Here is a 144,179-nt window from a genome sequence, read left to right as displayed (position 1 = left end):
TGGCTGCCTCCTGCACACCCCCTACTTGGGATCAAGCCTGCAACCTGGGTATGTGCCCTTGACCGGATTTAAAACATGCGACCCTCAGTCCGCTGGGTGATGCTCTATCCACTGAGCCAAACCAACTAGGGCTAGGGTTCACTCTTGGTGTACACTGTTTAGTTTTGACACATGTATAATGGCTTGTGTCCATAATTGTAATATCATACTGAATAGTATCACTGCCAAAAAAAATCCTTCATGCTCTGCCTATTCATTTTTCCCTCTCCCCTAACTCCTGGAAACCACTAATATTTTTACTATCTCCATAGTTTTTCCTTTTTCAGAATATCATAACTTGTAATCATATAATATGCAGCCTTTTCAGATAGGCTTCTTTCAGTTAGTAATTTGCATTTGTTTCCTATGTGTCTTTTCATACTTTTCTAGCTCATTTCTTTTTATTGTTGACTAGTATTCAATTGTCTGGATAGACCACAGTTTATTTATCCACTTGGTTGCTTTTAAGTCTTGGCAATTATGAATCTAGCTGCTGTAAGCATCTGTGTGCAGATATGTGTGTGGATGTAAATTTCAACTCCTTTGGGTAAATACCCAAAAGCGTGATTGCTGGATCAAATGGTAAGAGCATATGAATGTTGTCTGCCAAAGTGGCTGCTCCATTTTGCATTCCCACCAGCAGCAAATGAGAGTTCCTGTTGCTCCATATTCTCACCAGCCTTGACGATGTCCGAGTTCCAGAATTTGGCCATTCTAATAGCTGTGCAGTAGTATCTCATTGTTGTTTAACATGCAGTTCCCTAATGACATATGATATTGCATATTATTCCATATGATTGCTTGTCATCTGTATCTCTTCTGTCCAGGTATTTTGCCCAAATTTAATCAGACTGTTCATTTTCTTATTGCTAAGTTTTAAGAGTTCTTTGTATATTTTGAATAATAGGCCTTTATCAGACGTATCTTTTGTAACTATTTTCTCCCAATCTGTGGCTTATCTTCTCATTCTCTTGACATTTGTGTACAGAAGTTTTTAATTTTCATGAAGTCCACCTTTTCAATTCTTTCTTTCACAGATTGTACCTTGGGTGCTGTATCTAAGAAGTTATTGCCATTCCCAAGGTCATTTGGGTTTTTTTTCCTTTGTCGCCTTCTCAGAGTTGTATAGTTTTACATTTCGACCTATAATCCATCTTATGTTTATTTTTGTGAAAGGTGTAAGGTCTGTATCTAGTTTCTTTTCTTTACTTTTTTTTTTTTTTTGCATGTTCATGTCCAGTTGTTTCAGCACCAGCTGTTGAAAAGACTATCTGTGCTCCATTGTATTGACTTTTTGTCAAAGATCATTTGATTGTATTTTTATCTACCTATTTATGGTCTCTCTATTCTGCCCCATTGATGTGTTTGTCTATTTTTTCACCAATACTACGCTGTCTTGATTGCTGTAGCTTTGTAGTAAGTCTTAAAATCAGAATACTGTTAGTTCAATTTTGTTCTTATCTTTCAATGTTAAGTTGGCTATTCTGGGGCTTTTCCTTCTCTCTATAAAATTTAGAATCGATTTGTTAACATCCACAAAATGACTGGTTAGGATTTTGATATTATAGATTAAGTTGGGAAGAACTGACTTCTTGACAACATTGAATCTTCCTATCCATGTACATGAAATATCTCTCCATTTATTTAGTTCTTTTTTGATATCTTTCATTAGAGTGTTGTAGTTTTCCTCATATAGGTCTTGTACAAATTTTTGTTGTAAGTAAGGATATAATTTTTTCAGTGCTAATGTAAATGATAATGTGTTTTTAATTTCAAATTTCATTCGTTTATTGCCAGCATATAGGAAAGGGATTGACTTTTGTGTATTAATCTTATATTCTGCAATCTTGCTATAATCGTTTATTAGTTCCAGGAGGATTTTTGTCAGTTCTTTTGGCTTTCCTACATAAACAATCATGTTGTCTGTGGGCAAAGACAGTTTTATTTAGTCCTTACCACTCTGTATACCTTTTATTTCCTTTTCTTGTCTCATTATATTAGCTGGAATGTCCAGTGTGATGTTGGAAAGCAGTGGTGAGAGGAAATATCCTTGCTTTTCTGATCTTAGCAGGAAAGCTTACCACAAAGTACGATGTTAATTATGGGTTTTTATGAATTTTTTTTAATCAAAGAAGTTCCCTTTTATTCCTATTCTGCTGAGGGTGTTTTATTTTCTAATAATGAGTGGGTGTTGGATTTTTTTTAAAAATGCTTTGTCTACATCTATTGATATGATTATTCTTTTTAGCCTATTGATGTGATGGATTGCATTAATTGATTTCCAGATGTTGAACCAGCCTTGCATACCTGGGATAAATCCCAATTGATCATAGTGTATAATTTTTTTATACATTGTTGAATTTGATTTGCTAATATTTTATTGAAGATTTTTAAATCTATGTTTGTGAGACGTATTGGTCTGTAGCTTTCTCACAATGATTTTGTCTGGTTTTGGCATTGGGATCATGCTATCCTTATACAATGAGTGAGAACGTAGTCCCCCTTAATTTCTGGAAGAAATTGCAATGAATTTTTCTATCTTCTGTAAATGTTCAGTAGATTTCACCAGTGTACCCATCTGGGCCTAGAGCTTTCAGTTTTGGAAGGTTATTAATTATTGAAGCAATTTCTTTACTAAATATACGCCTATTCAGGTTGTGTATTTCATCTTGTGTGAATTTTGGCTGATGTGTCTTTCAATAAATTGGTCCATTTTTCTTCTGCTGGCTAGAAGCATGAGGGTATTTTCTCTGATATTCACTGTGAAAACATGGTATAGCTGTGGGAGGTAAAACTCACCAAAGTGTTAAAGCCTCCCTATATTGTATCCCCCCTGTGTTTGAACTCAGAGTCGATCACCCTGAGCCTCCAGCAATTACAGCTCAGGCTCTTCTGCCCTGGCACTGGTTTGCAAGAAGGTTTCTTTTCTGGTAAGTTGTGATTCTCTGTACCCTGTCTATCTCTCCAGTTTTGAGGGACATCAGTTTGTCCTATGACCTTTCTTTTCTGAGAGATCTAAGAAGAGTTATTGGTTTTTCAGTTTGTTCAGTTTTCTACTTGTTATTAGGATGGACTGGTGACATTCAACCTCCTTATGTTCTGGACTGGAAACCAGAAGGAAACTGGGACTTCTGACCTACGTTGGCACTCTTTCCTCTGCACTGCACCTGTCTCATATGGGGTGAATTTTGTAGAGAATAACACTGACAGCCACATTTTAGATTATCATTCACCTTCTGTGGGCTTACTTCATACTTTAGAATTGCTACTCAACCTTGTCATCAGTCCTCTCATTTTTTTTTCCGCCTAATTTAAGTAGAACTTGGAGCTATGCTGATTTTATTCAACTTATAATTGATGATATGGATGCAGTTTTAAGCAAAGAGTTTTAGTTTTAAGCAAGAAATGTATATATAGTGTACTTAGATGGCAAAGGGACTGTGTCTTATTTTTTCGCCATACCTCACATCTTGGTATAACACAAGATTAGTATAGTTTTTAAGAGGATTATGATTCTCTTGGTCCTAAAAGTACACTTCAATTTTCTCAACAGATTTTTTAATGAAATGCTGTGAACACGCTATTATTTTACAAATATATGTGTCAGAATCATATCTCCTTTAGGGAAGCCCAGGGAGAATAATAATTAAAAAGCCAGTGTGGAAAATATGGGAGTTTTTGTTTGGATGGAGGTTCCAATTGGACAAGTAAATGCTGAGATCTCCAAAGGGAAGAAAGCAGGATAATGTGAAGAATAGGTGTTTTTTTTTCACTATTGATGAAAAAGTTCATGATGGTCAACCAAACAGTGCTTATTTGTGATCAACCAACCAAATGAAATGGCCCAGGATAATGCAAAATAATTGAGTATAAAATAAAGACTCTCAGAGGCCCAAGAGACGTAATTCTGTAGGTCCACTCCCAAATCTGTTCTCAGTAATTTAAGAAGGAAACAATAATGCAGGCCATTCTTCTCAGATATTTCCTGAGTGCACGTTGGGTGTGTGATATCATGATGAGTCCCTGGGGAGTCCTGCCTGAGGCTTAACCAAGGAGACAAACTCTCCGCCTCCTCAGAATGTCATCTGAAAGGACCCATTTAAGCAGGTATGCCTGGCAGTAGGGATTAAGAATGGATTCAGCCAAGACCCAGATTGAAAATGTATGCCTTGTGTTGTTTCTTTGTCCTAAGTCATTTTGACCTGGTATAAAAGCAGAGGGAAGATGCCTCCCAGAAGACCAGGAAAAGAAGGGACTTCGAGCTGGGTTTAAAGATTTCTCCTTGGATTCAGTCCACCCACAAAACGATAATGTATGCCGCGGCCCCCCCCCCCCCCCCCCCCCCGACACATGGGCTTTGTCAGCATGTAATTCTCAGCACAGGCACCATCCTCAGCCTTCCTCCAACTCCCTGTTTACTTTAAGATCAAGCTTATTTATTTTCCCCGTTGAGCTTTCAGGCCTTTTAGGGCAGGTAGAGTCCCTTAAACCTGCTCAACTACACTCCCCCTTTTCCAAGTACACTTAGGAACATGCTCCAACTCACATAGTTTAGTAGGCTATTTTCTTTAGGAATAAATTTTTTTTGTTGTTTAAGCATTTCAAGTTGTGGCCTGTGGCATTTATCTGCAAGACGATGTTTAATACCATGAACAGTTTTAAAACTACCATTTAAAAATGTTTCATTTCAAGCTCTCCCCTTCTTCCCTCCCCCCATTTTTTTTTTAAAGCTTAAGAGCATTTCTGAAGAAATATTAACTTTACAACATCTGGCTAATTCAATATTCTTGATTTGCCTTTTAAATTGTAATTTAGATGCACATGAAAAAAATGTTTTCCAGCCATGCCTTCCAGTCCTGGCTGCACTATATGTTGTCGCAGGCTGTGTGCACATAAAGTAACGAGAGGGTGAGGTGCAGAGCATATCATTCTATACATAAATTGCCCCACACCAAAAACCCAAACTTGCATCCCAGAATGCACTGGGATACACAGAAGCTTCAAAGGGAAATCTTTCCCTGGAGGGAATTGGTAAATTGGAGTTGGGTGAACCTCAAAGGAGTCTCGATTCGCAAACATTGCTTATGTTTGGATTTGGAATTGAATTTGGCTCCAGTGGCTGGCATCTCTACACTGTGCTATGAACTACCCCAGCCACAGAGAAGGGGGAGGAAGAGGAAGAGAGGACGACTGAATTGCAGAGTAGAATTTCTAAAAACATACAATAGTGCAATGTTGATGCAATTAAGAAAATTGGAAAATGGAGTTTAAATTGGAAAAGTCCGTCTTTATCTTTTGCTCCCTTTTGTGATATGCTTTCAGCCCCATATCCTCTGTCTTCTTTGATCTCATTTGCTTTCCACTTTTCCTTCCCTTTCTTTTTCTTCTAAGATTGCTATTCAAGCCCTTCCTCCCTTTCTTCCAGAGTTTGCCTCAAGGGCTCAAGTTATGAATTTCAGGGCTTAGAAAAGGCCTGGCAGGTTACAAAGCAGTATGTTCAGTATGAGCTAAATTTTGAAAAGGAAAACTATGCATTTATTTATATACAAGGATGCGTGTGCATAGACGGGAGATTACAAGAGACTTGGAGCGCTTCAGCTGTGTGTTGTTTTTTTTATGGACTATGTGTGGTTTTCACTGCCACTACCTTCCTCCCCCCCTCCCCTCCTCCTCCTCTTCTTCCTCCTCCTCCTCCTCCTCCTGCTCCTGCTCCTCCTTCTCCTTCTCTTCATCCTCCTCCTCCTCCTCCTCCTCCTGCTCCTCCTCCTCCTTCTCCTTTTCTTCCTCCTCCTCCTCCTCCTCCTCCTCCTCCTCCTCCTCCTCCTCATCCTTATCCTTCTCTTCTCCCCTCTTCTTATTTTCATATTCATTGTAAGGTAATGTATATTCTCACTTCTCTGCAAAGAACACTCACACTGTAATGAATGCGACATATAAGAGAACTGGTAATTTGACATGGTCTTATTACTGATTTTTAGGAATCTTATCTTTTTTCCTATGTCCTTTTAAAAATGTTTTATTATTGAGTGTTAATATAATTCTTATCATTTGCCTATTGCATTTTAGTTATAAAAGGATGATTCTCTTCATTTAAAAATATTTAACTTTTATTGTTTGAATATATGTGTGATTAAATAGACATAACTAGACAATAAACAGGTTTCTAATAGGCTGTATGTAAATAAAGTTTTAACAAATAAATCCTATTTAGAAGGCTTTAGAGAACTATGCTCTTTTTGTAAAACCATTAAAAACAATTCCTCCGGGAAGGAAATAATGTCACAAAATATTCCTTCTTAAAATTTCCCAGATCACTTTTTTATTATAAAATTAGAGGCCCCGTGCACAAAAATTTGTGCACTCGGGGGGAAGGGGGGTCCCTCAGCGCAGCCTGTGCCCTCTCGCAGTCTGGGACCCCTCGGGAGATAACGACCTGCTGGCTTAGGCCTGTTCCCGGGTGGCAGAGGGCAGGCCCAATCCCTAGGTGCAGCCCCTGGTCGGGCTCAGAGCAGGGCCAATTTGGGAGTTGGGGTGCCGCCCCCTGTCATGCACAGAGCAGGGCAGATTGGGAGGTTGCGATGCCAACCTCAGTCACGCTCAGGGTAGGGCCGATTGGGGGGTTGGGGCACTGCCCACTGTCACATTCAAGGCAGGGTTGATGGGGAGATTGCGGCGCCACCCCCTGTCACGCACAGAGCAGTGCCAATCAGGGGGTTGGGGCGCTGCCCCTGTCACTCACAGAGCAGGGCCCAGCAGGGGGGTTGGGGCTCCTTACCCTGTCATGCACAGAGCAGGCTCGATCAGGGGGTTGAGGGGCTCCCCCCTGTCACTCACAGAGTAGGGCCGATAGGGGAGTTGGGGCACCGCCCCCTGTCACACACAGAGCAGGGTGGATCAGGGGGTTGGGGCACCGCCACTGTCACACTCAGGGCAGGGCCGATGGGGAGGTTATGGCTCTACCCCGTCACACACAGAGCAGGGCTCATGGGGGGCGGGGGGGGGCGTTGAGGCGCCGCACCCTGTCACACACAGAGCTGCAGGGCGATCAGGGGGTTGGGGTGCCGCACCCTATCACACACAGAGCTGCGGGGCTATCAGGGGGTTCGGGAGCTCCCCCCTGTCACGCACAGAGCAGGGCTGATCAGAAGGTTGGGGCGCCTTCCCCTGTCACGAACAGAGCAGGGCCGATAGGGAGGTTGTGGCCCCGCCCCCTGTCACACACAGAGCTGCAGAGCGATCAGGGGGTTTGGGCGCTGCCCCCTGTCATGCTGATCCCGGTGCCGGGAGGCCTCTCAGCTCCACTGATCCCAGTGCTGGGAGGCATATTACCCTTTTACTATATAGGATAGAGGCCTGGTGCACGGGTGGGGCTGGCTGATTTGTCCTGAAGGGTGTCCTGGATCAGGGTGGGGGTCCCCACTGGGGTGCCTGGCGAGCCTGGATGAGGGGATGATGGCTGTTTGCAGCTGGTCACACACCCTTCAGGGTGGGGGTCCCCACTGGGGTGCCTGGCCAGTCTGGGTGAGGGGCTGAGGGCTGTTTTCAGGCTCGTGGGTGACTGAAGCTCTCAACTGCTCCTTTTTTTCTTTTCTTTTTAAATTCTGGGCCAGCTTTAGCTCTGGCTCCAGCTCTGAGGCCTCTGCTGGGTTCTATAATCGAGACACTGTATCAACTCCAGCTCTGAGATCCCTGCTCACTGAAAGCTGGTTTCTGGGGTTTTGTTTATCTTCTATATTTGTTACAATGTTTCAGACTGCAGGCTCAGAGGCCGGCAAGGCAGGCGGGGAACGTTGGAGTCCTCCACCACTGAAGTAAGCAAGCCTCATGTTAGTTTCAAGCTGCCTGGCTGCCAGCAGCCATCTTAGCTAGCAGTTAATTTGCATATCTCGCTGATTAGCCAATGGGAAGGGTAGCGGTCGTACGCCAATTACCATGTTTCTCTTTTATTAGATAGGATTGGTGGTAATGTGGCTCAAGGAAATAAACATAACCAGAAAGAACAGAACTACATAGAAATTCATTTATGCTTTAGTCAAAGAAAGGAGTTATTAGCTATCTGTGCACACATAATATCTGTACATATATACATTTAAATATAAAGGAGTGAAAAAAGTAGATCTTAAATATCTCAGGAAAGACTCAAGGCAAGCTCTGTTAAAAATATTGCTAAATAAGCACCATTGAAAAGAATGGGCATTATCACAAAACTAAATGGGTCAACTGGTAAAAATCTTGGCTGTCTTTAGCTATGTTCTCTACTAACAATAGCATGAATCATCTTTAAAGGGAGATAGAAGCATAGCATTCCTCTAAATCATGGTAATACTTACATTTTAGATTTCCAGTGAGTCACTTTTCTTGGGGGTCTTAGCTGGGAGATTTCCATTCAGAAGAAAACCCTCCTTTATCTGGGAGTACTTTTGTAATATTTCAAAGATTTTACTCTCTTTGCTGGAGTCCAAGAGAGAGATGCTGTCACCCAATTATTATGATATATGTGTATCTTTACAGGTCTTGGGAAGACCATTTATTGATTAATTTTCTCAGCTCATTGAAGAAACTCCCATTGACCTCTTAGAATGGGCCAGGCATTGTGTTAGAGGCCAGAATGAAAGCCCCCAAACCTCCTGTTGAGGTGGATTAGGGTTTGTAAATGGGAAAATATTTGGCCATTTCATTTAGTTTTCAGAGCGGGGATCACACAAAAACGTCCAGGAGGGATGCTCCCTTCAGATGGGCTAAGTGGCACCAGAGAACCAGGTGTCTGGCCTCTTCACTGGGGTTCTGAGTTCTCACTCAGAAAATGGCTCAGGTCAGGGAAGAGACACAGGTGGTGGGATTAGTGGAACATTACTGCCCTAACCTGACTGCTGTGCGCAGAGGTGACTGAGGTCATGAAACACTGACTCAGACCTTTTCAGTTTTCTTAAATGCATAATCTTCAGTGAAACTCCCTTCCCTTGGAGTTTCATGACATAAAGCAAAGCTTCTTTAATTCTCATCAGGAATCTGAAAGGAAGAGCAGTCTTGATTGGTACAAGTCTGCACTATATATTACTATATTGGAGCAAATCTAACAGATGGGAGTTTGATTGTCTAAAAGGATGGAAGTAAATGGCCCATTGATTGTAGCTAGCCAAAAGTTTTCAAGAGGGGATGCTGTGAATTCTGCGTTATGGAAGCTTAATGTGTCATGCATTCTAGTGTCATGGTTGAGAGCATGAGCTCTCTGACTAGACAGTCTGAACTTAATCACAGCTCTGCTTTTTACTAGGCCCGAGACTTTGGGCTTATGGCTTGTTTTCCCCATGCCTCAGTTTACTTATATGTAATACAAAGAAAATAATAATACTTCATACAGTTTCTTTGGAAATTTAATTACTTAATACATGCATATTCTTAGAATAGGGCCTAGCCATACCTAATTAGTTCTGTCATATAATTAGCTATTATTATTTCAATAAGGCATCTCAATACACGAAGACAGATACTGGAATGGCGGCATTGTTTAATGGTTAAGACTGTAAGTTTCAGAGCCAGACTGCCTGGGTGGAAATTCCCATCCATCTCTTATTTGCTGAGCAACTTGGCCTAATGACTTAACCATTTTTCATATCAGTCTCTTTGTATGTAGAAGTGTGCTAATGATACTCTTCTATCATCTCACAGATTTATGATAGAGATTTAAAAGCTATTGTAAAGAATTAACACATGTAAGCCACTCAGAACCATGGCTGGTTCCGGGAGCCGGTCCATCCTTGCTGTTTCAAAGGACCTGGCATATATGGCATACTGTTCTTAATATGTTTGCTCACCTTCTTGGCACTATGTGTTTTAACCAAGGTCTCCTCTCTGAGAAAGGTTGTTTCCCCAGGTAGGGATTTTCCCCTGAAGTTAGGGAGGGAATAAAACCCCTCAACTAAGTGCCAGGCGGGTAATTAATCACTTTAACTACGAACAATCATGCTTAAGCTACATAATCTTTACTCCCTGGAATGGAGATAAGAAACGCCCTAACCTTTGTAATAGAGATTGATAGGATTGAATCAACTGGTATAAATACAGATGTAACAAGACAGCAAGAAGACAGAATTCAGAAGACAGAACCTGTACGGAGCCTGGAGACAGAAGAACTTCGCTGGAGAGAACATGGCAATAGATCCTGGACTGAACCTGACTATAGAACATGGCAAGAGAACCTGACTAGAACCTGGTGACTGAACCTGGCTGGAGATCCGAAGCAGAACCTCTCTGGAGATCGAGACCAGAACTTGGCTGGAGATCCTGGCTAGGCTGCTGATCAACTGAACACTGTCTCCGTGTCCTTCCTTCTTCGCCGACTCCGTCTACACCTTTGGGAACCCCTGGACCTGCTGGGGTTGGACCCCGGCAGGCTGGCACATACACATTTGGTAAATATTGATGTTATTTTTACTGGCTATTTGACCCAGCTTCAGCACTCACTTTTTGAGCCTGCTTCTTTATAATAGAAATGGTAACTCTCAGGTAGCTTAAGCATCCTCCTAATTACTTTATATCTCAGAGGACTGGTTATTAAGTATTGTCTCTCAAAAAAGAAATTTAAAAAGTTTAAAAAAAAAGAAATATAGAAATTAAGTACTGTCTCTCATCTTCAAACCCACCCTACATGCCCCAGTTTGTGGGACTAGGGTGGGGAGTCTGTAGAATTCATTTCTGCTTTGCAAACTGGCTCTGTGACAGAGTCTGTCCAAAAGGGGTGCTAGTGGGGATGGAATCACTCCATCCTGTCTGATTCCTGCTGCTGTGTCACCCAGCCCTGCTTCACCCCAACAGTGACAGCCCCTGAATATGGGTTGCAGTTTTACAACACTCTCAGTTCCAGCTCTATTATGTCTACCTTAGTCATATGAGCACCAGCCCAGAGCTCTCCTCGAGCTCAGAGACACCAGCCAGCACTGGCCACAGGGACCCCTCCTCAGGAGTCTGAGCGTCATCTCCATGGGGCTTCTGAGCCGCAATGGCTGCTTCTTGACATCGCTACCGCTGTGCCACCTTCGGGTTCTCTTCTTACTCTTTGTGATCTAGTTAACCTTCTGCCTGTTTAATTCTTTTATGTTAAGTCATCTCCATTCAAACAACGGGTGTGGTTTCTGTCTCCTGCTGGATCTTGATGGATAATGTAGGCAATCTTAGACTTTATCCAGGAAGCAGAACACGTGGAAATGATAGTAGTTGAAGCAAAACCTTCTGAAAGACTGACATTCCATCTATGGAGAGAAGATACCATTTCTGTTCATCAGCTGCCGTTGTCTCAGTTTACAATCAATAATTGATAATAGGCCAAAGATCTAATTTACATTTGTGGGCGAAAAATGGAAAGTTGAGAAACTTCCCTTCACTAATTTTTTCTATGGAGTGTACAGTTGCTAGAATTTCATTTCGGCAGCGAATCACTTTGACTCAGCTCAGAGGAAATCAGAGTACCTCAGAAGCAAAGTTAAGCCTCTTTACCCCCTCCTATTTAGGCTTCTACTTGAAAGGACTATAATCCCCCAACACACAACACACATGCTTGCGCGCACACACACAACAGGAAGGTAAGCCTTAACCCAAGTGCAATAATTACAGATTCTGCCCTCCATTCATGAAGTTTAAATTTAAAGGGGCCTGCTGTGTTCCGGAACATCTTTGAAAAACAAGAAGGCTACTTGGAGAGAGGCAATAGTGTTCTGAGACCAATGTGGAACTGAATTCAAACCTTGTTTTCTGGCTCAGTCTTTTTAATTGTGGCTAATTGTGACTTCCTGTTTTTTTCCGGGGCAGGGACCAGGCTAATGAAAAGGCCCCATAAGGATACTTGGACATCAAATGGCTCTTACAAAAGAGCATTTTGATGATTTAAGTATAAATAAATTAGAAACATACTACAGTATTTGATGTCTTTTAAAGTCCCCATGAGGGCAAAAATGGAGAGCCAGCAAAGAATGAGAGAAAATGAGAAACTTAGTGACATGAACTATCTGAAGGAGTCTTGGGCCATTTCATGGTTCCACAAATACAGGCAGATTTGCATGTTCTTAATTGATAATGAAAGTGCCTCAGGTTAATCCTGATCATCAAATAGTGAAACTAACAATTGCAGTTGGAATCTATTTCAGCAAATGGGGATGTATGTCATTTTACAAGTGGTCCTGTGCTAATTAATACATTTTAAGTTATAAGTAACGTTTCCTACAGCGCTTAAAGGAAATACCTTATGGAAAAAGTGGAAGTATTTTTCTATAACATGGTGGGTGGAAAGGAAGAAGTAAGGATGAAAAAGAAGTGATTATAGTTGCTGAGTCCTATAAGGTTTTGGATAGTGGGAGCATTTGTTTCAATTGATCTGTTTCTAAATTAAAACAAAGTAAATTGTGAAGAACATTTCCTGTTACATTTGTTAACTTTGACGTCAGTACTTCTCATCTTATTAACACATCTTCACTGATTTCATAGAAATCAATAAAAGCAAATGTCTTATTCTTTTCTTCTCCAGAAATCCTGTTAATAAAAACCCTTGGCACTAAACCGAGGGTGGAAAATTAAGGAGGTGCATTTTTCATAATACCTGAAGTAGGCCCACGACATGGGGCCATGCCCCTCCCTTTTCTGGCCTTTGTGTCCTATTCTGTGAGGTGACAGCCTGAGAGTCCCTAAACTTTGAGACCCCCAACCTCTGGCATCTTGGGAGTCAAACATTTTACACCCAGATTAACATCTTTGAATTCTCCCTAATTTCCTTTCCTTCTCCTGCTTGGACTCTATTAACATAATTATAGGCTTATTTACCAGATTAAAGGATTCATAGTTTCACCTTATATTTGTTATTTTTGAATGATTTTTTTATAGGTGCTTTTTTTTTTTTATAACCATATTTCCAACCTTTCAAAGGAGCTTTATGTTTACCACATTTCAGTAGTTAGTACTGGTTGTTTTATACCCTGATTTCTTCATTCTTATGTTCTTATCTTTCTTTTGGCTGGTATAGATCTTCAAAAAAAAAAAAAAAAAAAAAGCAAAAAAACCCCCATAACAATACGTGTGTGTGTGTGTGTGTGTGTGTGTGTGATTTATTTTATATTTTCATCACCATTTATCCCCTCTATGCCCTTTTTAAAAATATGTACTTTTTGATAACTTACAAATCTGAGAATATTTTTCTCTTACATTCACAAATGAATGACATTTTGACTTGGTGAAAAAATCCTGTCTCTGAGTATTTGCCTCTCGATACAGTGTAGACATTGCTCTGTTGCTTTCTGTAATCCTCTTCTTGCCTCTCATTCTGTTCTCTCCTGATGGCTTCTCCCTCCTGCCCTACCAACCCCACCCCATTTCTTTCTTCTGTCCTACAAAAGGCATAGGATAGCTCTCCAAAATTTTCTTCTGGTTCTACTCACCATGTTATTAAAAAAAGACTTTAATTTTCCAATGAGATTTCCCTTAGGCACTGTAGGAAGCATTACCTATAACTTAAAATGTATTAATTAGCACAGGACCACTTATAACATGGCATTTAAGGAAATAAGCTGTTCTCCAAGTTACATGGTTGCTATTCTCTCTGGGCCTCTCAGAATGTTTCAGCAGTACTAGGCTGACTTTTCTCTAGGGTCCCCCTCACAAGGGAAGCTCTGCATGGATTTGGCCTTTAACTGGAGTCATTCTGTCCGGTTGGACTCCCCTCCGGGACATTAGATGCTTAGAACTGGTGGAGCCTGACATCCTGAGCCAGCATGCAGGGCTCTCTGCCCCTCCTCTTCCTCATTCTGCCTGCAGTTCCCACTGTCTCCAAGTGGGCGCTTCACCTTCCAGGTGCATCAGGCCAGGTTCAGACCCTCTCCCGTGTCCTGACATGTGATTACTTAGACTTTTAGTCCTCAAATAGCTACAAACCAGCGTTTGGATTACTTCAAAGGGCAATACCCATGCTACAGAGTGTGATTGCTAAGTTTTCTGGTTGTTCCTGTCAGGCTTAATTTTTAGTGTTGATGGAGGTTTTCCTCTTTTCTCTGACTTCTCGTGCGTTTTAATGACAGCAGCTCTGGCTGGGGCTGTTAGCCAGATGCCATGGTAAAGCAGAAATGAAATGATTTGGCCGAAGAGCCTGTACATTTAAAACTCTCCTTACATATCGCTGAATAGCATTCCTAGAATTTTGTACTGATTTGCAACCCTTTCAGCCAGCAATTGTTTTCCCCAAAGTGTCTCTGGGATCTGTATTACTGATATCTCAAAGAAATGACTCTTTAACCAAGTATTTTTATTATCTGCTTGTGCTGGTGGTCAGTCATGTTTGATATTTGAATCTTTAAAGCATCTGACTAAGAAACATGCATTTCATTTTGTCTTTCTTCAATGTAGCATCACTGTGGCTTATGCAGCAAAAGTCCAGTGTTTGTTATCAGGAGTTCAAGATTTGGGTTCCCCATTTTACCTGCTGTGTGACCAGGACAAGTTGCTCAAGTTCTCTGGGCCTAATCCCCAAAGTGCTGATGTTTCTACATGCCTAGTTGTGAGGGGCACAGGAGTCAAGGGTGGGTAGGTGCTTTGTAAATGTAAATTCCGCAGAAATGTTGGCAGCATGGTTGAGTTAGCGGGTTCCCCAGTCAGAAAAGGTATCAATCGCCTCAGCCACTTACTTCCTACCAGGCTATGGGCCAGATTTCTAACTTCCCTGAGACTCGGTCTTCTTATCTATACAAAGAGTGAATAAAACATATAAATAGTGATAAAATTGTATAAAAAACATACATATGCCCTTCAAAGTTGCTGTGAGGATTGGTAAGTTAATTAAACAAAGAGACCATGAGACTAAAGTGGCTTTAATGTCGTGGCGGCCTATGTAACCAAATCAAAATCTAAGCCTGTAAATGCCCAAGGTTATGAAATCAACACGCTAAGGACAGCCATTCACAATCTAGGCTGTAAGCTACAGCCAATCAAACGATTTCCTTCCTGTGCTTCTGCACTTTCTCTATGTGATAAGCCTTTCCCCTGGCTCCTGTAGAGAGCACTCCTATCCACTTGTCCTTTACCACTGCTTCAAATTGATTTTTGCTCAAATAAACTTAAATTTTTTAATATGCCTCAGTTTACTTTTCAACAGGATTAAACAAAGAAATGAATGTGAAAATCTCTATAAATGGCACAAAATCAGTGCTCAGTAAATGTTGGTCATCGCTATAGTCATTCACTTCTATGACAAAACACAATACATGTCACCCACATGCACATGTATCTGCAGAGGGAGAATCTATGTAAAGTGAAGCATAGCAGTTTCATATGTCTGCTTCTTCTCTCTCCTGACTGTGGCTCCATGGTGAATCTAAAACACTGATTTCCTTCTTTTCCTTTCTTTCCTTCTGCATCTTTCCCCCTGTTGTTCTGTTTTGTTTTACAAAAAGCCAGCTGACAGTTGCAACTGTTTATTTGCAAAGGAATTTCCTTTGTTTACCTCATCGCACTCTCACAAACAATAAAGCAAGCAAACAAACAAAATCTCACAAAGAAAGCTCAAAACTTCCCGCCCCCTTTCTTCTACAGGATTCCAACTAACTCTTTAAAAAATTATCCCACAAAAATATTTATGTTGGGTTCTCTCTCTCTCTTTTTTTTTAATCCTTTTTTTCATGTGGTCACAGCAAGATTATTTCTTATGCACTGATTCTATCTGAATTTATTTCTCAGGCTTTTAATAGTCTGCTGTGTTGAATGGAAATGATATATAGGATTTGGGGAGGATGAAAAAGGTCTGATAGGAAACATGTCTTAGCAGAGTCCCTGGCACAGGAAGGGAGCTCAGCGTGATGAGCTGCATTGTTTGCTTGCACTGATGAAAGGGCCTGCCAGCAGTGACTGACTTGTTGCTTATTCATGGTAGCACCCAGGGACCAGCTGAGCCCAGCTTCTCCCTCTGTCAGTGCTGCTTCTTTCAACCCCCTTAGGCACTGAGCCTTTAGGAAAGCTCCAGTAACCTCCCTTCATGCAAATCTCCATCTCTGAGCTGGCTGCCAGGAAACCCTACCTGCAAAACAAGGCCCCTCTACAGAAAAGCCTAAATGGACTTTCCCTTGATTCCAGCATGCAGTTCAGATTCTTTAGCATGTCTTTCCAGGCCCTTCCCAGTCCACTCTCCAAACACTTCTCCTGCATCCTGCTGGAGAATTTCCTGTCCCTGTGCTTCAGCCACAGGTTCCTTCCACGTGCCCACCTAGGTGATGCTCTGTCATGTCTCCATGCTTTATTCCAAACCTCTCTTCTCCTGTCAATGACTGTTCATCTTTTATCTACCTGATACATTCTTAATTGAAATATTACTTCTGAAGTTCACTTTCTTCTATTGTGCTCCTAGAGCAATGATGGCGAACCTATGACACGCGTGTCAGAGGTGACACGCAAACTCATTTTTTTTGGTTGATTTTTCTTTGTTAAATGACATTTAAATATATAAAATAAATATCAAAAATATAAATATTTGTTTTACTATGGTTGCAAATATCAAAAACTTTCTATATGTGACACGGCACCAGAGTTAAGTTAGGGTTTTTCAAAATGCTGACACTCCCAGCTCAAAAGGTTCGCCATCACTGTCCTAGAGTGTCTCGTATTTGCTTTGAGCACTGTACTTAATGTCAGGTAATGGACTCAGAAAACCATGACCTTGACTGCTCACCCTGCTACCCATGCCCAATTTGCTGTCCATGATTTTATCATTCGCTTATCCATCCTCATTCTCTTGCCCTAGTTCAGACCAGTCCTGCCACCTCTGAACATGAAATTGTGCGAGGCTTTTGTCCTCTCTTGGTCTCTGCTTGGTCTTGAGGATTCCTTTATTTCAGATTTGGTACCTGGTTTTCATTCATTCACAAGGAATGCTTGACTCCTTTCAAAAGTTCTTGGTTCCTTCCTACCTCCTCGCAACTGTGACTGTTCATTTTCAGCTTTCCCATTCTGTCTCTGTGTTGACCATTGGAATAAACCCCATTACCATTCTGCTTCTCAAATTGGGAAAAGGGAACATTTTCAGTGTCTTGTTTTCCATGTGGTTTTGGACTCCCTGAGTGGGAGGACTCTGATGTGTCTCTGTATCTCCATTTCCTAGCTCAGGGCCTGCGCTGAGGAGGTGACCTGTTTATGGGGTGGAAGATCATCAGATTAGGGAGGCTCTTCATCAGCTGTACTCAAGTGAGAACCTAATGCAAAGACATTTATGGTGCCCTCATAATTACTTTGTTTGGAATCTGATATTCTCTCTAAGAGGTGGGCTAGAGTGGCAAAGCTCCATTATTACGATGGAAGGGATATTTAGGGCAATTCACAATAAATGTTTCTGTGAGAAGAATCTTGAGTATTTCAGACACTGGGCTGAGTGCTATGATGATTTAAAAATAAAACCTATAGAAATTGTATATCCCCCAATATGCCACAGTCTTGTGGGGCTCACAAGACACACCTACAAAACATTAGAAAGCAAAATGTTTTGGGAGAAAGCTACAGTTCACAGAACCTGGATGCTGAGAGGAAGTGGGCCTGGAACTGAATTTTAGTTTGTTTTCAGCCTCACTACACTTCTCCAAGGCAAAAATCACGTCTTATTTATATTTATATCTACATTGCCTCCTTGCACACCTCCAGCTACTTCTTTACTAGAGACTCCAGCACTATTAGCATAGTCTGAGTGTCATGAATAGTGGATACAAGCTCATTGCAAGGCTAAAGAATCAAGCTCAGAGGCTGGGCAGGAGTCCTGGCGACTGGCAATGGGAGCAGCCATGAGAACAGTCTCCCTCCGCCTCCACCACAGGGACCACCTCGGCCTAGACACTTTGTTCCTCTGGATTAGCAGTGCTCTTGCTTTCTTTCTGAATTAATTTCCCAAATGATGCTCATCTTTGTATCACTTCCCTGAGATTCAGTGTTCCAGAAGGGCATATTCTATCCTTTGATAGTCAAGGCCAAGATTAGGTCACATGTGGGTGTCACAGTGGATGGGGTTGGCAAATGAGAAGAGATGTGGAATCAAGGTCCTATCTCTTCTGGAGACTCACCCTGTGGGGATTCCCTTTCCTACTCCTGCCCCCATACAGGAAGGGCATATAGATGCTGCTTAGCCCAAGATGACAAACGTTCATCCAGGGATGACAAGTTATGAGCTTAGGCTTTCAGACAACTTGTGTAAATTTTCTAATTCTCCCAGTTGACAATGGGCTGCACCCACAGAGAAGGCTTAGAAGTGGATAATTAGTCTCTCACATCTTCACTAGGGCTCTGACAGTTGGCAGTATTTAACTGCTCTTAAAAGAATGATCCATGAAACGTGTCTGGATCTTTTACAGATAGGAAAACGCAATCCAGCTTTCTCCCGTTTGCCTGCACATCTGTGATGTGTATGGCACAGCCACGGAGATACCTTTATAGTATGAAAAGGTTTCCCCAAGGGAGAAACACACACATGGGAAACAAGTGAAAGAGCCAACACTGAGTGGGCAAGACAGTTGAAATTTGGCTTCATGACCACCCTCTATCTTTTGAATCATTAGAAGAGTCAGCTTCTAGTGGTAACAGACATGGGCAGCTGGTTATACCAGCCATATAATGTACCTTTTGTACGGGATGAAACAGTCTTTCATGTTAATGCTTATGCCATTTTTTTAAGAGTTCAAATTCAGCCTGGTGGACTTTTGTCTGAAATGAAACATAAACCATTTTTTAAAAAATCCTCACCCAAGAATGTGTTTTTATTTATTGATTTATTTTTTAAAGAGAGGAAGAGAGAGACAGAGAGAGAGAGAGAGAGAGAGAGAGAGAGAGAGAGAGAGAGAGAGAGAGAGAAGGAGAGAGAGAAACATTTATGTGAGAGGGAAACATCCATTGGTTGCTTCCTATATACTCCTGACTGGGAATCGAACCCACAACCTGGGTATGTGTCCTGATGGGGAATAAAACCCACAACCTTTTGGTGCATGGAATGATGCTCCAACCAATTGAGCCACCCAGCCAGGGCCATAAACCATTTTAAAATATCACGAAATGGGTATGTTTCTGGGAATTAATCATTTTGTGAAACAGGTCATTAATGAGCATGTTGCTGACTTCAAATTTTACAAATTATATTATGAACCCCTGATATTTTACCCTGATATTTTATATATGGTGAGTCCAGACTAGTTGTCTTGTAGAATGTTCCTCATCCTGAATTTTTCTGATTATTTTCACTTGCTATGGTTTAACTCATTTCTTTATTCCTTTATTTCTTGTAATTTGGAAACTATGTCTAAAGGCTTAATTAGGCTCAGGTAAAACATTTTTGGCAAGAATACATGATAGATTATTTATATTTCATATTTCATCATATTGGGGGCAGAGTATCAGCTTATCCCATTATTAGTGGTACTCATTTGGATTAATTGTTATGTTGCTCACTGCTAGATCAGAGCAACACTAAAGTTAAAAATACAGTACACAGAATTCCCATTTATCCTTCACTTAGATTCCCCAAATGTTGCTGTTTTAAAATAATTTGCTTTGTCATTTCATATACTCTCTCCCCCTCTCTCTCTCTTTCCTGAACCATTATTGCTATATACTTTAATGTGTATTTTCTAAACACAAGGTCATTCTTTCTATAACCACATTATAATGATAGTAAATTAGAAAATTAACATTAATATAGTATTACTCTTTCATCTAAAAACCTTGTAATTTTGCCAATTTTTCTACTAGTATCCATCGCAGCAAAAGAATGTCTTCTTCTGTTCTAGAATCTCATTTTGAATCACACACTGAGTTTAGTTGCCATGTCTCTTTAGTCTCCTTTCATCTGAAGCAGTTCTGCAGTATTTCCTTTTTTTAGCAAAGTCTTGGGATTTGTGAAGAGTACTAGTCAGTTGTTTTGTAGAAAGCCCCTCAATTTGAGTGACTGTAGATTTCTTCATTATTGTCTTCAGGTTATACATTTGTGACAGGAAATACCACAGAAGATATTTTTGTACCCTTATCAGTGCCTCACCTCAGGAGGCATATAATATCTCCTTTTCCTATTATTGGAGATGCTATCTTTGATTCCTTGGTTAAGGTGGATTCTGTCAGCTTCCCTCCTTGTAAAAATGTTGTGGCCAAACTAATGTAATGCACTGGATGACTAAGTCAGTGTTAATTTTATTTCCTGAAAATGGGTGTTGATTCAGCTCTTTCCATGAATTCTTTTCAAGTAATAAGTATCTTCTGGGAATAGATTTGATACCATGGAAATGTCCTGGTTCTTTTGAAACTGTCACCTACAAGTTTTAGCATGAGCTGATAAGTTTTGCTATAATCATTACTATGGTGGCTGCTAAGTGCTGATTTTCTAATTTGTTTTTTCCTTTTAAAGTTTTTTTATATCTTGCACTTTATATAAACACTTTTCTCTTTTTTATTATAATGTGGAAATACCCAAAATGTTATTTTTATAGGAAGTAATGTCAAAATGTGTGCTTTATGTACTTATTTTAATATATCTCCCTATAATATAAGCTTAGTGAGGGTAGGGATTTTTGTTTTATTTACTGTTGAATCTTAAACAGATCAAAACATATAGTAGGTGCTTGAAAAATATAATGTATTTTGTAGTTAAGGGAATGGAAACTTAAGGAGATAAAGCAACTCTAAAAAATGGCAGAGCCAAGATTCCAACCAAGTTGGTATACTTTCATCTACCTCATTATTACAACACATGGACACATGGGTAATGTTTATTTTTCACAAGGCTCCTGGTTTGAAGAAGCCATTATATTGTGTGTTGTTTTAAATGACATTCTGATGATTATAGACTACAACAGGAATAAAAATTAATGAGACAGAATCAGTGGTAGAACTGTATGATCAACTCTTTTCAGTCATGTCAAGAAAATATGAAAGCAAGGCTTTCAGACATAATCCAGTGGTGGATTATCCCCATTGTGTCTCATGATGTCGGTAAAAGCTGCAGAGACAGGAGGCTTCTGCATGGTAGGAGGCTCTTCACCTAATATAGACATTTCAGAACAGATGATGTGCCTCCTGAGCTCTAGACGTGACAATGTAGAAACAAGCTCATGAGCACAACACATTCCTGATTTGTTTGTCAGTATTGTTGATGCGTCGCTGTGATGTGAGGCAAAAGAACCAAGATCTGAAGAAATTGAGCGGGAATCTATAGAGCATATCTGTAGCATTTACCAATGGTGTGCCCTGGGTTGAAATGGTTTCAGCTTAAATGACAATTGATCTCAGAGGAAGGCCTTGCTTATAATCACTTAAATTTGTATTGGGAAGGGCATAACTCGCTGATCTATCTTCTGTGTGTGACCAAGTTCTGGGATAAGAAACACAGTAGTTGACTAAGGATTGGGTCTCCAGTGGATGCGACAGCCCATCTTCTCTCTTGGACATCTTAGTTCCCTTCCTCCCATCGGTTCTAACAGGATTGAAGAATAAATTTGGGACAAAGAAAGTTCTTTATATTTATAATTGTTAGCCATAATAAAATACTTTGGGTAGTGATAAAACATTTGTTAAATTTATACATTTATTAATGCCTCCAAATACAGATCAATGATTGGCCAAATTATCCATCTTTGCTGCTATTAAAAAATAAAAAAAACCAATCATAGAATATTTTATTGTGAATAAATTTATTTTATAGATCATTAAACTCTCCCAATAATGGACACAATATTTTTTATTTTAAATATTCTTGATGGAAAATTTTTTTCCAAACTGTGCTATATTGCTTAGTTCAGGGGATACACAGAATAATTTAGCTAGCAATATTAGGACAAACATAGTTTGTCAGTCTTTTTGTTTGTTTTTTAACATAGGCAGATCCAACTTTTGTTCTTTCAAAATTTGTTAGTTAAGATATATACTTTGGAGAGGGCATGGTAGCTCCTTACTCTTTCCCCAACCCTGTCCTATGCATCTCATCCATCTGACTGCACCTGAGTTATATTATCTAATAAAAGAGAAACATGCAAATTGAGGGTACCTCCACTACACCCACAAGCCACCCCCATAAGCCAATCGGAGCGACTATATGCAAATTAACCCAACCAAGATGGCGGCCGACATCCACGGAGCTGGAGCAAGCAGGAGGCTTGGTTGCCCCAGCGATGGAGGAAGCCAAGCTTCCTGCCTTCCCTGGCCGGCTGTGGCCTCCGCTCAAAGGCAACAAAGTTTCAATTATAGAAGATAAATAAATCCCAGATACCTGCTTTCAGCCAGCCTCCACTGGGAGCTTGGGTGGCTGGGGGCTGTGGCCAGCCTGCAAACAGCCATCAGCCCCTCACCCAGGCTGGCCAGAAAATCCAGCGGGCCCCCCCTTCCTGAAGGGGGTGTGGCCAGCCTGAAAACGGCCCTCAGCCCCTCCCCCAGGCTGGCCAGGCACCCCAGCGGGACCCCCACCCTGATCCGGACCACTCTTCAGGGCAAACCAGCTGGCCCCCACCCATGCACCAGGCCTCTATCCTATATAATAAAAGGGTAATATGCAAATTGACCATAACAGAAGAACGACTGGGAATCACTGGCCACTATGACACACACCGACCACCAGGGGACAGACGCTCAATGCAGAAGCTGCCCCCTGGTGGTCAGTTCGCTCCCATAGGGGGAGCTCTGCTCAGCCACAAGCCAGGCTGATGGCTGCCAGTACAGCGGTGGTGGTGGGAACCTCTCCCCCCTCCTCAGCAGCGCTAAGGATGTCCGGCTGCAGCTTAGGCCTGCTCCCCACTGGCAAGTGGACATCCCTTGAGGGCTCCTGGGCTGCCAGAGGGATGTCTGACTGCCAGCTTAGGCCCAATCCCCCCAGGGAGCGGGCCTAAGCCAGCAGGTGGACATCCTCCGAGGGGTCCCAGACTGCGAGAGAGTACAGGCCGAGCTGAGGGACACCCCCCTCGAGTGCACAAATTTTTGTGCACTAGGCCTCTAGTATCCTTTTATAATAAGCCAGTGATTTGGTAAGTAAAAAATAGATATATACTCTGGAAATATAAGCTCATGGGTCTCAAAGTCAAACTTGTAATTAACTTCCCTTAGCAAGCATTTATTTGCTGTGCAAGTCATATGAGGTAGAAGTTGGAGCTATTTGAAACAGACATAGCAAGCATAGGATTTCTATCAGGACTTTTAAGTTGCCAAATGACAGAAAAATCCTATTAAGCTGGCCCAAGCATAAAGGAAAACTATTTTCTCACCCACTTGGGAAGAGTAGGGGTAAACATGGCTTTAGACAAGACTGGATATAAGGGCTCACTGACATTGGAAATCAGTTTCTCCTGTCCCTCCTCTCTGCTTTCCTCTGTGTTAATTTCATTCAGTCTCTCCTGCATCATGACAAAAGGCTGCGAGTGTCTCCCAACTTACACCACATGAATCCTCCTTCTCTACAAACAGCTTGAAGAAAAAGTCCTGGGACTGTACACTATACTTCCTTCCTCTTCTCCTTCTTTCTCTACTTCCCCTTTCCTTCTCTTCCATAGGCAACCATTCAGATATGTTTTTTGTGTATCCTTTTATTTGCATGCATTTTTTTCAAAATGTTCATTGTATTTTTGTATGGATGCCTTTTAAATTTACATAAATGCGAATGTTACATACCTCATTCTTTTTTAATTAACTCAGTAACATGTATTTGAAGATCCACGTATGTTGTTATGCCTACATTGGTGAGGCAATTGGTTGGTTACTTCTAATTGCTTGTTGTTTTTTGTTTTGTTTTGTTTTGTTTTGTTTTGATCTACTATATATACTCCTTGAAGGCCAAACCTATCTTATTAATATTAGAATCTCCAAAGCCAAGTTTAGAAGTTGGCATTTTAAAAAGTACTTAAGCAATTTGTTTTGAGGAATGAAAATATAATATGAATAGTAATGTTCAGTTAAAATGTTGGTGAATTGAAAAGAATGAAATGTCAGTGAAAGAAGCAGCCAAGTATTACAGATATTAAGGATTCACTTAGGAAGAATTTCTATGTTGTCAGAATCTTTGATTCATTAGTTATCTTTTCTAACTTCAACTTAATACCAATGAGCTGAAGTCATAAGTATGATTACCTTGGGACTTCTGAGTGTAATGAAAAAGGTTTAAACATAGACTTATTTAAAGTAAGATTTAGGAAAACAAAAGAGATACACCCAGCATGTAAATTCCAACTGAACTTGAAATGGGTGTAGGATTAACCTTGAGTAGATATTGGTTAATAGTGTTGCTCAAGTCCTATCAGTTCCTGTGAAATACAAATCCCTGCTTTGAATTAAATTAAATGCAGAAAATTCCACCTTTGTTTCCCTCAAGATTGTACCTGAATGTGTGTACGAGAAAAAGACATTGACTATTGCGGTAACACAACAATCCTGGACCTAATATTAAAAAAAATTGTTTCAAGGCAAAAAATATCAACCATATTAGTGGATTCATGTCTAGTTCTTTTGTTTTCAATTGCTGTTTATTGAGAGAGCTCCAAACACACATTTGGCTGGGGAACCATATGGAGGTGTCATCCAGTATCAGCACAGCCATATGAGCTGTGTCTGGTGGAAGAAAAAACATGATGTGATTGAAGGGGGGTCTGTGGGACTTCTTACAAAATTTATAAAAATAACTACCGCCCTGGCAGGGTTGCTCAGTTGGTTGAAGCATCTTCCTGTACATGGAAGGTTGCAGGTTCGATGCTGGTCAGGGAGTGTCGGGAGGCAACTGATCAATGTTTCTCTCTCATATGGATGCCTTTCTCCCTCTTTCTCTTAAATCAGTAACAACATATCCTCTGGTGAGAATTTAAAAAATGATAACTCCCACCTAAAGCACCTTTATAATTCAAAGGTTTCTTTTACAGGTAAAAGTTGTCTTTTTTTAGTGTACAATTCTATTGGTTTTGATAACTTGTAGTACAGTATGTAGCCACCACTATAATTAAGACCTAGTGAAGAACCCCCCTTCTCCTTAAATTCCTTTGTGGCCTTTTGTGGTCATGCCTCTCTGACCTCCAGTCCCTGGTTCCCATTGATCTGTTTTGTGTCCTGATAATTTTTTCTTTTCCAAAGTGTCATGTAAGTGGAATCATAGAGTATTAGAACCTGTTGCCTTTGAGTCATATTTCTTTAGCTTAGAATAATGCATTTGTGATTCATCCATGTTGTTGGGTATATCAGTAATTTTTTTTTCCTGAAAAATATTTCATTTATGGATGTGCCACAGTTTACTTGTTTAGTCATCAGCCTAAGGACATTTAGGTTGTTCACAGTTTTTGAACGATTATAAATAAATCTGCTATAAGCATTCATGTTTAGGTTTTTGTATAGATATAGTTTTCATTTGTCTTGGATAAATACCAAGGAGTGGGATTACTGGGTCGTGTGACCACTGTATGTTTAATTCTGTAAGAAATTACCAAATTGTTTTTTGGAGTGGTTGTACCAAATTTGCATTCCCACCAGCAAAATATGAGGTTTCCAATTGTTTGTGTTTGTATCAGCACTTCCTGCAGTTAGTATTGTTAGGGTGTTTTATTTATTTTTCTTTCTTTTTTTGCCATCCCAATAGCTTTGCAGTGCTATCTCATTGGGATTTTAACTTTCTTCTTCTTTTTTAAATGACATTGAGTATCTTTTAATGTTCTTGTATTTTTTTTATTTCTTTGATAAAGTACCTTATTACATTTTAAAAATTGCTTATTTCTTACTGTTGAATTTTAAAAGTTTTAAAAATATGTTTGAGATACAAATCTTTTATCAGATATGTGTTTTGTAAATATGTTTTCTCAGTCTATGGTTTGTCCTTTCATTTTCCTAATGGTGTTTTTTGAAGAACAGAAGTTTTTAATTTTGATGGAGTCCAATCTATCAATCTTTTCTTTTGTGGATTATGTTTTGTCATTGTATATAATTTATCTTTGCTTAACCAAAGGCCACAAAGATTTCATCCTGTGTTTTTGGATTTTTATAATTTCAGATTTTACTTTTAGTTCTATGATTCGTATTGAGTTAACTTTTGTATGTTGTGTATAGTATGGGTTTTGGTTCACTTTTTGCATATAAATGTCCAACTAGTTCTTTCTTAATACTATTTGTTGAAAAGCTGCCTTTCACCTTTGCTGAAAATCAAATGTGTGAGTCTACTTTTGGATTCTGTTTTTCCCCTTGCTGATCTGTGTTTTTTGTCCTTTTGCCATTACCCCACTGTCATGATTTCTATAGCTTTAAGTAAGTCTTCAAATCAGATAATGTGATTTCTCCAACATTGTTCTTCTTTTCCAAGTTATTTGGTTATTCTTGTTTCTTTGCTTTTCCATACATATTTTAAAATTCCTTGTCAATTCTAATACTATGGTAGCTTTGAATCTATAGATCAATTGAGTAACTTATCCTAACTGTAGAGTCTTCCAAAATGTGAGCATAGTATCTCCATTCACTTAGCCCTTCCCTTGATTTTTTAAAAATTTGAATTTTGTTGTTTTCCATATATTTTGTTAGATTTATTCCTCAATATTTCATATTTTCTGATGCTACTAAAAATGCTATTGTTTTTCAACTTTAATGTATAATTGTTCAATCTAGTATATAGAAATACCATTGATTTTCATTATATTAACCTTGTATTTTTCAATCTTACTAAACTTATTAAGTCTAGTAGCTTTTTAAAGGACTTTTTACACAGATAATCATTGTTGTCTGTGAAGAGAGGCAGTTTTCTTTATAATCTTTATTCCTTGTGTTTTTATTTCTTTATTGCACTGGCTGGCACCTTTTATACAATGCTGCATAAGAGTAGGAACAGTGGGCTACAAAGTGAGTTTTATGTAGTTACAGCCCTTTAAAACAATTGAAATTGGAGGAAAATTCATATTGTGTCATATGTGTGTATGTTGGGTGACAGATGTTTCTGGTTTGCTCAGGATTTCCTAGTTTTATTAACGAAAGTCTTATATCCTGAGAACTCTTTGTTATAGTCAGACCTGGTTGGTTAGTCATCCTAGTGTGTATGCTGTGTGTGTTTGTGGCTGTGCACGTGTGTGTGTAGGTGTGGTGTGTGTGTGTGTATGTGTGTGTGTACATTATAAGGTGGAGAATAATAGGGACTTAATTCTCTTTTTAGACTGACCTTTAAATTACAGGGTTACTTGTGGTTACTAATACTTTCTTTAAATATAAGAAATATGTATGCATATAAGAAGAGGAGAAAGCTGGGCAAAACAAAGAAGAGAAGGCTTTAACTACCATTCAGTTGGTTTAAGCACTTACAAAGAATTATAATGAAACAGAAATAAATATCATCTATGAGTTTGTGCTCTAAAATGGACAGCACTTAATTGAGAGTGAGATTAGTGCAGAAGATGTAGAAAAATTTCTCTCTGGCTGTACCTTATAGTTCATAAATATACAAGCTCTGCTTTTGCAATTTGGTGAAAAATGCTTTTTTATCTTTATGATTTCTGAGCAAGTAGTCACAAGAGGAAATTCATGCATGGCTCATGCCAAAAAGGGGGAAAAAGACTAATCTTGTACACATTTCCAATTTAGAATATTGTACAAATCTATCATATGTCCAAGGGAATAAAATTCATAATTATTCATCTTATATATCCTTTAGTACCTAGTCACATGCAAAAAAAAATAAATAAAAAGTAGTTTTGGCATAATCTTCCATAGTAATCCTTAGGACGCGCATGAAAACCATATTCAAGCATGGTCTGAGTCATTCAGATTTTGAATATGATTTGTGGAGTGGAGTTAAAATAAATTTGAAATGAAGAAGCCCTTAGTTATCTTGAATAAAAATATTATCATAATAATTCATCTTTTTGGTTTTTGTTGTCTTTGCATGAATCACGGGCAGTCATGTAAGCATCCGAGGAGAGAAGACGCCAACGGGGCTGAGCAAGAGTAGTTTAATCCACCCAGTTTTCCTGAGTCTGAAAAGCAGACTCATATCCATTTTCTACTTTCTCTAGTAGACCACTAACCCTTTTCTTCTTCACATTATGACCAGTTATTTCCTGCCTCTTCCTCCCCATGCCAGGGCCCCACTCTCTACCATCAACTATTCTGAGTTGTGCCCATTGTAAATATATCCGCGATGTCGTGATTTTTTTTTTCCCAATGACAAAGGTACACCTGACATGTAACCTACACTTATGGCTGTTTAGAGAAATGAAACTGAGCATTGTCCAGGAGTTCCTGTTCTTTTGAATTATTTAACTTTATACTTTGACTTTTGGACTTTGGCTTTGACATTCAGGAGTTCCTTTGTGCCAGAGATTTTTTTTTACACTATTATCACATTGCATCATAATTTGCAGTAATTTAAGAACTCTCTTTTCCTTCCCTGAAATTATCCCCCACCCCCCACCCCCCCATCCCCGTTCTTCCTTCCTTCTCTTTTCTTCTTCCCTCCCTCCCTCCCTCCCTTCCTCCCTCCCTCCCTCTGTCGTCTCTTCTCTCCCTTCCTTCCTGCTTTCCCTCCTATTCAATCTAATGTACACAGAGAAAGCCTAATAGCCTACCTATGTGCTTTTAAATGCAGAGTTTAAAGACAGTAAACTATATCAATTTCATTATCAAAGTGTGACTTACTTTTTTCACATCACTCTTCCTCTTATATTTTCAGTTCTGATTAATGACCCAGATGAAAACCACAAAACTATCTTTGATGTTCTCCCCTCATTTCTTCCTCAGTCCACCAGTGACCCCTTTCTGGCCTTCCTGGCTTCATTGCTTCAGTCTGGCCTATCCCCTTTGTCCAGATACCTTCACCCTAATTAAGGGTTTGTTTTTTCTCCTAGACCAGAGCATTAACCACTTAATTCATCTCCCTGCGTATTAACTTCCTAGGGCTATCATAAAAAAGTCACTACAAACTTTATGACTTAAAACAATAGAACTTAAAATAGTTCAGGAGGCCAAAGTCTGGAATCAAGGTATCAGCAGGGTTGGTTCCTCCTGGAGACTCTGAGGGAGAAACCATCCCTAACTTCCAGTGTTGCCAGCAATTCCTGGTATTCCTGGACCTCTAGCTGCATCACCTCAATCTCTGCCTCCATCTTCATGTCACCTTCTTCTCTGTGTCCTTGCTGTCTCTTATGAGGGACTTTTCATTGGATTTAGAGACCACCCTCATCCAGTATGATCTCACCCCAGTCCTTACCCTAATCACATCTGCAAAGACCTTGTTTCCAAATAAGGTCACATTCTGAGGTTCCAAGTGGACATGAATATTTGGTGGGCACTAGTCAACCCACTACACCCTACATCTCATGTCCTTTTACCCCATGATTTTTACTCCATGCAGCACAGGAGAACTTTCTTAAAGTTAAACACATTTTTTATCATGCCCATTCCCTGCTTAAAACTCGTCAGTGACTCTGAATTGCTTACCCACCAAAGAGCAAGCCTTTACTTGGAAGTCAAGGATCTTTATGATCTAGATGCAAACTTCCTTTAAAGTTTTGTTTCTTTCCATTCCCTCCCAAGTTCAAGCTCAATGAGTTTCCACAAATTAAATATACCCATATCATCAGCTCTCAGATCCAAAAAGAAATCCTGACCAGCACTCTGGAAACTACCTTGGGTCTGACTTCCAGGACTATTTACCATCCCACCCCTGAGGCCCCCAATCACTATTCTTGTTTCTAACAGCAAGGATTAGGTTGGCCTGTCTTTACACTTCCTGTAAATGTAATCGTGCAGTACTTTTTGTCTTCTGTTGTTTCACATTTATTCATATTGTCTTGTGTAATTGCAGATCATTAATTTACTTATTCTTTAAATTACTGATGGATATTTGGGTAATTGTCTGCTTTTGGCTTTGCTAATAATATCACTATGAACACTCTAGTACAGGGGTGGGCAAACTTTTTGACTCGAGGGCCACAATGGGTTCTTAAACTGGACCGGAGGGCCGGAACAAAAGCATGGATGGAGTGTTTGTGTGAACTAATATAAATTCAAAGTAAACATCATTACATAAAAGGGTACGGTCTTTTTTTTTTTTAGTTTTATTCATTTCAAACGGGCCGGATCCGGCCAGCAGTTTGCCCACGGCTGTGTCTAGTACATGCCTTTTGGTATATATATACCACATATGTACTTTCTTTCAGGGGTATATCTAAAAATGAAATTGTTGGGCATAAAGTATTAGGCGATATATATATTTTTTAATCTTTAGAACCAGTTATAATTTTATGTATCTCTTTTCATCCCATTCATTATTTGAGCTCCCCAAATAATGCTTCTGATTGGAGCAAGGAATGCTGAAGAGGAGTTGCCCTCACATTGCTTTGCACTTCTTTCATCCTGCTTATGGAGAAGAGAAACTAGGTATCCCTCAGCTTCCTTGGCCAGGGTGACAGACTCTTACATCTATCTGGAGTTTCTTCTCACCCACTGACCAAGAAATGGAGGGGGAGAAGGTATCTGCCCTAGTTGATGGTAGTGAAACCCTGATGAGGGCTGAGCTGTAATAAACTCTTTAAAGAACTAGAAACCTTTAAAATATCCTGGTTTCCCGTTGTTGTAGTATCTACATAAATGAAATCTGTGTGTCTTTTCCTCAGGTGCCCATGGGAGGCATGACTAGCTTGTGAAATGGTCAAAGAGAAAGGATGGCAGGAGCCACAGCTGGACAGGTGCCAGGAAAAGTAAAGTGTTTCCCTTGTCTGCTCCAGCTCGTCACCCAGGCATCTGGTCACCCAGGCCTGGAAGCTGCTAGTCAGTCTTCTCTTCGCTTTACTTCACATGTAATCAGTCACTAAGTTTCATGTATTCTGCCATTATTGTCTCTCAAATCTACCCTTTTCTCCATCCTCCCTGCCATAGTTCAGTCCCAAATCACCTGTTTCCTTCTCTGTATCACCAGTGTCTCAACTGTCCTTCTTGCTCTATTCCTCACCTCTTCTCATATACCTTTCTCCACCCATTGCTTCTCATCCACTGGCAGGGGGATTCTAAACTAGAAACGTGGTTGAGACATTAGTTTATTCCCCAGCCAAAGCTTTTCATTAATTCCCATGATTTTCAGTATAAAGTACAAACTCATTGGTTGGCTATAGCTGAGAAGGTCTAGGAGCAAGGATGAATACAATTTGATTTCTCTCTATAGCTACATGTCTTACCACTTATCTCTCCTCCATAGAACCCTTTGCTCCAGCTACACTGCACATCTTGTAATTCTGCGGATGTCATACTGTTTCTCATTTTGCTCAAACCGCTCCCTCAATCCTCTTTTCTTACCTTGCCTTCCTCTTCAAGCATAGCATGAGATGTCAGGTGACTTCAAACCTCCCTCAAAGTCAGTATGAGGTCCTTCCTCTAGGCTCCAACAGACCTTGTACTTTCCTTAATGACAGTGAATGGCAATCACCTGTTTGTTTCTTTCCTCTTGATTCTCAACTTTGGCTCCCTTTGGGCTTCATCCAGTGATTATAATTTAATAGTGAGCAGTGGGGGCCATCAGAACTCTTCTAAAGCCCTAGATAATTTTACTGGGCACCCAGGATTGAGAAACACTACCCCAGACTGTTAAGTTCCTCTGACCTTGGAATCCTTCTTAACTAACAGTGTGTCTCCCCGGGGCTTAGCTCAGAGGGGGCTCTCCAGGTTCTCAGTCAATATTTGTTGAGTAAATGAGTGTAGATCATGGAAGAGGAAGTTTTCTGGGACACATTTAGAGGTTCAAGAAGGGGAGGGGTTATTCCAGCCTGTGGCTGAGACCAAGCTGAGACCTTGAGTACTCATCCTTGCACAGCTTGGCCATGTTTAAGATGCTGGAAAGGTGCCAGTCCCCTACCTGGGAGATGTTTAATCTTGGGATGTTTCATCTCCATTTGCACATTTCAACCTCACTGGTCCATCAATCACACACATTCTATGCATGACTGAATCTGTGGAAAGAGTGGGAGTTTCCTACCTCTGTAGTTTATGGTGTAATACAATAATTAATAGAATAGACAGAGTTTATTTAAGTGGGAGGGCAGGGGATCGTGGCTGTTAAAATTATTTTTTATGGCTCTTCTTTAATCTTTCAGAGTTGCATTTGATAGAAGACATTCCTGTCATTCAAAGAGTAGCTATTAAAGCAGCTTATATCCCCCCACCCTATGTACACTGAAAATAAGAAAAAATTAAACTGATGAAATACTAGCTGTACTCAGTGAAGGCGGTCGTTCTGAACTCATATTTGTCTCCATTGTATCTTTAAAACCTGTACCCTATCAGCTCATTTTTGGCATTTTGTACATAGCAAATACTGAAACTCTTTCTGAATTCAAGGGAAAAAAATAGACATATTTTCAATGGATCCTGGACTTCAGTGTATTATTTTTCTGTTTTCTATCTCCCCCTCCACCTCCAGCTTGATGAGCATATCCTATTTTGCCATTGAGAAATGTGTAATTTTTAATACTTAAATGACTAGAGCAAAACCCTTCCCTGAATCTGACGTGAAATGCAGACCAGTGGAGATAGCCTTGCTTATAGTTCCTGTCTTTTTGTTGGTTTTGTATCCTTCAGTGGATTCTGGGTCCCAAGGCAAAGATTACTGGTTCTCTAAAACCAGGAAATTCATCAAGACACAGGATGTCATTTCAGAAGACAGCAAAGGAAGGATAGAGATTTACACTCTTTTTGACACTAAGTAGACCTTTTCTCATGAATGCTGCACAAACAGAAATAGGGCAGCAAGGTGATGGGTGGGCTCCCAAGCCCTTCTGGTTCTGGGCTTTTGTTCCTAATACCGTACAACCACCTGAGAATGGGCTCCTGTGCCTCATTCCTGCACCTCCTGTCACTGGTCTGCTTGCCTCTTGTCTCAGTCCCTCTACTTCATTCTCCAGACTGCTTGCAGAGGAGTCCTCAAATATATATGATTTTGCCCTGTATCTCTAAATTTAAAAATCTTTAAGTCTCACCCACTGCTCATGGAATGGCTACTCAAACTCTTTTTTTAAAAAAAAATATATTTTATTGATTTTTTACAGAGAGGAAGGGAGAGGGATAGAGAGTTAGAAACATCGATGAGAGAGAAACATCAATCAGCTGCCTCCTGCACATTCCCCACTGGGGACGTGGCCGCAACCAAGGTACATGCCCTTGACCGGAATCAAACCTGGGACTCTTGAGTCCACAGGCCGACGCTCTATCCACTGAGCCAAACTGGTCAGGGCAGCTACTCAAACTCTTCATCTGATATTCCAGGCCCACAAATATCAGGCGCCAATATTCCTCTCTTGGGAAGAAAGCACACCAGCTTTATTTTATAGGTGAATTGGAGACCCGAGAAGTAAAGTGACTTTTTCAGGGGCACACAGATCGCCATAGAGCTGAGGTTCGGCCGTCTGACTCCTAGACAAGTGTTCTTTCTGCCATAGTACATTGTCTTCATACTTAACTCTCTGAAGTTAGGGCATGCTGGAAAGCCACCAGCTTCATCTCCTGGTCTTCACACCCGAGGAAGCCCCCTCTTACACTGAATAGGGCTGTCCTGGGAAACCAATAGAATAATTTTGGAAATGATGGTGTGTCACTTTGAAGGCTAGGAGAACTTCTCTGGGGAAGTCAGCTCCCATCTGCTGAGGGCTGGCAATGTGCAGTGGCTGCATGGCCAGCAACAGGCCTCCTGCCAAGAGCCAGGAAGGAACCGTGGCAGCTAGTCCACAGCCACGTGGGTCAGTCACCTGGATGTGGGCCTTCCAGCTGCAGCTAAGCTTCAGGTGACTGCAGTGTGGATGAAATCTTGACGGCAGCCTCTGAGCTGGAACCACCCAACTACACTGCTCCTGAGTCACTTTATGACTCAATTTCCCCACTTTTAAAATTGGGAAAATAATATATATTTCATTGGATTATTGTGAGGATTAAAGAAAATTATAGAGTACTGTGAAGATTTAATCTGCTTAGAAATGTGAATGAGCTGCTTACAATTAACGTGTTTATTCAATAAAGGGACACAAGGAGACGTTTGGTGGTGATGTGTATGTGTACTACCTGGATTGTGGTGTTGGTAACATGAGTGTATACATATTTCTAAATTCACTAAATGTATACATTAATATTGTGCAGTTATTTTTCATATACAAATTATACCTCAGTAAATCTGGTAAAAAGGAATAACTTTTTTAGAAATGTGCCTGGCACATAGTAAGCATTCAATAATATTAACTATTATTATTCCAGACTCCAGAAAACAATGCCCAGTACATGGTAGGCATCCAATAAATATGCATCAGAGTGAATGAATGAATCCATGTAAAGAGCTGTGTACTAGAGCCTGACTCATTTTACACCCTGTGTTAGCTGTTATAATTATGTCTTCTCATTAGATCTTACAATGATTCTATGTGATAGCTATTGTTGTCTTTGTTTTATTAGGTGAGATAAACTAAGTTATAAAAAGGTGAAGTAACTTTTCCATGGGACATAGAGTAAGAACAGGCAAAGCCAACATGTAAAACCATGTTTGTCTGACTCTAGCATTACATCGGGTTCAATGTCAAGGCTTGGAGAAGACAGAGGACATTTGATGTTTCCTGTTTTTGAGCTGGGAGTGTTTAATCCCCTCTTGCTTCACATCAGGATGGGTCCTGGATTCCGAGTGTGGCTGAGCCTGCTGATGTGGGTTGCATGGCCCAGTTTTGTATGTAGGAGGTTAGGGTAAGACTGCAGTTCTAAAGCCTTAGATTATAGCTGGCTCTGCCATTAATTTTATAAATTTAACTCTGGAAAAGCATTCCCCTCCCCCCAAAATATTATTGTAATAAAAATAGAGGTCATTCTGGAAGTCCTGAAGCAGCTGAGAGAGGTTGGATGGTGAGAGTATGCCTTTCACTGGCCAGTCTCTTGGTGTAGGGCCCAGTTTGGAGGGATGGACATGAAGCTCAAGGCAGGGTCTGACCAGCTCTGCCTTCTGGGGACTCAGGATATGAGCCGATGTCTCAGGCATGATTACTTCAGTCTAATTTCTCCTCACAGCACCCTGCAACTGCTCCTAAGAAGGACATGTTGTGTTCTACCTAATGGCGCCCCTGGATATACCTTCTCCCCCTAGGACAAGCAGCTACCTCTGCATTGAGCCTCCTATGCCGAATCTGCAGGGCCTGCTCAGGGTGCCAAGCGTACAGCCCATCTTCCACCTGCTCACAAACCTCACACCTATCAGCAGTTAACTCTGTGCCCAGTTATGAGAAATACTCTTTTAAATCTAAACCTGAACCTGAACCTGGAGCAATGTCTGTAGTAGCTTCCGCTTACTGAGTGTGTACTGTTTGCCATCTATAAAACATTTAGGAATAAGAACACTGAGACTCAGACCAGTTCTTCTCAAACTTTACCTTGCATACGACTCTCCTCGAGATCTTGTTAATGAAGATTCTGGTTGAGTAGGTCTAGGATGGAGTCTGAAATTCTGGGTTTGGAACTAGCTTCCTTGTGAGGCTGATGCTGGTGGGCCATGAACCACACTGGGAGTGCTGAGGGATTTACTCCTGAATTAGAATCTGCATTTTAACAAGATCACCAAATGATCCATGTTGAGATTTTCCCCCCCACCAATACCAAATATGTGGAGTCTTTTCCAACACCGATTCTGCAGTTTTCTGGACACCAACTGGATGCCCAACAATTGAATTCAATTCAATTGAATTGAATTCAATTCAATTCTGACACTGTCTACCTGGAGTTAGCATCATATCCCAGAAGTTAAAGGGCTCATTCCCACAAGATTGCCCCCATTTCAGACAGCAGCTGAAAATGGGGTGGGCAGGCTGCCCACATTTCTGCTTGGCCAACTACAACTTTGGGGGTTCCCATGACCTTTCCCTAGGTTTGATAATTTGCTAGAATGACTCACAGAACTCAGGAAAGCTTTTAACTGGCCATTACTGGGTCGTTATAGGGATAAAACTCCGAAACAGCCAAATTGAAGAGATGCTGGGATTCCAAGCCCCCTCCAGGCACACCACCCTCCCAGCACTTCTGTGTGTTCACCAACCTGAAAGTTCCTGAACCTGTCTTTTAAGGGGTTTTATATAAGTTTTAATATGTGGGCGTGTTTGATTAAATCATTGGCCACTGGTCATTGAACTCAGTCCTTCTGGGAGGTGCGAGTAGGGACTGAAAGTTTCAACCCTCTAATCATGGCTTGGTCTTTCTAGCAGCCATTCTCCATCCTGAAGAGATTCAGAGTTCTCTAGAGTGTCACCTCATTAGAATAAACTCAGGTATTGGCTACAGGGTCTCTAGAGTGTCACACCATTAGCATAAACTCAGATATTGGCTATCACTCAGGAAATTCCTAGTATTTTAGGAGCTCGTATGCTAGGAAATGGGGACAAAGTCCAAATATACATATTTCCCATTATACCACATAGTTACCTGTGTGGCAAATATAGGGATGCTTCATAGTACTTACATTTTCTGCATGTTTTTTGCTATGTAGAAAACACTTTCCCATATTTTATCTCCTTTGCTCCTTGCCAAACCCTCTTCAGTATGTATGAAGTAGCATTAGCCCCATGGGTGTGTCAGTCACATCCATAGTTCAGATAATTTGCTAGGCTGCCATAGCTGTGGATTTTTAAAAGTGCACCCAAGTAACGGAGGTTCATCCACACCCCATTCATTTTAAGAAATGGCATTTCTTTAGAAAGAAGGGAGGGCAGAGATAAAGTAATGAAGTGTGAAGTTGACTGGGATTTTCTTAGTCAGATCTCCAAATGCTGGTCCGCATCCTTCATTTGCCTGGCTGGTCTGGGAGTGTTGGGCAGTGGGCGAGCCAAGAGGACTTTGGGAGCTTGGAGAAGGCATGTCCCAGACTCAGGAGGCAAGAGAAATGGCAAAGGTTTTCACCAAGGGCTCCCCCAGAGCTAATTCATGGTTTGGGTCAAAATCCAAAATGTTCTTACCTTTAACAAATCTCAATTCTGGGCATTTATTTTAAGAAAAAACTATACTTACATGTTCCTTACTGTAGCTTTCTTTTTTTGAAATAATAATGAATTGGAAGAAAATCAAGTGTCCAGATTACTAGAAGATTGACTAAGTAATTATAGTGTTCGATGAACTCTGCAGCCAGAAAAATTGTAGATTTTGGACCAAAAAATGAAATAAAAAATAAAAATTATGTGTATCAACATGGAAGTGTTTGAAATTGAGAGTGAAATGAAATATCAGATTTTAAAAATTTATGTGTTCTATGATTGCAATTATGTAAACTAAAGATAGGAAAACACAATATGATAAAAGTAATTTTTTGATGGAATGTTGGGATTCAAAACACTAATCCTTACTCATTTTTTTCTAAAAAATTTTCTTTAACATTGTTATTACTTTTATAATAAAAATGTAAGTAGTCTTGAAAATTCAAGTTTGCTGTATCAGTAAGTACCCTTGCTCTGTCCTAACAATTCATAATGAGGAGGACAAAAGCTATAAACAAACTTTAGTAACCTATCTTTATGAATAAAATTAATTTGGGGGGTTCCCTCCTCTAAACATGTCCTATGAAATGAGTAAGTTATTGTCAGATTTAGAACTGTGTCTAGGTAGATATGACTCAGAACCTAGGGCAAATGGCATTCATGGCCTCATGCTGAGGTCCCAGTGTGGCAGCTTATAGTATCAAATGGTCATAGTTAGACTCACTCAGCTGTGGACAGAGAAGAGAGAGAGTTTTAATTCTGAGCCCAAGTCAATAGTCGTTTGACAGGTTCTTTAAACTCTAGGCGTTGGTAATGACGGGACTTCTTACTGGGCAGCTATAGGTAGAAAACGAATGGTAAATTTGAGCAAGGACTTACGTGTTTTAATGAGAGAGAAAGAGTGGTGCCAGCAACACCTGGGATGCTAGCCAGTCACCTAATAACTTAAAATATCTCACATACCAAAACATGTTTCCATATCACAATGAAAAATAATAATAAAAATGTTTCCATGTTTATTATCATTGTACATCCTGTAACCTTGTTGGTGCCAAACTTGGGGCAATTACGTAGAAATAAAATATTTTGTTACTCATGCAGTTTTTTTTTTTCATGTGCTCAATTGACAGTCTTGGAAAATGGATAAACTCAGTACTTCTCAAACTGTGCCATCCTACCCGCCTGCCCAAGAATATTAAGTGACACTTTTACTAAAAGTACTAACGCAAGGTTCAGGGGAATATGCCAGCTTTCTAGAGGCTCCTGTCACATCCAGGAGCCTGGCCAATGCATCGCCATCAAGCAGGGACTCAAGGCCTGGACTCTGCCTGCCAGCGGCCTTCCGCTATATCTCGGTAACTTCCTGCCCCGTAGTGCTCTTCTGTTGGTCCAAGCCCACCTTACGTTCTCTCCCTCATGCAGCCTCTCTCATGAGCCAACTTTCAGAAAATGAGATTATATATCAAACAAACAAAGGCATTTGCCTTCCCATTCCTTCTTTCAGCAGTAACAATGATTCTAAAACTATAGAAAAGGAATGTGATTAAAATACAGATCCCTGGAGATACACTGATGGAAGTAAGTCTTTTAAAAGAAGACCCTAGTGTTCAGCTAGAGAAGCTTACAGCACTACATAAGCTATTTTCTTTAAGTTGCTGCACAAGTTAAGGCATCTTGAAACTATTTTTGAAGGATAGTTTGCCCTCAAAATCAAAATTTAGCACTTGAAACCTCTAAATAAACAGCTGAGATGAAATTACAGCAACGTGTTTATTAGTGAAGGATTTGGGGTCAACTGTGAAGTAGAAGTGGATGCTTCATGAGAAATAGGAATGGGGTTCTTCCAGCACCATTTAGAGGTGTTACCCGAGGGGCAGGACAAGCTGTCTGTATACACTCTACCTCCTCATCCTTGCACTTCTCTCCTCCCCTGTCTTTGAGTATCTGCTGGACATGCTCATTTGACTTGTAATATTTAGCTTAACTCTGGTTAGAGAAAACTTGAATCTTAAATGATCTCTCCCAGGTCACACAGGGATCCGAGGCTGGCTGAGCTCTGTCTAACTCTGAAACCTAGGATTTTAAACTCCGTGTTCTACTGTCTTCTTTTTCAACTGTGAATAACTTTTCTGTGGATTTCTATGTGTCTTTGGTCGTCTCTGTGCTCTAGGACATGGGGAACATTCCAAGCTCCTGTGGGAAGGAGTGACTGGGCCACTGTTAGCATAATTCACTTCTCTCCCTCCTCCTAATGAAAATGAACATAGACAGGAAAACCATGGACACTGTTTCACTAAGTGTGATATGAAAGCTAAACTAATGTTTTTCAAACAGTTTCTTAGAATTGTCTCCTGCAGGTTCTCTCCTTAGAACACAATTCCCGGGATGAGTCTCAGTTCACAACTCCTGACACTTCTGCGTGACTTCTCCCAGAAAGGCAGGCCCCAGCTCCTTCTGCCCAGACCTCCCCCTGACAGCTTTTAGCACCTTGATTGAGAAAGTTTGGGATGCTGCTTAAAACTGGTGTCTTTAATATCCTGCAGAGTTGGCTTTGAATCTCTACTGCCCAGGTGAGCAACATTGGGTGTAACCTCTCTGAAACTCAGTTTCCTTACCTATGAAGTGAGGGCAGTAACCCTCATAGATGATTGGCTTGAACTTCAATGAGATAATAAGCCATAGGAGACATGAATAATAAGCCAGTGGCCGACCCAGGATTTGAAACCAAGCAGTCTGACTGTAGAGGTTCCCTTGTAACCACCTTGTTGTAATGTGATAAGGGATACAATGGGCCAATGTGTGGCCAAGTGGGAGAACACAGGAAGGACCTCTAAGCCAGGCCAAGAGGGAAAGGGTCCGGAAACACTTTTCAGGGGTGATAACATCTAAACTAGACGCTGTAGAAGTTAACCAAAGAAAGGGAAGTGGGTTGGAGGTAGGAAGACGGATATTAGGTGGTGAGGGTTGCGGTGAGAGAGAATGTTCCAGGCAGAAGGAACAGTAAGCACAGAGGCCAGAAGGCACCAGTGAGCATGGCACATTGGGTTGCTCATGATAAGTGGCTAGTCCATAGGAGAGAAACATCGCTATGTCAGTGGCCTGTGTGTCAGGGTTACTGCACGGGCTCTCTTTCTTTGGGCAGAGAGCATCCCGGGCTCTAGGGTGCATGGCCTGTGTGGCTGCCTATGGTTACCTTGTGTACTCTTTGCGATTCCAGTGCACTACAAGCTTCCTGAGGGCAGGACCCAGCCTTTGGGCTTAGTTCCTTCTCCAGAACAGAGCACATGCCAAGCTCTCTAAGCACACTGGGCAAGACCTACTGGTATACATTTATCTGTGAATGACTTAGTCAAGCCTCCCCTGTTATTAACAGAAGATGTCAGAAAACCTCTTAGTACCAGGGATACAGAGAGGTGGCCAAGATCTGTTTTGACCCTCGGGGAATACCAATGCCACATGGTTCACGTGGACAGGGAGTACTGGCCAGGGCTCCTGAAGCCAACAAGTGACAGGCACTGCCTAGAATCAGATGGCACCTTCAGAGAAGAGGGCTTGCCTTCCATTGGGATGGGCGGGCGTGGCTGTTCTGGGCCAGTGTGAATATGGTTATGTAAATAAAGCTCATTGTTCCAGCCACCAGGGAAATGGTTATTGTCTTTCCTCACTAGAACCAGGACCCTCAGTATGGCCTGATGTGACCATTTCCTATTCATATCCAGAAATGTAACATTTAACTTTTTTTTTTTTTTTAAATAGAGAAAACATGTAGGTTAAAGATTTTGTAGTATTCGATAGGTATCAATTTTCTCATTGCAGTTTTTAGGATAATAGAAAGGGTTTGTTTTTTTTTCTTTTTGTTCTGTGAAAGATCATAACTAAATGGGTAAGTGGCAGCAGTCCCAGAAGCGGTAGTGCCAGCCCCAAATCAAGGCATAAGCACCAAGTTGGGAGGCCTTCTGAGGTGACCCTGCTCATTGCTTTCATTTATTGAGATTTTGGTTTTGTAGTAAATATGCATGACTATATTTTTGGAGATGTTCTTAAAATGCCTTCCTTTGCTCTTGAATGGAGAGTGGTTATAATTTGTGGTGCCGGTGTAATCATTTGCTTGGCTTAATTTATTTTTAACTTTTATGTGGAATGATTTCAAACTTACAAAAATAGAACAAAGAACACTCTTACAGACTATACCCAGGCTCATCTATTGCTATCATTTTGCCCTATTTTATCTATTTGTCTATCTATCTATATACATTTTTTTTTACCAAATTGAAAGTAAGTTACATGTCCTGTTCATTTATCCTTAAGTCCTTCACCATCCATTTCCTAGGAATAAGGATAGCTTCTTCTATGAGCACAGTACAGTAGTTATGAACCTCTATAAGTTCAACAGTGAAACAGTTTTGTCCAATTTATGGTCTGTATTTTAATGATCAATTAACCCAATATGTCCTTTAAACATTTCCTCCTCTAGTATCGTGCATTTAGTTGTCCTATCTCTGTAGTCTCCTTTAAGCAGAAACAGTTCTTCAGCCTTTGCCTTTATGATACATTATGAAGAATACAATTTCTTCCCCCTTTTTAAATTAAAATGCTCCTCATCTGGGGTACATCTAATGTTTCTCCCCGGTTTGATTAATGTTCTTCATCCTTCAGTAGAGGCATGACTTTTAAGAGAGACTCGGTGACATATCTAGTAATCTAATAGTGGGTCCCCTAGTCCCAAAGAGTATATCTTTGTGAGCTGGGTGCTACCAGCCTGGAGCCTGAGTTATAGGCTCAGCCCTGCTATTGTCTCATGGTGCCATCCTGGCCTAGACACCCTTCTGGGCCTCAGTTTCCTCATTTATAAAAGGAAGGGATTGGACAAGATGGCCTTTAATAGCCATCTAGATTAGAAATTTATGATATTTTATGAACACTTGATAATAAATGGTTATGTCAAAAGGCAGTTAGTACGCTTACAAAGAGTGAACATAATAATAGCAACCATCTTAGTTCCCCAGATCTTTGGAGAGCTCAGTCTGGATTTGCAAGCAAAGCTGAAACTTTAAACTAGGAAAGCGAATTGTATCTTGATTGGTGAGGGGAAAGATTATATCTTGGCCTGGGCACAAAATGCAGTTTAGCTCATGCAGATAAACTGACACATTAACATCGAGGTTCCAAGATGCTCACATATTTCAAAATATATACCTAGGATCTAAAGCCTTCTTTCTGGCTGATAACAAGATTCCTGTAACAACATGCATTTAGGGTATTTCCCAAATACCCAAAGGCACGTAAGACTTTAAAGAACACATGTGCATTTCATTGTAGGAACCCACTTTTGTGCTTAATTAAATTTCATTGGGCAGAAGTGGCAATTTGAATTCAATACACTATTATTGTATCTTATTACCGAATATGCGTTTCTGGCTCCTGCCTGGGATGCACTGAGATAAAACACTGAACAGCAGGAAGAAGGAGTCTGTGAAGCTGCCAAAGGCGGGCTGAGCATTCCCCAGGGCAACCCCCCAAAACCTAGAAAGTGGAACATGAGCGCTCACAGGAGGTGCAGGTTCATGATGCCTTAGAAGGTTACTCAAGTAACCCGTCCCCATTGGGGAGCTCTATTCAATACTAGCAAATGGCTGGAGAACATTTCTGACATCTGTTCTTGGGCACTCAGTTGGGCTCTCAGACATTTATGTTGGAAGCAGGGATCACTGTAGAGTTGTGTAGCACTTACAAAGTATTTGTGTTTATATTCCATGGGAGGCAGCCTGAAGGAAGGAAGGCAGGGAGAAACTTAGGAGGTAGAGAACCTGGGTTCAAATCTGTCTTTAACACACACGACCCTTTACTTAGCCTCTGTGAGGCTCCTTAGTCCAGTGGTTCTCAACCTTCTGACCCTTTAAATACAGTTCCTCATGTTGTGGTAACCCCCAACCATAAAATTATTTTCGTTGCTACTTCATAACTGTGATTTTGCTACTGTTATGAATCATAATGTAAATATCTGATATGTAGGATGGTCTTAGGCGACCCTTGTGAAAGGGTCGTTTGACCCCCAAAGGGGTCGCGACCCACAGGTTGAGAACCGCTGCCTTAGTCTGTGAAATGGGCTTTTAGTGGCTGCTGTTATTGGGAGGATTAAAAAAGATTTAGATTTATAAGCTGCCTTCCTGGCATGGATTAGGCACTCAACATGTAATTCTTTGTTGTTTTTCCCCCTCCTTTTGAAATAAGTAGGTGGGACAAGTATTGCTAATCCTGTCTTCTATGGGAGACAATGGAGGCTCATAGATTTTCAAGGTCACGCAGCTGGTGAGGTTGCAGAATGGATTTGAGCTTGTGATTTTTCACTAGCCCGTTAATGTTCATCTTCCTTCCAAAGCTGTCTTCTGGAGGTATGTTATAGCACTGAGCCAGTTTCAGCAGGCTTGTGGGAATTTGTTTTTTAATTAATTTTTTAATGGTTTTGATTTACAGAAAAATTGCAATGATGGTACAGAGTTCCTACATACTCCTCATATAGTTTCCCCGATCGTTAGCATCTTACATCACCATGGTATATTTGCCACAACTAAGAAACTACCATTGGTGCATTGCTATTAACCATTAATGACTACATTACTAGTAACTGAACTCTACACTTTATTTTAATTTCACTAGCTTTTCACTAACATCCTTGTTCATCCCCAGGGTCCTGTGCTACATTTAATTACCACATCTCTTAGCTGCCTCTGGTCTGTGGCAGCCTCTCTGCCTTTCCTTGTTTTGATAACCTTGACAGGAGTGCCTTGTTTAGCGCTGTGTGAGATTTTTTTCATGGTTACATGGGAGTAATGTGTTTGTGAGAGGACATGTTCATCTCTACCATCGTCAACTGAGATCAGTCTTGTGATGTTTCTCCTACCAAGCACAGAACTCAACTCCAAGGTAAAAATTATGGCCACGTCCAGGCTGCTCAAAAGATTCCCTCACTTTCTATTGATTACATATGATCATGAGATAGAGAAAAGGCACAACAGTAATCCTTGCAAAATAACAGCCTGCCTTGTTGGAAAATAAGTTGGCAAATGTTGGAGGAGAGATGACGTGGGACGAGGTGGAGTGTATCAGGCTGGTAGGTTGGGGCCAGATTTTCAAGCATCTGTCTGTCTACCTTGTTGATGAATTGGTGCTTTATTCTGTACATTTTAATGTAACATTCAAGGGTTTTAAGCTGGGGAGTGGCATGATGAGACTTATATTCTAGAAATATCACTCTGAGATGATGCTCGGGAGATGGGGAGGAAGCAGGGAAACTGGTCAGGAGACTCTTGCAACAATAGTCCACCCAGGAGGTGATGTGGGTGTGAGTTCACCATTAACTGATGTCTCTTACATCTACTTACTGACTCGTTTGCTTGGTAAGCACCTAGTTCATGTTATGTATTGTATATGCAATCAAATTATATGGTTCTGAGTGACAAATAATCTCACTTTATTAGACCAGTACAGAATGAGATAAGTGAGGGCAATAGGGAAGTGTTACTTGAGATGCAAAGCAGGGGAGTGCCGAGGATATGAGGTCCACTGTCTGCGGTGCCAGCCTGAGGAATCCAGCCCGCAGCCTCCAGAGTGGCAAGAACTAGTGCCCGTGGGAAGCAGGAGTTCATATTTGCATTTCCCCTTCCTTTGCCTCCTGATCCTCATGCCTCTTGTTGATTCTGCCGTCTGCAGCATGCATGGATGCAAAGAACTCACCTGAGGAATTATCTACTGATGCAGTCATGCTTTTAGCAATCTCCATTAGCCTTATTTGACAAACTGTCAGAAAACAGGGACAAAGAGAAATCTTTATATTACAGGTTTAAATGGTAAATCCTGTCATAAGCTGCTCAGTGATACTTCATAGAAGGAGAAATATATTTGGTGAACAATGGAGTCAAGTTAAAACAAGAACTAGAGCATATTCTGTTCTTTGGCAGCTGTTCCTCTGCCAAGTATAGACGTCCTACAGTTTTCAGGGCCACATATGAGGCTGGGGCTTAGATGGCCAAGAGCTGCATGCCAGGCCACCCTGGGCAGATGAACAAAATCACAGAGCTGATGGGGGTCAGAAGGTGGTGCAGTGGGTGACTGTGGATGTGATTTAAAGAACACCTACAGTTGGCTCTCTTTGGGGCTAAACAACTAAATGGCTGGTGGTTTCAGTCTCTCTACATGTGGGGCAGTGATCGGAACAGCAACAGGCATCAAAGCAGAGCAGAGAGGTCCCGGCTAAAGTGGGAGAGCTGAGTTCAGGTCCAGCCTCCAAACATAACCCCTGTGAGACTTCAGCAAAGTCACTTCAGCTACCAGGGGTTATTTTTTTAATCCATCAGTAAAATGAGAGGGTTGGGTTAGTCAGTGGTTCTCAACCTTCTGGCCCTTTCAATACAGTTCCTCATGTTGTGACCCAACCATAAAATTATTTTCGTTGCTACCTCATAACTGTAATGTTGCTACTGTTATGAGTCATAATGTAAATATCTGATATGCAGGATGGTCTTAGGCGACCCCTGTGAAAGCATCGTTTGACCGCCAAAGGGGTTGCGACCCACAGGTTTAGAACCACTGGGTTAGATCATCTCTAAGTTCCTTTCACTCTGACCAATCTTTTCCCATGATGCTTAATCTGTGAAGAGTTACTAACAGTTTATATATAGTTGTGAGTAACAGTTTATATACAGTTGTGAGGTATTGGTGTTCTCTGTAACACAAGTAATGTGACCTACCTCACAAAGATGGTTTAAGAAATATTTAATGTGAGATTATGAGTGAAAGTCATTGGCATAGAACCTGTAATAGTGGGTTCTTAGGAAATCCAAGTGTCCTTAACAGGTTTTCCATCCATTAAAAATGTTTATTTAGCACCTACTATGTGTCAGGAAGTGTTGTAGGAGTTGGGTCCACAATAGTGAATGAAATAGAGGAATTTGCTCCCTCCATGGATCTTTCAATAAGGAGGCTAATGAATATACCCTGACAAAACATTTCTTCCCTTTCTTCTTTCTGCTCCTTCCTCCCCACTTCTCTTTAACTCATTTACTCTCAGCTCCTGTTGTAGATCCTAGTTGGCAAGCATCTAACCCTAAGAGTAATAGACTGAAGACCAGAAGTCCTGGTGGGTGAGACTGAGTATGGCCAGCGTTTGGGAAAGAGTGTGGATAAATGAGCCTGAATCATGACAAGAGTATGAACAGAGTTACCCAAAGTTAAGTGGATGCCAGGGCTGTACTTCAGGATCCCCAAATCTAAGAATGTTGTCAACACTCTACTGGTTCCTTCTATAGATGAAATACCTGGAAAGCCATTCACAGAAGAGTGTGTAAAGAAAACAAAAAAATGTATGACTCTACAGTCAACCCACATTTACTCAACACCATCTGGGGCAGGCTGGGCACGGACTAAGGTGAATAATACTTAATTTCTACCCTCCAGGAGCTCACATTTTCCTGGGAGAGGTAGGCATGAATCTCAATATGATGTGCTAAGTGCTTTTATACATATACAAACCCAAGAAGATGAACAATGTGAAGCAAAGTATTTTGACATTGCCATTTTAAACCTGCAGAGGTAAAACTAAAAATTCTTCTGAAGTTCAACAACTCTAAAAATTATTTATTTTTAGGTAAAGAAAAAATCACAACTAAATATTGCAGGTAGAGATAGTCAACATATTGATAACAATCTATCTATCTATATATATAATTAAAAATTGACAAAATATTAAATTACCTTAATGTGGTTTTTATCTGCAAAATTTATCCAGTTTTTAAAAAACAAAATGGCCTTGCTAAAATAGCCTCGACAACAACAAATTACAATGGCAGAGGTATAATTTGTAAAACTTAATATAGGAGGGAAAAGCCTATAAATTAAAAAATGTCTTTACTGTCATGCATATGGAACAGACCCTGTGGACATAACTGAAGAAAATATTAAAATTAAAAAAATGCATATAATTTTCCATGGCTAGAGAACATTGATCAAGGAATTTCAATGGTATAATGGTCTGCCTATAGAAAACACATTTTGAGGAAATCCATCAGTTTTGAAGTTCATTAAAGGTGAACTGTGTGGGTCACAGAACAGAGTATAAAAGGCAGGTAACAGATTTGAAGGAACAACAGAACACATCTGACACACGTGTTTTCTCTAATAAGTCAATAAAGGCTCTTTATGCACATAATTTTAACCAACGCATTTTTGTGGACCCCAGAGCTGTGATTAGCATATTGCATACTCTGGTTTCTTGGTAATGTTTTGTTGAGTGAATGACAAATGAATAAACAAATGAAAATAAAAAGGATAGTAGACCACTGACCCTCAAAGCATCACTCATCACCTCGGACAATAATACCTCCTATCAGTTTGCACTGTCACCTGTTTTCATGATCACCCCTCTCGTCAGACGGTGATTTCCTGAAGAGCAGGGGCCATTTTTTTTCATGCATATGTTTATATCGAGTGCCTGTAACTAAGCAGGCATTCAGAGAATGTTTGCTAAATAAACGAATGACAAAATTTTATATTAAGGGTCAGGTTACTTAGTCTAAGAAAGCTGAGATGTTTCCCTCATATCTCATTTTCATCACAATAGCAGTTTAGATGAGCCAGGGTTATGTGGTTTTGGACCTTCTAACCTTGTAGAATCAGAGGCTGATTAGGAAATGTACTCCGTAAGGGCAACACTTACACCATTTAAAGGAAAATATGATATAAGCTGATGTCTACTGAGGGCTCTCCCCAGAGTGGGTTTCTATCCCCTGTTTTCCCGGAGACCCCTGGCTCCGGTTGCTCTGTTCCCCTCAGCACAGCTTTGGCCCAGCCCTGACAGCAGCTTGGAGGCAGAGAGGAACATTGCTACATGAAGTAATTTAGAGAGGATTTTTAAAAAGTCCCATCTTGGCACAAACCTTACAAGAGCCTGGGTTTAACCTGTTATTGTAACTTTGCAAGGACTGAAACATAGGCTGCAGACTGGAAAACTGCACAGGCTTGGGAAGAAGGAACTTAAATTGAAGCCTGCAGACAAGCCACTCACGGTAAAATAAAAGGGAACTCACAGGAGCGAAGTGTGTTTGTCAGTTAGTTTGTTAGTGGAGCGTTCTCACATGTCCATATTATTACAAGGAAAACACTGAGGAGTTTCCTCTTTGCTCTAATTTATGAAAAGGATAGGTACTTGGAATTTCACAACTATTGAGTCTGTGGCCCAGGATGGTTGGGAATTCTTGATATTAGGCCAGGGGTTCTGAGGGTCCGGTCCGCCATGGTTTATTATTACAAGGCCCCTCAGAGTTCCCACCTTTGGTAGGTCTCCGAGGCCCACTTCATTATCTAGCCCTGAAAGGGTACAGGGTGTCTGCTGACCTCACCACTCGAAAAACTAGTACTTGAAGAGATGGGAGATACAGAATCCAGCTTTGTTGTCATGCAGATGGAATGTTATATGAATTTGGATGAGATATTCAACTTCTCTAAGCCTCAGTTTCCTTATTTGTAAAATGGTGGTCAAATGAGGAGAAGTATGTAAAGCATGCAAGCCAAGTACACAACCAATGCCCCAAAGCTGTCCTTAGAAGAAGTGAGGAACAGAGGTAGACGTGACTAACTCCAGGTTTCATGCACATGCATGTCAACTTTTCAATCCAGCATCTTTTAATGTTTGTTTACTTTTAAATTTATTGAGATAAAATTTACAAAATGTAGAATTAACCATTTTCAATTGAACGACTCAGTGGCGTTTAGTACATTCATAGTGTTGTGCAACAACCACCTCTATCTAGTTTCAAAACATTTTCATTAAAAGTAAATCGCTCCCCATCCCCTTGTCCTCCTAGCCCTTGGCAACCACCAGTCTGTTTTGTTTGCATGGAATTTTCTCTTCTGGATATTACATATAAATGGAGTCATATGTTATGTGGTCTTTTGTGTCTGGATTCTTTTACTTACCATAATATTTTGGAGATATATATTTTTAAAATCTGGAAATATATTTTTCCTTTTTAAGAATAAATTCACATACAATAAAATGCACACATTTTAAGTATAGAGCTTAAAGAATTTTCAGAAATGTAAAGATTAGTACAATCACTACGTAATTGAAATACAGAACATTCCCATTTGCCTCAGAAAGTTATTTTTTAAAAATAAATTTAATTCTAAGTATTTTATGTTCTTTTAAAAAAATACTTTTATTTCAGAGAGGAAGGGAGAGGGAGAGAGAGATAGAAACATCAATGATGAAAGAGAATCATTGGTTGGCTGCCTCCTGCACCCCGCCCCCGCCCCCCCCCGACTGGGGATAGCGCCCTCAACCCAGGCATGTGCCCTGACCAGAATCGAACCCGGGACCCTTCAGTCTGCAGGCCGACACTCTATCCACTGAGCCAAACCAGCTAGGGCAGTATTTCATGTTTTTGATGTCATTATAAATGGTAGTCTATCTAAAGTTTTATATTTTAATTGCTTGTTATTTGGTTTAGACAAGTATAATTGAATTTTAGATATCAACTTTTATCCTGAGACCTCAATAAATTCACTTCTTCATTCTAATAGGTGTTTTTTTTGGGGGGGGGGGTTAAATTTAAATGTTTTTTCTACATAAACAGTCCTGTCCTCTGTGAATAAAAGATAATTTGACTTCTTTTTCCCAGTCTGCAGGACTTTTAGTTCTTCTTGCCTTATTGCTCTGGTTAGGACCTTCACTGCATGAGACTAGAAGCGTGAGAGTGAAATCTTTTTAAAAAATCTGGAAATAAAGAGTCTGGGAATGAAGACTTGGGTGTTGGCTACAATGAGATGCAAAAGGAAACAGAAAAGGAAACAGATATGGAAGAACTGATGACTCTCATCAACACAGACAGAAGACGAGCCCTCGCAATGAAATATCCTCAAGCCCCACTCTTGTCTTTTGGGATCCAGCCCAGACCATAGCATGACCTAGGGTGTTGGATTCCTAGAAGGGTTTTTGTTTTTTGAGCAATTATTAGGTACTTAGTCTCTGCTTCCTCAACATGTTATTTCTAATTGTAGAATCACATGGACACAATTTAGGAACGTTTGCTACCCAGGAATTTTGATTTTGACCAACTGGTTTGTGCTGTAGTTGAGTTTTATAAACAGACTTATCAGTGGGGTAAAATCAAATCCATTCAAAGACTGGCAATTTTAGTGAGCAGGAGGTCATCTAATTTTTCGCTCCTAGGACTTTATTTTTCTTAGGTCTTAGGACATCCTCAAAAGGTTGAGTCTACTTTGACTTTTCATGTACATTTTTATGTTTGTTCCTCACAGAGCTCCAAGTAAGCAAATCCAAAAGCATCTCTTCTTCTAGTTGAGTAAACTGAAGCTCATATTTTTCTCTCTTCCCAGATTTCCCTTCCTCCCACTGACCAGTGATGAACCCCTACCTCTTCCTCCAGACCCAGGTAAGTTCACAGGCTCAGTGAAGGTCTCCGTGCATCCGGAAGAGTCCTCTGCCCCTCCTTCCTGTGAGTTTTCCCTCTACCTTGTCCATATTTCTAAGAAATGAGATATAACAGTATCATCCAGATGTTCTGAAAGTATTTGTGTATATATATATATATGTATGTGTATATATATATATATATATATATATATATATATATATATATATATGTAATCATTTAACGATAAGGTTCTTGAGACAGGAGGTTGAGTCTTAGTCATCTCTTTACTGCGGGTCCTATGTGAATGCTTGCACATATTAGACGGTCAAAGACTTTTGCAGCAAATAAACAGGAAAACAACTCACAACCCTGGGGAAGTCTTCTGTTAAACATACCTTATATAACTAGGAAAAAACTGCTACACATTTGCATGTTGTCTCTAGGTTAGATGCACTACTAAATAGAAATAACTGTCAGCATTTAATGAGATTTCTCTGCCTGCCGTCACGCTGTAGAAAGGGAGCATTGCCACTGCTTGTAGAATTTATTGACATCCAAGATTACATGTTGCTTTTGGAATGCACACCATGAAATAGAAAAGGAGAGGCTAGGGAAATGGGCAAAAATGTGAACATGTGGGTAAATATTTATCTTTGAAAGTTATATTGGAATATATTTGATTCAAATTAATGATTATAGAGCACAAACGAAGTTGCCCACTCACCTAGATGACAACTTAACAAATCCAGATGTAAATTCTGACTATTCCACTTGCTTCCACTGTGAGATCCCAAGCTTTTTTGAGCTTTGTTATCTGTCTGTTAAATGGAGGCAATGCATGCCTGCCCAAATACAATTTGCTTTTGAGTCTCAAATTTCACAATGCTTCAGAAGTACTTTAGAAAATGTAAACTATTTGTCATTAAAATTATTTTTATATAAAGGTGCTAATTACCCCTAAATTAATCTATACATTCAACCAAATCCCAACTAAAATTCCAATGGAATTATTTTTGAAATTTGATGAGGTATTATCAAGTACTTCTAGGAAAATATCAGAGACATTTGATTCAAGTTAATAATTATAGGTCACAGAACATTTTTCAAAATGTTCTTTTTCAAGAACATTTAAAAAAAGAGGAATAATAAAGGTATATCTACACCATGATGTAGGAAAGCACATTATAAGGTGAAAAGAACTTAAAAAGTACAGGGATAGGGCCTGACAGACAGTATAACAAATTTTAGTAAATAATAAGAGTGGGACTTCAATATATGAATGAGAACAGAGGATATTCAGTGAATGGGTTGGCACAATTGGCTAATTATTTGGAAAAGTGATAGCTAGTGCTATATGTTAGGCATGGCTCTACATATTTTATACCAATTAATATTTTTTAATTTTCCCAGAAATTCCATGAGTACGTATTATTGTTATCACCATTTTATAGATGAGGAAATTGAGGCACAGACAGGCTAAGTAATTTGTCCAAAGCCATACAATTTGTCAGGAATAGAGCTGGAATTTAAACGTAGGCAGTCTGGAGTCCGGGTTCATGCTCTTAATCACCCTGCTATCCTGTCCGCCAGCCTCATGCCTTGCACCAGGATGCATTTCAAATGGATCAAAGTTTAAAAAGTAAATTTAAAGCTAGAAGAACATGGAAGTAAATCTTTCTGTAATTTTGGGATATGGAAGTCATTTTTAAATGACATTAAACTTATAAAAGAAAAATGATTGATCTGACTACATAAAAATTAAATATAATTTATGCAAACCAAACTATATCAATAAAAATACAAATTTACAAAATTATCCAAACTAACCAAACAACAGCAAAACACACACAAATGACAAATTGGAACATACATGGTCAAGTATTAATAGGTCAGTGATACAGAAGAGGATTGGTGAAATAACTTGGGACATGCACACACTGTAGAAACCACTTTCTAAAAATGATAGTGGTAACTTACTTATTAGCATGGAAATATGCCTGTGATATGTTAATGAATAGAAAATTATAAATTTATACTATGACCCTGTTTTGTATGTGTGTATTGGGAGGGGCATGTGGGTACTTATGTGAGTATTTGTGAATGTGTTAGTATATGTATATATAGGAAAAGCCTGGAATAGTAAAATCAAAAATAACTTTTTTCTATGTACCTTTATTGATTGGCAGACTTCCTTACAATATGCAGGCATTTCTTCATTTATAAAGTGATCTAAGCCTTTAACTATCTTTTTTCCTAAAGTTAGTAAAAGAGGAATATTCTAAGAGCCTAATAAGTTTATATATCTCTAGGTCACAGTAATTTCTATGATGTTTTGGTATAAATCTTGTGGTTTGGGGAGAATGTTTATAGTAAAAAGCCAACGAAACCATATAAGTTATTAATTTCTACATTTAAATTGCATTGTGCTCTGAGAATAGTGACCTATATGATTCCTACTTTGGGGAAATGATTTTGGCTTTATCTAGCAGTCAAATATGTGATCTGTATTTGCAAATGTTCCAGAAGACCTTGGAAAGAAGGTATGTTATCTGTCTCTTGCCCTGCAATCACTATTGTATACTAAACAAATGCAACTTTATTATTCACAACTTCCTTTTCCTGGGTTATCTTTTATCTACTTGAAAGGCCAAAGCTGAAGTGGTACTTTCAATGGTTGTGTTTCTGTACATTTTGTGTAGTATTTCTAACACATATGTATTTTTATTATTGAAATCTCTGTGGACTGTGCTTTGTTTGGATGTGCAAGGACATTCCCTGTCCAGTTTTATGCTACCAGCTGCATATTTTCTTTTGCCTGAAAATAACCTTGTGACGCCCACTTCCTATAGTTTCGGCTTGCTAAAACAAAATGTGCCTTGCCCTGTCTGCATTTTAATATTTTAAAATATTTTAATATTTTGGTTTCAGAGGTATCTCTTGGTGTTCGGTCTTGAATTCTGACCATATATTTGTTGTCACAATTGCTATGTTTGGTCTTATTTCTGTGATCTTATTTCTATGATGCTTCCATACTGATTTACTGCACTAGAGCTTCATTCTCCAAAGCGGGGTGCATGTACCCCAGTTGGTGCACAAGATCATTCATTGGAGATTCAAAAGAAAATATTATTTTTTACTTAAAAATTTTAAAAGGTATTAAGCTCTACTAATATTTAATGTAAGGTGATGCTGGTCCGTCGTGCAAGTCTGCGTGTAAGGCAGACACACTCAGTTTATTCATAGTAAGCGAGGTGGAAGAGAGTGAGTTCCAGATGTTGGGGTGAATGATGGGGACATTTTACATTTTGCTCTCTTTCCTGACTCACTGGAGTTTAAGTGGATTTGAGGGTTACTTCATTTACTTTTATGAGGCTAATTCACAAAATTGGCAAGGATCGTAAAATGATTCCTGAAAAAAGAATATAGCTTAAAGTAATATCCCTGATGCAAATACAGAACAATGATAACAACCCTCTCCTCCCTCTTCCCATTTCCCCCTCCGAGCCCCTGTTTTTCCCTCTCCCCCCAAAAAAGGCCTAGCTAAATCTTTCCTTTTTCCTGGCAGGAATTCACCATCAGCCACATTATGAGGTAATAGAGAGTGTTTTCAAAACGGATGTTTGGAAATGTTTCCCGGTGTTTCCATTGCCATCTGATACATTGCTGAAAATGATATAAATGTTACACCTATAAAAAATAATCTCTCATATCAACAACACTTAAGAAACCTGAAGTAGAAATTTTATCCTGTTTAAAAGTTTTAGAGAATTTAAACCCATTTATTGAAGCATAATAGTATAACATGTACTGATTCCTTTTCAAAGACAATTGATGGATATAATGGAAAGTGGAAATTTACTACCAAATTTCAACAATAACAGGTACATAATTGGTGGGGGGAATAGGACATAAGTGTTGTGTTTATTAAGTGTAGGTAGTGCCATACGTCTTAGCCTTGAGTTTTTCTATCTCTGTGAAGGATCTTACTCAGGTACTACTGTAGGCATAAAAGCAAAGTTTGAAATAAAAATGGACCCCCAATTGCACTTTGTAATCGCTATGTTGTAGAACCAAGATTTTAAAAAACATTGAAAGCAATTTGAATCATTCTGTTGCCACTAAAAGTTATTCTTATTATGGTGAAAGAAAATAGTGGTTTATGTTAATGATACATGTAACAAAATTTATTCTAAATTAGTGTTAATTGTAGGTTTATCTTACCCTTTTGGTGATTCCATTACCATATGTTCTATAATGCATACACATATATATGGGCATATAACAGTACATACATTTATATATGACTTTTAAGAAGTCACTATATTGGAGATACACTGCTCAAAGTTTTACAGTGAAAATTAAAAGATTTTCCCCTTTAATTAAAAAATATATTTAAATGTATTTTCTCTAATTACTGATAATGAGAATTAAAGAATAATAATTCACATTGCATAAGAAATTTAACATGCTTGTGTCTATCTTTTCCCATGTCCTAATTTTTATTGGTAATAATTTATTACTTTGACCCAAATGATCATTTTCATCATGTAGCTTCTCTTTTAAGGATTATTATTAACATCTGTATTAAGTTTAGACCATATTTATAATTATTCAAACAGCTCTTTGTGTAGTTGCATTGGCATCACTGAGGCTTTTCTACCACAACTGCCACATTCTTGAATTTTAAAATTGTGCTTTATGTCTTGATTAAACCTTCCAGCAATTTTTTTTATTTCTATGTGCTTTTCTGGGAGCATATATGGGTAACTTAATTTCCATGTCTTATATCCCTCAGTATAAATCTTCCAGCCTCCTATTCATAAAGTAGTTGTTTACTTGTAGGATTCTTTGTCTCAATCTTTTCCCCTCCAAGTGCTCTGGATTTCACGCAATTGTTTTCTGGACGTTTGCAATAGAGGGTTGTCTGTTTTATCTCCATTTTATTTTTAATGTGATTTCCCCCTGAATGTTACACTCCTTACTTCTTCTACTGGTTCCTCCTGGGCTCACTCCTATGGCCACAGTTATCTGCTGCTCCCCTGGGAATAGAGGGTCTAAGGTGGCCTCTGATGGCGTCAGGCGCAGTCTGGGGCCTTGGCACTGGCTGTAACAAGGTCGTTCTCCATCCGATCTCTCTGATGACCCAGGCCCCCTACATGAAGAAGGTACAGACGAGATCTCAAGGCTGAGGCTCTAGAGAATTCACACAATGTTTCTTCTGCCACATTCTGTTGGTTCAAACAAATCACAAGGCCATCCAGGTTTTATCTATCTCTAGTAAAAGGTGTGATATTGTGATTAATAATAGAAATATATACAAACAGTCCCTGACTTATGGTTCAACTTAAAGGATTTTTTGGCTTTACGATGGTGCAAAAGCATTATGCATTCAGTACTTGTAACTTTGAATTTTGATCTTTCCCTGGGATAGCGATATGTGGCTCTGTACTGATGCTGTGTAGTAGCATCGAGCTGCCTGGTCAGGAGGGTAAACAACCAATACTTTCTAGTTGCAGCGTGTTTTGGACATTGTGTTCTAAGCACTTTAAGGCAGGCTAAGCTATGCTATGGTGTTCAGGGGGCTAGCTGTTTTAAATGCATTTTTGACTTATGATGGGTTTATTGTGACATAACTGCATGGTAAATCTGGAAGCATCTGTATTTGATCTTCATTCCTTTTTTTAATTTTTTTAATACAATAATTAACAAGTAATAATACCAGAATAAACTCTGTGTTTTGCAAACTCACAACTGTAAATCTACTTTTGCCAAACCCTGTATTTCTGAAGAAGCATTTCGTCTCTTCAAGCATTTCTTGTTCGGAGTTGCAGCACTTTTTCAGGACCTAGGATCCCCATAACTGCCTTGTTTCAGGTGGGCTTAGATGTTTGAAATGGCTTCTCACTTCTGTTGTGAACACTTTCTCTCTGTCTCCAGGAGAAAGCCTAGCAGCGGAAGTAGTATTTTGTAGCCCTGGCCAGGTAGCTCAGCTGGCTACAGCATTGTCCCAATACAACAAGGTTGCAGGTTTGATCCCCAGTCAGGGCACATATAAGAATCACCCAATGAATGCATAAATAAGTGAAACAACAAATTTCTCTCTCTCTCTCTCTCTCTCTCTCTCTCTCTCTCTCTCTCTCTCTCTCTCCAATCAACAAAAGAATTATTTACATAAAATAAAGAAGTAGCATTTTGATTGTAGGGTTTCCTGTCCCAAGGTCTCTTTCACCCCTTGCAAGTTGGTCTTACAGGAATTGTCTGGGTCCCTCCACTTCTTGCATTCTCTCTCTGTCACAGGGCAGTCATGAACGCAGCCTACATTGTGCCCCCAGTTCCTTACCATCAGCCTATATGAAATATGCATCCCCTAGCGTGTCGGGCATGTGCATGGCATTCTTCCTATTTTCCAACACTGATGCTGGTTTTTCCCTAATTTTATATCCTTTGGTCATCCCATTCGACGGAGGGTGGAGGGCTGAGTGTTCGACGCCTGCACTTACATCACCCTCAGATGCAGAGGAATTACACAGTCTTACATTGAAATGCTTGTGGAAAGTATATGGCCTGTGATATCAGTTTCTTTAAAACACCTTGTAAACTTTCACTTTTGCAGAACTATCATAAATCTGTTTAATTCAACAGTTTACTCCAGCATTGCACTTAGAAGTACAGCGTTTTTCTGCTTGATCGAAACTGCACTGTTGGAAGTTGTTAAGAATACCATTGGTTGCAGCCACATTTCTTCATATCTGATCATCAAACATCGTGAGAACTCACATGTGTGTCCACTTAGTGCCTTGAGGCTGCAGCTGGCCCAGAGTGGTGCTGAGCACTGGGGTGCAGGCATCAGGAAGACACTCTGCCCTCTAGCTGCTCACAGTCATTGAGGAGCAGACAGTGGTTGAGTCAGCATGACTATGTGTTGGAGTATGAACCATCGTGCCCTCTTTGCTCGCCCCCTGACATGTGACCATTCTTCAATGGTTTTCACACTGACTCCGGGGAACAGCGTTGAGAGGGTCAGAAATAGCCCGTGAGCTTTCTTTTCGTTTTTCAATCTTCAACACAGGCTTTTGAGACCCCAAAAGCAGGCTTGAGGAAAGCAGGTTATAAACTTTATGCCCATGCAAAATTTTGAAAGAGTTCTCTACCTCACTTGGGGGAGGGGGTAAGCCTTGGGGGGAGGAGGAGGAAGGACCCTGCAGAGCTGGTGGTGTGAGACGGGGGTCAGATGTGGGAGTCCCTGTGAAGGACAGTGGGGGCACACTGCAGATCCTCTGTGTCTTCTTCAGTCCAAGACCTTGCTGAGCTGTGAGAAGTGCCCTTTGCCCTCTTTTCCATGGCTTGGGATAATCCTATATCCCCCTCAAAACAAACACATAAACACACAAAAAGTGCTGAGGGCCAGGACACCCTGAGAAGCAGTGTAGATGATGTGGAAGAGGAAGCCTCGGTTAGCTTAGGGCAAGAGTGAGCTGGAGGGAAACCTACAGTGTGAGATTCTGAAACAGATTTTTATGTAGATGGCGGCTGAGCAATGACAGAAGGAAATGGTGCTAAGAGGGGCCAGCAAGGTGGGTGTCACTATGAGCAGTCTGACACCTAAACTCATGTCCTTCTGGGCAAGGCCAGCCAGGTGTGACTCTGATTACACAGGTGGAGTGAAGATGGTTGTGGGATTTAGGAACATAGTTTTTATATTCAGTATGAAATCACCATCCAACAAAAGACTCCTAAATGTATTTATATGGAAAGTTTTTTTGGAGGCATATGTATAACCATGTGTTTAATGAAAATTACCTTAATTAAAAAATAATTTCATAAATTCAGTATCATCCTGGAGAAATCTAATCTCTGAAGCACACAGAAGGGAAAGATGATGAGCATTCTAAAACTGAGCATAGTTCTGGTCCGGGGTGGGGAGTCGGGGTCAGTTGGTTGGAGCGTTGTCCAGTACACCAAAAAGGTTATGGGTTAGATTCCCAGTTAGGGCACATATCTAGCTTGCAGGTTTGATCCCCAGGCGGGGTGGATACGGGAGGCAATTGATCAATGTTTCTCTCTCTCTCTTTCCCTTCCTCTTTCTCTCAAATCAATAAAAACATATCTCGGGTGAGTAGAAAAATTCTATAAAATTGAGCATAAAATATATGTATATAATGTCTGTAGTATATAAACATATTTCTACCTGTAGGGAAAGTATGGTTTGTGGGATTTGGGGAGGTTTTTTTTTCTCATTTTTTAAGTTTTAAATAATGAACATGTATTTTGTAATTAGAAAAAAAATGTGATTATAATTTTCTTAAAAATAGGAATTTGAGATGTTCTGATGAATAAAGATTTTTTTCTATAATTTTTGTATAAATTATCTTGGCATATCTATCAAAATAACGAATGAAGACCTGAAATTAAGGTTGTTTTAAAATTATTTTTATGAGCTTTGTGTTAAGGGGGAGATTGTTTTTGTTCAACCTCTTTAAAATTAATAACTCTGTCTTTAAAAATTTGGCATTTTCATCATGGCTAATAACTTTTAAATACTATTGCTCTTGTAAAAAGAAAAAAAAGTGATTTTTTGTTCTTGAAACCAAAGAGAAAGAATCATATGCCTCTGTTTCTTCTAACTTACTTCATTCAGTTTGACTTATTTTGACATCTATTCCGAGTCCTGTTTCAATAACCTGCTTGACATTGATCTCAACATTTCATGGTGGGAAGAAATTACTCTGAACATTTGTACCTTGTTCTTACAGTAAATGAAGTGCCACATACATTTCATATCTTTTCCTGCTAACCTATAACCCCTGAAGATTTTGGTACTTTTCCATTATTAGCTCAAAGACATTTATCATTTTCCCTCTTGATTTATGCTGAGACCTCAATGATTGAGCCATGATTCTCAGGGTCATTACATAAAATTGCGTAAGTGCTTCATGACCAAACATAATTTCTTTAAACTTCCTGATGACAAACTAAAGAAGAAGTTGGTTTCCTAGCTTTTTCCTTTATAAAAGGACTGTGTTATTATAGTGGCACAGTTTTAGCTACTGTGGTTTGATCTTCTGGGTGTGAAAAGTACAAATTTAGACTTTAGAAATGACATTTTATAGTGGAAAGGGTACCGGTGTTAGAAATAACAGACCTGAGTTCTCATTCAACACTCAGAGATTTACTTGCTTACTCTTCTTAGACAGGTTACTTCACTTCTCTGAGTCTCTATTTTCTATCTTAAAGTGGGATTTAAAAACAACAACTATCGTTCAGAAGTGTTAGGAGCATGAGAAATACACTGAGTACCTTGTGTGTAGTAAATGTTCAGCACATGTTAGTAATAGTTTGTTCATATCTGTGCTTTCCGCTCTGTCGATTCCTATGTTGGTAGCATGGCTAGCACTTCCTGAATGTGAATTACAACCATGGCTCTGAGTGATGGAATTCAGGAAGGCATGGTTTGGGACACAGACGCTCTTATCTGCCTAATGGCCTTGAAAATTCAATTGCGTGCTTATTCACACATTTGCAGTGATTAAGTCAGAGAGCTGCCATACTTGACATTTGAACTACTTTGAAATACAACCCAAAGTCAGAAGATTGCCTTGTCATGTTAACTGTGAAACGCATTGGTTTTTAAGTTCAGAAGCTGTTCATTGCGCACCTATAAAGGAACCTGGTTACAGAGTAAAAAGGGCAGGCAAGGGCCCTGGTTGCATAGAAATGGCTTTTGAGTGGAGAGAGAGTTAAGGGGGTGGGGGGAGAAACCCAGATAAGTGAATACATAAAATACATATTAGAGCTTGTTGGAAGTGTTGGTGGCTGGAGAGTAACAGATGACTTATTGAGATAGAGCGAGCCTACTCCTGGAAGGCCTAGGGCAGGGGCTGACATTTAAGCTTCAATGAGACACAGCAATTTCTATAGAGAGTAGGCACCAGTCTGGTACAGGAAATCAGAAAAGCATAAGCAAAGAAGTCTAGGCACATGGAACATTTGATGGACATCCAGGCTATTGTCAGGACCATTATAAGCTTTTCATCTACCATTCCACTTGTTGGATAAGAACTGAAGTGAAGTGAGACTTGTGACAGTTTGTGAGTTTTGTTAGCCCTATATTAAAATATTATTGAGCCCTAACTGGTTTGGCTCAGTGGATAGAGCGTCGGCCTGCGGACAGAAGGGTCCCCGGTTCAATTCCAGTAGAGGGTGTGTACCTTGGTTGCGGGATGCAGCTGATCAATGTTTCTCTCATCCAATGTTTCTAACTCTCTATTCTTCTCCCTTCCTCTCTGTAAAAAAAAATCAATAAAATATATTTTAAAAAAATAAAATATTGTTGAATAAGGTAGTCCGGAAGATTATATGTGGGCAACATCCCTTCACTACTGTCCTGGAGATTCCCTTCAATGCCTTTTCATGTTAGATGCTCTCATGCCTTCTTCTCTTTCATTTACTGTCTTGTTTTGATGGGGAACATTCTGTACTAGTTTCCTGAGGAAAGGTATATGGGAAATAATATTTTTTAAAAACCATGTGTCTGGAAATGGCTTAATTCTCATCACATTTAATTGATAGCCTCATTGGGGATAGTCTTTTGTGTATAATTTTCCCTCAGAATTTTGAAGGCATTACTCAATTTTCTTTTGGTTCCAAGATTTCTGTTTAGAACTGCAATGCCAGTATAATTCGTGCAGCTTTATTTGAAGACTATATTTCTTCTCTGCAAACTTGTAGGATCTTCTTTGTTCTCAATTGTTTTGAAATTACATCTTCTTCTAGTTTAGGATTCTGCTAAGTCTATTGCTACTCATCCAGTTCCTTTCAACCTTGCAAAATTTTGGTGCTTTTAGCTTCTTTCTGTTTTCTTTGTGCACTTACACCTTAAAACAGACAGGCAGTCAGGCAGACAGAAAAACAAGCAATAACAAAACATTATAGGGCTTAATGGCATCTAAGTAGACTTTTGGGAAGGAAGGAGCAGGGGTTAAACATGTGTGTTCGGCCTGACATCTTTACACAGAAGTAGAATTTGTCCTTTTTTAAAGGAAAAGTTTATCTGGTGAAGCTGCTATGTCTTTCTTCCCTCCCTTCTTTTCATTTTCCATATGCGGGAATTGCATAACTATGTTATACCGGACTTTGTGTTTATAAAATCATTTTGGTGCCTTTGACTCAACATATCTGTGGCTTGGGTGAAAAATAGCTCTGCTCTTGCCTGAATCCAATCCTGTGCCTGCTGTGCCCAGAGCCAACCAAACTGTTGCTGACGTGGAGGAGGAGTCATATTGATGCATTATAGTTAAGCTGGGCACCTGTAAATTTCATTAAGATTCGAATCCCGAAATGTCCATCTTCAATGAGTGCAGAGCACTACAGGTCCCTTGAGGGTGCAGAAGTGGTGAAATAGATCCTTAGCACACTATTGAAAATTTCTACCAAAACCCCTACTGTTGGTTGGAGTGACTGACATGGTTAAATAGAACTCCTTCAGCTGGAACTAAATGAATAATAATTAGTCTTGAGCTAAGAGATAGGGATCGTAATGAATTAGCTGCCTAATTCTTTACATAACTTGAAATCAGACATGTTCTATATATATGAAATACAACTATTTAGCATTATGTACTTAATATTGTGTATTCATAGACCATTATTCTTATGAGCATCAATTAGTTGGGAAAGCGAGAAATAAAATTGAAAGCTCTTAATTTTTTGTTCTGTGTGTTGTGGTGACAAGAGTGTGAGCAGAACAGAAATCCCTCCCCTCCTTTAAAAAACTTCAGTCACTGTGCTTAATAGTATATGACTTAGGGTAAGCTACTTTCTCTCTCTAAGACTTATTATGTTCCTTATTTGTAATTTGGATAAAATATTAATTTCTTCCAATGGTTGTTATTAATGAATGCATGCATATAAATCTATGAGCACCCACAATGTCCCTATATGGCAGGTATCGGTCAGGGGTAGTTACCTTCCCTTTTCTCATCTATATTGACCAAGGAAATTATAACTTTTATGTGCAATAAAATTTTGGGGCCACACTATTAACATTCCCTTCAAAGAATCAACAAGATAAGTAGATTTCACTGTATTACCTGAATTGTGAACTCAATTGTGAGTTCAGTTACTAGGTCTTAATCCTCAAATTAAGGCCACTCAATTTAAGGTGGCATGAGAGCCTCAGAATTAGGGAAGATTTCATAACTAGCATTAACTGCAGCAATGAAAATTTGGGTCTGTAAATAAGAACTGACAGCTTAAACAAAGATTAATCTTAATGGCATGCATTAACAATAAGCAATTTGAGATTGGCAGTGGAGAATTCTCCCTGAGAACTGGCATTAGGCAGTATGGGTCTTGACATGGGAATTCACATGGGCAAGCACACTCATTCAATACACCTTGTCTATCCCAAAGACATTAGCATACCCGGAGACCCACAAGTACAGACAAAGTGGCCTATTTATTCACATCAAATCATCTTATGTAAGGCTGTTTCCATTTAATATAATTGTCATTCGGCAATAGACTCACTTGGTATAACTTAGAAGTGACAAGGAAATTGGATGGAGCTTCACATGGTTGACTTTAGAAAATAATGAAGCAGTGACTAGAAACCTAAATGTTAAATGTCTACAAAGGCTTGGAGGTTTTGTGGCCAAATAAAAAGTGATGGCAGAAAGGAACCCAGTTTGGTTATTGAGGACTTTCATCAGACTTCTTTCACAGGATCCTCGTCCTGGGTGAGATTCTGGAATGAAGGATAGTGCCACTGTGATCACCAGCTCCTCTTCATGACTGCGGGTGGTACAGGGCCTGGATGTTGCCTGCTTCAGAGTTGTTCACCCTAATGTTGAATCTCTGGGCTGGCCAGGCAAAACATAACTTTTTATGCCTCATTTGAGTAGATCCACTTTCAACTGTATTTGTCCTTCCTAACGAGAATGTTCCAAAGAACTGCCAGGGGAGTGGAGGGAGAGTAAGTGTCAGGCAACTCAAGGAACTCTGGCTCTTTAACACTTGAGCCAAAGAATCAGTTCTGTCCAAACATTGTGAAGGTAAGAATTGGTAAACTTGTGCAATGGTCTTCAAAGAAACAAAAAAGGAAGTGGCTTTACATTCAGTCTGATACAAGTGGGCCTGATTGAGGCTGACCTGTAAGGAGGAGCGACAGGCCCTTCTGCCGTGATGCCTCACACATTTCCGGGGGCTGCTTTTGCCTTTTTAGAAGCCTAGCCTCCAAACAGACCTAATATTGGCCCTCTGGCCATGTAGCTGAGTTTCTTCAAGTTTTCAGCTCAGTAGCTCTTTATCTCACATAGCATCTGGGCAAGTGGGTTTGATTAGTTCCTTGAAAAAGCAACTACTTGCTCCAGTAGCTGAGGTCCTGCCCATGTTGTTATTGAACATCCTCACCTGATAGGCTGTGGTGAACCTGAAAGCTACCAAACTACCAAAAATAAAAATCATACTGTTTGAAAATGTGGACTTGAGACAAAGACCGAGTTTATTGATAAAGTCCTCCTGATCCACCCACAGAAGCAAGTGTGAGGGGAGACCCTTTTGCAGGTAGTCTGCCCGAGGGAGGGAGCCTGCTGAAGGAATAGCCTGCCAGTGGGAGTTGTTTGGAGTCCCTGAAGCGCCTTCTGTGTCCTCTGCCAGAGGGAGATGCGGGAAACACTTTTGGGTCAGCTGATGAGGACGGCTCCCCCTGTTCCCCTCATGAAGTGCTTCTCTATGTCCCAAGGCAGACAGCTTCATGAAGGCCACACATCTTCCATGCAAGCACTGGTCAATCATTGTGATGTTTAGGGCTCTAAACTTCTTGTGTTTGTCAATATTGAGGCATCAAACAGTGGGAGAGACCAAAGGTGTTTCAGGGGCTTAGAGATCTTTATATAGGGATATGCCATCTTTGGTAATTTTATAATTTACTGGGCATTCATCTTTCCTCCAGCTACCATTGGTTTCTCTAGCACTAGGCTTCTGTCGGGTTTAAGAAACCATAAGCATACAAGCCACTGGCACAGACAAATTGCTGGAAGAAACGGACATAATTTGGTTTCCTGACTAGCACCTGGAAGAGCTTTGCCACACCAGCTCATCAGGCAGGTGCTGGCTCCTGGGCCTGGCCTGCTGTACGTGAGCACACCCCAGCCTCTAGTGATGTACACCACTGGTCCCCAGTGGTCAGCCCTGGCGGGAAGCAGAGCAATGATACCCTTTCCCCTAGTTAATGTTTCAGACCCCAGTCTTCTAGTCTATAAAATGAGTGCAATCATAATACCTTGCAGTGAAGCAGGTGCCTGGTGGGATGTTGTGAGAATCAAATGAGATCATGTGTTTAATTTCCCAGCACAGTATCTAGTTAATTCCATTCTTTTGCCTCTCCCCCTTCCCATTTCTGAATTAGAACCAGATCCACCATGGAAGCAACCTCCATAGCCACCAGCTTCTCATCCTCTCCTTGTTGGGGAAAACAAGGAAAGTCCATTTTTTTCCTCCCAAAGAACTGGAGTTCTTTATGACCTGGTCTGGCTGATCTCACCAACCTTATCTCCCATCTCAACCTTATCTCAGGCGGCAGCACCCCCCCACCCCCCCTGCACACACACACTGCATTCATCACACCTTCCTCTGGGCCACCTCTGGCGCTGCACGCTTACCACTCTGAACCTCACTGCAGTGCAGCCTGTTATGGCTGCTGCTTCTTTAGACTGAACTCCATGGGGAGGCGGACCATGTCTTCTTCAGATTTGACTTCTAGTGCTTAGTAGGTAACCAATCATCTTTTGGTTAATAAAACATTAAACTAGACTCTGGTGAGTGAGAGTGTGTGTGTGTGTGTGTGTGTGTGTGTGTGTGTGTGTGTGTGTCTGTGTGTGTGTGTGTGAAGATGGCCTGAATACTTCAGATTCTAAAGTTTAGAAGGATCTTTCTGGTTTCTTTGAAGACTTCCCACCAAATAAATACATATGATTTCACTTTAAAAGGGAGGATAATTGATTTTTCTCTGTGAACAGGAAGACACTTCCTTTTTTTTCTTCTTCTTCTTACTGGTGTGTGGTGAAGGACATAAATTACATAGGAAACAGGACATGGAGACATAAACCCGAGTAATCCAATTACATATTTTAATCAACAGACAGCGTCCCAAGAGAGGAGACGATGATACACGGGACAGAGACCACTGCAGGGGATCCAGGAAGCTGTGTTCTTCACTTCTTTAGAAAGAGAGACAAAGAAGCACAGAGGGGAGAAGGAAATACAGCAGTTGTCATAGGAAGTGAGAATCAGTGTTGCTGGTTATGCAATATAAAATAAATCTGAGGAGGATGTTCAGGCTTCAGAATGTTAAACAGTGAATACATAAGTAATTTCCTGAAGACAAAGGAAAAGAAACCAAAAGAAAACAACAACACAAAACCCCACAAACAAAACAAACCGAATTGTGGAGAACAAAAGCCAGGCTTTTAAAAAGGAAAGGCCATCTAATTACAGCCTTTCCTGGAAAAAAAAAATTGTGCTTGTAGCCTGATGTAGACAACACACAACTTCTAATTCCACGGAGAAGGGACCTAGAGAAGGCGCCTGCGGCAGGGACACAGGACAGCAGGACGCTGACGGTGATGAGCGCTGGACCACGCTCTTTGAGATCACTCGCTTCACCTTTCTTAGGCCTTCAGGCAACAAGGCTATAATGCAAGAATTTGTTACTTACATTTTGCAAATAAACTGAGGCTCAAATATTTCAAGGTCAAGGTTTTTGTTTAGCGGCTAATGGTACAGGTAAGATTTGAACCCAAGTCCATCTGACTCACCTTCCACATCTCCCCTATTGTGCCACGCTCCTTCAGCTAATGGATGTGACTCATAAAACCTTATTCCCAAGATTCCAGAATCCAGGCTGTTTGTACATTGGTTTTGAACTATAGGGCAGAGCCTCATAGTTCTCCCAATTAAATGTCCATTCCTTATGCTGACAGCAGTTGAAGCTCTCTCTGGCGTATAGCCTCGCCCTTCTTTCCCACAGCTGAATCCTGTTGCTCTCACCTGGGATCCAGGCTGATGGGGTGACCACCACTTGGAACCCTGCCATTCACCGTGGCAAGGGACAGGGAGTGTCCTGGACTAACAGGCGAATACTCCAGCCCAGAAGTGATACCGCATACAACTCATTTGCTAGCTAGAGGTAGACACGTGGAAAGCCACAGACAGATTTGGTGAACAGCATCATTGACTCCTGCTGCTTTAACATACTGGATATGTCATGCATTTATCATGTTCATTATCTGTCTCCCTGTCTGCAATGTCTGTTCCAGGAAGGCAGAGGTCTTGGTTGGTTCACAGATGTGCATCCTCAGTACCCAGAGCTGTGTTTGGCAAAGGAGATACTCAGCGAACAGTTGAATGAGTGAATGAATACATGTTGTCAGTTCTAAGTTCACTCGCTGAGTGGTCTTGGGCAAGTCTTTTATACTCTCTGAGCCTTCAAGTTTCCTTTTAGAAAATGACGATAAAGGGATGATCTCTCATGGGATTGCGGTGAGAATTAATGAAGTAAGCAGGCAAAGAGACTAGTGTAAGACCTAGTCCATGAAGAGCTCTGGATAAATATTAGTTTCTTTTCACCTCAAGCAAAGTTATGTAAAAAAAAATAATAAAGCAACTGTGTAGTTTGAATACTTTTGTAACTTTTCTGCTGCCTCCCCAGTGTCCAGAATAAGACTGATGTTCTTCCCAGAAAATTTTTCCTTAAATTGCTGGAAAACTCCGTCCATGGAGCAGGCGTCTAGCTGGGAGTGGGAGTGAGGCTGGGTGCTGCCACTGGCCAAGCCTTTCAGCAGTGTAACAAATGATGTGCGGGCACAACTGGGGAAAACGTGCACATTCTTCAGGGGTCTGGCGAAGTCATGGTCGGCCCCCAGGTGCATTTGACCTGTTAACAACATTTAGACAGATTTATCAGCTGTAAACTTTGCACCCAGCAAAAAGAGAACTCTTATTTTTTTCTCCTAAACATAAAGCAGAAAGATTTGTCAGCAACGGGGGAAATTTGAGCAAGTGAAGTAGAGAGCTTGCTTCTCTCTGCCCCTCAGTGGCCTGGCATCAAGTCTCAGGACCTAGCGAGTTTCCTGGGACCATGGGGGTGAGTCCTGCAGCAAGGCCTGGGAGCTCTAGTAACAAGAGCCTGGACTGAGTAAAAAAAAAAGGGACAGCACGTTCTTAATTAACGCCACCGTGAGGAGGGAGAAAAGAAAGAAAGCACATGAAATAATAGAGTTATGCAAAATTTCCCAGAACTTTTTGTGGTTCTCTTCTCTACTATTTTTATGAGCTCATGTGCTTGAAATTGAATTGTTTGAGAAACTAGATGGAGTTAGTTTTGAAACACCCACATAGAACTGATTGCCACAAGTTGGAATGCCATAAGCCTCACGTTCATGAACATCTTTCATGATACAGAGGGAAGAGGATAGGATTTGGACTTGAGAAGGGAGCCCACGCTCCACACTTTACTGGCCATGTAACTCTCGGTAAACCATGAACTCTCCAAACCTCAGTTTCCTCATTTGTCATAGGGAGGTTATAAAAGCCAATTGAGGTGGCTGTCAGGAGAATTTCATGAGCTGATGTTTGTGAAATGGTGTCGCTGAGTTTAAAATGCAATGGTGGCATTTGTAATTTTTCTGGAGAATTATAAACAGTTCAGAAAAGGTTTTCCTATTTTTCCTTAGGGAGGTAGCAAGGACTCATCACCCCCTTCTCTTTAGTCACCCCCCATTTTCTTATAAAGCATTTGCGTATTATATATTAATGGTGATTAGCATTACATATACACATTAATATATTAGCATATAATTAGTATATATACTAATCAATTAATATATATTTGTATACGTACTCTGAGTATGCATGTATATGTGCATGTATGTGTGCATGTATATGTATGTGCGTGCATGTACACACACACACATATCTATACATATAAAAGGCTAATATGCAAAGTGTCCCCTCAGGAGTTCGACTGGAAGATCAGGAGTTCAGTCGCTCACTATGATGTGCGCTGGCCACCAGGGGGCGGTGCAGAACATGGTGGGTGACCAGCAGCGGCAGCAGGGCGCTGAGGGAGCGAGGGAAGGAGGAGGCGGGGAGGTGGGGAGGCAGGGAACCTGATCAGCCCTGATTGCCAGCCAGGCTTAGGGACCCTACCTGTGCACAAATTTCGTGTACCAGGCCTCTAGAGTGTGTGTGTGTGTGTGTGTGTGTGTGTGTGTGTGTGTGTGTATATATATATATATATATATATATATATATATATATAGAGAGAGAGAGAGAGAGAGAGAGAGAGAGAGAGAGAGAGAAGAGAGAGAGAGAGAATGAACATCCCTTCTTTAGCATTCCCATGGTCACTGTAATCCCTGTCCTAGACTGTTGCAGTAGCCACTGAATCACACTGGCTGTCTTTGTGCTGTTTTCTAATCTAAGCAATCTAGATTAAATGCATATCTGACCATGCCTCCTCTCCTTAGAAGCCTCTGACCCAGCATAACTTTCAAAGCCCTATGTTTAGTACTGTTGTTCTTAACCAGAAGATTTTACCCCCGAGGGCACACCTGACAGTGCATGTCCCCTGGCACCTTGTGTCCTTTAGGAAGCCTTGCACACAGACTAAGCCTCCTCTCTGTGGGCCCATGCCCCCCTGCCCCCCCTCCCACTTGACTTATCCCACTGTAATGAGATGAATCTTATTCTGCCAAGACTTCTTCTCAGAGCCTAGTCTCCCACCCATTGGTGGGATGAGAAAAGACTGGGACCATCCTTTCTCCATCTTTGTAGCCTCAGAGCCTAGCACACAGAATCTCAGCAAGCATGTGTTGATTGAAACAGAATGAGTGACCATCTGTAGTTGAAGCTGCAGGGTTCTTCTGAAAGGTTTTCAGGTGAGCCACTTGAGCAAAGATTCTGGTCTGTCCTGTGGCTATACCCTGTTTCACTAGTGGTAGTTAAAACGTACTGGTTTTACTCTGTGCCAGGAGCTGGTAAGGGTTTTATATTGAACTAGAGGCCCGGTGCACAAAAATTTGTGCACTCAGGGAGGGAGGGGGGGTCCCTCAGCCCGGCCTGTGCCCTCTCCCAGTCTGGGACCCCTCGGGAGATAACGACCTGCTGGCTTAGGCCTGCTGCCGGGTGGCAGAGGGCAGGCCCAATCCCTAGGTGCAGCTCCTGGTCGGGCTCAGAGCAGGGCCATTTGGGGAGTTGGGGCACCGCCCCCTGTCATGCACAGAGCAGGGCGGATCGGGAGGTTGTGATGCCACCCTCAGTCACGCTCAGGGTAGGGCTGATTGGGGGGTTGGGGCACCGCCCCCTGTCACACTCAAGGCAGGGTCGATGGGGAGGTTGCGGCGCAACCCCCTGTCACGCACAGAGCAGGGCCAATCAGGGGGTTGGGGCGCTGGCCCCTGTCACTCACAGAGCAGAGCCCATCAGAGGGGTTGGGGCGCCGCCACTCTCACACTCAGGGCAGGGCCGAAGGGGAGGTTATGGCTCTACCCCGTCACACACAGAGCAGGAGCGGTTGGGGGGGGTGGGGGGGGGAGGGGGTTGGGGCACCACACCCTGTCACACACAGAGCAGGGCCGATCAGGGGGTTGGAGAGCTCCCCCCTATCAGGCACAGAGCAGGGCTGATCAGGGGGTTGGGGCGCCTTCCCCTGTCCCGAACAGAGCAGGGCGGATAGGGAGGTTGTGGCCCCGCCCCCTGTCGCACACAGAGCCGCAGGGCGATCAGGGGGTTCAGGGGGTTTGGGCACTGCCCCCTGTCACACTGATGCCGGTGCCGGGAGGCCTCGCGGCTCCGCTGATCCCTGTGCACTGGGTGTGTGTGTGGGGGGGAGTGTCCCTCAGCCCAGCCTGCCCCCTCTCACATACTGGGAGCCCTCAGGCGTTGACCCCCATCACCCTCCAATCGCAGGATCGGCCCCTTGCCCAGGCCTGACGCCTCTGGCCTAGGCATTCGGCCCGGGCAGCGGGGACCCGCAGCTGCAGCGGCCCCACGATCGTGGGCTTCGCTTTAGGCCCAGGCAAGGGACCCCTAGCTCCCGGGACGGCCAGCTTCAACCGTGCCCAGCTCCCATCACTGGTTCCACCCCTACTTCCTGCTATCACTGGCCAGGGCGGAAAAGGCACCTGATTCTCCGATCATGGCTGGGGGGCAGGGCAAAGGCGGCCCTGGGGCTGCCTTTGCCCTGCCCCCCAGCTCTTAGCTCCCCCCTGGGTTTCCGATCACTGTCAGTGGCAGGGGGCTTCTTCCTGCTTTCCCTTTGGCCTCCCTGCATTGTGCCTACATATGCAAATTAACCGCCATCTTGTTGGCAGTTAACTGCCATCTCAGTTGGCAGTTAATTTGCATATAGCCCTGATTAGCCAATGAAAAGGGTAGCTCGTACGCCAATTACCATTTTTCTCTTTTATTAGTGTTGATTCTCACTCTACTGAATCTTGACTCTTATACATGCCTCCTCTCATTATTTCCATTTTACAGATGTGAAAAGTGAGGCTTGGAGGTTAAGAAATCACACAAGTGATGGAGCCAGGGCTCAATCCAGGCATTCGGATCTCAGAGATTTCCTCTCAGCTGCGATGCTCATCAGCTCAATGTCAGATGCTGTTCTGATGTTTGTTCTCCCAGCACCACAAACACAGTGTCAGTGGGTCTGCATTTTAGAGATAAAGAAATGGAGCTCATAGGAGATAGTCATCAGTGACACATCCATGTCACAGCCAGGCCAGATACTGGTTTGATGTCTTTCTATACTACGTTATCTCAGGGACCCAATTATACTCTCTCATCCAAGTCTACCTTTGCCAAAATTTGCCCATCTGCTGGGACAAAGAAGCCTGCATTTGCAGGTACCACATGAGGACACCCCCTAGGAGTCTTGGTGCCCACCTGGGAGACCTGCTGCAAACAGATTAGTTAAGCTCCTAGAAATCTGGACCAGATCTGGGACAACTCTGACTCCTGTCTGGGACAAGTCCTATATCCTGGGAGGTCTCGCACTGAATCCCATTTGCCACAGGTCTCTAAAAGCTTCCAAGCTGCTTAACTCTTCCCAAACTTTTTGGTTTAAAAATACTTTTCTAATCAGTGGGTCTGGGTGCATTCTTTGTGCCTGGAGCATGCCATTCCCTTCAGCTTTGGAGCAGGCCTGAACATAGCACAGACCCCAAAATGTGACATTCTGTTTCCAGGCTGAGTGGCTGGGAGTGCAGTGTGTGTGTGTGTTTGTTGGGGAAGGGGGTTGCGGGGGAGAGCTCCCATGGAATTCTGAGGAGAAGTCTTTGCTTTTCCAGGGTGGTCCAGAGGTCTTGGATTGCAGTCGGCTGTGTGTGCTGGGACCCTTTGGGAAATCTCCCAGAAAGTTTATCACAGAAATGCTCACTTTTGCTTTCTTTCCTTTAGGGGATATTTTTTCCACGACCCATAGCCTACTTTAAATGTCATCTGTCCTCCCTCGCTTGCTTTGGTTCATTTCATGTATTCATTCTATGAGCACTCACTGAGGGCCTGGGAATACAGGAGTGCAGATGGAGGCTTGTTCTCCAAGTGCTCGAAGCCTAGTGGGAAAGAGATATAAACTCACTGGATGGTGACCAGTCCTATACCAGAAGCTTAGAGATCTAGGAGTGAACATAAGGTAGACTCCAAATCAGCCCTGGGAATCAGAGATTACCTCCCAGATGATGAGGGCTAAACTGATTCATGAAGAATAGAGACAATCCAGGCAGAAGGCATGAAACAAACGGGAGACAAAAATTCCAAGCAACAGAAATAGAATATATATAGTCCCTGGGACAAAAAGAAGAAGAGTCCCTGGACATTTGGCAGGTGCTGCAGTTTAGTCTGGCAGTTAGAGTACGTGTGGGGCTGCTTGTGGCAGGGGGAGGGGGATATTGGTGAGAGAAGAATTAGAGAGGTTGTCATAAATCATGGCCTGCTGGACTTTGCAGGTCAGGTTAAGGATTTTAGACTTTATCTTGAGGGCAGATGAAGCAGATTATAATCAAGAACATGACATGGTCTGGTTTGCTTTTTATTAAGTCCAGTTAGGAGAGAATTCAACAGAAAGGCTGAGGGCTTTGGTGACGGAGTTTTGTTCCTGCCTTTGTCATCAGAGCCAGCTCCAGAGGACATCAGGGAGTCCTTCTGGCCAGGTTGATGACAGAGAGTTGGGGCAAAGCCTGGGCAGACCCAAGAGATTCAGTGCAAGGGGTGGACAAGTATTAAGCCTGGGGTGCAGGAGGAATGCAAGACTGAGGAAGAGAGAAAGAGAGGGAAGGAGCAAATAGAAGACTGACCTCCATGGTAGTACGTGGGTTACAAGCAAGTTTAGTATAGTCGGAGGGGGAGAGAGGGAGAGGGGGAAAGAGAGGGAGAGAGGGGGAGAGGGAGAGAGGGAGAGAGGGGGAAAGGGAGAGATTTGTTGTCCTATTTATTTACACATTCATTGATTGCTTCTTGTATGTGCCCTGACTGGGATCAAATCAGCAACCTTGGTGTATTGGGATGATTTGAGCTCGGCGTGTCAGCATTTTGAAAAACCCTAACTTAACTCTGGTGCCGTGTCACATATAGAAATTTTTTGATATTTGCAACCATAGTAAAACAAAGACTTATATTTTTGATATTTATTTTATATATTTAAACGCCATTTAACAAAGAAAAATCAACCAAAAAAAATGAGTTCGCGTGTCACCTCTGACACGCTTGTCATAGGTTTGCCATCACTGTTCTAACCAACTGAGATACCTGGCCAGGGCTTAAGGAGTATTTTTACATTTAATTTTCTAATTATTTCTTGTTAGTTTTGAGATTTACAGCAGGAGAGCTAGTCTGGCACCACATATTCTCCTATATAATAAAGAGGTAATATGCAAATTAACTCTCATGCTCTCACAAGATGGCTGCCTACGACCAGGCCAGCAGGAGGGTTAGTGAGGGATGACCAAACAACTGAACAGCTGGCTGCATGGGGTGACCAGGCTGGTGGGGCGGGGAGGGCGGCACAGGGCGTGAGGGGCGACCAGGCCAGCAGGGGGAGAAGTCGGGGACAACCAGACCGGCAGGGGGCGCATTAAGGGGTTATCAGGCCAGCAGAGAGGGGGCAGTTGGGGGCAACCAGGCTGGCAGGGGGGAGCAGTTAGGGGCGACCAGGCAGGCAGGCAGGTGAACAATTAGGAGCCAGCAGTCCAGGATTGTGAGAGAGATGTCCAACTGCTGGTTTAGGCCCAAACTTCGGACATCCCCTGAGGGGTCCTGGATTGGAGAGTGTGCAGGCTGGGCTGAGGGGAAACCCCTCCGCCCCCCCCCCACCCCCCCCCACATGAATTTTGTGCACCGGGCCTCTAGTTCCATCATAACCAGAAACAGGTCTTATTTTTAATAGTAAGTATTGGAAAGTTCAAGTATCTTCTCATGAACTGACATTTTTCTTCTGTTTAAAATGTTTCAAGGACTCTGCAACATTTTTTTGGTCTCTGTTAGATTCCAAAGCATTAAACAGCTGGGCAGATTGTGTGCGTGCGTGTGTGTGTGTGTGTGTGTGTGTGTGTGTGTGTGTGTGTCTGCCTGCTGCTGCTCTTTGGATTTGGATGTCATAAATTCTCATCTGGAGAAATTTACCACTATCATTTTTTTTTTGCATCAGTAAACCCAGAACAATCTGTGAGCATAGCAGATATAATACTGTCTATGTTTGGTTCAATCACAAGCCTGGGAAGCATTTGAACCTTCCAGTGGTCAGTTTAGAAGCACTGCCGAATATTAGCTGAATGTCCAAGTTTAAATTAGAAGGCGCATGGAAGGGTAAATATTGACTTGTTCAACAAGCTTGTTGCGTTTGCATTCAAAGCACTTTTGGAGGCTTGAAGAAGCCCGTTTATAAGCAAAATGAATCTGACTGAAAATAGCTGATTTCTATAAATTCTCAGACAGGAGGATTCTAAGTTATTAATAATGACATGTTTTTATGTCCTATGTTCTACTTTTTAAAGCATTTTCAGATTCCATATTAAACATATGTCCCGACGCACATGTTTTTCCTGTTCCCTCTGCCCAGAACGCCACTCTCTTCTTTCTCTGAACTTTCATTCATTCTTCAACAATAATCTCAGTGTATTCCCTACCTCCCCACTCCCACCTCCACAACTGTTGTAAACTCCTATCAGAGAATCCCCACCTTCTTGATGCTTTCATCATAATAGCTTTTACACATTTCATTCCATTCAGCAAATATTCCTTCGGCTCAAAAGCACAGTGACAATGAAACTTCGTAGGCTTCCTAAGATACCCTATGTAGCATTTGTAGTTTTTTTTTGTTGTTGTTGTTGTTGTTCCTTCTCTAAGTTTAATCCTGTCAGCATTTAGGATTTGTTTTATCTTCTTTTACCGCATTCAAGGAAGGAGACTCAACTAAATCAGGGGCAGCACTGGGGGTAGGAGTGGAAGGAGCTCAAAAGGTCCTGGAACTTGGTCCTGACTTTGTCACACCAGCTCTCTGACCAGCCCAGCACTTGCCACACAAAAGGTATTTTTTGGTGAGTGAATAAACTTGGAGAAGTCACTTAACCTCCTTTGGCCTCAGTTTCTACATCTTAGAACAGAGTTGGAGTTAATGGTTTCTGATTCCATTTTGGCTTTGTAACTCATGAACATCTATGATCCTATGATCCTTCAGCACCCAAATCTATCACTAGAGTAAAACTTATTTTTTAGATTAATTAGAAAAGAAGAATGCACATGACATTTATGGAGTGCCTAGAATGTGATAGATAATCTTTTCTCTATTTGGAAGTGTTTCAGCATAATAGATCATAATGGTCTCGTCCTCCCATTTCTGTGGGTTCTGCTAGATTTTCATTCATCCTTCCAGTTTCTGTTAGTCAGGTTTCACACTGAGCAAGGGTTAAGAGCCACTCTTCTAGAGTGAGAGGGGAAGGGTGGGAGCTGCTGCATGAAGAGGGATGAATGCTTCAGACTTGGTACACTCAATATTGACATGCAAGTGCATATTTCCAATGCACTTGAAGCTGATCTAAGTAAATATAGCATTTCCTGAAGTTGATTGACTGACTACCTAGTATAAAGATAAACTTCTCGTATGACTTTTAGCACAAAAGCCAAATAGGTGGGAAGTTTGAATTAATGATCTTTTACTACAAATGCCAGGACTGAAGGTATAGACCAAGATGTTTGATAGGACATTGTCTTGGGCATGATAATCTGAGGATGCGTTTGTTCCATGAAATATGACCTTGCTGCATGGCTGCCAAAAGGACATCCGCCCTGCTGCGAGGCCGCCATTCTTCCCGTCCATTGCTTGAGAGATTTATTACCTTGGCTCATGCTCCTTCCACAGGGAAGTTGGTCAGATTTTATCATGTCAAGTGACATAAAGCACAAAGCTTCTTGCACCCTGTGAGTGCTGGGTTCTAGAACCAAGGTCTGCTTCCCTGTAACTCTCCAGATCACCTGGTATAAGTGTGCTCCATCTCCCATAATAAAGTACCAAAGACTGGGGGCTTAAACCACAGGAATGTATTTCCACATGGTTCTGGAGCCTGGATATTCATGATCAAGGGTCAACATGTTTGACCTTGGCCTCTCACCTTGGCCTGCGATGGCTTCCTCTTGCTGTGTTCTCACCTGGCTTTTCCTCGGTATGTGTGCATCCCTGCTGAATCTCTTTTTTCTAATAAGGACACCAGTCATATTGGATTGAAGCCCCACACTTATGACTTATTTAACCTGAATTATCCCCCTAATGACCCTATCTCCAAAAGTAGCTTCATTTAAGGTCCTGGGGTTAGGACTTACACATACGAACAGTTCAGCCCATAGCACCCTGTGAGGACCTAGGCACTGACGTTGATCTGGTAACACAGCATTCTCTCCTGCCTCCCTCAGCAGAGGGGAGGCTCTGGCAGATATGTGTGGCCTATGTTAGAGCCAGACCCCTTAAGCCACTGAGAAGAAGAAAGGTTCATGTCTCTTGTGAGAAGAAGCACAGGGAAGAAGAGCCGTTTCCCTCTCTGTGGATCTTAACATGCCGCAGATGTAAAATATAGAGATCCTCCTGAAAGAGTTGTTTAGGAAAAGAAGACAGCATAGTTACTGGTTCAGTGACAGCTCAAGAATTTTAGGGGGTGTACAACCTGCAAGAAAGAGCTCCTGTGAAGGAAGGTAGTCCTGGGCTTATAGGGACGGGTGCCATTTATAAATCACACCCCATACTGTGTTAGCAAGCCCTTGGCTCACCCGATCATAAGTCAGTATCCTCTTATGTTCTGTGGCATGTGTGTGTTTAAACAAAAATCCATTATGCTTGCACCAGAGAGGTGAGTAGGCGCATCCAAGGTCTGCCACTGCTAGACGTGGCATTAGCAGGAAGACCCACTGGGGTCTGGTGAGCCGTATGCAGAAAGCTGCAGTTGTGTGACAAGGTTAATAAAACCCTGTCTTCCCAAAGGTGAAACGTGAGTGCCTTGGTTATGCCTGAGGCCTACTTCTCATCAGAAGCAGGAAATCGGATGGATCCAGGAGGCTCCCTGCCTGGCTCAGCTAGCAAGCTCTGGTTTCTTGCAGGGCGATGCCAAAGGCTGCACAGAAGACTAGAGGCTTATGCGATGGTGATGGCAAGAATGCCGGATAGGAAATCAGGCTGGGCTCTGGGCCTAACTGTGACACTTTGGGCAATTTATTTAGCTCCCCACAGGTCTCAGTTTACTCCTCCATAAAATGGGATAAAATATCTCAATGGTGCCTTCCAGCTCTAAAGGCACATTGTTGAGGCACTGCTTCTCATCCAGTACCTGTGAACTTGGGGATAAATGCATTCACCCGGGAGTTACCTAGGATTAGAATCACATAAACTTGGGTGGCTAGATGGGTGTTTATTTCTTTAAAATACACTGGGATAACACCAAGTCCCAATCTCTCCTGTGTGCTGTTTGAACCTCTCTGACAGTCTCTAACAAACCTTCCCTAGATGAGGTTAACTTCTCTACCTGTGCTCATCTGCACCGCCACATTGGACGTTAGTTGAAGGCAGAGATTCTGTTTTATTCATCTTTGTAACTCCTGAACTCTGTACCATCTTTGGAATTTTGTAGTAACCCAGGGATATTTCATACTGAATTAGACAGGAAGCAGTATTAACAGCAAGAAAGCTCAAGGGATGCTTGATTAAGGGCTAGCCTATACTCTGAGGAGAAGAAACAAGGAGAGTCAAAGAGCTCATAACAGCAGAATAGAAGTGAGTAGTAATGAACTGACAAGCACTGAAATCGATGGCTTTATACATTGTCTACAAAATCAGACTCTCCTTACATTTCAGTTTTCTCAGAGTGGAATCCTTTGGCGTGGCATTCACATTGGGGGATTCCCTGCAAGTCTGCAAATGCCACATGCAGCTATACTCTCTACTGCTTTTCAAGACTGGTCTAAGAAAGCAAGCTTTTGTTAATTTCCTAATTACGAAAGGGCACTCCTCCGAAGGGGAATTAAAAGTGGATAGGGAAGTGTGTGTCATTTCTATGGGCTTTCATGGGGATGATTCCATGTTGGGCTTCTTATACCTTTTACTAGAGGCCTGACGCATGAGTTTGTGCAAGGAGCTCGGCCCTGGCAGCCGCGGCCCTGGCAGCCCAGCTTCGCCTGGAAGGTGGTCCAGCTGTTCGGTCTGACCAGCATATTACGCTTTTATTATTACAGATAAGTCAACTAGAGGCCTAAGCCGTCAGTCAGACATCCGTAGTGCTTCTGGCTGAGCGGCGCTCCCCCTGTGGGAGCACACTGACCGCCAGGGGGCAGCTCCTGCATTGAGCGTCTGCCCCCTGGTGGTCAGTGCATGTCATAGCGACCGGTCATTCTGCCATTCAGTCAATTTGCATATTAGCCTTTTATTATTTATATAAGTTAATAAGCTTCCAAATTCTGAACTGAGAACTTTAGTCTCACTGTCCCTTTCCTAAGCTGGCTCTTCCTCTGCTTTAATAAATGTTTCCTGTTTTGTAAAATTCTAAAATCAACAGATTTACTTTGTCATATTTGGAGAATACAAAAAAGTACTTAGAACATAGAAAAATTTCACCACCAATGATAATCACTGTAGATAAATTTGAATGTATAATTCCAGTTTTCTTTTCTATCTCAAAATGGAATCATAATCTACATGCAGTCTTATAAACAGCTTTTTTTACTAAAAATTATAACATCTACCTTTTCCTATTTCAATAGCTATCAATTCAACACTTTTTAAAAAGGCTGCATTATATTCCACTATAAGTTACTTACTTAATTCCTGGTTGTTGGATATTTCAGTTGTGGCTTAACATTTTTGGTATAATGTTACACTGATATATTAGTTTCTTATTGCTGCTGTAACAAATTGCCATAAACGGAATGACTTACAACAATATGATATACTCTCTTACAGGCCTAGAGGCCAGAAGTTCAAAGTCTGTTTCATTGGGCTAAAGTCCAGGTATGGGTGGGGCTGATTCCTTTTGGAGGTCCCAGAGGCAAATCTGTTTCCTTGCCCTGTCCAGTTTCATGAGGTTATCTGCACTTTGTTGCTTTTAGCCCCTTTCTCCAGTGAATTGGCCCAGTCGCTGCTTCCATTGTCACATAGCCTTCTCTTGACCCTGACTCCCCAGCTTCCCCACTCTAAGGACCCTTGTGATTGTATTAGGCCCATTGGGATAATCCAGAATAATCTCCCCATCACATGAGCAAAGTCCCTTTTGTGGGAACAGTCACTGGCTCCAGGGATTAGGCCTCTTTGGGGCTTCATTCAGACCACCTCCTTCCATCAACAGTAGTAGGAACCTTTTCGGACCTACCCAAAGCTCTGTGGCTTTTATGTTGAATCTTTTAGAGGGATGAATGAAGTTATCATAGCTTCAGAAAGGTTTAGGGGAGCAAGTGCAATAGTAGATAGGAAAACCGAGAGTTGGGACGCTGGAGTAGCCCTGCAACTGCCACTGAATTGCTGCACATCTTGGGGATCTGGGGCCTTTATTTTCCTGCTGCAGCAACCTCGGTATTTTCCTCTGTAAGGTGCGGGAGTTGGAGATGCCTTTTTTTTTCTTTTAAATTTTTATTTATTGATTCGAGAGAAAGAGAGAGAAACATTGATTTGTTTTTCTACTTATTTATACATTTGTTGAGTACTTCTTTTTTTAAAAAAAATATTTTATTGGTTTTTTACAGAGAGGAAGGGAGAGGGATAGAGAGCTAGAAACATCGATGAGAGAGAAACATTGATCAGCTGCCTCCTGCACACTCCCCACTGGGGATGTGCCCGCAACCAAGGCACATGCCCCTGACCGGAATCGAACCCTGGACCCCTGAGTCCGCAGGGTAACGCTCCATCAAAAGAGCCAAACCGGTCAGGGCCATTGGGTACTTCTTGTGTGTGCCCTGACAGGGGCTTGAACCCACAACTGTGGTGCATCAGGACAATGCTCTAATCACTGAGTTACCCAGCCAGGGCAGAGATGCCTTTCAAACATAATTTTCCATGATTCTTTGCGTCGAATCACTTTGACTTGTATAAATTACAAACAACAAATGTGCTTTAAAAGGTCGATGGAGGCAGTGTCTGAGTAGTATCCTCAGGCCAGGACACACTGTAAACATGTTTTAATAACTGCAAGTCTTGGAAGAAAACATTGCCTCAACCTTAATTAATTAACCATCTACCAAGCATCCACTGTGTACAGGATATTTTACATACATCATCAATAACAATCTCGTAAATTAGGAATACCATGCATGCTTTTTAAACAGCTTAACTAATCTGTTCCAGGCTCCTCAGTTAGTGAAGAACAGGATTGTCGCAGCCTTTTGGATCTGAGTTTGGGCTCTTCCTCTCAGATCCTGCCGCCTGTGCACGCACTCTGTAGGACTTGCTGCTGCGGTAGTGTGAGGTCATTCACCTGACTTTTCTAGAATAATTGATGGCCCATCACTGAGGGTTTGGGCACTTTTGAGTGCAGTCAAGTGGTTAGTTTTGTGTGAACCTGCCCGGCAAGGTGGAAGAGCTCTCTGTTTCTCTCCAGAGCAACTTTTTCGGCGCTAGACTGTACAGAGGGACCGGGGGAAATTTCTTCATTCTCTTTGGCTCCCTTTACTGGTGCTCATGGTCAGGATGTGCACGTGCTGCAGTTACGTGGCCAGCCATTCGCCAAGTTCCCCCGCCTTATGGAAACCAGATGGAAGCTGGAGTCGAAGTTCTGGGCCACAGAGGCGAGGCTGGGCTGCTCTCTGGATGGAATCTCTGAATTTAGGAGGCATAAACATCTCTCCTCCTCCTCCCGGTGCCCCACTTCTCCTTCCCAAAACCTAGTTAGTGTCAGAGTAGTATAGCCTTTCCCTGTGCAGTTGCCCAGATATATATATATATATTTTTAAATTTGTAATTGCAACTTTGTTTGTAGCAAAAGTTCTGTTTGGTTGTCATAAGTTGTAACCAAGAGAAATAATATCCACAAAACAGTCAGTGCTGGCATATGCTTTGAATAGCCTAGATTGATAATGTGAGGTCTTGCACAACTTTACTAACCTTTACTAGCATTTTGGGAGAATTAAACAAATACACAGTGAAGCAAACAAGCAAAAACAAACAAATGAGAAAAGCTGGGAGAGTAGTGAGGGGAAATTTCCAATGAGTCCGTAACCAGCGATACTCAGCAAGATTGATTCTGAGCCTTATTCAGGAGTTTTCAGGGAATTGGTATTTCAGGAGTAGGAGGGATCTTAAAACTCACCCAGTAATTAATTTCATCTAGCTATTTCATATTGCAAGAGGCCAGAAGGGCCCAGGAGCAGTTCCATTGTGAAACACGGTTGTCAAGAATTCCCGCTTGCTAGTAATCAATTTTCATGGTGGTAGGAGGAATCGTGGTAATTATAAAAGTAGAGCAATTGGTGGAATGTAAGATATGAAGGATTGAGAATTTCAGAGTTGGTCGCATGCTAGTTACATGCTTTGGGAACGGTCCAGTGCGGTGGTGAAAGCGTAGGATATGAGTCAGAAAGGCCCTGGATTGGCTTACTTATTTGCTGTGTGGCCTGGGGTGAAGTATTTAACCTCTCTGAGTTTGCATTTTGGCACCAGAAGCGAAGTTAGAATGAGTTTACAATGTGATCTAGCCCAGTGCTGAGAACTTAAGGCATGAGGGCTCCTATATTTGTTGTACCCAGGCCATAGTCTCTACCTGTGTACAGGATGTCCCCCCAAAATGCATACACACTTTAACAGCTCATAGCTCAATTTTGAAAAGGAAATGTATTTTAATAAACGCTGTCTTTATAATTTTTCAAAGTGTGTGCATATGTTTTTGGGGGACACCCTATATTTATCTCTACTGTTGAGGTAAACTTGCGGCAGAAAACTATAGTAGGGAATTTACCTTTGGACCCAACCCCCTATCCTTGGCCTTGAGCCCCTGCCCTTGCCCAGAAGGTCAGGGTGCTCTCTGGAGGAGCTACAGTGGAGTGGAAGTTGGAACCAGATGGCTTGAGCTCAGTCTCTGAGCTTTGTATCCCAAGACAAACCGCTTAATAGAAAGCCAGGCACACTGTGGATGCTAAATGAATCTCGGTTGAATAAGTGACTAAGGGAATGAATTGCACTTTTCTACTCTTTTCTCCCTGGAAAAACATTTGACTCATTCTTCAAGGCCCTGTTTGCATGACTTCTGCTGGAGATATCTCCCCAAACGCTGGTAGTCTTGTATTGAAGCACCCGGCACAGCCTGCGCACCTCAGCCATGGATGAACCAGCTTCTCAAAGGCAGAGCTGAGTGTTGCCTTCCCTGAATGTATCACGGTTTTGGGGCATTGGTTGTTAAAGAAATAAATGAATGGGTAAATGAAAAAAAATTCTAAAGACGGCCTCCCAGCCTCTCCCCGCTTTCACTCTTGGGCTAGTTGCATGGTTCCCATACTCAGGCCCTTGATTTACTTCCTGCCCACTGTACAGTCAGAGTGATTGACTGCCAGTTCTTCTGCTTATCTTGCCTGGAAGGTGACCCAGAATATTTCCTGAGTACAAGCAGAAAGCCATTGCCAAGGTGTGTCTCAGAGCTTCGCAGCACCCAGACAGATCAACTGGTTAGGCAAGCATGGTTCGGCTGAGTGTTTTCAAGACATTGGCCCACTGAGGAATTTTGTGCTGCTCAGCGGATTCAGAGCATGATGATACACTCCAACCTAATTTCCTAATTTCCCTATTTCTTTTCCAGGAGGTGTTCTGCTCTCAGTCGCCTCCAAAGCCTGTCTTTTCTCCTTTTTCCTCAGCGCCTTCAGCCAGTTCTCAGACCCCGTTATTTGTTTCGTGTTAACTGATATGGATCTGCAGTCTTGTTCCAGGGCTGGTTTGGGGTAAATCATTTGCCTCCTCTGAGCCTCAGTTTCTTCATAAATAAAATGGGACAGTAACCTGTTGTGCCTTCCCACGTGCTCGTTCCCTGAATGAGTCCTGATCACGGAAGGGAAAGAGCATTGGCCTCTGTGAAACGCTGGCTCTGTTAGTTGTCACTCTCTCTGTGATCTGACACTCTAGAGTGGCCAACCATCTTAGTTTGCCCTGGACCATGGGAGTTCAGCACCTAAAGTTCCACATCCTGGGAAACCCCTCAGCTCTGTGAAAACTGGGGTGGTTGGCCATCCTCCACCCCCACCCTTATCTCTGTTCCCTTGGCCTCCTCCCAGGTCCAGTCCCTCCTATTGTGCATTGAAGACCTCTCAGGCCTGTCCCCACCCAACCCTGCCCTCCTGTCACCACTGGCATGATTTCGCTGAAGTATCGTGTAGATGGGGAGAGTTACTTCTGCACAGTAAAACAGAGGGACTGCCCATGGGGAGAGCAGGAAGGAGGGGGACTCTGTGGGCACCATGGAAGCTGTCACTGGGGCAGGAAGAGTGGTGGCTCTTCTCCCTGGCAGCTGGTGCAGAGTCCCGGACGAGCTGCAGGGGAGCCACCATGTCCCTGCCTGGACTTCTGGCAGGAGCTGTGGACTCACACTCCTCTGCATGATCCCCAACCCTGGGACATCGCTGGGTCATTCTGGTCATTCCAGGCGGGGCTGGCCACATAACTGGAAGAGCCCATGGAAAGTGAAAATGCGAGGCCCTGGTTGGGGAAGTCAAGCCTTCCTTCCCATAGGATCATTGTCCCAATGGTTGGTAGGTGCCTTTAAGGGACTCAACCTCTGGATGGGGGTGGGAGGGTAAGAGGTCTCCACTGGTTTCTTGCTGGATGTATTGTAGCATTATGAGCCCACGTCAAGGGCTGCCATTGCCTTGCCCCATCCAGAGATACTTTAGTGTGTGTTTCTGGCACTAACCCTCCCTGTACCCACAGACCCTCATCAGGGTGGAGAACGAGGGCCAAAGGCAGGCCTCTTCCTGCCAAAAAGACCCTGTTGCTGCCTTAGGTGGAGGGCCCAGTGGCTATAGGGTGGAGACCGGAAGGCTAGGCAGCTGGAAGCCTGAGTCCAGGAGCAAAAGGCTAAGAACCCTTCTGGGCAGGCAGGAAGGTGATGGGGGAGGGGAGCTCACGTGAGCTCATGTGAGCTGGGGGCTCCAAGCTCCTGGAACCATTGTCCTATCAGGCTTCACTTATTAAACTCAAATTTAGGGATAAAATTATTAAACATTTCAAAATGGTGACAGTTGGGCCTTTACGAGTCCCATGAGGCTGGCTGGGTCCAGGTCTAGTTCCCCTACCTATTCATTAGGACAATTCACGTCTCCTTTCTGCCCTCCCTCAGTCTTTCCACATGTGAAATGGGCTCCTCAGCCCATGTTTCAGGGCTGCCGTGAGAGGTAAATGGTGTTTGACCACCTAGTGCAGGGGAGAAACTCAATATACATTGATTTCTTCTCTTTTTCCCTTGGCCATACAGTTTAATAAGAATTTTTAGCCACCCTGTTTCAGGCTAGGTTCACTGAAAGGGCATTTCTCTTTAGGATTAATTCAGCCTTATAGTCCTCGAAGCCCAGCACAATAGCACATAGTCTGTAGGCAAAAATGTGAAGTTATGAGTGAGCAGCTTTTTTTCTTACTTTTTAATACGTATATTTTTTGCCTTGTTTGCACCTTTTTCTTATTTTTTTTTAAAACTTTAATTCATAGCTTATTACTGTATTTTGTCCTGTTATCCTTGAGTGGTGAAACGGAGCTTAGGAAACCCTACGTGATGATATATTATAACATAGTATATATTAAAAAAATACAGCCCTAACCGGTTTTGCTCAGTGGATAGAGCATCAGCCTGTGGACTGGGGGGTCCCAGGTTCGATTCCGGTCAGGGGCATGTACCTTGGTTGCGGGCACATCCCCAGTGGGGGGGGTGTGCAGGAGGCAGCTGATTGATGTTTCTCTCTCATCGATGTTTCTAACTCTCTATCCTTCTCCCTTCCTCTTTGTAAAAAATCAATAAAATATATTTTAAAAAATACAGTGTGTAAATTCTGGAATGGAGGAGGCCCATTCCAGAAAAACATTATAAAAAATATATAATTTTAAATAAGAAATTATAAAAGAAATACCTACTTTATTTGACACTAAAATATAGGAAATTCAGCTATATAATCTATTTGCTACATGTAAAAATATAGGAGAAAAAAGACCAGACAGAAATTTACCAAAATTTCAACAGTGTTTATCTCTGAATGAACCATAATGAGCTATAAATGGGGATTGGAGTTTACTTTTCTTCTTTAACACATATTATATTTCTAAGTTTTGTATTGTTATTATGTATTACCTTTGTAATACATTATTCATATAGTTTTTTAAATATAGAAACCATTTCTTAAGGCTTAGGATAAATGCCATTTCTTCCATAAGACAATAAGTTATTTTCCAATCTTTGCTAACTTTCTACACACCACAGCTCTATGAAGTGAATATTCTATTATCTTCATTTTGCAGGTGAAAATACTAAAGTTCAGAGATAATAAAAAAAATTGACCAGGATCACAGAGCTAGAAATGGCAAGCCTGGTGTTTAAACCTCAGTTTCCCAATTTTCCAGAGCCAGGGGTCTTACCTGCCGCCTTCTCTTTCAAACTGGCTCAACACTCTGTACCCTGTTTAGTGCCTTCTGCTTCACTGTTTGGCTATTGGTGTTCTTCTCTGTTCCTCTTTCTAGACAGGAAGCAACGTGTGCTTAGTGGCTGTGGTTTGCCTATCCTTGGATTTCCCACAGAACCTCACAGGCAGGAAGGGTTCAATGGGAACCACATGTTGGTCTAATGAATGCTTGAAAATGAATGAAGGTGGACTCCACCTAACATGAGTGCTTGAAAATGAATGAAAGTGGACTCCACCTAATGGGATGATGAAGTTTGTAGCCAATATCATCTCTACTTTTTATTGCATCCACCTCCTGGGAAGATTTTGATTTCTGCCAGCAGTTCTGGCTGTGGGTAGCAAAGCAAAAGCAGTCTGTATTTTAAAACGTGTTGTTGTTTTTTTTATATCAAGACAACAGATATTAAACTGGAGGCCATGTGCCCCAAAGTCAAGGTTGTCCTCTTTTGTTTTAACCCAAACATGCTCCAAAATGGATTAACGAGTGCTTTTAATCCTTCAGTTCCTGAGGCATCTTGACGGATCACAATAATTTGTGCCCCTGGACCAGGATGGAAGAGTTTTTTCTCTTTCAATAATAAGTTAGGGGTTCAGGTTGATGGCCTTGAAAAGCCTTTATAGCTCTCAAGAGGTGTTTGGGGGCAGGACAAGGGCTTGTTTTGAAACCAGGAATTACGGAAGTAGGGTTCCAGTAAATTCTAACCATACCATTCTTTTTATAGGCTTCTGCCAACTGGTGCTAAGGCGTCCTCACCAGATGAGCCACTGTCTTGGCATCTTTGGCCTAAAAACCACACATGCTGCAACGTAGTGTCAGGTTAAATACATTTGAGAAATGATAGTGCATTGTGATTTTTAGGATATAAGGAGTTCTTTTCCTCTCTCTCCTCCCCTATGTCATTGTCTTTTATAATTTTTGAACCGATTCCCATTGATTCATTGTTTTCCTCAAAGAAATTCTACTAAACCAGGCAATCATGTTAAAGGTATCTCTTGACTTTAATGTCTTATTAGAGAGAGAAACAACACAGAATAGGAAAATGTTCTTTGTTCCTTTTGAGGGCAAATTAGAATTTACATATGTTGAGTTTCAGAATATTGATTGGCGTTTGCATCAGACACCTGCCACTTATCAGTTGTTGTAGACAGTTTGCCACCGGCCACAGCTGATTGGACCAGGGATATATGCCTAATGCAATAAGATTCTCTGCCCTGGCCTTTCTGAATTGTGATAAGAGATTAATTTCAGTCTGGGGTATTTGTTTGAATTTAGATGATTAAATATTAGGAACTTGGGAGAGGCAGAGAAAGCCATTCAGCAGAGAGGGAAGAATAAAGGAGACACATAGAAGGAGAGCCTGAGAGAAGCTGCGCCTAAGTCTCACAGCCCATTCTAGGTGGGGGAGTTGGGTTGCTCCCAAAATGTGACTTTGAATTTAATGCAATATTGTTCTCCTTCCAAAAATATTCTTTATTTTATTAAGCTACTTCAGATTTGTTTCTATCACTTGGAAACCAAAGAACCACATGTATACATGTTTATCACCACTGTTACCACTTTGTTTTAAACTAGTCCATGTGTCACTTTCCCTCATTAAATTGAGAGTTTCTCTAAGTCACGGACCTGTTTCTTCCTCGTCCCTGCACTTAGTATATATCTGGTACAGGATGAAGTTCAGTGGCTATTAAGTAAACAGATAAGGAAAAAGAGATGCTACCCTGTCAGTTTAATTCATTCACTGAGGAGATCTTTCTATTAGAAAAGTATACACAGTTCCAGTCATCTTTAGATGGGATGAATATACTCTGATTTATCTCAAGTCATAAATATATGTATGCATATCTCCAGGATTCTGGGAAAGCACTGTGGTAATAAAAAGATGAAATCATTTTTCAAATGCAAAGTAGATGTTAGAGAGATAAACAGTATATTGGGATGTATTTCTGGAATGATTGATTCTCGAAAGGAAGTCAGAACAGAGAAATTGATCTGGGCATAGATAAACAAGGAATGGCTTTAGGCCTACCTTGAGGAGGCTGGATTTCCCAGAATTGGCTCCAAGAGGACTCCTGAATCCTCAGCATTTGGTGTATGATATTGATAAGTCCTCCAACACCCAAAGTGTGTGTGGGGGGACGGGGGGGGAGGGGCTCCACACACAGGGAGAGCACTATATGTTCACAGCATTTCCTTGGAAGAGATGGAGGGTAGTCAAGAGCTGATTACCATGTGAGGCCCACTCATGTGATGTGAGTCTGCCAAACTTAATAGCTAAAGAGGCCTTGACATGTTTCCATTTCTGATTCTGCCCTTATAAAATATGTTGCTAATTAAAATAACTGCCAGCTCAGACTCCTGCAAGGAAACCCATCCACGTGCTAGGAGGGTTGTTTTCTAGCTCTGGTTAAATAAATAAAAGCTACAAAACCAGCAGCAAAACCCAGCTATCTGGGACAGCTTAAGAGGGGCCCTGTCCATGTGTAAGTAATCAGGCAGTGCATTAATTCAGCCTTCCCTGCATCAGAGAAGGAAAGGGTTAAGAAGCAGATTATGCTACTTCTACATAGTGCTATAGGCATGTTTGATTTGGCAAGTTGAAAAAGAAGCACAAAAACACATGTCCTGACAAAGTCAAGAATTATCAAACTGAATTCAATACACTTACCAAATTGAATTTGTAGTGTGTCTTTCTTCTTCATTTGAGCCCTAGTTTGTGCAGTTGTTTAAAATGTATATTCACTCATTACAACTCCTTGCTATCCCTCCTTCATTGGCTTCCCTTGGTGTTTTTCATAAAGTTTAAGCTCCTTCATGTGGCGCAGCTAAAAGACCTTTTATGACCCAGACCTCACTTTTCTAGCTTCTGGTCCCATTGCTCACTCTTTAACCGCACCAAATTACTTGCAATGCCCTGAAAATGCCATTTTCCTCTTCCCTCCATGCCTTGGACATGCTTTTTCATCTGCCTGGAATGCCTATTCCATCTATCCTTATTCCCCTGGCCAACTCATAAACAATTCCACAGTCAGTGATTGTACAACTCTACTTAATTAGGAAGCCTCCCCTGGCATCTCTGCTTCCTCTACAGCAAAGCTGGAGAAATACCGCCTCTGAACTTTCCTGGTTCCTACTCTGTCCTTTACTACTGAACCTATCACATTGCAATTGACACGAATAAGGGACTGAACTGCTCTGTAGCTACGTTTAGAGCCCAAATCTCAGGGCACCCAAGACCCTAATGTTGTAGATATCCTGACTGGCAAAAAAGGGTTTGCAAAACTAAAACTCTATGGTGGACCGAGGACCAAAAGTACTAACCAGTCTTAGAAATGATGTGTGATTAGAAGTATGGCATGTTAAATTCACTCAGTCATTCATATTTTAAATTTGTGCTAAACCTACATGAGATGCTGGGGATTACAAATGTGATTGAGACCTAGGTGGTGGTTCCTTATAGCTTGGGACTTACATAAATTAGTTAGGAAGACATGCATCTATACATAAGCAATTATTTAATCACAAACGTTATTAGACCTACAAAGTAAAAGTAAGGAATTAAATGAGAGCTATAGTAGAGAGACCTAATTCAATCTGGGAGTCAAGGAAAAAGTGCTATTCAAGAAGAAATAGTATGTTTGTGCTATAAGGCAATGTGGGAAGGAAAGGATACAAGGCAAAAGGAACAGCATATGCAAAGGCCCAGAAGCAAGATAGATTGACATGTTCAAGGAATAAGGAAAGACCAATGGAGTAAGAGCAATATAGCAAAGATATGTAGAGGAAAAAGATGAGCTGGGGAAGGAGAGGGGATACAGATTATGCAGAGCCTCCTAAGACAAGGTAAGGCTCTTCAGTTTTATGCTAATTGTAATTGGAAACCGCCGAGAGGTTTAAACCTAATTTTAAATACAGCTTGCAGTCTTAAAACCTGTGGGGAATGGATTGGAAAGGGGTAAGAGTGGAAGAGAGTAGAACAATTGGGAGGCTGTTGCAGGATGTTTAGGAGAGATGGTGGCTTGGCCTATAGCAGTTGGAGAACTGATGTGGAATAGTAGATGGCGTCAGGAGATATTGAGGAACTGGAATCAATGGTCCTTGGGATTGATTAGCTGTCAGGGTTGAAGCAAAATGAGATATCAGCACTAATAGGTTCTTTCAATCAACAAATAGCTGTTAACTGCCTCTTATATGCCAGATAAACTGTTGAGGATGATGCCTTAAACACACAAGTCTTGGACTGCCTTCTTTCAAACATTGCAATACAAATCTGTTTAGAAGAGAGCATTAAAAAGTTTACTTTATTTCTGATGCCTAATTGACTGTAATACAAGCTTTTAAAAGGAAGTTTCCCACTAAGCTTTGTCAGGTCATGACTTGAGCTCATAGCTCCATCCCACCCACTGCCATTGAAGACAGTTCTCTTTCCATGTGTGTGCCTCGCAGCTTGCCTCTATGCCCCATCATATAGTTCTCACTGTCCACTTCGAGTGTTTTGAAAATCTGCCCATCAGCCTGCTCTCCTTGATTCACATGGACAGTTAACACACTAAATTCTGCCTCAGTCTCATGCTAACTGCATATGTTAGGCACGTTACTAACCTCCCCAACTTCAGGGTTCTCCTCTCTACAATAAAGTCAATTTAATTGATGTCAGTAGCACTAATATTCTTCATGGGTGATCAGGTATAATATGCTTCCTAAGTGATATAATATGAAGTAAAGTCATTCACCTATGATGTCGTTTTGCCACAGACTTTTAACTAGAATATAATCGAACCTTGAGATCCATCTCTGAGCTATTGGACACAAAAGGAATAGACTTCATGAGGAAACAGCACTATAGGAGAACAGGTCCAGAAAGTGGACATCTGCCTAACAAACGGCCTGGCCTCTTTAGCAGGCCCAGGGAGCTGAGCTTGTTCTAGATTTAAAAGAGTTGAGAGAAGAGACATAATAACTAAATGCAATACAGTGTTCTTGAGTGGTGCAAGCTTGAAGGTACAACTGGTAAAATGTGAATATGAAAGCTGTAGTAGATAGTGTTAGGGAATTACTATTAATGGTGCTTATGGTTAGTTTCATTAGGCATTATTATTTGGAGGAAATTTCTCTTATCATTTAGGAATGTATAACAAAAGTATTTAAGGGAGAAATATCCTAATGTCCGTGTTATACTTTTGAAATTGTGTGTGTGTGTGTGTGTGTGTGTGCGCGCGCGCGCGCGCGCGCGTGCGGTGCACGTGTGCCTACACGTATAAACTAAAATGCAGTGAAGAGCTCTGTTACTTAAACCCAGGTGATATACATATAGGTGCTTTTATACTATTCTATTATTAAGTATTTAATAATAAAAAGTGAAATAGATAAAATCATACCTATATCACAATGTTGTGAAGGTAAGAGATAATGCCCAAAAAGACGTCACTTATATTACATATCATTGAGTAAATGAGTATTCTCTTTCACAACAGTTTTCTTCTGTGCATCAGGACCTCACTCAAATCCAGAATCTCACTGCACTTAGCAGCCATGTGTCAGGAAAGCGTGATCGGAAATCTCCTGGTCCCTTGGAGGATGGTACGTAGGTGAGCTGGCAGGCTGGCATCGTGCTCAGTGGAATAAACTTCTCATATTTTTGGCCTATTCACTACCGTGCACAGAAATACTGAAATTCTTTTCCAGCTCAAAAGTTAACACTCAAATAATATATTCATGTGCAGAAGTGTAGGATTGTTCAGAACTCAAAAGAACTAAGGTCTGCCCAGATGCAAAAGAGGAGTGAGGTATATCCCACACCTGGAAGGGTGGGAAGAAGACCGCACTGGGGCGAAGGCAGGAGGCAGAGGCTTGTGCGTTATACACAGATGTAACCAAGTTTAATCTTGCTGCCCGACAATAATAGATAGCATCCTTTTCACCCTCAGTGTGTCCTGTTCAATGATAAATTATTTGGTCCTTCTAAATATACAGCACGTTTCTTTCCTAAGTTCTTCTGTGAACTGTCCCTGGTCACTTCCTGTACTCCCTGTCCTGCCACCCACATTCCCACTGCCACCCCCGCCTTGCAATATTCCAGCTGCATCCATCTATAGCATCTGTGAGCTCTGCTTTCTTTGACCTCTTCAGGTACTCATTTGCTCATCTTTTCCCCACCTCTGTCGGGCAACCCCCTGTCCCTTCTCAAAGGCTAGAGTTCAAAGTTGTCTACTCTGGGAAACTTTTCTAGATTCCACAGAGAGAAGTTGGTTCTTTCTCCCTGGGCCAGGACACAGGAGGTATGTGAGGTGCCTTGGGCATAAAATTTAAGGAGGTTCTAATTCTCAGTGTGGTGCAAGTGCTGACTCTGCAAGTCCCATGACCCATAGTGAGCGCCTCCTTAAATTTTGTAATATAGTCTTCTCACTTGCCTCACCCTATCCTGGTCCTGGTCTCAGCATCTCCTGTATCCCCTCCTCATGACTGCACAGGAGAAGTTACCTGTTGATCTGTCTTCCTGACTGGAATAGGAACTCTTTCGCCTGAAGGACTACATCTTATTCATTACTCCAACCTCAGTCCCTACCACTGTGCATGGGCTTGGCACCCGGGCAGTGTTTATAAATGACGACTGGAATAGGACAACGATGCAGTGAGTCCAGTGGTGTTGGAAACACACATGGTGTTAGGACATTGCGCTATCAAGGACCAAATGGCAACTGCTTCAGAGCTAGGAGAGGATCCAGGGTGGAAAGACTAGATAAAATAGAACACTTGTCATCTGAAATATACCTAGTAACTGGATACCGGTGAACTGCTTAATAATAAATACTACCTGCCCTCCAGGGGAGCCTGGAGAAGGATGCATAGAAACAAGGTCTGACACATTAGCAAACTTTTGAGTAGGGTGAAATCAGATTGTCCACTAAATCCAGGTTTTCTCCAATCGGGAACCTCCCGTAATGCCCTCTATCCTTCTTCGTGCTATGTATATGGTATGGTCATGCCATCAGATCAGAAGGAGTGGCATGATCGGGACTTTAGGAAAGCTCTTTCATGTGTCCATCATTGTGCTAGCTCCCCCTTCTCCCCCCCCCCAAAGATTATAGTGTTTAATCATTGCAACAACGCAGTGAAGCAAGCGTTCATGTCCCTGGTCTGTGCATGGGGAAAGCCAGACATTGTGTAACGTTCCTGAAGCCACACAGCTAGGAGCTGGATGAAAGAAGAGCACATCCTATGCTCAGGCCAATTGAAACTTGGTTATCTTTAATAGAGCCCTGTTTCGCACCCCACAAAAAAAGCTGTCACAGACTAAAACATAAACAGATTCATGAGGTGCTTACCTTTAGTGTGTAAATACTTGAGCATCTACCGTGTACTCCACTATGTACATCAAGTCCTACAAGGCTGAGCAGGGAAACTAGTGGGATGGAGTGGGGGGAGAGGGACAATAGATAGTGAACAACTCACAGGTGGGTTTAAAAGAGCAAATGTATTCTCGTGTAGCACCTTCTTCGGGGGAGATGCATAGAAATTGAAATGGCATGTTTGCAATAATGCTAAAAGCCACAGGACGGAAGAATCCCAGCAACAAAGCTGTTTCCTGAAACCTTCCCAGGGAGAAACAGCCTGCCTGTTCACCGTGCCTGTAACTATCCTCGAGGTTGGGCCGTATGTGTAGGTTAAGGCGGAGAATGAGGCAAGTGTGCAGATGATTTTCAGGACAAATAGCAGTTGTTTCCCAGTGCACTTTCTTTTGGGAGAGGGGCCTACTTTTAGGGATAAGGAGCAAAAAAATCTCAACTTCATTTTGTGCTGTAACAGAGTATCATCCTTCACCTAGCAGACCTCCTGAGGTATGACTTCAGGTCCCCCATGTGGCTTTAAAAAAATGTTTCTATTGATTTCCAAGAGGAAGAGGGAGGGAGAAAGAGATAGAAACAGCAATGATAAGAGAGAACCATTTATAAGCTGCCTTCCGCATGCCCCACCCTGGGAAATTGAACCATGATCCCCCCTCTCCACCTCCACACCCCTCCCATTCATAGGTTGACGCTCAATCACCATGGCCCACTGGCAGGGCATGTGGCCCTTTTTAAAAAATATATTTTTATTGACTTTAGAGAGAGGAAGAGAGAGGGAAAGAGAGTTAGAAACATCAATGATGAGAGAGAATCATTGATCGGCTGCCTCCTGCACGACCCCTACTGGGGATCGAGCCCGCAACCCTGGCATGTGCCCTTGACTCGGCATCCTTCGGTCCCCAGGCCAAAGCTCTATCCACTGAGCCAAACCGGCTAGAGTGGAATCACAAATGTCTTTAGCTCTGTTGTGCATACATTCTAGAGACTTCTTGGCAGGGTCTTTAAAGTATGCTCACATATTCTTCAGATTTCATCTTTGCAAGCATAGCTTCATGGAAAAACATCACATTCCAAGTGTGACTGGGAAGTTTCATTCACCACAGTAGCTGCCAATAACAAGTAGGGAGTTTATTGTCACTCCAGCGAGCTCATCAAATCTAAATGACATGTGTTCCCTGCAGTTTCAGCTGATTCATTTCCGTAAAATGCAAGTGATGCTATTTACAAGATATTCAAAGACCAATTTAAGAATCTAAACTATAGTGGAATTAAATATACAATAGTTTTAAATTTAATATATATCATCAGAGTCTTAGCAGGAATCAAAATGGCATACTCAAAAGGGTTCCTCTGAATATAATATTGTGAAGCACGTATTTTAGAGACATGGGCATGGTTAAGGGAACCACCAATGGATGGAGAGGCACCTAGGAATTGTCAATGTCAGGAAAGTTTTGCTGCCTCAGGCCGAAGGGGCCAGGAGTAGAACTTGGAGGCTGGGGTCCAGGAAGAGGACTGTCCCAACAGGACCAGTCGCTGTAGGAATGCAGCAGCTCAGTACAAAGGCTTGGCGGAAATGCCCCCAACTCTCTCTCCTTGCATCCTCTGGCTACCTGCTGGTGCTGCCCATTGTCTAACCCCAGCCAGAAGGCAGTGGGTGAGGGAGTCTGGGAATACTTATCATTGAGGTCAGCCTCCTGGGGATCCATGACAGACAGAGAAGTGCAGAGACTTATCTTGGGGGAGCTTATGCTAACCGATTTCAGATGTTACTCTGCAAAGCAGAGTAGTGCAACAGAATAAACCTAGATTTTGATGTCAGAAAGATCTGGATTCAAATTCCACCTACTAATGGTAAGATCTTGGATCTTTTCTGGACAGCTTCAGGAGAGTTCCATCTTACCTTTTCTGAGTTTCAGTTTCTTCATCCAGTAAAATGGAAATAGTAATAACTTCCAATAATAATAACAATAATAATAGGAAATAACAATGATTTACCTAATTGAGTGATTGTGAATATTAAACAAGTTGACCAAGGGAAAAAGCCAGACACAGTGCTTGACACATGAAATGGATTTGTTGATTTCCTCCAGTTAGCCCTCCTTCCGTTATCCCTTATATGGTGAGATGCCTGCCATGTGGAGGTTGGAGAACCAGTTTGACAATTTTTCTCTTCCTGGGTTCTTGCTGAGAGTCCCCTGTTGACTCATAGCTGGAGCCATGGGCAGGACTGTGTTATTCCTGGAAACTTGTTTATTGGGGTCCCCTTGTCAGGAGAGAACCACCCATTTTTCTGGCGTCACTTTTCTGAAGAAAACTTCTTGGGATATCCTCAGGCAAATGCCAATTTTACCACATTCACAGGGACACTGGTTCTTAGGGAACTGTTCCCGGGGGACCATTTCTTTAGCAAGTGTCATTCCCTGTACACAGGCAGATACCCAAAATGCTTCTCCTTTCTCCTGGTGCACATTACCTTTTGAAAAGGCATCAGCTACTTTTGTAAGATCTCGGCCAATTCAGTTCCAGATAGGGCAGTCTCCTTCCAAATCGAAGCCACCAACGAGGCTTTGTATTGTTGTTGTTTCTTGCTAGTTTGGGAACATGGGAATGTTTGGTTACTTGTGAATTTTGATTGGACCCTTGGGAAGGGTTCCCATGATAGAAAAATAAGAAGCCATAACAGTTGAATGGTTATTTAACTATTCATTGGTTCAAACTAGCATTTGTGTGCAGGACATAATCCCTAATTCTCATATCCATCCTGTAAAGTTGTTCTTATTTTCAGTTGAGGAAACTGAGGCTCAGAGAGATAGGTGGAAATCTCAGGTTAGTAAAAAGTGGAGCTGGGCTAGAGACCATAGTTCTATCTGAATTAGAATACAGAGGTCTGTTTATCTTTATGATGGTTGCACAGAGTCGGTTGTAATACCTTCATCCAGATATAGCCATCTAAAATCAAGTGACAAGGCTGTGAGTTTCCTCATGATAAGGGGTAAGTCTTATTCATTTCTCTATTTCTTACAGCTAACCACTACCCCTGCCCTAAAGTGGGTGCCTGTTTTAATGTTTGTTGAATAAAAAAAAAAAGATTGACTGAATGAGTCATCAATACAAAGATATTTTTGTCTCCATGTAGCATTTTTCTAATGCATATTTATATTTCATATGACAGTGTTTGAAAATTGTATAATATTCCCCTTCAGCATAACTTGCAGTGTGGAAATGCTTCCATATGCGAGATGTTTCTCATTTGACTGAGGAAGAAAAAAAGACTAGGAAAAACATCACATAGTGGTTAAGCATTAATACCAACACATCTTATAGTATGGACTGTTCATGAATGGTATATTTTGGAAGGATGATTTTGCAAAAATATTGAAGTAGACATTCAGTTTGGATTGATATGGGTTAGGAAAATGTCCTCATGCAGCTAATACAGTTTTGTATTAATCCACTATGTTGTAGAAGGTATAGGGAAGGGGAGAAGGGCATGAATCCTGGAGCTGTTAAGTAAATTCATTACTTAATTGCCATGTGACTTGGGCAACTTAATCTATCTATGTCTTAGTTTAACTTCTGTGTACAATGGATAAGAATACCATATCCCTCATGAGAGGTTGATAGAATTAAATTAATTAATACAGGAGGAGTTCTTAAAACTGTGCCTGATAAATGGCTCAATAAATGTTATTATCCCCAAGCCCCATGGAATCCAGTTTGGAAAAGTCATATCTCTTTCACCTCTCCATCACCATCATCTCTACCTTATTCAGGAACTCATCAAATCTTGCCTGACTTACTTTATCCTTCAGCTCAGCCTTCAATGGCCACTGGAGTGAATCCCTGAAGATTTAAATTAAACCAGGCCCTTTACCTTCAAGCAATGCCATCATTCCCTATCAATTTCAGGACTAAGTACAACACCCTTGTGACATTCAAGGTCTTTATGAACTCAGTACTTTTTCCTCCTTTGAACTCACCTGTCTTCATTCCCATATGCATGACATACTGCAAGTACCAGCATCTGCAAGTAGAAAATATTCTGTTGGCCTGATGAAAAAGTAATAATTGGGTGAGAGGAGTGAGTGAGCAGCTAATTTTACTGATGGATTCAAAGAAGTTTTCAAAGAAGAGATATCTCAGTTGTATCTTGAAGAATAAGTTGATATTGGCCAAGCAGGGTAGGGTAGAATGTGACTGGTTGGATCACCTAGAATGAGGGAAGGATGTGTGCACTGGAACAGGAAAACAAGGTGTATCCATGAAATGAGAACTTGTCTAGTCCTGAGAGGGATGAACTAGGGGATGCTTAAATGTGGGAGTGAGGGAGAGGGGAGCATCAAAAAGGGCCCTTCAATCTGTCATGAATGCCTGGATGGAATACTAATATTGTTAATGGAGATGAGGGATATACAGGAGAATAAATGTGTGTGTGTGTGTGTGTGTGTGTGTGTGTGTGTGTGTGTGTGTGTGTGTGTTGAATAGGAAATATTAAGTATCTGTTTTGTACACACACATATACAAAAGTCATCTGGAAATGTTCATTACTAAACTCCTAATCTTGTCCCCAATCTCATCTCCAGACTATTTCCTGGCAAATTTTCACTTCTGAGCAAATGGCAATTATGTTCTTTAGAATCCTGACATGCTCTCTCTCTCTTAAATTCTAAATTTGATGCGTCATCAAGTTCTGCTGCCTTATTTTTTCCCCAAAATATATCTAGCTTATGACCATTTCTTATCATCTTTGTGGCTACCACTCTCATTAAAACCACCATCTTTCATGGGATTACAGGCACATCTCAGAGATACTGGGATTCAAGACCACCGAAGTAGAGCAAGCATCACAATAAAGTGGGTTGTCATTTTTTGCTGGTGGAGGGCCTTCAACTTGTGAAAAACATAACATCTGTGAAGCACATTAAAGCAAAGCACAATTAAAAGAAGTCTGTCTGTGTTGAAATACTGTCCTAAACCGTCTCCCCTGCTTCCCACCTTGCCTTCCTTTGGCCCATTTTTAACACAGTAGCCAAGAGTGGTTCTCTTAAAAAGAAGGCAGATCATGATGTCCATAGCCTCCCAAGCACATCCCTTCTTGCTCCAAATAAAATGTAATGCATGTCCAGTGCAACGCATGACTCAACCCTCTCAGCCCTTGGCCCCATTGCTACTCAGACTTCTAGTCCAGCCCTCTCTGTCACCACTCTGCCACACTGGACTCCTTAGTGTTCCTCAGACATGCCTGGTATCTTTCTGCCTCTGAGACTTACCAGCAACTGTTCCCTTGCCTGGAATGATTTTTCCTCAGGTGCCCACCTAATCATCTCCTTCAGGTCTGCCCTCCGAAGTTATCCACTCAGTGATGTCTCCTCTAGTTACCTTATCTACACTGGTGGCTCCCTTTTACCTCTGATCTCCCAATCTCTCCCCCACTTCTCTGCATTTCTTTTCTTTAGCACATATGACTGTCTATCATACTCTCTATTTTACTTTTATATTTTATCTATTGTTTGTCTCCATCCCCCTTGAACCTATAGTATACATTGCATGATAGCACTGATTCCTGTATCATTCCCCTCTGTTCCCTGTCCCTAGAACAGTGCTTGACCACAAGTTGCTCAGTGGGCATTTGCTGAATACAAGAATGAATCCAGGTGGGGACTATGGCAGTATGTTGCTGCAGGGATCTGGTACTCAAGAAGCAGATGTGGATTAAAGATAGATTCGGGGATCCTTAGCAGAGAGGTGACAGATGTGTGGGAGTAGCTAAAATGAACTAAGGAAAAGATATTAGTGAGATTAAAAAAAAGACCAACATAAAACAGGAAAAATAATAATTAGAGACTGTGCAGATTAAAGTGGCAGAGTTGAGAGCAAATGACTGGGATTACAGGCTAGAGTTAAAAATCTTCCACTTACCAGCTTTATGACTGTGGGGAAGCGACTGGATAATTCTTGGCCTCCTTATTCTCACAGGTAATTGTAAAAACAAAACCAAAATAACAAACCTTCATTTCAGAGGGCTGTTAAGAAGTTTAACTAATAAAATGTGTTAATCAATTAGCAGAAGGTAACAAATAATATAGGTTGTGGTTGGTATTGATACTAACTCCTTCATCATTATCAAATCCAGGAAAGAGTCCTGAAAAATAGAAGTATGGGAACATAATGGAAGATAAGAGAGGAGAGGTCTTCAAGAAAGAGGGGCAGTAAACTCTGTAGGTGTTGGTCTGCGGTCAAGGCTAACATTTTAAGAAGTACACAAGGCCCTGGGGTAGAGCTATTTGAGAAAACAGTTTCATTTGAATCAAAAAGTCACAGTCCCATATTTTAAAATGAGCCAATGTTTTGCGGAAAATCACAATAATTGTCCTAGAAAAAAAAAGTCAAATAAAAACAAAGCAAAACAACACTGAGCCCTCAATTGTGTCCAGCTGACAAATGCAGGAACATGGTGACCCAAAAATTTGCTTCTCTCTGGTCTTTGGGAGATTTACTTGCTCACTAGTCAGAACTCGTTTGCTAGTTTTATGAGATTAAGCTATTGTGCAATACTATTAAGCCAGCTCTGTGGGTGTTTATTTACAGATGGCTGCCATCTTGATTTATTGTCTGTCAAATTATAATTATTAAGGATGGAGTTAATTGTCATTTCAACCACCTGGTAATTACCCATTGTGCTTTCATGTGGTGATAAATCTGTCCTTTACATCGAAATTTGAAGCTTCCTATGATATTTCACTTCCATGTTTATCTCCATTCATGTCTTGTTCAAAATAAGTGATTAACAGAAGCTATTGGACCTTTTTTAGTGTAATCTGTGGACCTTCAAGTAAAAGAATTGCTGATTCTTGTAAATGTTTCTGAGTAGCAGGGCTGGTATAACAAGAATCCAGTGACGTGAGTTACAATAATTAAAATTAAAATAACGAGGCATGCTCTTTCAAAGATTAGTCTAATAAAAAAATTAACAATGCTCCCAGTATATTCCATGCTGCACACCTAGATGATGGTTTCTAACCCTCATTATTTGTTTACCTAAGTCACATTATCCGTATCCCCTTCTGAACTTTTAGAACAGAATTCAGCAGTGAGTGAGGTTACCCTAGTCTTATAAGGCCTCAGTCACTTTGATTCAGGGCTATGAATGGGATTGCCTGCTTGGTCCCTCTTTAGGGATACATTTGATAGAACTAATGGGAAGAAAGAGCGGGGAATATATATGCGTCATAGGAGCTGCATCCTTCCTCACATATTTGGTGTCTGTTCCCTTGTTTGTGGACTTGTCCTTTTTCACTTTTCCCCTGTGGGTACATTTTCAGGAGGGTACACAGAATTGGCTAAATTAGCCGGCTGAGGATCAAGTGGAATCTTTCCCACCACACACAGCCTCGGATGCTGCTGTGGTGTCATCATCTTTTTCCTCCAGGGAACCCATCAGGCAAGCATGATGTGTCCAGCTTCCTCTAGCTTTTAGACTAAGAGCCTAGAGGAGAAGCCCACATGCCTGGCTCCTTAATATTAGAAGGCAGAGCCACCTTCTAATTGACAGCTGCCAACTTAGAGTCTTTGGTGACCACGAGGTCTCACCTTGGCACTTGCCTTGCAGTGAGACTCAGCCTGGGCTGATTTCTGCTAACACCTCTTTCCTAACAGGAAGCTATACGTCCACTGGGCCCAGAGAAAACCTGTGAACAATGTCTGCTTTCCTTCTCTTTGTAAGATTGTGAATCAGTTAAGGAGGGAAAGCTCAGGGGGCAGATGTGGGTATCTAGGACACCCTGCAGTTTGTCACTAGGCTCAGGAATTTCCTGATATCTCCTAAGACATGCTGATCTGCCATATGAAATTTCCACTTTGGGGCAGTTTTCTGTGGTCAGGTGCCTGACATGGCTTCCCCTGCTCTCCCTTCCTCACTTCTACTCCATGAGGCAAAGACCTCTTCTTACTTACAGGATGTCCTGATCTCTGGTACCTGCCCCCTTCATTCTACCTTCCATAAAGCACTGAGAGAGTTCTCAAAATCTGGCCTCCATCTACCCTCCAATATCATGTTCCTGTGCTCCCCTTCACGGGTGACATTTCAAGGTCTTTACAGTGAAGTTTAAATTGACTGCCATGTCTTTTCCTCTCCATGATATTCATCTGAAGTATTCTTAATTAATCTTCAAAATTCATAGGTCAGCAGTCAGATCCTCAGAGGAGTCTTCTGTGATCACTTCCATTCCCCTGCTAATTCTGTTCCTCATTGTATTATGTCTGTAACGTAGATTTCTTTCTACTCTTGCTATATCCCAAAATATGAAATTTTATTTTTGTTTGCCTGTCCATCCCCCTTCTCGCATTCTCAAGAGCAGGATCTAGGATGGAATTATTTGTACATCTCCCATTGCCTATCACCACTAGCACAGGACTAAATATGCAGTGGATGCTAGATACATAGTTGCTGGTGGATTCTAATTAAACAGCTAAAATCTTGGTTGATATTCTTGTACTTACATTAGAGTAGACCAGTATCTTTATGGAAAAATCAGAATGGGCTTCATGGAGAAGTTGACCCTTTATCCAAGACATACATGACAGTTTCTAATTGGAATAAAAGACAGTTAATCATATCCAAATGGAAAGAAAAGAAGGCTTTGGTTAATAGAAAACATTTTTTTACTGAATATTTAGGAAATAGGACATGCATTTCTTTTTATGGTCAATGTATATTTTCTCATATATGAGAAATTTCCAGTGGAACTCAAAGGATGTTCTTTCTTTTCTTCTCTCTTTACTCTCTTACCTCCCTACTTCCCTTCCTCCCCACGTTCTTCCTTTGCCTGCCTTCCTTCCTTCCTTCCTTTCTTCAACAATAGACAATCTTGGACAAAACAGAGGCTGCTAACTTCTATAGAGAAAAAGTAGGAAGTCTATTCCTATGCCAATACAATCCTTCTGATGGCAGATTAGGCCATCTCATCCCAACCCAAGATTGTAAGTGAGATACACATTTCTGAGAAACTTCTTTTACTCATTGTCAGCCTGCGGATCAATGTCTCTGTTGGCCTAGCATGGAGACTGGGAATTATTTCTCTTGGTTGGAATTGAATAAGAACTGTCTTTTCTGAAATAAAAAAAAGTTCCATATACAACTTGAACTGTTCTACTTCTATTTTGACACCATCAGGAACTTTTCAAGGCAGAGCAGACAGCTGAATTCTACAGTGGTTTGAACATTGTAGTAATAGAGCAGGTGACTCCTCAAGGCCGATCATTCTCTAGGAACCATTAATTATTGTTGTGATGGATTGTATGCATCTATCTACTATCTTCCTATCAGAAAAACACTGCTCAGTATTTGCCTCACAGTCCCGTGGGAGAAGTTGCAGTCTTTGTCCCTCTTACAGGAAACAGTTAAGTAAGAAGAGTTTAAGTGAGAGGTGCAGGGACAGAGATCTGCTCGTGGGCTATGGAATCGCCTTTGGTCTTTCTGATATTAAACTCTATTCTTGAGAACAGAGATTCCTCTTTATCCTGCTTGTCACGATCTCAACACAGAAGTTAAAAGGGAAGGAATAAACAGCATAGCATGTGTAAGTTTCTCAGTAGAAAACAAGCTCTATCATATTTCCTTTCCTTGAGCCGATGGATCCTGAAAGCCTGAGGAAGCAGTATTACTATACCTGGTAGGAACATGTTACTCATCTTGGCCAAGGAGTGGTGGGAAGAACACTGGTCTGAGAGCCAGTGAACCAGGGGTCCACTCTTAACTGGCACTGACTGACCATATCATCTTGGACAGCTCACTTCTTTCCTCTGGCCTCAATTTCCAGCTTTGATATGATGAGATGATCACTAAGGCTTCTCCCGGGTATGATACTCTGAGAAGTTGGAAGCCACAGGAGGAAGGATGGGTCACGTGGCAAACCTCTAAGTCCCATACACACACCCAACTGAGCCTCTGCCAAGAGGTTTCTTCTTATCACTATTATCGAAACCTACTCTCAGGGCCATACAATTGTTCATACCCATTGCGTTAGTAACTCCACTCCTGGGAGCTTATTGTAAAGAAATAAACTCCTTTGAAAGGAGGAAAAGTTATATTAGCAACAACAAAAAATGTTGTTCATGGTATAATTCAAAATTTTCTGTGAGCTCAGTGTCCATCAGTAGGAGAATGGACCAGGACAGTCAGGCTGTTTCAGAGTTCTGAGAAGGATGTAGAGAAAGGCTTTTCTATCACAAGAAAGAAAAATGTATTTGCTTTGTAGATTGCAAATACTAGTATGTATATGAATAAGTGAAAGGAAAGAGGAACGCTTATCTGTAGTCTACCCTCTATGGCTCAGGCGCTATCCTAAGCATTTTGTTACATTAATCATCTCACAACTGTGAGGCCAGGTACCACCATTACCAATGTATAGATTAGGAGTCTAAGACTCAGAAGGACAGTCACTCACCAGACCACCACTGCTGTTAATGGGTTAGTGCTCAAGATTCAAACCCAGGTCTAAATGGTTTTCATTATTCATGGTAGTTATTGTCTACAAGGTCTGTGAACATTGAATTAGAGAATACTGAACCATAGCTCCTAAGAGCCTCTGGTCACAGCATATTTTATTAACTGATCATTACATAACCTTGTTTCATGAATATTTCTGTTTAAGGACACCTTATTTAATAGATATCGGGAATTCTTCAACACTGAACTCAGGCCACAGCACGATAGGTCATGCCCGGACAACACTTATCCAACACCTGTACTAGTATATCCTCGGCAAGGCACATCAGAGCCTTCTTGCATTTAGGAACACCAGACGGCAATTCAGCACTTCCTCGGGGTTCTTTTAAACAGCAAAATTACCAACAAAAAGCACAAAGATGCGAAAAACGTGGCACTGAATAGACCACACATAAGACAGTTGCTTACAGTGTGAGAGCTGAAATAAGAAGATAGCATCACCTTGCTCAACCTCACCTGGAACAGGCACATTGGGCAACTCAAATCTTTCACTGCTCTGCACGTGTCTGTGAATAACCATGACATTTCTGTGAGTATTGATTTGGGGTTACACATAACTTTTAGGGGACAGGTGAATTCATGAACACAGAATCTGTGAATAATGAGGATTGCCTATTCATTCATTCATTCATTCATTCATTCATTCATTCAGCAAATATTTATAGTGTATCTGTCATGTGCCAGACACTGTTCCAGCACAGGGGATTTAGAAGCCAACAAAACAAAGCCCGTGCTCATGGATCTAACATTCTGGGGAAGGATTAATACTGAACCATTGCTCCTAAGAGCCTCTGGTCACAGGTCAGTCAGGTAGTCAGGAGCTATTAAACTGGGAGGGGATTAGAGAGGGATGGGTGGAGGGGCCGTTAATTATGCAGGGTAGTCAGAGGGAAGCTTGGGAGGTAACATCTGAGCAGACGCTCTAAGGAATTGAGTGGTAGGGACATGCTTGGAGAGAGAAATTGGGGAAGTGGGAGCAAAAAGTGTAAAGATACGGACCTGGAGGCCTGGATGCCTTGAGCCATGTTGGGAGAGGAGGTCAGAGTAGGCTGGCAAGTGATGTTGATCTCTCTTACTTTAAAATATGGGCTTTGGGAAGGAACGTGGCACAAGGATGCAGAGTGACAGCACTAGAGTGCTTTCTAAATTGTTATAATAAAGCATCCTTGTCCATTTTCTCTTGAGAAAGACTCAGGTAAGAGCCAAAGAGCAGATCTTTGCAGAGGGATGGAGGCTTTCCCTGGCTCCCCAGACCTCTGCTTATGAGCCTTGGGAGCCTGGCTTTGGGAAGTAACAAAATTGTATCCTGCTGAATTTTTAGTCTTGGAATACTTTCATAATATAGATTATAATGGTTAATAAGTTTTCAAAAATTAGCCTGGACTTGGGTGAGATTCTTTGGGAGATAACATGGCCCAGGGCTGCAATATCCAGGACAATTTCATTAGCATTTGTAGTGCATCCAGGAGAGTCACAACAAACAAACCATCCCCAGGACAACAGGAGCAGTGGAGGCAGGAAGCAAGTCCTCACAGTGAAATCTAACTTGTGGAAAAATGCTGCTCACCCGATGCTGAGTTCTGCTTACAACGCTGTGAGAATATCAATGCTGTGACCCATGCTGGAGCCAGCTCAGAAGTCCTCTGGAGTTAGAGTTCCTGACACTCAAACCTCACTGCTGACAGATAGGGAGACTGAGGCCCGGAGAGGGACAGAAAGGAGCTTCCAATCAAACACCAAGGGAGTGGCTAGATTTCAGCCTTGTCACTAAACTGTCATTCTAGGCCGGCCAATGATGGCGAACCTATGACACGCGTGTCAGAGGTGACACGCGAACTCATTTTTTTGGTTGATTTTTCTTTGTTAAATGGCACTTAAATATATAAAATAAATATCAAAAATATGTCTTTGTTTTACTATGGTTGCAAATATCAAAAAATTTCTATATGTGACACGGCACCAGAGTTAAGTTAGGGTTTTTCAAAATGCTGACACGCTGAGCTCAAAAGGTTTGCCATCACTGTTCTAGGCAGTTATTACTAGAACTAGTGGCCCAGTGCATGGATTTGTGCACATTGAAAGGAAATTATTTAGAAGAAATATTTTAATATCACTATTAGCTTTTTCTCTATAATAGAAGTGTCAACTAAATTCACGATTGAGAATGACAGATTGAAACACACGTGTGCGATTTGCGTCAGCGAGAACTTTATATGTATCCTGCATGCGCGAGTCAACTTAGCCTTTTATAGACATAGAATAAACTTGCTTAATTAGACCTGCTTTCTGATGTAGATAAACTTTTTCCAGCCCAGTGAAGCACCCCAACTTCACTTTCAGGGAATTGTCAGCAACACAGCAGTAAATATCAACATGAAACAGATTATTATTGTAGATCACACAGGGAGAACAAAGGATAAAGTATTTAACTGCAGCAGTGTTTGACTATATTCTGCGCAGCGAGAAAACCTGAAGTTATTTTCAAGGTCCACCATTTCTTACTTCTGTTCATTCAGGTTAAGTTTCTAAACTTTCTAAATCTCCATTTTCTGGCTCATGAAAATAAAATAGAATTTCATCTAGTCTCCTATCTACCTACTCCAGGACTTCTGTGAGGATCAAATGAGATGAGGCACGGGAAAACGCTTCACAGACATTTGGTTAAAGTGTGAAATGTTTGCACTTGGCTATAAAGCAAGTCGTGTTCCTGGGCTGAAGAAACTGCAAGGAGGCTAGTTGTCACCAGGGAGAGGAAGCCAGGGGTGTTGCTATGTGACATCATTACCTGGTGCCCGCAGCGACCATTTCCGGGCTGGGCTTGGCTGGGCTGTGGGCCGCATTTTGTGCCATGATGTCTCAGCAGCGTTGGCTGCGATTTGGTGGGCTGTTGCTCTGGGGAGGTGGCAGGGCCTGTGTCCCACTTGGGGGAAGCCAAGTGTTGCTTTGTGGGCACCAGGTCCGCAGTGCCAGTGCACGCCATGGCAGCTCCTGTGTTGAGTGTCTGCCCTCTGATGGTCAGTGTGCATCATAGCAACTGGTCAGATGGTTGGACACTTAGCATATTAGTCATATATATATATATATATATATATATATATATATATATATATATATATATGTATTAGGAGAAGAAATTTGACAGAAGTCTCAAGTTTGCAGAGGAGCCATTGGCTGTACTGGCTGCTGTGTTTGTGCCCATGCCAGCAGCAGCCACCTCCACAAGTCAGTTCAGTGAACCATTTCTCCCCCACTCCCCCGCCTTAATCTAGTTATTCAGCATCTGGCTCTGGAGTGTCCTGTGGAAATTTATGTGGCCATAATGTGAATCGGTCCCAAGAGAGTTCTCATACAGCAAAGGTGATCACTATGGATGGAAGACAGTCAAGGGGAATTAAAATCCTGTTCCATGTCCTTTAGCTCTAACAGATGCTTTTTTAGTTGCTTTTGTATGGAGCTCTGCGGTTTGTAGGGCTCTCTAGCTATAAGTTTCTGCAGATGCTCTAGGAATCACTGAATCCCAAAAGACGTTGAATGTGATTGGTCAGGAACAGTGGTGTGCTGGTAAACTGGCTCTTTGGAGGATGGGGCAGGGAGGTTCTGATCTGTTATGTTTGCCAATATCTGTGGTGTAAATAGTGCCACCATGGTAGATTTCAAGCTATCAACAGTTTATAAAACAGCTTGCAGTCAGCTCTCTTGAGCCTGTGTCAGCCTTCTCCTGCACACCTCTATAGCTCTTCAAAGAGAGGAGACTCCGGGGGCATGGCCCGGCAGGGGAGTTGTGGTTGACCCTGCTTAGTTTTCTGAGGTCAGATCTCACCTGAGAAGGCGTGTCTAGGTTAATCCTAGATTATAAGAGGAACATTGACAAATTGAAAATTGTTCAGGGTGTTGAGCAAGAAACCATTTCATCTAGAAAAAAAGCCACTGGGAACGGGGAGCAATTGCTGGGATGAGAATCTAGGAGAAGAAAAATACAGACATCCTGGTCATTGTTTCCAAATCTCTGTGTGCCTGTGAGTCCTGGGTATGAGGGCGAGTGTCTAGGACAGGGAAGGCGATTTCAGCTCACTATAACTTTATGTTAAAGTTGCCCAAGGAAAGGCAGGGCTGCTGAGAGCTACAGAGTGCTTCATCGCCTAAGGTATGAATCTGTGGGGCAACCACCAGGTGGGGCTGTGGCAGAGGGAACTCCAGGCCCCCTCTAGTTTCTGGGGACCAATCCTGCAATGGAATCTTCTTTTTTCTCTTTCTTCCATTTAGCCATTTCATCTTCTCACTTTTTGGTCCTTTTTACTGTTCTTCATCTTCCTCCCTGGCTCACTTCCTTAGCTGACTTTGGCTTATTGACCTGGCTTAGCTCTCTCCTTGGACAATTGGACAATGACCTCTACATCTTTTTAATAGAGAGCAAGCTTCTGAGCTTCCTCCTGACTGCTTACATGCAAGGAGCACACACAAGCCCTCCATTTCTCATTTTTCTTTGCTTTTTTTTCTCTCCTTCAACATTTTCAGTTCCACATTTGTGACTGAAGAAGGGCAAATAAACAAATTGAAACTGAAACTGTGTGTTGGCCATAAAGTGAGGACATCTGGGAGGCTTGCTAGGAAATTTACATGCTTGTCAGGTTTCAGGTTACATATTTTATGTTGCCTGGTAACAAGCCCCACAGCTTCCTTTCATGCTTTATTCTCCCCTATCCCTTGTTTATAGTGTAATTACCACTGTGACATCATAATCCCCCATTGAACAGCTGTCAGGGGGGCCCAACTGCTGAGTAAACAGGGCTTTACAATCTCTCCTCCCACAGGCTGATTTACTAAATAGATCAATATTTGGTTTGTAGGCACAGGGATTAGGAGGTGGAAGTGTCTTTTTGAAAAAGCCCTCTCTATTCCCAGGGCCTCCAGTGCACCTGAGAATGCTGGAAAGAAAAGCCAGGTTCATGGACAAAAAACCTCCTCACCCAGGCTGCTCTCACCTGCCCATGATTTCCCAGGGAGCAGCTTATCTTTAAGAAACTAGATCTATTTGAGAATTAGCAATGTCCTAGGCTCTTTATTCTAATGCTTAGAGAATTCCATTTCTCTCTCTCTCTCTCTCTCTCTCTCTCTCTCTCTCTCTCTCCTTTCGCTCACTCTCCTCTCTTTCTCTCTCCCTCCCCTTAGCTCCCCTTTCTCTGTCCCCCATTCAGTTTGATTTAATCTTTCTAAATGGAGAGTATAGCCTCAGGGACTAAAAGAATGACAGGTTGGATAAACAGGATCTAAGCTCCTGAAGATCTTCCCCTACCCGCCCCGCCCCCACCATTCTCCCCATCCCCCTCTGGGATGAGAAACTGCATAAAGAAAGCAACCTCCTCCAGGAGGCTTTTTGTCAAACTAGAGATCCCTGGGTGATAGCTTGGGGAAGGATGGTTTAGATCTTGGCTCTCCTGGGTCGGAAAAGTGTGACTGAAACAAACTCGGGAGCAGAGAACTTTGAGCCTGAGCATCTCTGTGACCTTGGACAAGTCCCTGTGGATACAACCTTGCAGTTGGGCATAAGGATCTCGAAGGCCTCTCCTAGGAAGCCAAGATGGAGCATCAGACTGAGCTGGGCGCAAAGCTAGCCTTACCCTAACCAATTGCAGAGTCCCCAAACCACAGGCAACTCCTTGGAGCTGCATTTGTTCACCTGTAAAAAAACGGGGTGGGGGAGTTACCTATCACTGTGCGGATTAAATGAGATAATGCAAGGGACACACCCAGCTGGGGGCAGGCTACTTGTGGGTGGTTTTTTAAAGTTAACATTGTGTAATTCCTGCAAAAACTAAAACTACGATAAAGAAAGGCTTGGAGGTAAAAATTAGGAAGGAAAGAAAAAGAATAGCAACAGCCAACACTTGTGTAACCCGTTCATTGCATACAAAGTGCCTTTCACATGTATGATCTCAGGTAATCTTCACAACCTGGAAGAAGGGGAAAGCACCATATGGATTAATCTCAGTATCACCTCTCCCAATCCTCATGAACATTCTTATTCTCCCTGTTCCATGGAGAACTGAGGTTCAGAGACATGAAATGACCTGTCCAAGGTCACCCAGCTGGTGTGTGTTGCACCAGGTCCATCCAGTTCTACACCCCTAGTCTTTCCCCCTGTGCCGCAGAGGTGGCAGGCTAACATGGACAGGAAGGTAGCAAAAACAATGAGATGCTAAAAGTTAAGGACCAAGATGAAGGAAAGGAATATTTACACAACACCCAGCGCTTCCTTCACAGTTGTCATGCAACACCATAGTGCTTGGCTGACTCAATTATTTCGTGGGGTAATTACAGTCTGCCTCTAAAAATCAAAACCCTGCAACTGGCTGCTGTCTCTTGGACTTTGTGTGACTTCCTTCCTTCAGGTGATTGCAAAAGGCCTGCGCAGCTGGAAGTGTCCCTGAAGGCTGCCTTAGACCCAGAACGTGGGGAAAGCAGGCTCTGGCGCTGGTGGGGGAGAGGTCGACTTCAGACAATCTACAGACACCCAGTTCCTGATTTTTCTGCACAAGGAATGCCATAGGTGTCATGTGATTCCTCTTCTCTCTCTGGCTGGTGGCTTTCTCTGTGAAAGACTGTATGGTTTCAGTTCAGTTTCATATAGATGTCTGTGTAGATCTCGATAGTGATAACATTCCTCTGTGCTAAGCGTGTCCAAGATAACTAACCTGTTTCCAAGATCTAATTTTGTACGTGGGAATCTTGCCTTGTCCTGATTTCCAGACCCATAGGCATCTTGGCAGGCTGCTGTTGGGGGAGGTCCCAGGCATCCCCTGATGCCCTGAACTAGGCCTCCTGCCCTCCATAGCTAGGCAGAAGCACCTGTCCCAAATAGGACCCGCTGTTCTTGCTGGCGGAACTCAGTCTCCCTGAAGTGGAAGCACCTTAAGACTTTAGACCCCTTGAATATGTCAAAACCCACGTTTATTTGCTAGTAAAGTAAAATGCGCCTTCCAAGGACCCCTTCTTATACCAGCCTCTGGGATTTAGGTCCTAAAGAAAAAGAAAGAAAAGTGATAGTCCTCTGGAGACTTTCCATAAACCAGTAAGCAGCTCCCCAAGGGTAGCAAGCATCAGAATCACCTGGAAGTTCTGTTAGAACATCCAAGACTGGAGTGCACCCCAGAGTTTCTGATGTAGTAGATCTAAGATGGCACCCTAGGATTTGCATTTCTACCAAGTTCCCAGGCAGGCAATGCTGCTGGTTGGGGGACCACACTTGGAGAACCACTGGTCTCAAATCTCCACTCCAGATGCTTGAGTCCATGGAGTCCCTACTGTTAAACTGCCTTTAACATTATTTCTTTCAGTTGTCTGTTGTTCTGATCCTTTCTACATAAAGTGTTTGGGAGTGCCTTTCTCCTCTTAAGCAAGAATGCAAGTCCAGTTGCCTTTTCTGGCATCATTTTCCATATCATCTTGCAGCCTGTGTCATGTCTGTTCTCAGATGTGGACAATTCCCCGGTCTGTTTTCCCTCTCAGCACTCTGTGTCATTGGCTGGATATGTGCTCTCTGGGCTGGTAGGTCTCTCGGCTCTGCCTGGTGAGTTCTGAATTGCATGTCGAAATGGAACTTATGGTGCAGCCCTGGTAGTCATCCCTGAACAACCTAGTTAAGCAGTGAATGTTTCCCTTCTCTTTATGTAATCCTACAACTTCTAGTACAAAATTGCATTTCAGCTCTTGGCGCATTCTAATGTAAGGATTTATTTGCAGGCTTCCTGTGCCCACTGGACAAGGAGGTTCTGAAGGCAGAGACCAGGAGTGACTCCATGTGAGGTTTCCTGAAGTATCTATAATAATAAAAGCGTGATATGCTAATTAGACCGGACAGCCAGATGACCTTCCGGACGTCATTCTGGATGTCTTTCCTAACGAAGCTGTGGCGGGGGGGCCAAGGCAGAGGTGGTTAGGGGCAATCAGGCAGGCAGGCGAGTGGTAACGGGCGATCAGGCAGGCAGGCGAGTGGTTAGGGGTGATCAGACAGGCAGGCAGAGGCGGTTAGGGGCGATCAGGCAGGCAGGCAGAGGCGGTTAGGGGTGATCAGGCAGGCAGGCTGAGGGGTTAGGGACAATCAGGCAGGCAGGCAGAGTGGTTAGGGGCGATCAGGTAGGTGCCAGGGGTCCCAGATTGCAAGCGTGATGTCTGACTGAGAGAGTGATGTCTAACTAAACCGGCAGTCGGACATCCCTGAGGGGTCCCGGATTGCAAGAGGGTGCAGGCCAGGCTGAGGGGACTCCCCTCCCCATGCACAAATTTTGTGCACCGGGCCTCTAATTAAGTATATGGGTCTCAACCCTGGCTATACTTGAGGAACTTATAAAAAACTCCAATGCTCAGGGCTTTCTTTCATTTCTTTAATTAAAAAAAAAATTTCAAACACAGATGTATTTAGAAAGTCACAGAGGTAGAAGAAGTGAACCAGGAAAGAAGTGAGCCAGCTGAGGTGCATGGGCTCATGGAACAAGTTACAGAGGCAAAAGAAGAGCCCTTGGAGCTTAGGGAAAAGAGAGAGGCAAGAAAAATGCACGTGGGGGAATGGGGTTGGGTAAGGCAAGGGTTCCTCCTTGGAGAGAGCAGCTCAGATCTCTTTAGATCCATTAAATCAGAAGCTCTGGGGCACAGAGCTGTGATTGAGGCCTCCAGCCTTCTGATTTCCTAAGGAGAATGTGTTCAGCAGCTATAACTCCATTCTGATTTTGTGATTTTGTGGTTCAGTATCTCGTCCATGAGGCAAATGGAAAAGACTTTATGGTTCCCATGTTATAAGTGAGGAAAATGCTCTAAGCACACACATGTACATAGACACTCACAAACACACACACACACCAGAAAGGGGCTCCCTGCTTTGGGCTGTGTCTAAATGTTGATACCCCATACCCCCTTTCTTCAGGAAGCTCAGAATAGTTTTAAATGAAATTTTCTCACTGACAATCCAGGGTCCTCTGACAAATGGCATCACCCCATCACACCAGCATGGGACAAGTGTGGGAACCCAGGCAGCCAAAGATGGGATCTGAGAGTCAGTGCCCAGAACTGTGGGCTCCACTCACCCTGATCCAGTCTCAGTAAAGCTCTTCCTTCCTTCTCATTGTTTTGGAAGGACCAGAGGAGGAAGCGTTGGGAGGCCCTGCCACTCTGCTCCAAGCCTTCTGCTTCCCAGCTGTCATGGTTCATGTCACATTCATTTTTCCTTTCTTAAAAAACTTATTCTTTTTTTTTTAAATATTTTTTATTGATTTTTTTACAGAGAGGAAGGGAGAGGGATAGAGAGTTAGAAACATCAATGAGAGAGAAACATCAACCAATTGCCTCCTGCACACCCCCCACTGGGGATGTGCCCGCAACCAAGGTACATGCCCCCGACCGGAATCGAACCTGGGACCCTTCAGTCCGCAGGCCGACGCTCTATCCACTGAGCCAAACCGGTTTGGCAAAAAAACACTTATTCTTAAATGGTGGGGGAAATACTTTTGTCTCACACAATATAGAGTCAATATCAATTAACCCGATCTTTAAACACTGCTACCAGTCAGAGCCCACGAGTATCCAAAGGAAAACTGTGCATGCTTGTCAGGCTAAAACACAGTCTCCTAAACTTTCTGTTGTGCAATGCCTCTCTAGTTTTGGTAGTGTTTTACATGAGAAAAAACGTATTCAAGAAATAAAAGTAGTTAAGGGCTGTGCACATCATGGTCTTTCAGAAACAACAGCAAAATACATTAACTAAATAGAATACTAGACGTTTCAACAAACTAAGGATGGCTGAAGCAAGTCTGCTCTGTAGGAGAGACCAGGCTAAATAATTATAACAGCTACCATTTCTTAAACACTTATCAAGTAGTAGGTATTTAACTTGTGTCATTTCAGGCAGTTACTCCCTGCCAAATAAAACACAAACAATTTTACAGAAGAAAATTGAAGTCCAGAAAAATTAACAACCCCCAGGTCAAACAGCTAGTAGATGGGATTAGAGTCCATCTGATTCTGAAACTCATGATGTTTTCCAGCATTACACTCCCCTGGGCCTCAGCACCTGTTTTCTCATCTGTAAAATGGGTAATATAATAGTCATTCTTTTATGTGCCTTGCAGGGAAAATAGATTAATAACTGTTATTAGCAATAATAATACCTTCAGTTTGTGTAGCACTTTACTTTTCTAAGGCACTTATCTGCATTATATTACTTAATCCCATTTGAGCAACACAACAACCTTGTGACATGGGTATTATCAGACCCATCATCCACAGGAGGGCGCCGAGGCTCAGGGAGATAAGGTGATTTGTCAAAGGTCACAGCCCTAAAGTATGGGAGCACCAGAAAATTGATACCAAGGTCAGTGCTTGGTCTGCCTAACCTCAGCTGCCTCTCTAATTACCAATGTAACTGTAATAGACCCAAGGTTCCCAGGAGGAAGGACTCGTGGTATAATATTATGTAGAGGGATATTATCATTGTTGCTGTGCTTGTTATTAGTTACCAAAGGACAACTGTGAAGTGACTGGTCCTTTCGTACCCTCAGCGGATCTCCTCTCTCCGCTAGTCAAACTTTTCCCTTCTTCATCTCTTGGTCCATTGAGTCCATAGTGTTCGTTTTCGGAGCTGCTCATGTGCTCATGTGGCCTCAGAAATTTGAATCTGAACTTCAAGGAAGTTAGAGTATTCGGGAATTTAATTAACATCTTAGATACCTGAATGGCAGCTATAGTCATTAAATTGGTCTCTGATATAAATTGATGTGAAAGCAAGCCCCTGGGAAAAGCTGGTTTATAATTAGGGTATGTTCTTGACACTTGGGGCTGGCCAAATGGATAGGTGAAGATTATTAGGGGAAAGTGCAAAGTAGTTATTCCTGAGAGAGGAATAAACTATTTACTTAATAATAAGAAGAGCTCAGAATCACAGTGGATCACAAGTTATGCATCAGACACAGCATGGAGAAGATTTTTTTTTTATTGCTAGAACTTCTAATTCGCATACAGTTGATCTTAGCCATAGGAGTTCTTTTTGGAGATTCTTTGACTTAGAAAATATGAAATTTAGATAGGATCTAGGGAAGGGTTGACAAAAGTTATTAATGATTCTGAAAGGAATAATCTGAGGAAGACCTAAAGGGACTGGCATAGTTTATATGCAGTTTGGCATAAAGGGAGGCCATACACTCAGTTGTATTCTGAAGAATAATGGATGAGAGGTCAGGTCTTCTAGTGCAGGACAAAGGCAGCAGAACAGCATGAGCAGTGTCCTTCCCTCCCTGCATCTTCCTGCCAGCCCCATCCATGGGAACTTTTACCCACTTGAAGGTGTTGCTCTGCTTCCTTGCTCCTGGCTCTCATTGGCGGGAGAGCACAAGTCTACTTTGGTGGACATTTCTCTTTTGGATGAGACAGACAGTGCTACTCATGAGTGGCTTTGTTTTTGGATCCTCTACACTCAGTGAGGCAAGTGATGGTGCTCCTTGGAGCTGGAAGCTGTCAGACCCAAATGCCTCTAGTGTGGGTCTCCAGATCTAAAATTTAGACAAAATGAGTAGAAACTCATGCAGGCCTCTCAGCTCACATTTTCCAACACCACGTTTCCATCAGTAGTACTGATGCTTAGACTCCAGTGTTTCTTTCTTAACAGATTTATAACTCAAATGGAGAGATGCAATTAATTGGTTCCCTAAGCAACCCCAACAAGACCCCATCAAGCAGAATTGTAGTTTAGATTTGAAGAAATCCTTCTACCAGTGGTCCTGGTAGAAATAGATCAAACAGGAGAAGAATAATCCTTTTTTGGAGATAAAACCAATTAAAGAACTAAAACAGACATGAATTTTGAAAGGAATTTTAAATGCTAGACTGAAGATAGATTCTCCCAAGGCCCTTTAAGACTCTGTTATTTGCCATATAATTAAACTCAGCGAATGGTTGGATGGAAAATTTTGTGTATGTCTTGCTTCCAAGAAGGCTATGAGGAGTGGGTTTTCCTCATGTGATCATAGAGATGTTTTGGATGGTCATAAAGTTTCTGATTGAAGAAACCCTCATTGCTAAAGCAATATGGAGGAACTGCCACTGGCCTGGGAATTGCATCTGTTGTCACCAATGTGACAAAAATCACTTGTCTGGAGATCCATTACAGAGACAGTTGTATAATCAGCTTCTCTGTCCCCATCCTCTCACCCCTCCCCATGCCTGCAATCCCAATCAGATTGGTTATCACACCCTGAGAATGTGGAGCCATTTTGCATCATAGAGAAAAAAGGACCTAGTACCTACATTATATTACTTAATCTTGTCTGTTTACTAGAAGGTCATTAATTCATTTTCTCATTTACTGAATAATACATGTAGAACACTTACTGTGTACCTGGAAATTGGCTCTGCTCTGACAAAATAGATGAACAAGAATATGCTTCCAAAAGTATACCTGCCTCTCTAGAGAGAGACAGAACAATAAATAAATAAAATTTGATAAATTCTGTGGGTGAAAACCAAACAATTCTCTTTGAAATCATAGGCAGCTAATTAAGCAATAAACTCCGTTAGCAGATGGCAAGACAGGTTGAGAGAGATGGAGGGAGAGGTGAAGAAAGGATGCTTGAGAAGGCATTTGAGAAAATATGTATGACAATGTTTGCCATAGTATCTGAAATATATCAAACACTAAAAATTCAGTTGCTAGTTTTTAAAAAGTAATTCAATAGAAATGTATTAGGAGGCCTCTGAACGCCACGTACCACTTTAGGCATTGAAGATCAAGTAAGACTCGAAGTCTCTGGCCTCATGAAGTTCATGTTTTAGTGAAAGAATCAGATGCAAAATAATGAAAAGCTCTGTAACCTAATGCCATGTAGTTATTAATGTGGCAATGAAAAATAGATCTGGTTAGAGAGATGAAGGGAGAGCAGCTGTTATTTCAGGTAGTCTGGCCCTTTGAGGAGGGACGGTGGAGCCAGGTGGACTTCCAGGAGGAGGGTGGCTCAAGTGAGGAAGGAGTAAGGCTCTGAAATCAGGTGATTCTACCTGATATTGTAGGGATTGCAAGAAGGCCAGCATGGCTGGACAGAGCAACAGAAGGGAAGACTGATAGTCGGTGAGGTCAGGGAGGTACCCAGGGGCCGGATCAAGTAGGGCCTTGAGGGTTGTGGGAAGACTTGGGAAGCAACTGAATTCATTTAATTACCATGTCTTACATAAACCTATTAGTGGACATCTTACTCAGAATAACAGAATACCCTAGACTGAGTGGCTTATAATCAACAGAACTTATTCCTCACACTTCTGGAGGCCAGAAGTCTGCTTTCAGGATGCCAAATGGTTGGGTTCTGGATAGAGCTGTCTTCCATGTTGCAGATGGCCATTTTCTTGATGTACCTTAAATTTGAAGAAACGGTGAAAGATCTCTCTGGAGTCTATACAGCCAGTAATACCTTTCTCAAGGGTTCACCCTCCTGACCTAATCACGAGGCCCTACCTCCTGATATTATTACATTGGGGATTAGAACTTAAACATATGAATTTGGGGGGGGACACAAACATTCAATCCGTAACACTGGGTACAAGGTTGTTCAATTTACATTTAAAATACAATTCTATAACTCTATTATAAAATAAAATACATTTAAAGCATGTATTTTATTGGTTTAGCTCAACCCATTTTCAGATTATTCAAAACTGATATTCTTGCCCTAGCAGGTTTGGCTCAGTGGATAGAGTGTCAGCCTGTGGACTGAAGGGTCCCGGGTTCCATTCCATTCAAGGGCAATTACCTCAGTTGCAGGCTTGATCCCTGGTCCAGTCGGCGTACGTGTGGGAGACAATCGATGTGTCCCTCTCACATCGATGTTTCTCTCTCCATCTCTCCTCCTCTCTTCCACTCTCTCCAAAAACCAATGGAAAAATATCAGGTGAGGATTAACAACAACAAAACAAACAAAAATAAAAGAAAAAACTGATATTCCTAATGTCTGGTTGATATTGGCTTCAGAGCCACTTAAAGGCAGGCTGTCTCTCATCTGAAGCATAGGAAAGTTATCTTTTAAAAGTAAATTTGAAGTGGGGAAATGTGTAACAAAAATTTCAGATGAACCATTTGCAAAGCTACCACGTGGATCAAAGCCAGCATCTGTCTTCATCTGGTCATTTTAGGTTGGCTCCTTTTCCAGGTCCATTTAGAAAAACCAAGGGCATTTTCACAGATTGTTTGACCTTGAGGTTGGGTGCAGCAGTCTAGGCATGAAGGTAAGGCCAGCAACTCAATGCCTTAGTGTCTCTTGTTCAAGTTTTTGAAGGTCTCAGTTCTAGACAAACCTTCTTTCCCTTGTTCTGGAATGTTTACATCTGGGTTTTCCTAGTGTGAACACAGACCATGGGGGTGGCTGTGGGCCACTTGCAGATTCAGAGAGGCCTGAGTTAGCTCCCACGAAGGGGGTGGGCATCTAAACCTACCACCCACCATGAGAACTATGCATTGTTCCCTAATCCTGGCTCTGCTCCCTGGCAATCCGCAGCCCAGAAAATCAAGAAGATTCCCGACTCCTCGCTGCTACTGAGGAGACTGAGCCAAGAGGGGAGGAGTGGGAGAATCTGAGTCAGTCCTTCGAGATCTATTAAATCAACCCTTTGTAGAATAGGAACCAGGGGAGGGGACAGAAGGGGAAATCCCCATTGTTTTCCTACTATACTGACTCCCCTAAGGAGCTCCCATGCAGTGTTCATTTTGTCAAAGTCAAACTTGGTGGTAGCAACTGCCAAACACCCCTAGGTTTACATGAATGTTTCTTTCTGGTTTTAGAAGATGGTGAGGTGGGGTAGGGAGATGGGGCTCAGCAAATAAGAGTAGGTAGGTCTCTCGGGCCAAAGAAGAGCTCAGACCTTCACCGGAAGGTTTCCGCATTAGTGCTCCCTCTTCGGAGGTACCCGTCCAGAGGGCAGCTGCAGCTAGTGTCTTCCCCACTCATCACGGACTCACCCAATTCCCTGGTGAATCTTGTGTGTCAAACCTTTCCTTCTGTTAGAGACACCTGTTTGCCCTGGAATGTGAATCCTCCTGACCTCAGGGAGGCCTGCTTTCACCTCTGCCGTCTTCTTCAGTTTTCCATTGCTGGGAGTTGCTCCCACATTTCATTAATACTGAGATTAAGCCACACTGTGTCCCTCCTCACATCCCCCCGAAACTCCACCACAGTTGAGGAAATTGAGGCTAGAAACAAGGAATGGGCTTGTTTTAAGTCCCAGACCTACACTGCCGCGCACTTCTTATTTGAAGGGGTTATTGCACAGAGGAAGGTTGCAAACCCACATACTTCCATAGTTCTTTTCCTATAGATACTTTAAGGCACCTGGAGCGCTATGGTTTCCTCAGATTCACTTTCTGATAAAACACCAGGCCACGGGGTCCCTTACCACACAGTTACCCTCCTCAAGGTTCCCCCCACTCCCTTCCTGGGGAAGAAGCACTTGGGCAGCCTCGTTTCAGACGAGCATTTGCAGGTTTAAATTCAGGTGTTGAAATGTTTCAGCTGCAAGGGCAGCTTTTGGAGGTGGATCTTGCTCGGTTATCATAACTCTGGGTTTTCATTACACTTTCAGTATAATTCTGGCCATGCAATCTTGCTAAGGATTTTAAAGGGCTTTTGACTCATTTTCTTAAAAAGTAGCCAAATGCACATGACACACACCACACACACGCACCTCAGGCGCTCACACATCCCTTGTTCATTCCACATGCTCGATTCCATTTTCTTTTTCAGTGCATGACCTTGTAATTAAGAAGTACATTTTCTTTGAAGAGACAATTACAGTTACAGATGGCAGGGCATGGGAAGCGCAAAGAGTGCTCCCCGCTATTAATCAGAGGCCATTTGCATGACCACTTAACCATCTTGCTGAAGTTTCAAAATAATAAAGTGAGAATGCTTATAAAAGTGCCAAAACACTTCTGTGCTGGAAGCTGAGCTGAAGCTTGAACCAGTTATTGAAAGAACTGGTATGCCACCGTAGGGCTTCAGGGCAGATCCCCTCTCCTCTGCCTCTACCTGCTCATCCAGCTTACATTCTTAGGGTGTCTGAGCTACAACTCAGAGAGTGCACCAACTCATTTCATCTAACAAACTCACTGTACACAGAGGTGAGTCACGTACTCAAGAAGGAAAGCTATTTCACCAATGTCGCAGAGGAAAGTGGGTGTAGGTTTGGACCAGGGCCCCATGGATTCCTGAATCTTAGTCTGAATTGTCCCATTACCAAGCTATTCCTCTCTAACGTGAACTTAGGGGCAGTTTTCCAGAAAGATGCTTCCTAGACCCAATTAATCTAAGTAGAGGAAGGCCGGGTAATGGGACAAGTAGATACAGACGAAGCTGGCAATATCTAGGCAAGGATACTTCATCCCATTCTATAGGAGCAGCGTCTGGAGGAGCAGGTGATGTTCAGAAGAGCGGGTTTGCTCCCTGAAGGCAGAGCCCATGCTTTATTTATTTTGGTAAATATGGTATCAGATTGGTGCATAGCTAAAGGAACTAACATTTAATGAGACCCTCTTATGCAACTGACACAGATAGGTTATGTTATCCTCATTTTATAGATGGGGAAACTGAGGCTCAGGAACAATTGTGCCTTGCAGAAAGTCACTTAGCTAGGAAATAGTGGAGCTGTAGCTCAAACTCAGGCTTGACTGCTCCAAAGCGTATGTTCCCTCCATCCTACTCTAATGTGTTTATTGAACCAGGGCAGTGGATGGAAAGGATGGAGGAAGATTTCAGTTAGATTAACTCAAGAATGTAAGAACTATCCCAGATGTTTAAAAACCAAGCCGGCTCCATTGGACAAGGGCAAACACCCTGTTCCTGAAAATGTGTGCCAAGAAGCTGTTATACCTATGGTGGGATGTTATAGAGCAGGGGTCCTCAAACTTTTTAAACAGGGGGGCAGTTCACTGTTCCTCAGACCGTTGGAGGGCCGGACTATAGTTAAAAAAAAAACTATGAACAAATTCCTAAGCACACTGCACATATCTTATTTTGAAGTAAAAAAACACAACGGGAACAAATACAATATTTGTATTTGCATGTGGCCCGCGGGCCGTAGTCTGAGGACCCCTGTTATAGAGGGTCTGATCATTGGGGAAGATGCATAGTCAGTTGGTGAGGAAGCAGGTGTAGTCCCTGCAACCCATAGGGCTTCCTTATGGACTTGACGTAATGCAGCTTCCTGTATGGGTGGGTGATTTGTTAATGTGTGTGGGATGTGTATATGTGTGTGCATGTGTAGCATGTGCAGGGGAACTTTCTCTGGTTTCCCTACAGGCCTCCATGCCTGTGCCTTCATCCCTCTAGAGCTCATAGCTCATGGCCAGCGTAAGATGGTGTATCTCAGTGCTCTCAGTCCCCCTTGCCTTCTTTATTATTTTCCGTGGCATTTATCACTATCTAGCCAAACTATTTAATTTACTCACTGTGCTTATTATTTTTTTCTATCTCCCTGTTCCCCTCTCCCTCCAATAGAACTTACATTTCACCAAAAGAGGGATTTTGTTTTGTTTGTTTGCTTGCTTACTGAAGAAACCAAGTACTGAGAGCTATTGCTGGGCATATAGTAGGTAGTCACTAAATATTTGTTGGATAAATGAATGGATTGGTGCTCCTGTACATGTTTTTATGCATGAGAACATCTGAAGAAAGGGGCCTTCTATTTCATGCTTATGCATGCTTGACTGATATGATCCTACATTGACATTTAATAAGGATGTAGAACAGAAATTCCAAAAAAGAAATAAATTAGATATTTTTAGGTACAATTCTGGAGACTACCACTATTTTACCTAAGGATGAGGCAGTGTTCTGGAATAAAAAGAAAGCTAGACTAGGAATCACAATACTTGAATCTAAGTCCTACAAGTCTCTTTTCACTTCTGCACATGTTATTCATTCATCCATCATTCATCCATTCATTTATCCATTCAGCCATCCATCCAACAAATATTTCTTTAAAAAATGCTATGCCTTAGGCATTATTTTAGGAGGGAGGCGCGCAACAGTGAATATGCTAGCAAGGGTTCCATTTTCTTGGAACTTATAATCTAATAGCTGAGATGGAAAATGAGCCTGAAAACAGTAAAAATATATAATTTGAATTCATGGCAGATATAAAGTGGGGAAATGACATAGACATTCTGAGTTGCATAATTTCAAAGTCCTCTTCTCATTCTGGCATTTGTAAATCTATGAAGTTAATTTCTCCTTTAAAACAACACCCCACAATTAAGCTTCCTAAATTATACTAAACAGAGTTTGGGATATAGTATGCCTCAAAGCCTCTCAAGTACACTTTAAAAAGTACTATTTCAACTATAATTATGTTTTTGACATTTTTTATTTTAGTTTCATTGAAGTTAAGCAGTACTGTATATTATTGTGGGTATGTAATGTAACTTACCTTTGAAAGCTTTTTTTTTTTAACTCAATAAACACTTATTGAGCACCTACTATGTGGTAGGTACTATGCTAGATGTTGGAGTTACTAAGAAGAATACATTACCCTTCCTCTTAAGAGACTGAACAGGTAACAAATAGTGCCAGGACACCAAGCCAAGTGGTAAGATCGCTTAAGACAATGTTTGCATGGCGTCCTGAGAGAGCCCAGAGGAGAAAGTGACTAACTCTGGATGGTAAGAGAAGTTCAGGGAAAGTTGCAAAGAAGAGTTGACTTTTAAGCTGAGTCTTAGGGAATGAAAAGTCCTTGCGGGTACTTAGCATTCATCTATATTTGAACTAAGTCAGGATGATGTAATGGCAACATTAATCACTCCATGAACTCTTGATATGGGAATGGGTTTGCCTGGTTTGGAAAGAACAGCATGGTCATTTCTGTACCAACAAGCCATAGCATGAGTATGAACCTTCAGCAGTTCTGAAAACATACGAGGAATGTGTGGGACTTTGGTTGTGTAATAAACATTTTGTTAAAAGAAAAGAAAATAGAACTTTATAAAAACATTGGGGGAAAAGTCCACAAACATTTCATAAATGCCTTTCAGTGCCCCCACTTTCTCTTACCTTTGGGAAAATTAAGATGACCTCTGCCAAGGGCACCTGCTAGAGTCCTATCCCTTGGCCATGGTAACCCCCCTCCCCCCCACTAGCTGTTCTAGTGAGTGGTTGGAGGCCACTGAGCAGCTCAATGGGTCTGTATTGGCCAGAGAAAGGAAGCTGACCAATAGGCATTAGGCAGAAAAACAATGAGTTCCTTCTAATCTTATACCACAGCTCAGAATAAAACAGTTTGCGTCTGTAGTTTGCACGTATATAGACATTAGGTCATTTAGTCCTCACTATGCCCTGCGAAATAAGATCATCTTCTCTTCCATTTATGGCGAGGGAGCAGGGAAAAGGACAAGTGAAGTAATGTTCCATTTGTAGAGCTAGAAAATGGCAGAGCTAAGCTTCTAAATCAGATCTTCCGAAGATCAAAATAGATTAGTTGGGCATTTCAGAAGTGATACAAAATGAAGAATTACAGATACCCTTTTGCAACAATATGGTGGAGTATATATGCAGAGAAACAGCACTTCTCTTCAAAAATTCTGGGTTTTATTTTTTTTTAAATAGACCTATTATCTATTATCTGTCCATTTCAATCATGCTTCCCAGGATGTGTAGCAATTCCACAAGTTCAACTCTTTCTTGTTATGTGTATCTAGCTTTTTAAGGAGCAAACACTTTCTGTTCCTCATGGCTCCCCATACCAGTCAGATTTTTGCTAAGGCAGGACTGAAACGAATTTGTAAGCAGGAATGTTTAATGCTTAGCAAGCCACAGAATCCATATGACATTTATTTGCAACATTTGTTAGTAGTATATTTAGCACCTCAATTTTGCAAATTGGGAGGTTGTTTTATATGCATTGGGGGTGGGATAGCCGTGATGTTTAAGAATATAAGAACTGTAAATTTTTTTTACCCAAGAATAGACAAAGCAGAAAAAGCTTTACTCTGAAGCTGCCAAAACTTAAGCTTTGAGGCTACTTGCTTGCCCAAGCCATTTGCACGTGCCTATGTGATTTTATAATATTTGCAAAGAACGATATTTATATTTTTTGATGGTTTCATATCTCATTCCAAATAAATCCCCCCTCTTAGAATATATGTTGTATTCATAATGTATGTGTTATTTTTCTTAAGCATCCCCCAATTGTATAAAAATAAAAGCCGAATCTTCCCCAGGATAAGAATTGGTAGGAAGTTGCTCCCATGCCTACTTATGAGTAGTTGAGCTCTACTGAGAAACAGACAGCTTCATGCTTATTGGTCTGAGGCTGCCACGGCTGAGTTTTTGCATATTAAAATGTTTCCAATGCTTATATAATGACTTGTTCTTTGAATCAAAAATGTGTTACTAACAATTTACATGTGAACAATATAAATGCCCAAGTCATTGTAGTTTGAGTTTCAGAATAATTTACAAATTAGGTATTATAGATGAGGAAACCAGGAATTAGAATACTTAAGAAACTCACCAGCTGTCCTGGGGTTAGGAAGTGGTGAGCTGTAACTCAAAATTAAGCCTTTATGGTTCCTCACCCATGGGGCTTGCTCTTCTGCCACGGTGTTCTCTTAAAAGCATACGTATCAAGGTCTTTGTGGTGATTCTTTTTTCTATTAAAATGACAAAAAAATTCTCCAATATGTCCAAAGTTTCTATATTTCCATCTCAAGGCTTAGTACTTGAGTTGAATTATGTAGAGTAAACCTGAGCAGAAAGGCTCAGTGGGCACTAGAGGAAGTGGGCGTGGAGAAGAGTAATGGGGGGAGACTTAGGAGGTGGAGCTTGTAGAATTTGCTGTGACCTAGTTGTGGGGGGAGGGGTAGAGGAAAAGTCAAAGGTCACTGTGGGTGACTAGCTTGGGCACCTAGATAAAGGACAGGGTCATTAGTGAGAAAGCAAGCAGAGAATAATGTCTCCCCTCCCCCAAATTTTCTACATCCTAATCCCCCAAAACTATAAATTTTATATTACATGGCAAATAGACTTTGAAGATGTGATTAAGTTCTAAACCTGTAAAAGAGGAAGATAAAAGGGTTAGAGTCATAGAAGAAGGTGCAATGACAGAAGCTGAATACAGAGAAAGAGAGAGATTTTAAGATAATACACCGCTGGCCCTGAAGGTGGAGGAAAGGGCTAGGAGCCAAGGAGTCTCTTGCCGACACGTTGATTTTAGGACTTCTGACTTCCAGAACTGTAAGATAATAAATGTGTTGTTTAAAGCCACCAAGTTTATGGTGATTTGTTACAGCAGCAGTAGGAAACTAATACAGGTGATAAAGTAGGTGTAGGGTTAGGGGAATAATGCAGAGTTAACTTTGGTCATATGAGTTTGAGAAGCCTAGAGGATGTCCTGATTGAAATGTTGAAATGTCAGGTAGGAAATTTTATATATATCTCACATACATACATACAGCTATAGATCTAGCAATAGGTAGGTAAGTAGGTAGGTAGGTAGGTAGATAGATAGATAGATAGATAGATAGATAGATAGATAGATAGATAGATAGATAGATAGATATTGCTTTCATAGTTATAGGCATGTGGCTAGGTAACAGCTGAAGCCATCAGAGGAAATGAGGTACCAACAGAGAAAAAGAAGAGGGATTTCACCTTTGGCCTCTGGTGTCCACTAAGCCTAAGAAATGGACAGAGAATACAAATATGGAAAAAATGAGAAAGAATAACAAGGGGAAAGGAAAAACATGGGAGAATTGCATCACCAAAACCCACAGTTAAAGTAGTTTCTACAATGAATTGGTAGTCAGTGGCGTCAAGCAAAAGCAGTTCTGAAATGTGTCTGTGCTTGGCAGTTACTGCAGATGGAGCTGGTGGTGCCTCCAGGGAGTACAGTGTCAGGTGCATGATGCGAAGGAGAATTCAGTCAGATTGAGGAGTGATGAGAGGTCAGTAAATAGAGACTATGAGAGTAGGCTATTCTTTTAGGAATGTTCACTAATGGTGATAGAGGTGTCCATAAATTGAAGAGGCTGCCATTTCCAGAGAGGCAGTTGAGACTGAGCTGCAGGAAGTAACACTGGCAAAGATGAAGGGCTCGCTGTTCTGTCAGGAGTCTTGGAAAAGAAGAAAGCTCGTGTTTGGCTACCCTCATTTATTACAGCCTCATCACATTTTTACCACCACCATTTCTCACTCCCTGTGGTTGGGCATGTTGAACCAATTCAACATTGCAGGCTCCCTTTGATTTAAAATCCCCCTGTTAATTTTGCCTCTGTATCACGTCTCTTCTGTAGTTTTTTTTTTTTTTTTTTTTGGTTATACTTATCATTTTCAGCTGGGCATCTCTCCACTTAGATGTCCCAGGATACACAGCCAGATAGTAGCATGAAGTTAGGACACATGAAGTTACTGTTCGTTTATTTATATTCTCTTTTTGAATCCCTATCTTCTGCATATGAAAAGTGGGAATAATATGGAGCTGTGGTTGGTTTTTAAAAATAAAGACCAAATAATGATAATTATATTGAAAAATCCTTTAGTGTATACTGTATAATGTCCAGCATATTACCATCACTATCCTTATCTATCAATGAGGCTATGAATGCCAATTTCACAGAGCTGTTACAAGGATTAACACATATCACAGCCCTGGACAGCATTGTTCAGTGCTTAGAGCATCAGCCTGCCCACCAGAGGCTCACGGGTTCAATTCCAGTCAAAGGCATGTACCTCAGTTGTAGATTCCCAGCCCCTGTAGGGGTGCATGTGGGAGGCTACCAATCAATGTGTCCTTCTCACCCCCACCTCACTTCCTTCCACTCTCTCTAAAAACAAACAAAACAAAACAAAGCAAAAATAGACCACGTATGAAAAGTATCTGTCTTAGAAATTGTCAAAATGACAGTAATTAGTGGTATCTCTTTCATTTGTTTATCCATTCATTCAATAATATAATTGGGCCATTTTATTTACGCAGAGGCAGGCAAATTCCATCTTTTTCTTCTGGAAAGAAAACTGCCCTTCTCAGTTCTGTGCACCAGCCCTGGCATGAGTGACATGGCACTGAGCAGCCCCCTAATACCTCTCTCTGTTATTTACAGAGGTCTTAGAGCAACCCATCCTAATAGGAGTCAGCACCCTTGAGTTGGTTATATTTGCCCTCCATCCTCACAGCTGCTGTTCTGAGCCTTTTTCATCTCTATTCTTGCAGCCTGGAAACTGTAACTCAAGTTCCAGAAGGCAGTTGTACTTCATCACAGTTTCCCCTGTTTCCTTCTTAATCCAGAAAACTTAATCAGCATGGAACTTACTTAATTCTCCTCAGAACTTTTGGACAGGGCTTCAAGGCTGTGATAATTCTCTGTAGATGAGAGAGAGAGAGAGAGAGAGAGAGAGAGAGAGAGAGAGAGAGAGAGAGAGAGAGAATGATAATGATAATGTATTCATCTTTGATGATCCAAATGAACAGCAGACCTTGCTAGCTTTATGGTTCTGAGAGGCAGCTATGACATCAGAATTTAGTGACCCAAGCCTGGAACAACTGTGATTCTTGGTCTGGACCCCTAAGGATTGATCTTCAAGTTCTTTTCAAACTTCAAAATTGTGTGCTTTCCCATGACTAGGAAAAAATCTATCAATTCAGGGGTTCTGAGTTTTCTATATGTCATCCTATATAATAAAAGGCTAATATGCAAATTATCCCCTCAGGAGTTCAACTGACCAGGAGTTCGACTGCTCACTATGATGTGTGCTGACCACCAGGGGTCAGCGTGGAGCAAAGGAGGGCCCCGGCTGGCCCTGATAGCCAGCCAGGCCTAAGGATGCTACCCATGCATGGATTTTGTGCACCGGGCCTCTAGTTAGTTAATAAAAGGAAGATAAATTTTTGATGTATTAGGTCTATTTCCTTGGTAGATTAAATCATTCAAAGCATTGTCATGCTAGGGAGACAAGTGAACAAATTATTGAGTATTAGGAATTCTTGATGAGGAGGTGGTGTGGGGGAGGAATCACACACTGGGCAGCATCAGAGTCTTACACATGCTAGAGAATCAGTAAATGTTCATCAAATGAATGGATGGGGTATTTCTTCTGGATTGACGTCTACCTCTAAGTACTGGACAGTAGGTAAATCACTTTTGCCCAGACTTCAGTATCCTTATGCAATGAATAATACCAGCAATGGCATATCCACATATGCATAGCAGCCAGATGGGTAACATGAGATACCAATAGGACAGTAGTCAACAAAGTGGCTTTGATAAACTGTTGCATGTAAAGAAACATATTTATAGGTTCTGGAAATTAGGTTGGAGGTGGGACTATTATTCTACCTAGTACATCTGGGTAGCTAATATTTGGGAAATACGGACAAGTGCTGAGCTGTGAGCTCACTGAAGGTAAGAACTCTGTTTATATTCACTCCTCTTACCTGCATATGGTTGATGTTCAGTCAATTCTGTTTTTTTGAACAAGTACAGATACAAGATGTCAAGTAACAACCACCTCAGCAATCTAGTGCCATATATTTATTCTACAGTTTAGAAAACAGAAGTCCAGAGAGGAGAAAGATTGTGAGTAATTGGGTGCTCAATCTATGGCCCACTCCACCATATCCAGGTTTCTTAGACCAGTAGGGACTGTAGCAATGTTCCTATGTGATGAGAAAACAATAAACTGTGGTCATATTTAGAAAAGGATTGTTTGAAAGGGGCATGTCCCTGAGAGATGAAAGCAGGACATGGGTAATTGTGAGGTGCCTGAATCAATTTGGAAAGAAAAGAAGCTCCCAGAAAGTTGAACGTTAAAAACACAATGCATTCGAGTAGAGCAGGGTTGGCAAGCATTTTCTGTAAAGGGCCAGACAGTAAATATTAGACTTTGCAGGCCATGAGGTCTCTGTTGCAGCTACTCAACTCTGCCATTGGAGCACAGAAGCAGCTACAGTCAACACATAAATGAATTGGCATGGCTATGTTCCAATAAAACTTTATTTATAAACATTACAATTTGAATTTCATATAATTTTCATATGTCATGAAATATTTTTCTTTTGATTTTTTTTCAACCATTAAAAAAAGTAAAAACATTCTTAATTTATGGATTGTACAAAACAAAGAAACAAACATGGCTATAATGTGCTGACCCATGGAACAGAGGCAGGGTAGATAAGGTATCTCTCAGGCCATTAGACTTTACTGTGATGTAACTAAAGATATCACCACTTCTGAAAAGTGAATGTGCCAATATGAAGGGGGTCTGGTTAACCAAAGAAACCACAGAAGAAAAGATGAAGGAGAGTCATGAACTAGTAATGGAAAGCACCCATTCCCAAGTGACTCAGGGAAGGGGGATCTTGGCCAATGGAAACCACATATTGGGACTCAAGTTTTTAAAGTTTATTTTGTAATGGCAAAAGATATTTCAAGCTGTCTTAGTTGAAGGTCCCTTTTTCAATTGAAAACACACACACATGTATGTGTATATATCTGTGTGTGTATCTATTATAATAAAAGTCTAATATGCAAATCAACTGAATGGAAGAATGATTGGTTGCTATGACGCACACTGACCACCAGGAGGCAGATGCTCAACGCAGGAGCTGCCCCCTGGTGGTCAGTGCACTCCCACAAGGGGAGCACAGCTCAGCCTGAAGCCAGAAGCTGGCGAGTGCAGCGGCAGTGGTAGGAGCTTCTACCACTTCCGTGGCAGGGTTCCCAGACTGGTTTAGGCCTGATATTCCTCTCACAGTTCGGGACTCCTTGCTCCTAACTGCCCACTGCTCACTCCTTAGCACCCACCAGCTCGCTCCTTACCACCCACCTGCTCGCTCCCACCACCACCACTGTGCTTGCCAGCTGTGAGCCTGGCTTCTGGCTGAGGGGCGCTCCCCCTGTGGGAGCACCCCGACCACCAGGGGGCAGCTCCTACATTGAGCGTCTGCCCCCTGGTGGTCAGTCTGCATCATAGCGACTTGTTGTTCTGATCATTCCGCCTTAATGGTCATTGGGCTTTTATATAGAGAGATATGATATACATTTGTATACACACACACCAAGGAAATATATCACACTAGGGTTCCTTTTAGATATGCCATTTTTAAATTTGCATTTTCCCTTAACAGGCCATGGCTAGCCAGGAGACAATATAGAGCGGGGATTATGAGCTTGGCTTCTGCCACCTGGCTGCTTCGGCTTGAGTCCTGGTTCCATTATCATAAGAACTCGGTTAAGTTACTTCACTTCTCCAGATCGTGGTGTCTTTCCCTGTGCTGTGATGGTGAGAACAGTACCTACCATGCACAGAGGTGCTGTGAGGGTTAAATGAGAAAATACAAGGGTGGGCAAAAGTAGGTTTATAGTCATAAGTACATGAAACAGTCTATTGTATTATTAATTTCTTATTATATTTTTTATTATTAACCTCTTTTGCCCACCCCTGTATTAGTAAAATTCTTAGCACACCTGACATCCAAATAAAATTTAAGTTATTTGCACAGAGCTCACCCTATAGTAAAGGACCAAATATTATTTTAAAAATACAAGTTTTGTATTTAAGAAAATATTATAATGATCTGGAATATTTGTGCAGCCTTCTCATAAAATTCTCAGCAGGACAGCAAGAGAGGACACATGGGGAAAATCTGGTTGAGGAGAAAAAGAGCCATTAAAATTCCTTCCTGCAGCAAGGACAATAGAACATCCGCACAAAGAGGCTGCCTCTTAACAGTCAGGATAATGCCCTGCACTTATGCAGCAGCATAAGGCAGCTTTCAGGAGCAGCACCTTTTAAAGGTGTTCCTAAGCATGAGCCTGAATCATCTCCAGATTGCTGTGATAATTAGAGGTGAAAACATTTTAAAAGGCGGCTCAATACCTACTTTAACCATAAATTATTCACTTTTAAAACGATTTCTCTGATATATGGAACTTTCTCCAAGACAAAGTCTCTAGCATCTTACGTGATTTATGGAATCATCCTTAAAGTACAAGATTTGGTGGGTTGATTTATTGCAGCTTTCAGTTTTACTGGAATTTAATTTGTGCACAGAGCAATGTGAGTTGATTTCAGAAAATGTGTCTGGAGGTGCAACAAAAAGAAAGTGTGTCAGTGTCACCAAGAGGGTTTGTCAAAAAGTAAAAATTTTAATCACTGATCATTTTTTATGTGTGTGTCTGCAGCATTAGGGAGCTATTGCAACCAGATTTGTTGAGATAAATTAATCAGCTAATGCTACAAAATGAGATGACAGGCAGCTTCCTCCAAGTAGGTGCTCAATTAATGTAACAATCTGTTGTACCATTTCCTGAGGGTTTGCCATATGCCAGCAGCCTCCAGTTGCTGTCTTGTTTAATTTAAATCCACACAACCCTTGAAGAGTTTTATTCAGAAACCACAGAATGAAATAGATTGGATGAGTTCTTCTCTTTCTTATTAAAACATTTTCTTTTCCTTTCTCCCCTTTCCACCTCCCTCCCTCTCACCTTGCTTTCCTGGGCCCCTTCTTGCCTTCCTTCCTCCCTCTCCCTATCTTTCTTCCTGCTTTCTCTCAGCAAGTGAACCGTGCTGCTAATGGATAAACTGGTCTTTAAATTTTGAGTATGTGTCTGTGTGGATGCTTTTATATGGAGATGGGTGTTCTGTTTCAATGAAAAAATACCAACCCCACAATAAGGCTGATGAGTAAATTAATCTCTATTAAAAGTATTTTGCAACACTTACTCATTCTCTTCAAAGAGAAATGATGAGAGGGAATTGCATTTAAACTTCCGAGTGCCATATTTCTTACGTCAAAGATGGTTTTCAAATTATAACGCTTGTGAGGGGGAATTACATGTAAACCTCACTGAGTGCCATATTTATTATGTCAAAGACATTTCCAAGCTGTAATGCACATTCATTCATGTCTGCCATATATTATAGTTACTTATTCATGCATCGGCGTCCTTGAATAAGGAGTGAGCTCCTTAATGTCAAAAACCATGCCTATTTTTTCTTTTACCAGTTCCAGTGTTAAGTTGGAATGAGAGAGACTTTGAAAATATGATGGCTTATTGATAATTCACTGGGCTCCAACTCCAACTAATACATTAGCTTTGCATTTCTCTGTGGGTGTACAGCCTTCTATGCCTTGCTAAGATTGTAGAGAACATTGATATGTTGAGAAAAATGTTTCATCCATGGGAGGGAAGTGCAAAAATGTGGGGTGGGACAAAGAAGAAAAGTCTCATCCATATGAAATAGGGCAAACATTTCAAACAAGTTGAGGCAGTAGAAAGCACCGTCCCAAGGCTAAGAGCATAAGATTTGGGTATTGACCCTATTGCTAATCAGAACTTTAGACGAATCAGTTAGCCTTGCTGGGGTCTGGTGTTACTATCTGTCAAACTAACTAACTAACTAACTAACTAACTAACTAAGGTCCTGTGTTCCCAGACCAGGGCTGAATCGATCTTATTACTCAGCCATGAAGATCAAGAATGTATATATAGTCTCTTCTCTACCTTCCTGATCACCAGGGAAAAAGAATCAAAGAAAACATAACCCATCCATTGACAGATTCTTAACAAAGCAAATAAACATTAAAATCACAAACTCTTAAAAATGGCAAAATGAGAACTAATATATTTTGTAAAAATAAACATAAAAAGGCCAAAATCCCCTCTGAGGAAACAAAGACACTTTCAGATGGATCTTCCCCCCACCCTGTATACATGCAATAGTGGTGTATTTTAAAATCCTCTCATTTATTTTTAGATCAATTAACTAATTTATTGAGCTCTTATTCAGTTCTTGGTATCTAACGAATCAGGCAAAGATCCTGCTTTGGAAGAACTTGTAGTCTTTTGGGGAGGTTAAGACTTTCAGCAAAAAACAACAACTGTATTCAATGATAAGAGAAAAGGCAAGGAAACACAGAGTAAATTACACAAAAATTCAAGTGGAAGAGAGATCACTTTAGACAGGAATGAGCATGGAAGGCATGAAGGAAAAGGAAGTTGGTCCTTGAAGAACTTGGACACACAAGAAAAACCCACCACCCCAGTGGAAGGTATACATAAGCCAAAAGACAGAACTGGTGATCAGAGGGATTATTTGAAGAACAGCAAATAGAACTACTCATACAAAATGTTTGCACTTACTCTGTTCCATTAAAACATCCATTAAAACCAAGTAAAATCAGTGAGTGGGATAATACTGGATTATCCTGGATAATACCATTCATTATCAGGATCAAGGCCTCTGAAGTTATAAAATAGTTAGTAGGTGGATTTAAATAGAAAATGTGCTTTCATGACTCATGAGATGATGCATGGGGGCAGAGTTGGGATGTTGTGTGTGGGAGGGGTCCATGTGGCAAGCCTGAGCTACGGAGGACCAAAGAACAGAGTCACTTTGGGGTCTTTGCTGGTGGCCTGGAGTACCCAGTGTCAGTGGGCCCCGTGCCCCAACACCATGTGGCACTGTGTTTTCAGGATGGTTGCTTAAGAAGATTGTCAACCTCTGAAGACTTAACACAGGTGGAATAGGTTTTCATGCCTTTTGATGGTTCAATAATTACATTTTCATATTTCTTTTCAAGATGATTCAAGATAGTCTAGCAGAATCAGCCATCGTGTGGTGGAGAGCTCTGGAAATGGAGTTAGAGGGTGTAGGCAATGTTATTTACATTTTTTTGTCATTAATGTTCTGACTATAGTTTTTCCAAAACAGATTTGAAGCACTTTACAGTAGAAAGCTCAGATACAATAAGACTGAAAGTTATTCAGAATCTGATATTGTCAACAAATGAGACATTGCTGTTGGCTAAGATTAGGGTGTATTGTTTTGGTTTGTTCTTTGTTTTTCCCCATTTATTAAAAAAGCAGGAAAACCCAACAATCCTATATGATAAAAGGCTAATATGCAAATTGACTGAACGATGGAATAACCGGTCGCTATGACACACACTGACCACCAGGGTGCAGATGCAGGAACTGCCCCCTAGTGGTCAGTGCACTCCCATAGAGGGAGCACTGCTCAGCCAGAAGCTGGGCTCACAGCTGGCAAGCACAGCGGTGGTGGTGGTGGGAGCCTCTTCTGCCTCCGCAGCAGCACTAAGGATGTCCAACTGATGGCTTAGGCCCGTTCTCCACGCAGAATGGTCCTAAGCCGTCAGTCGGACATCCCCCGAGGGCTCCTGGACTATGAGAGGGTGCAGGCCAGGCTGAGGGACCCCCTGAGTGCACAAATTATGTGCACCAGGCTTCTAGTAATCTAAATAAAGTAGAAGACAAGGAGATTTTGTTTGTTTGTTTATGATTTGGGCAGAAAGCAAACCAACATTAGAAGTGAAAGATGAAGAAACACAAATGTTTAATTTTTGAATTACAGTTCTGATTAGTTAATTCTATTCGTGAACTTTTCTAGTATTCTATTGCCTAAAACAGTGGATATACATTATTAAACTGGTCAGATGGTGAAAGAGGCATCTTATGGGTATGATTTTCTGTATCCCTTCAAATTTTTGCCACCAGGCAAAACTAACTTACAGAAAGTTAGGTAAACAGATTGAAAAGATGTTCCTGTTGCTATGCATAACTGTGAAAAACAGGGATAACCCAGAATTTAGCCAATACTGTTTTTAAATGAGAAATCATACATAAATCATTAAATTTGTTTTCAAATTTCAGATAAAATCTGGAGCAAAATTTAAAGACACACGAACAGCTAGGTTCACATCCAACACCTTCTCCCACTAGTGTAACCACTTATCAGGCAGCATTTTGGGTTTTCTTTGTCCTTTAGGGAAACATCCAACTCCCTGGGCTCCGAGTGTGTGAAAACCAGAGGACCAGAGTACCAGTGTTCTTCATAAACTATTTGTGGTTTGGCATTGAGAGTCCTCACAACTGTGCCTGTGTTACTCTGGAGTTCTCCGCAGCCTGACTTCCTTATGCCAGTGTTCAGCTCTGATTGCTTAGCTTGTTCCCACTTCTGCCTATGTATGTGCACATGCGTGTGTGTGTGTGTGTGTGTGTGTGTGTGTGTGTGGCATTGGACAGGGGGTGGGGGCGAGCCAAAAAATTGTCACTCTGTGTACCACACCACATGATCAGTAAAAGAATCAGACTGAGTTCTGGATTTATGTCTTTTCCTGATCTGCATGCAGGCCTGAGGAATATTAGTTTTCAATAAAGAAAAAGTTACTGTTAGCAATTGAGTCCTCAATAAGTGTATTTTTTTAAAGAAGCTAATTGCCCCTTTACTACGTCCTATAGCTAAGTAACTGATTCTGGCAGACCAAAGTATTTCTTAAAGACATAACCTTTTTCCCTCTTTTAAACCTAGGGTGTTAAAATACATGCATGGCTGGTACCAGCCTTGTCACCAGTGACTGTGATCATCAGACATTAGGAGTAGATCTTGGTACCCTTTACTCCCTGAGCATGTGTCTGGTTTTAGACTTCTCAGCAAGAGCTCTAGTGAAAGAGCCACTGACAACTAATTGATACTGAATTCAACTTGAAAACAGTTTCCCATCCCTACTTTAAATTTTATCAATACAGCGTGTCCCAAAAATATGTATACACACTGTAAGAGCTGATACCTCACTTTTGAAAATGAAATGTATTTTATTTTTTTAAAGTATATTTTATTGATTTTTTACAGAGAGGAAGGGAGAGGGATAGATAGTTAGAAACATTGATGAGAGAGAAACATCAATCAGCTGCCTCTTGCACACCCCTCCACTGGGGATGTGCCCGCAACCAAGGTACATGCCCTTGACCAGAATCGAACCCGGGAACCTTCAGTCCACAGACCGATGCTCTGTCCACTGAGCCAAACCGGTTAGGGCTTGAAAATGAACTGCATTTTAATAAACACTGCCTTTAATATTATTCAAAGCACGTGTATACTCTTTTGGGGATACTCTGTATTTGTCCGTAGTTGTCTGGTTTTTCAGTGTGCTCATTCTGGAGATCATTTTTTCCTCTGGATGTGATCAACACAAGGCCCTTCATGAGCTGGCACCCAAGGGTTTTGTTTGTTTGTTTTCCTTTGTTTTTGCGCACGCCTCTCATTTTGTAAGACTTTTAGAATTGTTTCAAGAAAACCAGATTTGGTAGTACCTACTAGTATAACCAGTGTAAAGGGGCTTACACTCCACAGGGCTAAATTTTGTTCATTTCTTTTAACAGATGATGATTGAGCATGTAACTTACTCTATACACAGAAAGTAAAAGGCAGCGTCCCTGTCTTCAAAAACTTCATATTTTAAGCAAAGATATTTTATGGAACCATTTATTCTGTTTCAGGAGGACCACTTAGGCTGTCAAAATGCTTTCCACAAACTTTTTTTGGATAAGCCACAGACTCTGTGTAGCATTCTGCTGAAACAGCCCAGCTCGTTGGCAGTGTCTGTGATCAACACCAACTGCTCCGAAGCTTTGGAGAAAGGCGTGAGCATGTGTGTGCTGTGTACGCTACAGGAATGCCACTGAAATCCGACTTAATCCATTAACTCATAAAACAGATTCATTGTTTGTTTAGTGCTTGGCAATACATTTTCTCCAATTTCAAAACTCACTGGAAATCCCACCCACATGTGAGCATATTTTTGTCTTTTAAAATTCTTCAAAGTAATCTTTGCAGAATAAGAACACCAAATGGTTCATGGAATGAGGGTTGAAATTCCTATGGCACCTGACAACTTGGCACATTGGGAAAAGCCTGGTCTTTGATGTCAGTGGGGCCTTCCAGTCTCTTTTGTGTGAGTCTCGGCAAGTCAGGTGACATCTCTGAGGCTCATTTCTTCTTCTCTTGAGTAGGGATAACGATAGCTACCTGCCAGGACCATTATAAGGATTAAAGGGATAATGCATATTAAAGTCTTGGCGCATACTAGGCACTTTAACAATTAGTTGTTGTTATCATTCAGTATTATCAGTAGTACTTCTGCAAAGGGCTCTGTGTTAAGTTCATGCTTATCACTTGTTCATTCAGTGAGTGTTTACTGCACAGGATCCTGTGCTGGGTACTATAGGGTGTGAATAGAAATGATAAACACACATCCTTTTTGCCTCCAATGGTCTTATTTCCTAGTTGGGGAAAAAATGTGTGTAAATAATTAGAAGAGAAAATACCAAATAGAGGAAGACTAAATGGTATAGGAGTTAGAAGGAGGGAAGGCCCCAATTTTATTAGGAATGGATGAAATGGGAAAGGCTTCCTAGAGAAAATACAACTTTGTTCTCCCTCCCTATGGGGGGAGGGGTCCCTCCAGCTCAGTTAGCTCCAAACAAAACTGTCCCCTCACCCTCTAATGTCTCTCAAGTTCTTTGCCAAGTTTCCAATGGCTCTTTGTGGCCTCTACCTTTAGTGGTCCATCATTGGCCTAGCAGATCTGAAATGCACATTAAAGATCAACTCCATTTCCCTGAAGGATCTCATAAAAACAAAACCAAAAAAGCTCTATTTATAAAAGCAACTGCTTTCTTTCTTTGTGAGGTATGAAACAGTGTACACCTATCTCTTTCTTTCCTGTCCTTGGGCATCTTTATTTTGGTTTCACATTATAGGAATCTCCTTGGTAATGAGGATCCAGGTTTTTCACTAAACTACCCGATCTTTGTTAAATCTCATGGCAGTTATTTTGCTCTTCTTAAACTGTTTGTATATCATTTATTTTTTAAAAGTACAATGAAACTTTTTTGTAATATGCACCTAAACTTGAGATTATTGGGGATGTGTCTTTACAAAACTAAAGATTTGTCCTCTGTTGTAGACAATGAATTCAATATAACTAAAATTATTACCCCATTTTTGCTTAGAAGTTTCCTGCCAAACACAAAACCTAGCTTGAAGAATTCCATTCTTTTTTTAATATCCTTTTTAAAAAATGGAATTTATCAGAAGAATTCCATTCTTGGTAGATATTTAAAAGGCATTTAATAATTCCCAATCATTTCTTGTTAAAAATTTAGGAGGGCCCTAACTGGTTTGGCTCAGCAGATAGAGCATCAGCCTGCGGACTCAAGGGTCCCAGATTCGATTCTGGTCAAGGGCATGTACCTTGGTTGCGGGCACATTCCCAGTGGGGAGTGTGCAGGAGGCAGCTGATCGATGTTTCTCTCTCATCGATGTTTCTAACTATCCCTCTCCCTTCCTCTCTGTAAAAAATCAATAAAATATATTTAAAAAATTTAGGAGGGACAGAATTAGATGCCATTTCCCTCAGAGCTGCACATACATTACACACATATACATAGACACTTACACACAATGCCATTTCCTTTCAGGTCAGACACAAGCCAAGCATGTCTGTTACCACTATTATCTCACACTGTTTTGGAACAACTAGCCAGGCAAATAGTTAAGAAAATAAAGTAAAATATATAAATACAGAAAGAAGTCAAATTTCCAATTTCATAAAATCCTAAGAAACCAACTAAAAAAATCCTATATAATAAAAGTGCAGTGAATGAAACGGCAGAATGACCAGCATGACCAGAAACCAGACTGACCGCGGCTACCACCCGTGGCCCATCACCCCGGCTAGCCCCACCCTCGAGCGGGGATCCCCACCCCGATTGGGGGTGTGGCCGGCCTACAAACCTCTGAGGCCCCTCACCCTGGCTGACCCCACCCCCGAGCGGGGCCCTCCACCCCGATCAGGGGCCCCCATCAGGGCAGGCTGGCCAGTCCCCACCCATGCACTGGGCCTCTATCCTATATAATAAAAGGGTAATATGCAAATTGACCCTAACAGCGGAATGACCAGAACGACTGCTTGACCAGTCACTATGAGATGCACTGACCACCTCTTGGTCCCTTTCCCCTGCCGGCAGGCTCTGATTGCCTGATTGGGTAGTGGGGAATGTGGGTGGCGCCAGGCTAAGGCCCTCACCCCACCAGTCACCCCACACACAGAGGGTGACCCGTGCCTGGGGCGCGGCCGGTGAGCAGGCGGAACGGCTGACCTCTCAGTCCCTCCTCCTGGCCAGCAGGCTCTGATCACCTCATGGCAAACAGGGAACCGGGGGTGGGTGGCAGTGGGGGGTGGGGCTGACTATGGGCAGCTGGGGAAGATAGCCCTGATCGCAGGCCAGGCCTAGGGACTGTACCTTTGCATGAATTTCGTGTGGCAGACCTCTACTCTTAGGTATAAAAAGAGAAACCAATAAAGTAGCTGATTAAAAATAAATATACAAAACTCAAAAAACTCTTACCTAACAAGAAGGGTCAAATAGGAAATATCATCCTGAACATTCTGATATAAAATGCAACTTAATAAATAAAATATTTAAGAATAAACTGAAAAATAAAGGTTTAGAACTTCAATGAAGAAAACTATAAAACCCCATTAAACATCATAAAAGGGGAGAATAAATGAAGAGTGACTCTTGATTCATTTGTGAACACTCAGTCTACTGATGTCATTATTCACTGAGCAAACCTATATGTTTAACACAATCTCGATTAAAAAATTTTATTAAATTATTTTCAAGTTTATCCAAAAGCAAATAGCATAGTAAAAAATTTCTGAAAAGGAACAGCAATTGGGGCGGGCACTGAGTTGCCAGATATTCAAATAAAATAAATGCAAGATGGCCAAAAAGCATTTGAATAGATGTCATACTGTACTAAAAATCAAAGAAATGTAAATAAAAATAAAAATGGGAGTTTCAATTTTGCTTTTTTGGGGGTAAAATATTAAAAATTATAAAGATATCTAGAGTTTACAACTTAGCATATACTGCTAAGTGGGTATAATTTTTTTTGAGAAAAATTGAGCAATAATACTGCAAATTTTTAAATGTGCATGTGATTAGAGTAATATACCCAAGTATGTAGGTGTGAATGGAGTGTTATCCATCAGTTGCCTTGTCTGGGAATCTTTCCTAAATAAATAATCCCCAATGGGCTTGTGTTTGCTGGAGACTGTTAGCGGATTTCATTCCTTTGTGAGTTCCTAGCAAGGCTACACTTCCCAGACTCCCTCACAGTTAAATTTGATCATGTGCCAAATTTTAAACCAGTGGATTGAGTGGGAATGAGGGGCCTCACTTTCATACCTGGCCCATCCAACCTCTCATGGACTATCCTCTATACTCCTAGCCTCTGGCTAGATGTTAATGTCTGAGATGACCTTGATAACTATTGAAGGTGAAGAGCCTGGATCTTTGAATGACGTGAGACCAGAGTTATCTGCTAACCTAGAATAGCCTTGGACTATTTCTGAGTGCACGTGCATACACACACACACACACACACACACACACACCCCAAGAACATAAACAAACAAAGCCAAAGGCAAACAAACAACAAGAAATATTCGTAGGCTTGAGCCATTATATATTTTTGAGTCTATTTGTTATTGCAGATAATTGACCCTAACTAATCCCAAGCTGTATCCTTTTCCATGCAGTGCTGGCCAGAGTCCCTTCTCCATCTCTGGTTTACATTTTGTTCCCTAGTCAGCACAGCTTGTACCCACGCAGCAGAGTCCTTCATGAAAGGAGCCCCTTCAGCTGGTGCCTCAGCCTCTTTCCACAGGGCTCATATCTGATTTCTTGGGGCCTAAAAGCTACATTCACTACTGCAGTCTCCCTTCCTCCTCTCCCTTCTCCTTAGATACACATATTCTGAACTTTTGATCTTTTAGCCAAGCCATCATGGCACTGATTCAGAGAAACCTCTCAATGCACCGTCTTCCCAATTGATCAGCTGTATGAGGATAGCTTGAAGTCGAACTGGGATTCCTGGTCTGCCTTCTAGAAACTGTCTAATTTTATAGGATGTTTGTAAGCTGCCAAGTCTGCAATAAATGAATTAGGAGCCTCGGGCACCAGAGTCATCAGTGAGGAAGTGGGGGTTAGTGGAGAATACATCAGAGGGACCTGGGTTCGAATTCTGAATCCTGTTATGAGCTGCGCTGACCTCTCTGACTCTCAATTTCTTGAACAGCCCAATAGAAAAAAAATCCTATATGATAAGCAGATTCTGAAATACAAACAGGATAATCTTTGTAAATCACTTGGTACTTATCTCACAGTAGCTGACATAAATTTGGTAAGATGAGGAAAAATGATAATAGAAAAAAATGATGGGGAAAATCCATTGGCTTGAATTCTATAGGAGAAAGGGAGAAGGATTAAAAGAGAGATGCTTGAATACCTAAAGGGTAATCACTGAGCCTGTGTTTAATTAAATTATAATCAATGGCATTTTACTATTACAGGTGACTCACAATTATTAAATACAACTTCAAACCTAGGATGGCATTGCTATCTCCTTGGTCTGCCATGTCTACGGTGCTCAGTCCCCCAAATTCCATTATTCTCCTTTGCCATATTTTATGTGAATGTAGATCCTTTCAGCAGGTCGTTATGCCCCACTGAGATATTAGCACCTTCTAGAGTACTCCATGATTTTATCTTCTTAGCATGTCTTCCCATGGAAACAGAATATAGTATAACAGCACAGAGCAGGGTTGCCATTTGCCTTTCCTATGTATATCTTCAAGAAAGACATTAGCTAGGGGAATGCGGCTGGGAGTATGAAGTTTGTTGTGGATTTTCACAGTGATTCCCTTTGCATCTCTCAAAGAGTTCTGTTTTTAATAAACTTTACTAGAAATGTAACATTACCAAAAAGTATAATCAAGTACATTGTATATGTATGAATCATAATAAATGGGGATTAGATAATGTTTTTGCTTACATCAATAGGCTGTTTCACAGTTGATATTTATTTTTTAACGGAAAAATTTGTTTAGGTGAAGCAAGGGACTCTGGGTGAAAGGCTTTAGAGTGAGTGGTCTCATATTCAAGTAAAATATATGAATACACATGACATCCACCACAACGCTCTTTCTAACAGCTTACGGTTAACTTTACCCCATGCTGTGCTGGAACATGGCCCAAATGGTGAGCTCTAATGGCCCCAGAGCTAGCAATCATCTGAATCCCCAAGCAGATCTATCCTCATGATAGCTCTCAAATTGGGGCCCTTGAACAACTAACTTCACTTAGTCATGGTTTTCTTGTTTGTAAAACACAGCTGCTGAGTGGTGAGCCTAGCACATCAGGCACATGAAGACAGATCATTTCAAGCACCCACCCTCCTCACCTCTAAGTGACAAAATGAGCTTCAGTAATAATAAAAGTGGCTAAATAATAGTGGCACAAAAAGAAATTCAGATAGTAAAATTTTAAATAATAAAAGTGTAATACGCTAACTGTTCCGTTGACCGCTCGACCAGCCGCTATGATGCACACTGACCACCAGGGGGCAGATGCTCTGGTAGGTTAGCTTGGTGCTGGGGTCTGGCCGATCGGGACTGGGTGAGAGGGCTGGACACTTTCTGGAGCCCTCCCATCATCCCTCTCCGGCTGGCCAATCTCCCGTGGTCCCTCCCCAGCCAGCCACCCCAATCCACCCCCATCAGGACTGGGCGAGACTCTCTGATTGGCCAGATCACCAGCCAGGCCGAGGGACCCCACCTGTGCATGAATTCGTGTACTGGGCCTCTAGTTACATTATAAAAAAGGAAAGTTAAAGAATTTTTAATTGCATTAATGTATTTTTTTAATGGGAAAATGCTTCAACCTAGATTTACAGATAGTATTCCAGGTGTCTGGTTTTGTACCTGGTGTAAATATGTCCGTGAATTTCTCAATTTTGGTCCTCTTTGCCTATTTATGTTCAATAGACAATATAGCCAGACTTATTGATCTATCTTCCCTCATAGTTTGTCAAAAATTCTTTGTTTTTATTCATTTTAATTTTAAAAATTTTCTTGCACAAGATTCAACAGATACACACATAGTTAAGAAAAATATTATACATAGAATAAGTTTGACAGATTAATAAAATTCTCATTTTACAATATGGCCACGTCTTTGTTTCTTTGAGGTCAATTCTATCAGCTTTCAAATGTCTTTGAAATTTCAAGAACAATTTCACTAAAATAACTTCAGAAAATTTATATGAAATGGTCTATTACATTTTGTAAAATCTTCAAATATCAGGGAAAATGCTTTGTGAAACTAGTATTGAAATTATTTAATTAATTACTGTAGGACAAGTTTTCAGTTCCTTGAGAAAATTAAAGAAGCTGTCAGGCATTCTTTTGTCCTTTTGATTTCTTCTAACAATGTAAGACCAACATCTTTTAATGCTTCTTCTGCATTTTTCTTTGAAATTTGAGTCATTCTTAAGCAAAATAACCATTTCCTTACATCTTGTTGTTGTAGAGTTAATGACCTTTTTCATAATTTCTATGTGCTGAACTTCAAGAATTAATTTTAAAGCATGGTGTTTTAAGGTACATTTATTAGGCTCATTCTGGCTGTTTGTAAATAGTGTTTTTGGTGTCTGACCTCATCTAAAAATTCACATCAGACAAATTTAAATTCAGGACAATATTTCATTTATGAGCCAAAATTTGCATTGACCAGCCAAGAAAATAAAACCTTGTACCTTCACTCTGTTTTTAATTTTTTTAAACAAAATTCACATTTTATTTATGCTGAAATAAACTATACAAAACTGACTTTCTGTACCAAAAATTTTAAATGCAAATTAATTCTTCAAGTGGTCACCCAGAATGTCAGAAGTGAAATAACTCGCTCTGGGCATTATGGCTCAGTTGGTTGGGTATCATCCTGAGCACCAAGCATCTATTGGTTGCTGGTTCAATTCCCAGACAGGGCGCATGCCTGGGTTGAGGTTTGATCCCCAGTAAGAGGCGTCCAGGGGGCAGCTGATCAATGTTTTGCTCTCACATCGATGGATGTTTCTCTCTTCCTCCCTCTCTCTCTAAAAATTAATAAAAAATCTTTTAAAAAAGGAAGTGGAATAGCTCTAGTTTTGTTTCTTAATCTTTTTCAATCACTGTGCTGTTGATATTCATTCAGAATCACTTATTTATATACAGGGATAGGTAATACCATAAGTGTTGGGAGGTGAATTGCACTTTGCATGAGTGAGAGTGATTCCAAATAGTCTCAGCATGACTGGCTGTAGCTGGGGGCTGCCTGTATAACTGTGAGCTCTCTGAGTTAAGTTCTGTGTAGAAAATATGATGTTTATTAAAGGATAAGTAACAAAAAGTGTTAATTTAGAGCTTACATTTATATTAGCACAACTCAATAGTAGCCACAACAATTGATTTTTCTCAGGGAGGAGTATTTTATCACAGACATTGTTTAGAATTTCTGACTCAGGGCAGTAATAAAGAGCAGACAGACTTTTCAGTCCATATCCAGTATTGTCTTTAAATCCTTTATGGACAAGGCACCCCTTATTGCCTGCAGCCAGGGTAGACAGCTCTCATCATCCTGTCTTTGGTACCTCAATGTTTGGAGAAGCCACTGGATATGATCTGTCTTGTGTTAGTTGTCAACAAATGCTAATTTTTGAGTTTGCTCACACCCATCCAAACTTTACCTTGCAGTTTATTTGTCTTTGTAGATGTACATGTACGCATGCTCCATACTTTACTGTACATGCACATGATGACAGACCCTGATTTGGGCCTTGAGAATAAATGATGGAAGACCTACCAGTCCCAGCTTTTGAGGAGTATACTGATTCATTCATGAATAAATTATTTTTTCAGAATTTCAATCATCGTAGGAAATTTTCTTAATATATCTTTAAAATAAGGGCAGCCTCAAGTGATAACATAAATAGCTAAAACTGTAAGGCCATGTGCTGTTGGATTAGCAGGCTGTCCAGAGGTGTG

Source organism: Myotis daubentonii, chromosome 11, assembly GCF_963259705.1.
Source record: "Myotis daubentonii chromosome 11, mMyoDau2.1, whole genome shotgun sequence".
Classification (NCBI taxonomy): domain Eukaryota; kingdom Metazoa; phylum Chordata; class Mammalia; order Chiroptera; family Vespertilionidae; genus Myotis; species Myotis daubentonii.
Note: the sequence above shows the minus strand (reverse complement) of the source record.